The sequence below is a fragment of the Camelus bactrianus genome, chromosome 2, assembly GCF_048773025.1.
Source record: "Camelus bactrianus isolate YW-2024 breed Bactrian camel chromosome 2, ASM4877302v1, whole genome shotgun sequence".
Classification (NCBI taxonomy): Eukaryota; Metazoa; Chordata; class Mammalia; order Artiodactyla; family Camelidae; genus Camelus; species Camelus bactrianus.
The window spans coordinates 12,012,226-12,156,404 of NC_133540.1; the positions used below are offsets into that span (position 1 = coordinate 12,012,226).

General features: G+C 42.7%; 1 long non-coding RNA gene across 6 annotated transcripts; it reads left to right on the forward strand.

Annotated features, from left to right (window-relative positions):
- The first annotated feature begins 2,791 nt into the window (after positions 1-2,791).
- On the forward strand, positions 2,792-115,590 carry LOC141579531 (uncharacterized). Of its 6 annotated transcripts, none has more exons than XR_012511087.1 (8): positions 2,792-3,457; positions 29,320-29,544; positions 36,218-36,341; positions 80,852-81,037; positions 81,797-82,004; positions 82,924-82,983; positions 83,514-83,734; positions 113,659-115,590. It is a non-coding gene; the product is annotated as an uncharacterized LOC141579531 (long non-coding RNA). The 6 variants fall into 6 exon arrangements; XR_012511080.1 differs by lacking the exon at positions 29,320-29,544 and adding an exon at positions 58,266-59,037; XR_012511081.1 differs by lacking the exon at positions 29,320-29,544 and adding an exon at positions 112,671-112,828.
- Positions 115,591-144,179: the final 28,589 nt, after the last annotated feature.

Sequence of the window (144,179 nt, forward strand, 5' to 3'; positions counted from 1 at the left end):
TTTTTAAATATTATACCTGCTGGGCCTTTGCAATAAAATGTCTTTTTATAATTCTGTCTGGCTACAGAATAACTTCATACTACTGCATGCTGCTGGTGGCTCCCATGTTGGACAGCATGGGCCTAGAGATTTTAAATTACTTGCCCAGACTCGCCCAGGAAGCTCGTGGTGGGATCCTAGCTATAGTCTGGGACTTTTCCTTCCTATCCAACAAGTCCCTCATGGAAGTTTAGAAGCTTCTCCTTTGGTGCCCAGCTGTCTCTCCGTACTTATAACATCTTGTCAGGTGTTCCAGCCTGCTCCTGAACATCAGCCAGAACCCACTTCTGCTCTATTTTGTCCAGGTAATACCTTCTAGCAACTTCCATTGCCTTCTTGGCATCAGTTGTTACCTGGAAGGGTAGTGGCTAGAGGTGGAAATGTGTCCACATGACAGGTTTTTCATAAACATAGCAGGAGTGTTCAAGAGAATAAAACGTCAGGAAGATGAGAAGAAACAGGTCATTTAATATACCAAATGGGTACTTTCAATGTCTGTGTTTCCGAGTCCAGGCTTGTTCTGCTCGTGCATTACAGGCCAATAAATCAGGAGACCAGGTTTTGGGGCAAGAAATAGCGACTTTAATTTGGAAAGCCAGCTGAGAAATGGTAGAATAATGTCCTGGGGAACCATCACCCCAAGTCAGATTTCAGGCTCTTCTTATATTAAAAATGGGAAGTGGGAATGCTTGGTTGTTGCAAACTTGGTGTATGAATTCTTTGTTGTTAGAATCCTTTGTTCTTGCAGCTCTTCACCTGGGTCACATCCGTGTGAACCTCCAACAAACAAATGTTGTTTTCTATTCTGTAACTTGTTATCTTTATGTGAATAGAAAGTGTTAATATCCTTCAAAGTCAGAGCCTTGAGAATAGGTTCTCCTGTATATTTCAGGCTCTAGGCAACATTGTTTTACAAAAGGTGCAGAACCAACAAGACTAAGCCTAGGAAACAGGGCACAGGGTTAAAGTCAAAGGAACAGATCTAATATGGAGTCAGATTTTTTCTTTCCTATTTCAGTAGTGCCATGGAGAAGGAAGTTTGGGCAGCTTTTCGTAGGGTCCTGGAGGCTTTCTCTCTCAGCCTCTGTGTGCCTCTGTTGAAAAACCTTCAAAGCTATCTGGCCTGCTGGTAAACCACTCCGCCTTTTTTGCCCTGAAGATGTGTTCTGTTTATAACTGACCTCTACTTCTTGGAAAACAACTCAATAAAAACTCAGTTGGTTTTCCACCAGACATGGGCAGGGGTGAGGAATAGCACTTTATTATTTTATAAAAAAAAAAATAAAAGAAGTCTTAAAACAGCACTGGGCACATAGGAGAGAGTCAATAATTGCTTCCTGGCTTAAATCAAAATTGATAGCTCAGTGATTCCATGGCTGCTGTATTTGCTGAGCTTGCTAATCCTTTGCCCCATTACACATTTTTTAACTGAAAAAGAAATACATGCATGTGGTTAAATAAATTCAAACAGAGCACAAAATTACACAAGTGAAAGAAGTTTTCCCTCATCCTCTCTTCTTTCAGCCCTCCCTGGAGATGCCACTGTTTACAATCCTTTGTGTGTTTTCCAGATATGCTATGCACATTCCGACCTATGTATGTAAATTCCTTTAAAGTATTACTTATTTTTAACTTAAAGGGATTTAAATCCTCAAGTGTCTTCTGCCCTGGTAATAGAAAAGAACAAATCTGACTCCATAATAGATCTGTTCCTTTGACTTTAACCTTGTGCTCTGTCTCCTAGGCTTCATCTTGCTTGTAAAACAATGTTGCCTAGAGCCTAAAATATACAGGAGAGCCTATTTTGAAGGCTCTGACCTTTAAGGATATTTAACACTTTTCCATTCATGTAAAGATAAGAATTTACATAATAGAAAATAACGTTTGTTTTGTTGGTGGTTTACAGGGATCTGACCCAGGCAGATAGCTGCAAGAACAAAGGATTCTAACAACAAAGAATTCCTATATCAAGAAGATTGCAAAAACCAAGCTCGTAGGAAAGGAGCCTGAATTCTGACTTGGGGAGATGATTTTCCAGGACATTAGTTTGCCATCTAGGTCTACAGAAAGTTGCTATTCCATGCCCCAACACCTGGTCTCCCAACTTACTGGCCTGTCCTGCACTAAGGAGAATGAATTTAGACTCAGTAACACTCCTATCTTCCTAGCAAGCTGGGCACTGGAATTGAGGGCAGCTATCCCACACCCAGGGACATACTGTGTGCTCTTGATGGTTCCCCGAGGGTGGGGTGTGGTTTACTCAGGAAGGATGGGGACTATGCACCAAAACTCAGGCAGTATGCTCCTTTTGGGATCTGACCTTGTACCTCCCGCTCCCCGCCAGTACAACACCTGGGACAGTGGAGGTAAAGCAGAGATCTTGCCTGCCTGTGTCCCAGCGTGTAAAAGGGGAATAGGTACACTTTACAAGGTAGTTCTGAGCGACAACACCTGCGGGTGCTTGGTTCCCAGACCAAAAGGAAACCCAGCTCCACTTTGGGGCAACGGGTGTGATCCCCGTAGTGGTCCTGCAGAGGCCTTGGGTGGAGGGCTGGACCAGGGAGGTAAAATATGAGCTGCGGGCCTTGAAGGGTTAGAGAAGTGTGCAGAGGCAGAACTGCTGCCTCCTTCAGGATGCCCCCAGAGTTAAAACTATTTCTCTCCATCTCTGCTACTCTCCTCCAAACTCCAGATCCCTGCCTTCTCTCTGCTCCTCCTGTCCATGTCTCTCCCCCCACTTTTCCCCTTCTTCCCTCCTCCTCCCATCTTCTCCGTCCCTCGCTTCCCCACCTTCTCTCGCAGAACCCAGAGAGGATCGCTGGCCCTCCTGCGCATGCGCAGTCGGTGCCAGCTGGAACGAGGGTTGGAAGCTCCAGCTCCGAGCATGGGATCGGCCCCAAATTCTGCTCAGCTCTTTCGCCTGGTAGGGCTTTTGCTCCTGCCCCGGCGCCACGGCCACAGCTGTCCAGGGCCAGGTGTGCACCTGCCGCCTCTCGCCCCAGCCGGGCTCCCCTGAGTCCGCGGCTGGAGTCCCTTTCCCCTCTCCCGCCCGCGAGTCCTCTCCTCCCGGGCTGCCTCCCCTCGGCCGCCGGCCCGTCCCCGCCACTGGGCGGGCTGTGTCCCGGGCGGGCGGGGTCTGCGGACCCGGACGGGGGCGGGCGGCTGGGGCTGGGGCTGGGGCTGGCCTCCGAGCGGGGCTACTGCCCGCGTCCCCCCCCCCGGCTTTCCCTGCCCCGCGACCCCGGGGCTGCCCTCGTCTCCCTTCCCCTCTCCCTGGGGGCCAGCTCAGTGTTGTGGGCGCTCCTCCCCGGGCTGAGAGCCTCCGGCTGTGAACCCCAGCTTCTGCTGGTGGAGTCGGGAAAAGGGAGCGTCAGTCCTGAGGGAGTTTCCGTCTCCTCCCTCAGTGTTTCTGCCCCAGGTAAGTACCTTGAACACTTTCACGTGTTATGATGGCGGTGCTTGATGATGTCACTGTTTTTATAGTGATAGGGATTACAGTGTTGAAAGCAAGGCTTGGTTCAGTTAAAAATGAGCTGAAGGCATGAGGCTGTGACATCCTCCATCTTTCCCTCTCCCAGGGTGAAACGTGTGACCGTCGATCTTAAAAAGATAGTTACAGTCCCTAACTAGCCCAGCCCAGCTAGGGTGTGTTAACAGGAACAGCACAACCAGAGGCGTTGGAGACTCAGGGACATTGCAGTCCTAAAGAGCTCCTGGCAAAATTTGGTTTGTTTTGGTTTTTTGGTTCTTCTTAAATTGTGGGACAGACTAGTTGTATAGAGGGAAAAATAATTGTCAAGAAATATTTATTCATTTAACGTCTTTATTGTGATATTGTTCACACACCATGAAGTCCACCCACTTAAATGCTACAATTCAGCAGCTTTAGCATATTCACAGTGGTGCAACCATTAATATTCCAGAACGTTTTCATCATTTCAGAAAGACCAGTGGAAATGATTGACCTATCCACCCCTTCCCAGTGCTGGTTCTAAAGAAGATTCTTGGTTGTTCCTGACCATAAATTATCTTGTTACCCATAAAAACTCTGGTAGGAAATCTAAACAGAATTGTATTGAATCAGTCTATCAAAGCATGAAGAATTAATGTCTTTATGGCATAAATTTCTTCTACCCATGAATATATCTCGGACCCTATATTTTCATATTTCCAGAGCCTGGCCCATGGGAAGTCCTCATTAATTGTTGGGTTTGTGAATGATGAGATTCTATACATCGTTAGTTGCAAACTGAAGCCTTTCACAGAAGAGAAAATAAACTCAATGAAGCCAAGTGACTCTCTGATGGTCAGAAAGAGTGACAGCCAGTGCTGGAGTGATCCAGTGGACTTGGTGTTTGTAAACAGATTTCTCTAGCAACTACAGCTTAGGGGATCAGAGTATTCTTTTATTTTTTCTAAATGGCGTTGCTTTTATTTTTACTTATTTTTTAAAATTATTTTTTATTGAAGTGTAGTCAATTTAGAATGTTAGTTTCAGATGTACAGCAGAGATTCAGTTATAAACATATGCATATGTATCTATATATCTTTTAGTTTGTTTTTAGTACAACTCATTACAAGAAATTGAATATAGTTCCCTGTGCTATATAGTAGGTCCTTGTCATTTATTTTATATTTATTAACGTGTATCTGTTAATCCCCCTTTTCCTGCCTGCTAACCACAGTTTGCTTTCTATGTCCATGAGTCTATTTCTAGCAGCACCGTTTTTGCTAGTAATATATGCTGGTTGGCTGCTTTCAGTTTCAGTAATTCCACCTTATCTGTGGGCATTTTCCTTCTGGTGGGCCTGTGTGTGGTTTGCTCACGTGATATAAGAGTTGTGTATTTGGGAGAACCCCAGGCCTCGTGTAGTGCTTGGTACAGAGTGCCCACTGAGCTGATGCTTGAACTGGGAAAAAAACAAAGTAAATGTTGGAATTTCCACTATGGTTGAGACTTCCAGGTTTCTATAACCTGTTTATCCCACATTAATGTTGGCTGCACACATACTGGGTAATTTGGTGGAACTTCATGGTATGATGGTGTAGAGACGGGGCCTTGTATGCTTCTTCTCTTTCCGTTTTCTAAGACTCATTCTCCTGGGCCTTCCAGATCCTCCCCCAGAAGTGCCCAAGGCTGGCTTGGTGCTGCGCTGAGGCAATATTTGTTAATAAGGCCTTTTCCTCATCTCTTCTGAGCCTCCGTTTCCTTCTCTGCACAATGAAGACTTAGACTAGAAAAGTGCTTTTCAGTTTCTTTTAAGCCATGTTTCCTTTGAGAAACAGAAAATACAAATCTCTCCTCCCATTCAACATATAGATTTTGACACATCCAAAATGTGACATAGCTCTTTGTGGAAAATTGAAGTGATTGTGATTCCAGGTGGCACACAAAAGAGTCTTCAGAGATTTATTGCAGGGAGAGGGCAGGAAAGGGGCAGTATATCCCACTTTCTAGTGTGAGCACTGGAACAGGGGCTTGGGTTTAAATACGGTGTCCGACGTGGCCTCTCTCTCATCTTTTTTTTTTTTTTGCCTCTCTCTAATCTTGCACAATGTGATAAACCTCTCTCCCTCAGTTTCTTAATGCGTCAAGTTGGGGTGATAATAATTTAAGTGTTTTGTGAAACATTATACACATAAGACATTTGTTTCTCGGTAGAAACAAATCCTGCGAGGGAATAAGGGATTTCTTTAAAAAAAAAAAAAATCTTGTCCACAGCACTCTGTCTTGTGTCTATTCTGAAGTTCCTTGAGGGTGAGTGTTGGGTCTAAACTCCATCGTGGGACAGGTGGCCCATGGGTCTGTGTGCCGCAGATTGCCCCCTCCTCCCCAGTCCTCTTCCTCTCAGTCCAGGATGAAGTTCCCTAGTAGATTTACACAGAGATCTTGTGGAAATGGCTTTTCATTTTATTGTTTCACGAAGAAGGGCTGCCATCATGATCTCTGTAGTCAGGTTTTGGTGGCCTGAAGGCTATGCAATTACGTTTTTCTATTTAATATAAAGAAAAAAATTACAAGTACAAAATTAGTCCTACGGTGGTGGCAGGGATTCTTGAAAGTGGGGACCATTAGCTTTGTTAGTTTCAGGTGCAGGGGCCTCTGGCCATGAGGACACATCATCGTGCTCCGAAGTTGGAGGGACCAGTGGGCTCAGTGGGAATGTTTACTGAGTGTATCTCATGGGCTGGGCATTGACCTATTTGTACTGTGTGTTCCTTATTTGAGACAGTGAGCACGTTTAACCTCAATAGCCTCTTTAATAAATTAGACTTTTTAATTTTGAGATATAATGTAGATTCCCATGTAGTTGTAAGAGATAATATGGAGAGGGCCTACGGACTTTTTGCCCAAATTTCTTTAAAGGTTCCATCTTGCAAAGTTGGGATAGAATTCAGTAATGACTCACTAACCCTTTGAGGTTTGTGTTATTGCCCTCATTTCTATTCATGATTAAACTGGGGTTAAGAGGAGCACACAGGCCTGCCCAGGTCACCCATGGTTAGTGTAGAGTCGGGTGAAACGTGGGCTTGGAATTTCCAGGCAGTACCAACATGATGCTCTGTGGCAGGGAGCAGCATTCACTTTGCTTGTTTATTCATTCATTCAACAAGCATTTATTGAGTAAACTCTGTGGGTCAGATGTTATCATATGTTTATCTGATTCTTCAGCACTATGGAGAATCCGGTAATGTTTCCTTCTTTTTTTAATCTGAGAAAATTAGTTCTGAGAGGTTATAAACCCCCCAAAGGAAATATAGCTCATAAATGAGGGATAGTAAATTTGTACATTTCCTTCTTTTTATGCAGGTGGTAACCTAGGCATTTTACATTTGTAAAGTTCCATAATCCAGATATATTCTTGTAAGGCAAGGATTTTTTTTTAATTGAAGTATACTCATGTTTACAACGTTGTGTCAATTGCAAGGTGTTTATTTTTTCTTGAATTTGGAATTCAAAAAATATTTTTTGAGGGGGGTAAATAGGTTAATTTATTTGTTTCATTTTTTTTAAAATGAGGTACTGAGGATTCAACCCAGGACCTCATACATGCTAAGCATGTGTTCTACCACTGAACTGTACTCTCCTCCCCAAAGCAAGTTTTCTTATCAAGTATTCTGCAGCTTAGGAGTTCAAATAAATTGGAGTTGAAATCCTACTGTGTTTCTTTGCATTATATCCTGCTGAAGGGTGTGGAAGCTGTTCCTTTATTCATTCCTTTATTCAGCAGTTTTGAGCATTGACTTTGCATCAGGGCCTGGCTAGGTGCTTGGAAACAGAAAACAAGAAATGACCTTTTTCTGCAGAGGGCGGAAGCCTAGACCAAAAGCTGCGTAATGTGATCCGAGCTGCGGTAGCCATGTGCAGACGCTGAGGACAAACTGTACCCACGGCTTTGCTTGGGCTTCCCCTGCCTTCTGACTGGTACACACCAGGTCACCGCAACCCAGTGAGGCCCGCAGCCCGCAGCACAGTATGTACCTCGGTCTCCTCTTCCCTCTCGTCAGGGCCTGCAACATGAACATCCCTGACTACGTGCAGTGTGCTTAGGACCACCAGACTCTCCCCGTGGTGGTCCAACCCGTGGGGATCATCTCAGAGGAGAATTTCTTTTGCATCTATAAGCGAATCTCCTTGGTGAGGCAGATCATCCCTTGCGGCTCGCAGTGGGCACTCTGTATCCACTAGAGTCACCACTATGCGCCCGAGAATGGGTGGAGCGACTTCCAGACCCACCGCAAGGTCGTGGGCCTTGTCATCATTACCGACTTCCTCTTGGCCAAGACCTTCGAGAAGCTCCACGTGCAGAGGAGCTGTATGGCACCACGCTCTATGACTCTCGGCTCTTTGTCTTTGTGCTGCATGGGGAGGTGCCCGAGCAGCCGCGCACCGACGTGGCCTTCAATTTACGAGGACTGCTGGGTGGTGGAGAAGAGGATCGAGGACTTCACTGAGTCTCTCTTCATCATGCTCAAGTCCAAGTGGCTGGACTGTGCATCCGACAAGACTGGGGATAAGATCCTCCTTCTCTACATCCTGTTTGAGAAGGAGGACTTTGTGGGATTGGACACAGAGAGCAGGAAATTCTACCTGGGTGCCCGGACACCCTGGCTGTGTGAAGGGTTGCTTCCCTACATCCAGAAAGGGATCAGCAAGGAGGAGGGCTGTCTTGTAGCCAAGGCGTGAGGGAGGTGAAACCCGCCGGTTTTCAGACGTTTAAAAGTGAATCCGCCTTTGTTTCAGAGAGATTCTTTTAGGATTATTATGGACACTTACTCCCGCTTTTCAGCCAATTCCCCTGGTGTGACCCCTGGAGTTGCTGTCCAATAGAGTAGCCAAAGCCACTGATGCTAGGAGAGCTGGGGAGGAGGCTGCTCTGAGCTGAGATGTGCTGTAGGTCAAATGCACATCAGACGCTGAGACTTGTCTAGTAAAAAGAATGTAAACTATGTTGTTTCTTTCTTTATTGATTACATGTCAAAATGATAGTATTTTACATACTGTAGAATAAGTAAGATATGTTCTTAAAATCAGTTTCTAGGGTTTTTTTTGGGGGGGTTACATTTTTAAAAGTGGCAACTGGGAAACTTTCTTTACATGGCTGTCATTTCATTCCTGTTGGACAGCATGTCCTGGGACAGTCTCATTCCTTTGCTTATAGATGTCATGCTGAATCCTGAGACGCAGAATGAGGTGCTGGTTGAGCTGGGAGTGGAGCCAGTATCTCCTGCCTCCCAGGTCCAGCACCTGCACGGCTCAGGCCCTCTCTCCCTGCCTGACAACCACCATGCCAATTTAGGACAACAGAAACACTGCCAGGGGCTTCCAAATGAGCTCCTTACGCAGGGAAAGGCGTGTCACGGAGCATGGGGCACAGCAGGGAAAGATTCGTCCTCACTTTGTCCCTGTGATTAGGTCAACGGACCCACTTTGCCTTGGAAGTGCAGACGAGCTCTTCTGGGCTGCCTAACCCCCACATTCTGCTCTGTTTCCCTGTGTATCTATCGAGATGTCCCTTGGGCAGAAGAAGGTGAGATGCCTTTGCCGAGAGGTGGTCCCCCTTTGCTGGGGAGAGTGTGGGAATCTGTGCCCCCCCGACCTACGGCCTCGGGCCTTAAGTCTGGAGAGGGCTCATGGCGGTCCCACAGGTGACGGTCCGAGGGCCTGGCACGTGCTGCCGGGCCTGATGTGGAGGAGGTTTTCTGCGATTCTCTGTGAGTCTAAAATCAGATTCTACTTTCTGGTTGTTGGTAAGTTAGAGGAGAAGATGCCAGAGAATTGATAAAAAGAAAGTCCAGACCAGTCCTGTGAGTGACAGGCACAGGGGACCCGAGTCCCACCTGCTTGTGGTGCCTGGCGGGCTCTGGATGAATTTTCACTTCCTCCCCGGACATACCTCTATATCTTAAGGAAGGGGCGAGGCATGTCGTGGCCATGACCAGGACTTGTCCTCACAGGGCCCCGTGATCTACACTGCTTTCTCCCCTTCTGCTTCTTGTAGATGAGCTGGCAGATGTATTGGCCTGGGCAAAGCTGAGGACACAGATGCCAGCACCGTGCCACTCCCAGGCTGGCTCCATTCCCGTCACCTGTCACCACCTGCTGAGTCCCCAGGCGTCAGTCAATGTCGGTACATCGGTGCAACATAAGCAGGGACCAACATCTCCCCCTGGACAAAATGGTGGGTTAGCAGTGGAAGCCTGGAGCCCTGCCCCAGCCCCCGGACCAGTGCCTCTTCTTTTGTCACAGGAGGCACTGGTGACATGTTTGCTCAGCAACTGCTTGGCTCTGAGTCTGCAGACCCACCAGAGAATGCCAGCTTGTTTTTGCCTTTTGAAGTCTGTCCTTGGTATTTGGCGGAGTAGCTGGTTGTGTGCTTAGCCCATAGTGGTTGACACTGTCACCATTGTTTACCCAGAACCTTGTGTACCAGGCATGGCTCCCGGCATCAAAATACAGCAGTGCATTAAACCTCCCTCCTGGTGGGTCTGTATGTTTTGGTACCGTAAGGGCTCAGCCAGCATCTGAACGTCAGTGAGATAACGCGGCCTGTGAGCTCGGGTCAAGTAAGTTCTCCTCCAGTCACATTTACTCCATTGTTGCTTTTACTATTACACAGTCATTACTTTTTTAAACAATGCTTTGGTGCAGGAACAGAGCCTAATTCTCTCCTGTTACTCTTGGTGGGAGTGAGTAAAATTGTCCAGCTTGAAATGCGACCACATTTTGTAGCTCAAAAGTTGTTTACACGCATCTAGGTGAAGTTTAGGTTTGGGGCGCTGACCACGTTGGGGTCCCCCGGCAGCGCCGCTCGCTTCAGGCCCCTGCCTTCCCTGGAACAATAGGTGAGGGTGGGTCTCACCGTCCCCTCGTCCCTGTCCTCACCAAACTCACGTAAATTCTTGTAATTGCTCTCATTTTTGTTCTCATGTGTTTCTAATTTTCGCTGTTCCTCTTTTCCTTTTTCTATTTCCCTTTCTATCTTGTACCGCCCTGTGAGCATGTTGTTGCGTCTGAAAAGTGGACTGTGCACACCCTGCATTGGAAATAGCGAGATTGTCCTCCGTGCTGTCCCCATAGCTTTAAAAAGCAAAAACTTAATAGTTGCCTTGATCCATATATTATCCTAGTCATTTTTTTATTTTCTAGATTTTTGGAATTTTTGCTTTGTTAGCACATCACCCACTGGTGTTTGATACCTGTTAAAATCCTTGCTTTGAGGAACCAGTTTGGTCCTCCTTATGTTTGGTGACAAATGCGCACTTATTAAATTTGTTTGATTGTTTTGAAGAAGTGAGATGTGAATTGATTTAGGCGGCTGCTGAGGGATTTTTTTCAAGGAGTATTTAAACTTGGAATGTCAAAATCTGCAGCATCTTCCTTGATTCTGGCTTTTAGACAAACGTGCTTGGCACGCAGTTCAGGGCTGTCGCTGTGTGACGTGCGTGACGGAGCTTCCTGGCTGGCGGTCACTGGTGAGAAAGTGGCAGTCTCGGGGGTGAGCAGCTGCAGGGGATGCTGTTGGAAGAAGCAGTCACCGGTTTTTTGTTTTTTGTTTTTTCATTCACTTTCCCGGTGCCATTTACTTAACTTTGCCTTCATAGAGAGGCAGGAGCGGGTCTAAACTCCATGCCACTCTTATTTTCCCTTTACGAGGCTGGTTTTTCTGAGTATCAGAACAACATGGCCTTCTCCTAAGTAGCTGGCTCACTTGGATCTGGTGGACACAGGGACCGCTAAAGGGGACTGTAGCTTCCTCTCTGCTCCAGCCAGTGGGCATTCAGAGCCGGGTCTGTGGTTTGCTCCAGCAGCCATGCAGTCCTCCCTGCACCAGCCTTTACTATTAACCCATGATGGCAGTAAATAGCTGATTCCGTGTCTGTTGCAGCTGACGTCCTCCACTGACGCTCGTGTAGTTAGTTTGCGGTAGTGAGTCTCCAACACCCTATTCAGCTGTGAAGTGACCTTGCAATCTCACCCACACCCTGGTTCATCTCACCCGGGGGAAGGGTTTGGCCACCACCGTCATGCTGGCCATGAGACCTTGTTTCTCCTTTCATGCCCTGGTCCAATTGTGGACACTTCATCCTTCACTGACTTGGTCTCGCTTGAGACAGGCCAGACGTTCTGAAAGAGCCCATCACATTCTGGGGGGGAACAGAACACAAGAATCGCAAGTAGGAGTCTAGGCTCTCTGGGTTGGCAAATGCAGGCTGGGATCTGTGAAGGCTGGGCTGTGCCCTGAACACAGGCCTTTCCCGTGGCTCCCGAGAGCCCAGGGGTCGGAGTGAGAACAGCCTTGCCTGGGTTCCCCCATCCTCATCTGCTCACTGGCAGGTGTGTCTCCTAACTAGGAACTCCCCCAAACTTCGGGAACTTCAAAGTTCAGACCACAAGAGAACCTTGAGTCCCTTCTCCTGGGCCTCCTTTGTGAGAATCCAGTGCCTTCTGAGATTACCAGAGGCAGGAGATGCCTCCCCCTCCAGGGAGCTCTCTTCGGAGGACTGTGATGCACTGCACCTTGCTGTCAGCTTGTGGGGTTTCATCCGTGGTCCTTGCAGAACCAGACTTGAGACTGGCTAAGCAATAGAAATGACAAGACTGATTCCAGAGCAGGGCCGGGGGGAGGAACAGGGGAAATTGAATGTGACCTCAAACACCTAGGTGGGTTCTGGGTCTGTTACTAAAATCTGGAGCCTGGGAGGTACCTGCCAGGAATCGAACTCTAGAGTAAATGGTGGACATGAGGCATTTTTAAGATTCCATTTGTCATCCAAGTTAGGACTTCAAAGAGGCTCTCGGGTCTATGGCCCCGGGGCTCAGGTGAAGGAGCCGGACTAGAGATACACGTTGGGAGTCGTCATGCTTAGCTGGTGTTCACAGCCGTGCAGGTGGATGAGCTCATCTCGAGAGGTGCAGACTGAGGCTGAGGCAGGTCAGGGCTGTGCCTGTGTTGGAGGAAAGCCCAGACCATGCAGCTTTGGCGTGTCACCCAGTGGCGTTTGGGATTTTCAGAGCAATGGCATTTATCCTTAAGGGTCTTGGGGGTGGGCAGGGCCACCCAGGAAGAAATCTGAATGGAGGGTTGTGGCCACGCGTGCGCGTCTGGGGATGATGCAGAGGCTGCATGTTCCAGGAGGGGAACCTCCTCGGAAGATGGAGTCGGAGTGAGGAGTGTTGAGAAGGTAGTCACACTCACCTGTGAGGGAGGGACAGAGGCCTAGGGAGTCTCCACCCTAGCGGACTCTCTTTCCCACGAACAAAAGGCCAGCAGTCAGAAGATTTGAGGTGAGAAGGAGCCAAAGTGGAGAATGGTGGTTGGACAGTTCTGGAATAGTCTCCCTGCAAAATAGAGTTTAAAAAACCCAGACTCTTAAGAACATTGATAGTGACATTGGAGGAGATAGTTCTTTTTCTGGCCTCCTAAGGGTAAGACATGTATCCGGGGATACACAGAAGAATCGGGCATTCTGGTCCGGGGCTTGACCCTTATCAGTGGGAACAGGGCAAGTTTAAAGGGGGAGAAGGGCAGCAGAGGGAAACTAGCCAGGTCTCGTGTCAGGTAGCAGTCGGCCTCACTACTTGCGTGTTGCATTCACATCCGTGCCTCCCAGGTGGGCGGTGGCACCCCACTTTTGCAGATTGGGAAGCCTTCTCAGAGGGGTTAAGGAATTGGTCCATTTCGCGACTAGTAAATGCTGTAGCAGGATTCAACAGGGCCTTGTCAGACTTCAAGGGCATGTTCTATCTACTAATTCCGGTACCTCCCTGTTGTACCTGGATTGGTGAATTGGGTCAGTATTGGAGCCTTTCACAAAAAGTACGATTTAAGTGCCTCAGGACTCTTTCCCAAAGCTCAGTGTTCTTCAATGGTTCAGAAGCACCGCAGTGCTTTTCGCCCCACAGAGGTAAGGTCTTACTCTTTTGACGATGACGTGGTTGCAAATGACGTACAGGTGCAAAACCAGACTTAGCAGCTTCTGAAGGGAAACTCTCCAGTTCTTCCTTGATAGGCTTTCTTCCACGGGATGTAACCTGCTGCAGCGTAGGTCTGAGCTTTCTGTATGGAGTGAGGGTTTGATATCCAAAGTTAGCAAAGAAGGGTCAGATGGAGAAAATCGACGTTAACAATTTATTTTGGGGTTTCATTAGACAAGATGCACTATCGCTTAATGGCCCATATAACGTATGTAATTGAGTACAGAACATTGCATTCCTAACTTTCTAATGAGAGCTGTCTTGCATCGTAAGGTTGTCTGCTTTGGAACTTCAGCTCAGCCAGTAGGGCACCTGTCAGTGTGTTGGTGTGATTGCATTTACACAGTGCATGTAATCTGGGCTTCCTCTGCCCCAAACACTCCAGTGCAGAATCATAGGCTGTAGCCATCACTTAGTTATACAAATACTTCTACAACTATATGATACAAAAAAAAAAAAAAAAAACAAAGAGAGAGAGAGAGAGAGATTGCCTTTATCAAATTTCCTTTGATTTTAACTGCAAACTGTTGTTGAGCAGCTCTGGTTTCCTTTGGATATGAATATGTACATTTCTTTGCATGTAACTTGGATTTTAGACTAGAACACCAACCACTTGCTTTCCATGAGCCACAAAAATCATAGCCAAATGACATACGTATTAAATATTTTATTCTTTTCTTCTGAGACAGAATCCTTGAATCTGGGACTTGGGCTGTGATTTTGCTTTTTGCTCTTCCCACCCCTCTTATCGTCTCACTCCTTTTTCCCACGTGGCCTCCAAGAGGTCATGGTCTCAGAGGAGCAGGTGGACAAACACCAGTTGGTCGCCAAGCAGTCCTGCTGTAGAGGGAGCCCAGCCAAGAGCTAAAGGACATCATCAGAGAGGGCTTCCTTGAAGAAATGTGCTCTACATTCAGTTATGAGGACAGAGTAAGAGTCAGCCAGGAGAAGGAATCAAGAGGGTGACTCAGGTTGCAGGAGCAGCCCGGGTAGAGGCCTGGAGGCTTGTGGGGTGGGGACTCGGGGAGAGTGTACTGTGTGGTCCAGGGTGGAGGGTGCCCCTGCTTGGGAGGACACTGGAGTGGGCCTAGGGATGGAGGGCTTAGGAGGAGCTTGGTTTTTTACTAGAACTGACACAGAAGAGGCAGTGAAGTGTGTCAGCAGAAAGTGACCCTCAGGAGAGGTACTCCTGGTTTTGCTTCTGATGTTCTACAGAAAGAAGGGGTCGGGGTGGGCGAGAGCAGCTCTGCCCGTCCCTTTGAGACCCACCCCTTCATTCATTTATTCATAACACATGCAATTCTGAGTGTCCAGGGGAGAGAGGGTGGACTCACAGTAGTAAGCAAAATGTATTGCTTCTTGAGAGTTTAGCAGTGTCAGAAGTTGTCTTAGCGTAGAATGTTCTAGGAACACAGCAGGGGCACCTAACCCAAAGTGTAGAGTTTCGAGGGAAGGAAGTCTCCCTTGACAAACAGTCAAAATGGGCTTGGAGGCAAGTGGGAAGTAGCAGCAGGTCAGGGGGCGCTTGAGGTCAGTGGGGACCCGGGTACTGAGGTGAGGCTGGGCGAGCAGCGTCGGGGGTGGGGCTAGAACTCTACCAGGGAGCCTCTGAAGGGTTTGAAGTGGGGGTGATGTAATCAAATTTGTGCTTTGGGAAGGCTGTCCTGGCTCCGTGTGTGTGTGTGTGTGTGTGTGTGTGTGTGTGTGTGTGTGTGTGTGTGTGAAGCAGGGAAGAGGGGGAGAGTGCCACCAACTGGGAGGGTCATTAGAAGACCATTGACAGGCTGGGGGGCCACCAGTGGGAGAGGGGCGTCGGGGCTTCTTGGGGACGGCAGGGGCAGTGTGAATGCCGGATTACCTCATGGGGAGAGCTTATTAACGGGGACCCCCTAGCGGCACCTTGTGGCTGGAAGAAAAAGGATGCAACCAGGTGGACTTTTCTCTTCTTCCCTGCATTGTGTGATGATCTTAGCTCAGCCAACATTTGGAAGAGAAGAGCTAAGTTTCAGGGTAGCACAGGACATTGTTGAGCTCGTTCGAGTGAGATCTGATAGGATTTAGTCTTGTGTTGAGATCTGCATGTTCACTTAGCTAGAAACGTCCCGTCTTTTGGATTTCCATAGGGGTATTTATTCTTGATAAAGATTGCTTTCTTGGTGAGAGGAAATTTAATACAGCTGCTGTGTTTCTCAAAAAAAATCTTATCTTTTAAGAAATTTAATATTCAAAAGAATAGCAAAATTTAAAAATGATAAAGTAAGGCTTTGGTGTAGTTTCTTTGGTTTCTGAGTTAATGTAGAGTTAGAGCCTTTGCATTACTTAAATAGCACATTCCTGTCAGTATTTAAAGAGCTGTTAGTGAGCGCCCCAGGACCCACTTCTCAAAGCATCATTAAATCTTGCTCTGAAATAGTGAAGTCATAAAGGTCTTGTTGGCAGAAGCCAAATAGTTGGTTTATAATTTGCAGCATAGCACCCTTTATAAAATAATAATAGGTTCAAAATTAAGAAAGTGGAAAATAATTGATTTTTTTAAAGCTGAAACATAATCTTTCTTGTGTTAATGTTGCAACTGGAAATTTCGAAAAGAAAAATCCTACTGTAATATCATCTACGTGGAATACATATATGTCTATCACGTTTGCAATGTAACTGTGCAGTGGTTTTTGAAGTCAGAACCATTCCAGCTGAGTTACTGGCAGTGATGGTTGCTGGTTTTGAATGGAAGACCCTAAATTTGCTTTCTTAGCTTTATTCTTTTCTTTTCTGTTCTCTCTCTCTCTCTCTTTTTTTTTTTTTTTTTTTGTAGTGAGAGGGCTCAGTAGTGCTTTGCCAGCATGATTTTGGGGCAATTTGGGGGCAGATATCGTGCACAAGCAGTGAGATATTTCCATGCATTTTACTTTCCGGACATCACCATGGAACATGTGGGGGTTTGTGCCTGCAGGCCGGGATGCTGCAGGACTCCCTGGTCCATCACCTTTATGTCTTGGAGCTGCTCCAGTCAGTGAATGACTTTCTGTGGCTTGGAGGTAAGGTGATCTGATGCAGATGATCAGATGTGTAACTAAGTACTGTTACTTGAAATAGAAAACCTATCAAAAATGGCTCTAAAATACAGAATGAGGGAGGAGAATTGGCTGAGCTGCTTGCATGGGGAATATTCTCAGGTTACTCCCTCATTGTGTCTCCTGTCACTCCCCCCCCCAGCCCTGCACGGCAGTCATCGTGAAGCAAGCATGCACTTTCTCAGAAACGCGCTGAATTACTTTGTGCCTCTGTTTGTTGGCTTTTTTTTTTTTTGAAAGCACATCTTGCCCTTTGCTTAAATGCCATCCCTGCCTAGTCACCTCTTACACTCATTCTTCTGTACCTCGTCCATACATAGCTGCTGAATGGATGAACAGAATGTAGTATCTCCATGTTGTGGAACATTATTCAGACGTAAAAGTGAATAAAAAAGAAAAAATAAATATAGGGGAATATGAAAAAGGCCACCTGCTCTGGGAAGTCCACACTGACTGCTCAACCCGCACTTTTCCCTTTGAAACCCAATCACTTATGCTCCTCTCTACTTTTTTTGATAGTACTTACCACCTTCTAATAAACTTTAACACTTTCAAAAAAAAAAAAAGAGACATGCTGATACCACTTCAACCTGGACGAGCCTTGATAACAGCACGTTAAGTGAAAGGAACCAGACACAAACGGCCACTTATTGTTGAATTCAGTGATCTGAAATGCCCAGAATAGGCACATGCAGAGGCAGAGGGCAGGTGATGGTTGCAAGGGGTTGGGTGGAGGGGGGTTGGGGAGTGATTGCTAGTGGCAGGGGTGTTCTTCTAGGATGATGAAGTGTTCTGGAAATAGATGGTGGTGAGGGCTGCACAACCGTGAGTGTGCAGAAGACTGCTGAGCGCTGTCTCTGGGAGTGCCTGTGGTTGGGGGCGGCTTTATTTTGTTCTCATCCGTGAAGAGTCATCTTGTGCTGAGGCCATTCTACTCCTATGAGTGGTGAGGGTCAGAGACTTTGCAGACTCATGTGTTATTTTCCCACATGCTGAGTGTAGGCAAAAAAGGTTTAAGCCTGAGAAAGTGCTCCATCTGCAGAAACGTCTTTTAGTTTTGCATGGTGTAAAATTTTTGAGAGCTTTTTAATCGTTGAGGACAGCCTGTGGGTGGGAAACAGCCCGTGAATCCTGGGTGAGTCCCGGAAGAGCTGCGCTTCCCTCCCTGACACGGGTGGGGATTTCACCCCCGTTCAGGCAGTGAAGGGCTCAGACCCGAGAGCGGAGTTGACAGTCGTGAATATTTACATGTATCCGCTGCTTCATCTTGGATATTAATTTCAAGCTGAGTCAGTATGTGGCGGCAGACTCATCCTACATCAGGAATCTATAGTATCTGCTCTTTGAGGTGAAGACCTGACAGACTTGATTATTTAACAGTCTCCCTTGAATTGATATGTCAGATTCCTTTGTCAATAATAGAACAGCAGAATTATAGACGTCCTTTATTGCCGATGTGACCTGGAGCAGGTTTAGTCTCTGTGCCTCAGTGGCCTTCTCTTCGGTTGGGGAAGATGATAACAGTGCTTCCCTCAGAGGGTCTGGTGAGGGGGGAGTGAGAAGCACAAAGGGAGGACTTACACGTGATGCTCATGAATGACCGAATTTAGTGCTCCCAGCCTGGTGAGGCCTCAAGGGCAGAGATGGCAGAACAGACCATTCGTAGCCGGAGCTCGATCCGTGTTGGCAGCTGTTATGATCAGGATCACCCCTGTGGGTTATCAGGCAGTTTTAAGACTTAGTAATATGAATTCATGAATAATGTTAAAAGATTAGACAACTCAGATCCGGTTTACATAGTTCTCAAGATTTCCTGTGAGAAATGGATATTTTTTTCCCCATCTTAAATCTGAGTTGATTCTCTAAAAAAATTCTGCATTCCTCCACCTTTTTGAGTTAATTCTCCATTTCTTAAAAAAAAAGTTTTTAAATGGAGTTACTGGTGTCTGAACTGAGGGCCGCATGCATGCTGAGCACATACTCTCTCAAGTGAGGTATAATCTCCCCCCTGATTTTTTTTAAACTTTACTTTCTTTGTATGCAGAGGTTAGTGACCTCTAATTCTTTTTCTGGAGACTTGTCCATGAACCTGTAAATCTATAATTAGTGGACAAAATTTGATTTATTAAAAAAATCAATGGAACATTCTGCAATCCATTCAAAAGGAAATGCTCATTGACATAAAATGTTTCTCCTTTATGGTGATTTCTAATTTTTGGTCTGCCTTAACTTATTAAAAGTAATCCTCATCATCATAATGACCAAGCTTGCTCTGAGTGGACACTTACCTAAGGCTAAAATGCTTTCCTCATGTTTTAATTCATAGCAGGTGTTTAAGGGTAGGTATCAGTGTCTCCTTTTCTGCATCTGAGGGGTTGAGAGACGGGGCAGCTTGTCCCAAATCTCACGCAGCTGGCGTTGGCAGGCTCAGGGCTGGAACCCAGGCTGCACAGGATGCATTCTCAATGGCTCCTCTGATCAGCCCCAAGTTGAGTGGTTTCCCGAACTCCTGTGAGTCCATAAATGACCGATTTTAGCGATCTCAGCTTCATGAAGCCTTCAAAGGAGAGACACCAGTGAGAATGTTAGACAGAGTGGCATAAATTAAAATTGTACATTTTCACAAATGTTGCTTTCTCAGGCAATGAGTTAAAAACTTTATATTTTTTTTATTTTAGTGCTCTGTAAACACTAAAATCAAAACATTAAAAATGATTATACTGCAAAATTGGAGTGGACTTTGAAAGTCCAACCATTTCTAATGATGTTGCTTGTTTTTCTCTAGTGGTGCTTATTGACAGAAAAATTTACAAAGACTGAATTGTTTCTATGTAGTCTTAGTATGGAGGAAAGTTTTGTCAGTGAATACTGTAAGTAAAATCTTTAATCTTTTCTTTCCTGATGATGAATATGTAAGTTGTTTTCATGGCTTAAGTACATTTCCTCATTTGTGAAATTTGAGTGATGCCCTTTACCTTGTTTGACTGTGAGATGTGGACGCCTTGTTTATGAAGCACCCAAGAGCTGCTTAGTAAAAATATGCTGTCACAAGGACAGATAGTTTAGAAGGATCAACTCTGAATACTAAAGAGGGTGGCTTGTTTCTGATGCATATTCAATATGCATATTTATGAATATATGAATATGGCTTAAAGTAACAAGGATTCAGGGTTTTGTGTGTGTGTGTGCAGTATGAAGTTTTAATGAAATCTTTATCATTCTAGTGAGACAGGGACTAGTTAAATCACCTTAAGCAGACGGCCTTGAATATTATTTACACAGAATGTGTGTTGTTACAACTCAGAATTCATGTTGCCGTGTAACCATCCACTCAGACATTTAAATTCGTAGGAATCTGACCAGAATCATTAAGTTAAAAAAATCTACATTGATCATTTTCAGGGAATAAGCTTCTCTCTTTTGTGATTAAAGAAAATTTTGATTTATTTTTCTGCACTCTTAATAGGTTTTAAAATATCAAAACATTGATTTGACTTGTCACTTTTATTAATAGAATAAATCTCATGCTGTTTTAATGTGCAAATAAATGTTTTTGAATTTCAATACACTTGTATGCTTTCCTGGCTCTTTGAGAAGTATTTTGCAAGATACCTAGATTAATTACTGTTGGAAAAATACAGACGTGACTTTTATGAATATAGGCCTAGTACAGATCTGTTGGTTTTTGCTACAGTGCAAGACATGAGGCCTAGGAGAGATTTGCTGCTGATTGCCAGGAGGACAGATCCCAGATCTCAGTCTCCCCTCCTGTAAAATGAAGTGGCTGGACTGGATTCTTTCCTCTACTAAGAAGTTTCCATGAGCCTGTGTCTTTTGTTTATATTCAGGAGTATTAGCAATGTCAGATTAAATACTGAATACACCTCCCTTCCCCGAAGCAAAGTGCAGTATGTGCTACATAAGATATAATTATCTGATTCTTCTTTCTGATCCAACAGGCAATTTTTGTGTTGCATCTTTCCCAGCAACCTGGAAGGTGTATTTAGCCATAGGTGGTGCTGTTGCACATTCTAACAGTCTTAATATTCCTTTTGCAAAAGAAGGTTTAACAAATGTTATTTTGTTTTGATTCCGTTGCTTAGGGCTTCAGAATAGCACAATGTCCATTATGTCTGTCTACCTGGAAAAATTATTCTGCTTATGTCTTAGACTTATTCTGTCATCTCGCTGTGAACTTTTCAGACTTGCTGTGCAAACAATGGCAAAATCGGTCTTTTCTTCCAGTGTTAGCAACCAGTGAGCCGGAATTTTATAAAGCAGCTAAGAGCGGCCTCTGGAGCACCTTAAAGCTGGAAAGTGTACTGAGTTCCCTGAGTATTGACCCAGCAGCTGTGTATCATTTGTTGGGACGTGATTTTGTACATATAAGAAGGGGTGTAGTTTTTTGTCTTCGGTTTGCGTGCACGTGCTGCCACTGAGCAACGTGAGCCTGAGTTAGTTTGCTCTGAGTTTTTCCCTCGTCTGTGAGATGGGGACGCTCGTATCTGCTTTGCAGAATTGTGAGAATTAGAAATTATGTAAAGTGTTTAGCACAGTGGGAATGTCAAAGGGCTCATAAAGTTTAGCTCCTGTTTTGTATGAAGCCATCATTTTACAGTCTTTGGCAGTTACTAAGAAACAGGAAAATAAGAAAAGCTGGTTTTATGCTGAAAGATATTTGAGGAGGTTCCATAGTTCCTATACCCATAATTTAGCATCAGCAGGGTCAGGACAGTTACACAGTCGCCCTGAACCAATGTTAAGCCACAGAATTTTTTGTTACTTCATATATATTGGGGCTTAATGGGACCCAATACATATACACATGTTTTCTCCAGCAGCCAACTGAGAGATGACACAGAAGAACAGGCAGGCGATAAATGGCTCCTGTATTACTGATGAAGCAACGTTCTCCATGAACTTCAGGGCTGTGGGAAAATGCGTGTCATGATACTGTGCCCCAGAACTAGAGACTCATGCAGTCCCAGTTAGCTCTGGGCCACAGTGAGCCTTCCCTTAAGAGGATCTGCCCCATCATGCACAGGGCTGCCTGCCATGGAGCTGAGCATCCCGGGTGCTTCCCAATGGTGGCCAACACTGGAGGGAAAGGAAAGGTTTCATATGCCCTGCTTGTAGATCCGGACTCACACCTCAATCTGTTAGTGTGAGGAGGGCTAACCGTTGTCCAGGGGTCAGGGGTGTGAAGGGAAAAACACTCTCCATGGACCAGATTGTGGAGGAGGCATCCCTTCCCTCAGTTTAAACAGGTGGTGGGATGCAACAGAAGGGTGCTCCCCAAGAGTTTATAAGAGGGGAAATAAGGATTTCCTTTGGGACTCAGACTAGCCATGAAACACAGAAGATGATTAGAAGGGAGATTTGTAAATCACTTTCTTATTAAATTCACATTTGTTGAGCACCAAAAATGTGCTACATTCTTTTCTGAGCGTTTTACAGAAATGAATCCTTCAATCTTCACAACAAGTGAGTAAGGAAGGTTTGATAGTTATCCCAGGTTTACAATGTGGAAATTGAGGCACGGATAGAGTAAGTAAGTTGGCCAAAGTCACAGAGCTAGTAAGTGACAGAGCTGGTATTTAAACCCTTGCTGTCTGGTTTCCAGGCTCCCAGGGATGGGCTTTGGGTGTTTAGAGGTATCTGCATCCCTGGATATCTGTACCTCTGTGCATCACTTAGCCCAGAAAGGACAGGGAAAGGAGAGTTACACAGGTGCTCACAGTCGTGTCTCAGCCACAGTCCACGGACAGTGCACTGTGATTGGCGTTAAATGTCTTCTGGGCAGCAGATCTTTTCGTATAACAGAAATTTAGTCCATTCAGTTAATCTAGAAACCCTTCCTGCTCTGCTTCTGTCCACTCTTGTCATGTGACTGCCTGCCTGTGATTGGGCTGTTGAGGAGAATCTGTACTCATGGTTGAACTCTGATATTTCAGTCTGGTTTGTAGTTTCACATCTCCTGTTACATTAATAAATTAAATTTCTGGTTTTCTTGCATCAGTCTCTCATGAGTTTGGTTAATGTGAAACCAGTCCATGGGAGCCCAGGGGTGCTGACGGTATAATTTCTGAGCACGTTGTGGCACTTCTACCTGTGCGGACCTGCGTGGAAGATTTCTGCACAGCAATGACCCAGGCACTCATCTATAAACGCTGGGCGTGCTTGCTGTTAGATAGTACATTATTCCCAAAACAGGGACCTGGCTGATCTGGTGGTCTGCTTTGTAATGAAGATATCTAAAGAATTTATCTTGTTCCCCTCTCCCCATGTCTCCCCTAAAGGTAAACTAAGCCTTTTTACTTATTGCGGATTCTACAATCTCTGCCTCATCCCATCTTTCACGAAGTTCCTCCTTACTAACACACAACTGTTAAAGACTATTTCCTTTGATTATACACAATAAATATGGGAGCATTTGAGAGGTTCTTGGAGTTGGCTCCCTAATCCCTCTCGCTTTCTTTCCTTTTTCCACAGTCTTGAGTAATTCATTCCATGTTGGTAAGACTTCTGCCAGCCAGAACCCACAGTTCCAGGTGAGAAGGATGCAGACTTTATCTCTCCTACCCGAGGGAGAGAGAGAAGAGAATTGAGGTCTGCTCCCCCGTGGTCCCTTTCTGCCCCAGGGCCACTCATGTTCACCTGCAGACTTCTGGCCTCTGCTCACAAGGCCTCTGTCCCAGGACTGACTGCAGCCTTTTCTTCCCTTGTCTATATTTCCTGTGCCTTTCAGAAGTTGGTCTCTTCTCTGCAATTCAACCCTGGCAGATGTGATGGTGGTCAGCGAGCTGGTGGGCAGTCATTTGGTGACTCCCAGGAGCCATGATGATTCTCCTGAGTCTCTCATTCGGGGTTACAAAACTGTCGAGCACCGGAGGAAGCCCATTCACGTGAGGTCAACACAATATCACATCACTTTCATTTTGTTTTTGAATTTTCAGTGGAGATAGTATTAGTAGGAAACTGTTCCAGATTTTCGGCCGCCTGCTTTCCTCACCATTATTTCCTTGTTGGCTCTGGCGCTTGTTTAAAGAACCAGGTTTCTTCTCTGGTCATTTGTAGCAGCTGGGCTTGCCGAATCCTTGATATGCATTTGAAGCAGAATGCTTCTTCGTGATGTCAAACTGATTTTCCTTGTCATGTCTTAATAATTTGTGTACACTCATCAATTGTTTCAAGTGAAATGCTCTTTTCCAATTTCGGTTAACTCACATTTGCTGAACTCCTGCTTTCATGCTGAGGGCAGTTTCTTCTTCCTGTAATAAAATTTAGCAATTTGCATTTACTATGGGAAGGTAACTGGCTGGAGGTGCTTTTTTTCTTACCAGTTTTAATAACAATTCACCCATTAAAATGTACCGTGGTTTTTACTCTATGCCCAGAATTGTTCATCCCTGTCAATCTTAGAAAATTTTCATCCCCCCAACAGGAAGCCCCTTACGCATATGCAGACATTCCCATCTTCCCCATCCTCCCACAGCCTCAGAAAGCCACTTTTCTCTCTCTGTGGATTTGCCTGTGCTGGAAATTTCATGTAAATCGAGTTACTTCATGTAAGTGGAAGCATCTATTGTGACTGACTTCTTTCACACTGAGTAACGTTTTCAATATTTGTCCAAGTTGTGGCCTGGGTCAGTACTCTATGCCTTGCTATTGCTGAATAATATTCCACTGTATGGCTGGGCCCCTCTGTTTACCCATTCATCACATGATAGACATTTGTGTTGTTTCTGCTTTTTGGCTGTGATGAGTAATGGCGCCGTGAATATTCCTGTAGGAGTTTTTATATGAACATTTGTTTTCAGTTCTCTTACGTGTGTGCTCAGGAAGCAAAATTGCCTGGTCATTCAGAAACCAAATGTTCAACTCTCTAAGGACCTGCCAGGCGTTTTTCCAAAGTGGCCAGTCTGTGTTACATCCTCACCAGCAACGGCTGCGACCTCTGCATCTTCTGTGTCCTCATTAGTGCTTGTTACTATTTTTTTGATTATAACCTATTGTAGTGAGTGTGAAGCGGTTTCTCCTAGTGGTTTTGACTTGATTTCCCTTACAGCTAATGATATTGAACATCGTTTCTTTGTGCTTGTTGGCCATTTGTATATTTTCCTTGAAAAATACTTTTCAGATAATCTATTCATTTTTTAATTGAGTTGCCTTTTTATTGTTGAGTTGTAGGAGGTCCTTTTTTTTTTTTATATTGATACAAATTCCTTATCAGATAAATGATTTGAAAAAATTTTCTCCTGTGTGTTGTTTTTTCACTTTCTGTATGGTGTCATTTGAAGCAAAGTTTTTAATTTTGATGAACTCCAATTTATCTCTGTTTTCTTTTTTCCTTGTGCTTTTGTGGTAATATTTAATATCTGAGGTATTTTATTTAACCTTTTATATATAAAATAACTTAATTTTTAGGACCGTTCTAGGAGACGGGTGCTGTTGTTGTCCCCAGTCTATGGATAGGAGACTGAGATTCAGAAAATTTCACTGACTTATCAGTGTCAAAGCTACACAGTGCTGTTGGAATTCAGACCCTCATGTTTGTCCCAAGTATCTGTGATCCTCACCACCATGCTCCACTCCTTCCTGGAACCGTTAATGAAAAAGTCTTTACTTTTTTGATTTCTTGTTAGTTTTTTTTTTTCTCATTGGGGCTTCATCTCCTCATTTCCTTAAAGAGATCAGTGTAGGTTTATTTTAGGTCTCTTGTAGGCAGAAGCATTGCTAACAGTTAACTTCGTTATTACTCACTCCCCAGTGATGGCTTTTGCTAATTGACCTAATCAAGTCATGCTTAAGTCTTTCCTTCTCATGACACTAACAACAGAGTCATGACTTACTGAATGCTCAAAGCAGAAAGTACTTGATTGATTTTATTTTGCTAACCAATCAAACCAATCAAATAAATACCCGGTGTTGAAACATACGGTAAGCCCTCCAGAATAGGGTCACTGTCTTCCTTGTGTTTCATTTGTTTGGTCACAGTGTCTGGATAGTGCCTTGCTGTCCAGCAGTTTTGTTAGGATACGGTGCTTGTGAATCATTCTAAGGACAGAATTTTGACAACAGACTGTGTTGTTCATTTCACGGGGGAAAAGTTAATATAGAAATACTGCTCAGATCTATTTTAAAATTAAGTTTGGAAATTTGAGAAGAGTTCAAGAAACCATACAAAGATCTTTTTCACTAATTTTAGATCTATCTTAGACAAATTATGGTTACATAGCAGAGTAACTTATCAAGTAGATTTGACAAGAGGAGTGTATAATTGATTATTTGTTTTAGTTGAAATATTCTACCTGGGATAAAATATTCAGTGCCCATAAATGAACAAATATGTTTGTATTTCTATGCAACATGGGAGTAGACTTCATATGTTTCTATATAATATATATGACTGTGTGTTTTATTCTGTCTGTCAGTGTTTTTATAGTTTTTCAGCAATGTTGTAACTTTGGAATTCTTCTAAGAAAATCACCTCAGATTCTAGTGCAGTTTGTACTGTGTATGCTGTCTTATGCATGGGATTCCACTGTCCCCTTAGTGAGGAATTTCCTCTTCTCTTGTGTTAGTATCAGAGTTAAAGGAACTGTGATTTCTAGGCCTTTGCTTTCCATGTGTTTGCACTTGGGTGTCAATCACAATTTTCCCTTTCTTGAGTTTTCATTGTTCAATTAGAATTTTTGAAAATAACGTAATTTGTTGCATCGGTCTCCCTAGAAACTTGATGTGTTTGTGCTTTTCAGTTTTCAATTAATGAAAAATGTAAATACACTCTTGTTTTTAAGTAGTCCTTTTTCACTAGATATTTGTTTACCTCTTTATAGTTAAAATATTTTTTTCCCAATGAGTGAATCGGTGTGTATATTTTAAAAGAAACTTTACTTTTTATTCTTTTTATTGTAACAGATATATTCATTGTAGAGAATTTAGAAAATAAGGATAAACACAGTAATAACTTCACAATGGCCTCTAATCTCACCTGGAGATACAGTTGTAAGGATTGAAATTGAGAATTACAAGTCCTCTTAAATTGTTCTTCTTTTTCAAGTACGATTTGGTTACTGAGACCCTTGAATTCCCATATGAATTGTAGCAGCAGCTAGTCAGTTTCTGCAGAGAAGCCCGCTGGGATTGTGATCGAGACCACGTTGAATATACGGATCGCTTTGAGGAGCACTGCCATTGCAAGAGCTCTGACTTCTGATCCAGGAATATGCGTGGTGTGTCTGTCCAGTTATTTAGGTCTTCTTTAATTTTTTTTTCAACAATGCTTTGAGTTTACAGAGTTTTATTTTACTTTTTGTTTTTTGCCTTTATACTGAGGACAAGTGTGCAAGGTACCAGAATCAGAAGTGTATTTGAGCCCCGCCACTTGCTGCCACAATGGTCACTGTGCACTTGCTTCACCCGCTCTACAATCTTGCACAGAATAGGACCTCAGTAACTCTCTCTCTCTCTTGAATGATTGTATGATTGTTGGATGATGCTTGAGAGTCCTTGTGATGATTTTATTTCCCCAGCGTTTCCCCACTTCTTTACTATGCCCTTTCTCTTCCTTTCCTCCAGCCTGGGTTTCAGTCTACCTGTGGCATTGATTTTTCTTGTCTGTAGACACTACCTTTCCCTGGTTCACGATCATTTTACATGTGGGCTGTGGAAAATTGCTAGATGTCCAGAAAGAGCCAATCGATTGCATGCTAGTATTTTTAGAGAGTGTTGCTGTTTTATCGATTGAAATTAAATCAGGCTGACCCCCTGAGCCCTCCCGTGAGCTGTTTTCGCCTTCCTACAGGTGATACTGCTCTGGTTGCTGAATGTGCCCTTTCCCCAGACTTGGTTTTGGAGTTAAGTCACCATCAGTGGAGCCCTCTCTTTAAAAGATGAAGAGAAAATTTGCTCCTTCTCCCTGGTTGGGGACTTGGATGAGATGAGGTACCAGATAAAGAATGGAGCCCCACCTCATTCTAACACCCGCTCGTTCCATTCCTTTCCCCAGGGAAAAAGAGTACAATTCAACACTATAAACATTGATTGTGAGCTAATGAGATAGACAGGACAACCGATCATTTATTAAATATCCTTTCATGCCAGAAACAAATGTATTATACACACAAAAAGCACACAAAGCACGGTAGTAACGTGATTACACACGTGGGTCCGAGTTCGAGTCCTGCTCTGGAGTGACCAGTCCTGAGAGATGGAGAAATGTTAGGTCAGCTTAGCTTCTCCCGGACTTGTTTGCTGTCCTGCAAAGACGGGCTTGCTAGGCGTCCCTCCCCCTTAGAGGTGTTGTGGGGTGTAAATGGCGCGTGGGCAGCCCGAGCACAGCTGCTCATTCCTCGTAAGGGCAGGATAGCATAGCTTTTGTGATTACGGCTTTAAGACCGTCCCGTGTAGACTCTTAGTGCTCCGAAGGGATGCCTTGTGGTTTGGAGATGGGATTCTCACTTCTGTAAATACCCAAGGATTGTGTTATTGGGCCGTGCTGATTTGAATCTATTCTTTAGAAAGTACATATTGTAGATATATTTTTCAAGCATGCATGCTTTTTTCTTTTATTATTTATAGTTCTACCCTCTCTCTTGGTGTGACTTTTCATGGAATCCAGGAAACAGTCCTAAGCCACCTGCCTCTTCACACTTCTCCGTGGTGGTTTTCTTCCCTGACTAGAAGAGGGTTCTGCATAGGAAATTTTCTTTGTTCCCCTTTTCTTGGAGTCACTCTGTCTGTCTGCCCATTTCTCACCTGTCCATCTGTCCATTTATCTACCCACTGAATCTTCTGACATGTTCCAAAAAGCATTTCAGGCAGCTTACAGAAGAACAGATACCAAATAAACAGGTGAGAAAATGGGGCCAAGTTCAGACAGTGAGGCTAGGAGGCAAGCCTGTGTGAGGGTTGCAGGCATGAGAGACACGCGTCTGCCTTGTGACTTATAAGATCGACAGCAACAGTGTGCCTGAGGCTCCCAGCAGACACAGGGAAACAGGGTTTGTGGGAGATGCTCACTGGCTGCGAAATAAATAAGTGGCTTAGGAGATGCCCAGCCTTTCCAGCTACTAAGGCTTAGGAGAATATTTTGAGTTTCTTCCAAAATCAGAGTATTGCATCTTTTCTTTTTTCAGAGATCTATGTATAGTTTGTTACATTCTATACCTGGAAATTTCTCCAAAACTGCTTCCCACATGATTCCCATGGCTCGGGAATGGGGTGGTTATGCTCATTGACGGGGGTTGGCCAGAAACAGAAAATGACAGCCTCAAAGGAACCTGGGATTTGTCAGTTATGTTTTGTCAGTACTGTAGAGTTCAAACTCTTTCACAGTATCTCTCCATCTGAGGCGGCAGCGTGCTCTCTTACCAGCATCAGGAGCTCAGGACCACAGGATGGTGCGGGCTGAATGCACTGCCGTCAAGACAGCTGTGCTAGTCACTGCAGGTGTGGTTGTTTTACATACGGCATTTCATGTTCTTTACTAGAATGTTTCAACAGGGAGTTAATTAACTGAGTCAATTCACATTTAATAAATATGATGCTTTGTTGAAAAGACAGTTATAGGCAGAATATAAGCTGTGAAGACTTTAAAAACGGTTTCATTACTGAAATTTCTGTAGGGAAGATACTCAGTTTATCTTATTTATTCCTCTCTTTTAAAGTAACAAAGAAACAAGACAGAAAAGGCAGAGGATGGTTTCTGTTCTTCCTCTCCACTTGCAGGTGCCCTCACCTCCAGTAGCATCCATCCAGACACCAGCACTGACACTGGCCGTGCTCAGAACTGCCTCAGACCTGAAGACACAACAGACAAATAGAAGGGGGCGACGCCCTGTTACAGCAGGTGCTCTCACTTTGTGGGTCCTTATGTAACTGCACGATGTTAATCAGGATCGCCCATTCTACATTGTGTAGCGCTGCTGCGGTGTCTCCTAGTTACTTGTTTCTGTAAGTATTCATGTATTATTCCCCAATGCGTGGTACTACACGCCGAAAAATGATTTTTTCAGATGAAAAATAATTTGCATTTAATATAATAAGTCTGAAAAAAGGGGCAAAAGAGTCTATCCTGGTCCCGCTACTCAGAGATAATAATTAACAATTTAACATTTATTTTCTGTTCTTTTCGTCAGTGTGTATCAGCTCTGTCATAAAAACCAGTGAGCACTCTGTCCCTGTTTACTGTGCGGAAATCTCCATTTTCCATTCGGCTTATTACATGTTTTTCTACAATATTCTATCTCCCCTGGCATGATTTTTAATGACCAGTGTAGCATTCTGTCTTAAGGAATGCATCGTCCATTTTACTTCGGACTTAAATAAACATTTAAATTCCAAGTATACTTAACTGAAATACTGAAAAGAGAACTGTGGTGGTACAGGAAGGCCCCTAACTCACTTCCCATTATTTCCTGAGAGTAAAAGCTGTGGAAAATTTGGTATATATATTTCATGACCTTTATGCCTATGAGATACATATATATACACATATGAGAAATCAATGTATAGGTGTGTGTATATATGCTTTATTTAAAAATGAGACCATACTATATGTTTTTCTGCAGCTCACTTTATTCACTCAGGGGTATATCATAGACGTCCTCCCACTCCAGACTCACCCGGTCCTTTCAGATAGATTGGAGGGGTCTCCTGATGTGCGGGTTTCGTCTCTTGTCCACGGACACATTTGGTGGGAGAGTGCTGTGGACAAGGCCCTGGACCACGGCGAAACGCCGGCTCCCTCAGCGCCCGCAGCTCGCCTTGATTTACCGTAACATTGTCTTAATGGTGGACAGTTAAGTTTTCTCCACTTTCCACTGTCAGAAAGAATGTTTGACTTGCATCCTTCTTGTACAGACATTCCTGTGATCTTGTATGTATATTCCTTTAGTTAAGGCTTCTGGAAATTTAGTCCCTGGATGTGACACTTACATTCATCACAGACTCCTTTCAAGTGACTCTAGAAATTCCTTCTCCATTGGGGAATGAAAAAATGCACAATTACTTATGTAACCAATTCTCTATCGCTGGATATTATTTCACTTCAGTTTTTCTTCCCACCTTTGTAAACAGTGCTGTGTAAATGCCCTGATGGATACATCTGTTTGGACTGATTGTTTTTTTTCTAAAGGAAACGATTCCTAGAAGTGGAGTTGAGTCAGTGTGTATGTACGTTTTTCAGAGTTTACATATCCATTGATATGTCATCCTCTGAAAAAGTCGCTCATGATTTGTTCTCCAACAGATGGACACTAACTAGAATATCTTAAAAATATTCGCCAATATGATAAGCAAAAGTGCTTTTTCATCGTTTTAGTTTGCATTTGATGACCAGTGAAATTTTGAGCTTTTTTCACTCATTAGCCTTTTGAATTTTTTAAAATGAATGATTCATTTTGTCCTTTGCAAACATTTAAGTGAGGGAGCTTCTTGTTGCTTTGTGACAGCTCTTTGTATGTTATGAAAATTTACTTCGTGACTTCATCAACATGTATCACAGAGTTTTTTCTTGTCATTTCTTTCCTTTCATTTTGTTCAGAAAGTTTTTTTATTCTTGTTGTGGCTCAAACTACTCTTAAAATAGTAAATGTCTTCCTTGTGGGTTTTATCTTTGACATTCTTAGAAATACTTCCTTATAATGGAATAAATCTCTTCTTTAAGTTTTTTTAATCTCTAAGGTGGTGATTATAATAGTACTTGTTATAGTGAGGAGAAGTTGAGTTAATAAGAGCAAAGGGTTGTATTTGCTGTTATTAGTACTTTTTAATATTTACATCACTATGTGCAATTTATCTTGTGGTCATTATGACAGGAATAGAATTTATTCTTTCTAGGTGATTCTGATTGTCCCAGGACAATTATTGAATTCATACTTTTCTCTTTGATTTGAAATCCCATCTGTACAAAATAATTACATACACTAGAGTCTCTTTTTGAACTCATGGTTCCTTTCTGTCAATCTCCCTTCCTTATTCCAGCACCATATCTTAAATATTGTAAAAATTTATTTAATCACTGGCAATCTGATTTTTTTTTTATTCTTTTCATCCATCCCAAATTTTCTTGTCTACTATTATGACTTTATTATTCCTGAAGGGTTCCAAAATATTTTGTTCAAGTTAAAAAAATCAGATTGGAATTTTCATGGGAGTTTTTAGTAAGTTTTGAATTATTCTTAGGAGAACTTACATCTTTACAAAACTGCTTTCCTCCATGCAATATGTTTATGTCTCTACATTCATACCTCTTACTTTAACACTCAGTATAGTCCTGAAGTTTCTCCATTTAGAACATGGGCGTTATTTTTGAATTTATTCCAGTTTATTGTTTATGTTTTTGTTAATTTTGTGAGAATTTTTTGTTATTATATATTTAAATGCTTAAAACTGACATTTAGAAAGGAAGATTCTGTTTGTCAATACTCAATTTGTAACTTGTCATTTAAAATTGTAAGTATTAAGCACTTGTTCCAGAATCCTTTCTTTTCTGTTTTTAAAAATTTGTTTCCAAGATTTTCAAAATGGTCATAGCTAAGTAGTAGTATAGGTGGGGAGACAGATGGAGAGAGGTAGTGTGGCTCATGTACAGACTGTGAGCAGTTTCATGGCTGCCTTTAGGCTGGAGAAGCTGCAGAAGAGCCCAGGTTAGACCGGGGGTGGCTTTGTATGCACTTGAAAGCCAGCTCTCCTGCCTGTATGGTGAAGCCTAGTGGGCGTGGCAGGTAGATGATCAAGGTCCGATGGAGGTCATTGGCTGCACAGAGCGCTGTGTCTGTGAGAACTGGCTAACATTACCATGGGAAATGCTTGGCGCCAGGAACACTGCAGGGGAGCTGGGGAGCCTGTGTGTTAAGGATTTTCCAGTCCTGGGAATGGGAAGAGCAGACTCTGCATTCAGATCTGAGTTTGAATTCATCCTCTTTAGTTTACTGGTCCCCTGAATTTTGTCAAGTTATACATCCTCTTTGAACTCCTGTTTTCTTGTCTCTCAAAACAGGAGAATTACGGCCTGCTGCTAGAGTGTTTGATCAGTGTAAATGATTTGTGTCTATAAGATGCCACGTACAGCCACAATCTCAGTGAGAAATGGGTTGTCGCCTCTTCTTCTGCAACTCAGTGCTCGATAAGACATCGGGGGAAAGCCAGTCCCTAATTTGTTGTGATGCAATGAGGAACAAAATTAAAGTCTTGCCTTTCCCTAGCAGTATTCTTACTTCTTTGTTTCATTTACCTCTTTCCTCCTTTACTCTCCCCTTTCACCTCCTCCACCAAAAGAGACTGAGACTGAGAACACTAGATTCAAATTACTTTAAATGTTGGCTCATCCCCATGAAATTACAGTGACATTAAAAAAAATCTGTACACAACCCAGACGATTATATTTGATTTATACACACACACACACACACACACACACACACACACACACAATCAGGATGCCTCCCGTTTGCTGAAGGAGAAGGACCACTTTTTCTGAGTTTTCATTCACTGAGCTTGAGAGGAAAGTCTCTTAAGCAGAAATTCACCTGGCTTCGTGCATGGTTTTTTAAATTGGATTTCTGCTTTGTGTCCATAGAAATATTCTCCTATTAGAAGAGGGGAAGTGGAGACATAGATATTCTGCTGAGATATTGGTGTCATCGTATTTGAGTTGGAAAGGACTTATGACAGCATAGAGTTGTAAGTTTTTATGGGTGAGAATCCATGATAGTGTAACTTGGACAAGAACCCGGGTCTTCTGTCTTCGTGTCCACGTGGATGAAGAGGAAACTGGGTGGGGGATGGCAGGGATCCTTCTTGCATGAGTTCCAGGGTCTTGTTAGTTTTCATTGTTCATCTGCCTTTAGTTTATGTCCATGTGGTCTCTCATGGGAAGGTCACTATGTCCTGATAGATTGAGTTTCTAATCAGCAAAAAGGTCTGGACCCACTAATGGTTCCCAGAGATTTTCTGCTGACCTGCTGACACTTTATATACATGAGACCTAAGAAATTCCTGGATATAAAATCCTTAATGTTATCGTTTGCCCTCGAGTTCCATAGGAATGGAGTGCTGTCCCAGGCTGTCTAAGGCTAGATCTGAACAAAGATAGGGTGATAGGCTGTGCAGATGGACTCTCCCCAGTCTAATGGGATTTCCACCATAGGTTTTAGAATCAGGCAGATTAGTTCAAATCTTGCCTTTACCATTTATTAGCTTTGTGACCTTGAGGAAGAAACTTTACTTTTTGAGGGACCAATTTTCTTTATCTGTAAATAAGTTCAGTATTTATTTTCGGGTTTTTGTTTTAGAATTGAATGAATCAATTCCCTCATTTATTCCTAAAATACAGATCACATGGTTCTATGCTGGTGCCTTAGTAGTTGATTACTAAGGGACTCAGCAGTGAGAATGTGGGTGAGGACCCCTGGATAATAGAGCTTATATTCCAGGATATGCTTGTAAAAGACTGGATTGCAGTGGATTTTTAGTAAATGTCCACTCCATTCCTAATCCCCATTGATTGTGTATATATCTTTATACTAATATATGAACAATTTTTTATTGCAATTTAAGTCTCTGTAGTATTTAAAGTATGTAGCTATAACAAAAATACGTGAAATAAAATGATCTGACTTTTATTTTCTTTTCAATAAGCAAAACAAAATAAAATAGAAAAGAAAAGAAAAAGTTTTGAAGGAGTAGAAATAATTTTATTTCCGTGGAATCAACTCCCTATGTTAGGTTTTTCGGTTGTGTTCTTAAACAGCATATAAAATTGACAGGTTTTGTGTTCAGTGTTGATAGCTGGGTGAGTATAGTTTCTTTTTGTGGTTGTCTTTGATGAATTATTTGCACTAGATCACAAGTAATATGCATGTTACATATTGGAAACGAGGAAACAGTGGAGACATACTACCTCCAATGCAGTCATTTTGTTACCGAGTCCAAACTCATTCTGCTCACCAAATGACAGGCCAATAAACCGGGAGATGAGGTGTTGGAGCAAGGAATAGTGACTTTATTTGCAAAGCTGGCAGATCCAGAAGATGGCAGACTGATGTCCTGGAGAATCATCTTCCACAAGTCAGAATTGAGTCTTCTTTTATACTAAAAAGGGGCGGGGTTTTGATTGGTTGTTGGAAACTTCTTGCTGTATGAATTGCTTGTCCTTTGAATCCGCTGTTCTTGCAGCTGTCCATGCGGATCAAATCATGTTGCCCCTGTGAAAACTCCAAAAAAAAAACAAAGGTTATTCTCTATTTTGCAACTTGCCATCTCTACATAAGTGCAGATGAATTAGCATCCTTCAAGATCACGGCCAGGAGAATAGGCTGTCCTGGATATTTCAGTCAAAATGCAACTTTCTTTTACAAATGGTGCAGAGCTAGCAAGTCTGAGCCTAGAAAACAGGGCACAGGGTTAAAGCCAAAGGAAAAGACCTAACATGGGGTCAAAATTGTTCTTTTCTATTACAATTCCCTTTTCTGCTTCATAGATAATTTTAGTAAGAAACATGAGCAATTTTGTATTTTTGCTTCTTAATAACCGATAAGTGGGCCAACTATATTTTTGTGAGCAGAGATGCTGTGCGGGCATAGGGGTCACAGCACACTCTTGTTGGGGGTGGCCGACCCTGAAACATGTCTGATGCCACGTGAGTGTTGGTGAGGGTCCCCATAGCCAGCGGCACTCTTCAGGATGTAGCATATATGCTTTGACTTCTTGAGACCTCATTTTCGGCTGTAGGAAATTTTTTCAGATACTGCGATTGAAAAATCACTCCAGCTGGGGATAATTAGGGAAAAAAGGAAAAGGAAAAGGGTTTGGAGTAGAGTAGAAGAGAAGGACCTAAGATCACGGAGCCTGAGTGCTTGGCAGCGGGGCCTCGGGAGAGAGGGGAGCAGAGGTTGGGAGGGGCCTGACCCCGGAACCAGCTCCTGCATCTGTCCCCGTGCCCAAGCCACGTAGCTTCCAATGGGCCTGGGCCACCTCTCTGGGCTGGATGTCACCCTGTGCAGAAACTTGAAAATCGAATGTAAGTGGTGGGCAGCACTCACCTAGTGGGTCAATGTGGATTTTGGTCAAGTCAACAGTGCCTTTTCTGGTCATGTGCCTTCACTTGTCCTTTATCTCAGGATCTGAGGAGGAGGAGAAAGGAACTCAGGTAGAGATCCAGGAAGATATCTGACTGTGTTAAGAGAGGACAGACACAGTTACAAGGGGACCGAGGACACTTGCAGCAAAGTAAAATGACTTCACAACTATTGCTTCAGAGCTGCAGGTGTGAGAGAGCCTAAGCCTGTTTCAGAGTGCAGGGGACAGGCGGAAAGGAATGGCAAAATTTCCACTGAAAATTGAAATTTTGTTAAATAGCCTGCTACTGTTGCTGGTATCACTTGAATGAATGCAGGCATATTTCTGTGGGCATTTATAGGTTCACTCAACCCCACCAGCCCCTCTTGCCCCCATCGGGGATGGGATTTCTCAAGCACAGTGCACCTCCTGCTTCGGTGGGCCACGCTTCGGGTCCTCGCCTGGTGCCGGGCTGCTGCAAGGCACTGAGTCCCTGAGGCACGGAATGTGATACACGACAGGAACATCTCTGCTATCGACTGAGGGCCTCCTTTTCCCCCTGCAGTGTAAGAATTCCGGTCACTGAGTTAGAAGCATGCTTCCAAGCTGTCCGTGTCCTCGGCATCCAGAAGCGGAGCCTGGAAGCTTCCGAATTTCTCCAGAATGCAGTCTACTTTCACCTTTGGCAGGTGAGTGTATGTCCTTACACAAGTGGAGGAATTACTGCAGTTTTCCTGGAACTTACTCACCACTAGTCCATCTGATTTTTCTGTGCTAGGATTCAGTATGGCCTGCTAAAAAATCTGGAGTCAGATCTTGAAACCCTGATGAAGAGGATTATTTATTTTATTTCACTATATGATAATCTTTTACTTTCAAAATTCAGAATTTTTGGTTCTTTCAGGCATTTTTTGGGGGGTTGGCAAAACAAATTTGCTCTTACCGTCTTTGCGACCTGTTGCTTTGTGCCTCTCAACTGTCTTCTGTCACTTGTGAGGCAGTTCCATTTGTGACCCTGTCCGGGTTGTTCATGTTATACAACATAAAGTCTGTAAAAGTACAGTCCCTTTTACTCCGAAGACATTCCACAAATAACTCCTTAAATCTGGGTGTGGTTTTAAGAAGACAGAATCATTAGAACATGTAATTGCAGGTTGCTAGTGCAAAATCCCCAAATCAATAGTCTAGCTCAACATCTAAAATGTTTCTAATCTACCTTGGATTTGTATGGATAAGTGAAGCAATTTGCTAAGAATTGAACACCAGGGTTAGAATACAGGCTGGTGTAGCTCAGCAGGTCCTCCTGAGCCAGCGCTGTGCCAGAGGGCGGGGCCGAGGGAGAGGGCGGGGCTTAGGGAAAGAGGAGGGCCAAGGAGGAGGGGGGTCCTGCCCTCCCTGAGCTGACAGTTTCATGGCAAACACCTTCACCATGTGAAGAACTTGGAGTTTCTTCTAAGAACACTAGGTTTGAAAAGAGTCATAAAAGAACGGGAGTGACAAAATCCAATTTGTCTCAAGTAGGGGAGAGCAGCTGGAAGGCCACGTGGGAGACTCGTGAGTCCAGGTGGGCAGTGTTGGTGGCTTCTACCTGAGCGGTGGTACAGTCAGTGGGACAGTCACCGGGAAAAAACGAACAGATTTTAGGCATGTTTAGATGGTAAAAAGGAAACGATGAATGATGTCTGTGAAGGTAGGATGGAGTAAGGCCCAGGTTTCTGGGTGGATTAATGAGGTAAATGATGGTCCTGCTGTGCTCTGAGCAGGGAAAGCTGCAGAGGGAGCTTTGGGGGAACCCTGATGAGTTCAGCTGTGGATAAAGTGAAAGGCTGTTAAATGTGTGGTCTGGGAGCTCAGGTGAGAGCCAGTAGCGAGTAGGGGGAGGGGAGAGAGACGTTCAAATCATTTTGTCTTGTGAGCATACAAATAATTATGAGTAATGATACACTTACGCCTCTATATTCTGGATTTAACACCCATTAACATTTTGTTATATTGACTGCAGAGGTTCCTAATATTTTTTAATAGAAATAAAATAAATAGAAACAAAATAGTGGAGTTAATAAACATCTTAGAGTTGATGTGTGTCCTTCTATGTATTTTGATACCTCATCTGTTTATAACCATAATCTAAAAAACGTTAACTAGTTTAGCATAAGTGTTAAACAGAGGGACGTGACACACAGTTTTGGGGCTTGAAGCTGATTTTCTCGGGCAAATTATGTAGCCTCTCTGTACCTTTGTTCCATTTTCTGTGACTGCCCCCGGGCCCCTCATCACAGATAATTTCCTAGACTAGATGATAGGAGGGAGGCTGCTGAAGGGAGTAAGAAGTGGCAACTGCTAGGGACACTTAAGAGAGAGACAAAAAGAGATTGAAGTCAATAAACTCAGTACAAACAAATACTCTCAAAAGAGAAAGAATCCTGCAGTGTTTTGAGCCACTTAGCATAAGGGAAACAAAATCACGTGGACCCAAAACTCTTGAGCATGTGAGTATTGTGGGTGGGAATGTGTCATCAGAAAAGGGTTGAGAAAAGGTCTTTTGGTTTCCCTTGACGTTTCCATTAAGGATGGGGAGCAGAAGTGAAAACCCTCAGCTTCAGTGGAAGCTGCTGTTTTGTGTGAAACTGACCAAACTTTGGAGACCAGTCATCAGCGGTGCTGGCAAATGAAGAGATTTAGGGATTGGGTGGGGCACTTGCTGTGACTTCCAGGTGACCTACTGGCTGGGGGCTGTGAGGCGGGCAGTAGGTTTGCAGGGAGACCCGGGCATAATCCCTGGCTCTGAGGCTGCTGCTCTGACTAGCAGACCTGGGCACAGGCAGACCTAATGGGGCAGCTCGGGATGTGGCCTGGGACACCTGCCATGCTGAGGGGGAGAAGAGCCCTTCCCTGAGGGGGTGTCCCAGCGGAGAGTGGAAACGTCCTCCTGCAGGGGAAGAAGAGCCTCTGAGCAGGGTGCTGGTTGCACAGGCAAGACCACCCTGAGCACTGAGGGTTTGGGGAGCCGGAAGTCACACAGTGGCCCGAGCAGCCTTGTTCCTGAGAAACTAGAGGGAGAAGAGGCTGAAAAGTCAGGCTAGGGTCAGACACTGTGGTGGGTTATGAGTGACAGTAAAGGACTGGTCAGGCAGGCACGAGAGAACCCTGTGGGTGTCCCAGCTGGAGCGTCACGCCAGAGGGTGGAGCTGAGTTATAGACTTTGCCACTTATTAGCTGTGTGACTTTGAGCAAGATCACCCCACCTCTCTATATATACATTCATCTGTAAAATGACACAGTGACAAGCTCGTGTCATAAGAAGGCTTAGTTTAGCTCTGATCCTCTGTGTCCAGTCCTGTCAGTGCTGCCCTGCAAGTTTCTGCAGTGGCTGCTCTTACCCTGAGACGGGAGGGCATAGAGGGAATTTGTAGCGCCCGAGGGCAGGAAGGGGTTGCTTTAAAAACAGACATGTAGCCGCCTGCAGCTGCAGGCTTGCAGGCAGTTTGGTTGATGGTCCTGGAGAGGACTTTGGAGGCCTTAGCATCATCATAAGACTTGTTTTCCCTTGGGGGCCGGAATTGCCTATGCAGATTAATGTGGAAAATTTGGGCTTCTGGCAAAGCTGTTTTCAGAGATGGTAATATACATAACATATCGTAGAAAATATAATGCTTTTATTTAATCTGTGGGACTTTGCAGCTGTTGGGAACACCTCTGTTGGCCTGGTCTCCACGGAGGACACTAGGGGTCGGCAGAGCGTGCGGGAGGGCAGGTAGCCTGCAGTGCTGCTGCGGGGTGTTCTCCCGAGTAGAGCACTCTGCTGAGTTGACTCTTCTCTGAGTTTGGTTGCCAGATGAGCAGACAGCAAATTAATGAGTTCTGGTGGGATTGTATAATGACAGAAAGAAAGAGGGACCTGTAGTTTTTCTGGACTAGAACACGCTTTTGGTTCCTTATCCAGTGTGTTCCATTACAGAATTGATGAGTTGTGTCTATTCTGGGACTTGTCGACTGAAAAAAATGTGTAGCCTGAAAGTTTAGAGTTACACTTTATTAGGCGGGAGGACTCGAGGCGGGATGACAGCCTTCAAATCTGTCTGAGGGACTGCTCCCAAGAAGTAGGGGAGGAACTAGGATTATATGGCAGCTTTACAACAAAGACCAGGGAGTTGGAACAATAAAAGATTGCTTGTTATCTAAAGAAATCCAGGCATCTCAAGTTAAAGAATTTAGTGCCTTTGTATGTATCATTTGACCTCACTGGATTCATTCTTTAGACAAGCACCTAGCTATCTAGGGCAATTATCCTGTCTTCTTATTCTCAGTCTGTTCAGAGGGCAGCATTGTGAGTGGCTGTAGAGGCTGGGCTTCAGGTCTGTCCGCACTGGGGGGTGGCGGCAGCCTTGATGACTTGGTTTCAGCATTCTTTGTTTACTGACATGGTTGTAGTATTTTAATTCACATTGTAGTATTTTCATTCACAGACTGATTGTGGATAATCTGGAAACTTGCAAAGGAAACGAGATGGAATTACTGCAGGTACCTTCTATTTTAATAAGCCGTGTGCAAACATAAACATGGAGGAAACATACATTTGAATTTGGTGGTGTAGGGAAGGGTTTCTGCACATTACAGGAGAACGCAAGGCAGAATATCTCTTCTTTGTTGGCAGGGATGTGGGTCAACCTGTCATTTCTGTAGCGGTTTCTGAGAGCACTTTATGGTAATTAACAAACATTGACAAACGGTGGCACACTTTGCATTTAAGAGCTGACCTGTACAAACGTGTATTGGACAGGTGGATTTCATAGGCAAGTGGTGAGGTGGATTGGAGAGAGGTGTAGCCCAGGCCTGGGCTCAGATTCAGGTTTAAATCGCCATTTCCTCACCAAAGGACCTTGGACTAGAGTGTAACCTCCATTAAACTGTTGGTGAATCTGTGAAATATGCATTATAATATTCGTTTCTTCCTGGGTTTGTTGTAAGTTTTAAACAGTATTATAACACACATGAAACACTTAACAGGCACTTAGCAGTGTTCACTGTGTCCTACCGCCCCGCTTAGCGTGTGTTACAGCCGTAAAGGTAGCATGTGCCTGTTGAGGACGTACTGGCAGCCCCTTGAATAGGTTGTGAATTTGGTGATTTCCTTTAATCCTTGAAACTCTACGTGCCATGGGCAGTTATTTTCATGAACAGATGAGGAATCTTAGGGTAAAGAAGACGGTGTAATTTGCCCAAAGTCAGACCATAATTTTGGGTGCAGGGGCCTCTGTTCAGCATGGGCCCCTGGGCTTTCTGCCCTCTCCTTTCAGCACCAGAGCCAGACGTGGAGTCGCCTGTCTCCCAGCCCAGAATATCCGGCAGGCAGCAACACAAACCTGGACCTGTTCTGCTTAAGCAAAAACTCCGGAGGGGAGGCAGGTACTAAAGGGATAAATGTAAAAACAGACGACTGCAAACTGTTATCAGCTCAGAGAAGGAAAGGAACACGCCTCGCCGTGCAGAGCTGGGAGCTTTCCCTTCAGGGCTGCTCTGGGGGCGTTCATTTCAGCTAAACAAACTCCGCTCCTGCACCAAGGCATGAAGGCAGGGTGCATGTAACCAGGCTGACTGTGCCTCGTTGATCATATTCATTCCTAATCCAGTGTCAGCTGTCACGGGCACTTACCTAGTAAACAGATGTCGGCCATAATCATCACGCACTTTGCTTGGTAGTTTTATTGGCCCCACTTTTGAGATGAGGTAATTGAAGCTGGGGAGTTTGCTGCATGCCCGTGATTACCTTGGAAATACCCCTACTGGTCTTTCAACATAGACTGGTGTGGCTGTTACATCCCAGCCTTGTGAATGGCATCGTGTAGCTTCTACCAAGTGGCCCAAATGACTGACATTGATTTTCTTAATCCGTAGGAAATGGTATGTGACAATAAGAGAAAAGGTGGTAAGAAATTCTTTGGAAAACTAGAACAAAATCCAATACTTCCCCAGCTGGGGTAGCGTACCCAGTGTCACTCATCCCACTCACAGCCTGGCACCTCCTCCCTCCCGACTCCGTGTTCAGAAGCCACTCTGAGCCTTCGAAGAACATTTTGCCTCGTGACACTTTTGACTAAGACCTATGACCTCTCTGTCCCTGGTTTACTCTCTCTTCAAGGCCATTTAAATTTTATGCAGGCTCCTCAACTCCGATGTAAGAAAAGACTCTTTAAACTTCTTGATGAAGCTCCTTAATGAAGATCTTGTGAAGGAAACCTAGTCAAAACCTGGGAGGTATGCACACAGTGAGTGCATGCAACCTCAGCACTTTGTGAAGTTCAGAATCAGAGGGGTGGGAGACTCAGGAAAGGCTTTTTAAGGTAGAAAGGGGAAAGTGAAAGGATGCAGGCTGTGTGAGACTGAAACATCTCGGTCCCAGCCAGCAAGGCACCTGCGTTCAGGATGGTGTATGGGGAGTACAGAGTTCTCACAAAGAAAGAAGTGGTGGGATGGGAGGGAGGACAGATAGATTCTTTTCTAGGGAAGGAAAAAGTGGGCTGAAAATTTACTGGTTGAATAAGAGGACTGTGACATGATGCGCTTGCATTTTGGAGATAAGGGTTTTGTGGGGACAGGCCTAGGAGAACGCTCTCTGGCTGGGGAGTCAGCACAACAGAGAACCACAGAGAACCGGGCTGACCTCAAGGCCCCTGCTGGGGGAGGGGCTGCCCGCCATTTTGGTCCTGGGGGCTACTTCTGTCCCTTAGCTGGGGCCTCAGAACTCCCTTCACATCCCAGTCCTGTTGATACAAGAAAACATATGTGGGGCATGGGAAGGGCTGTGTCCCAGGCTTTGGTTGAGCCCCTGGAATGTGCCCCACCAGACGTGGGTCCTTGGCTTCATGCAGGAAAGGTTTCAAGAGCAAGCCACTGTTGAGTAATGGTAGATTTATTCACAGAGACACATTGAAAGGCAGGAGAAATGCCACGAGGTGTGGGGGTTGGGTGCTCAGATTAAAAGTAGGTACACACTCCACAGACAAAGTGTGGGCCTTCTCCGAAGAGGGAGAGAGAGTGATGACCGCGAGGTGGCGCTGTGTTGCTGGTTTTCATGGGCTTGGTTGTTTTATATGCTAATAATTAGAAGGAGCAGCCTAAGGGCAAGGGGCTGGGATTCCCTGGGATTTGGCCATTTCCCACCGTTTGATCTTTTGTGGCTAGCCTTGGGATGGCCATGGTGCCTTGGGGCGTGTTATTCACCATGTTACTATTACAACGGGTGTATAATGAAGCTCAAGATCTGCTAGAAGTAAAATCTCTTCATCCTGAGCCTCAAGGCCTACTGGGGGTTGAATCCTTCACCATTTTGATGTTAATTGCTGTGGCCTTCATTGAATGGCTGTGCTCTGGCCCCTTCCATCCTGTCTCACTGTGTTGACACAGAGAGAGCAAAGGCCCGGCCCCGCCTGTGCTCCTGCATTTAACAGGGAGAGGGGTGGGGTGGGCTGATGATGACTCTGAGTGGTGAGAAGGATGTTTCAGATTTTCCCACGTGGGACATGGGGAAGTGCCAGCAGCCACCGCAGATTTATCTCACGGGCATTATCACTTGTGTCACTCATCTTTTTCTATTTTTCTTTCTTTTTTTTTCAATTATTTAATCTAAATTTAACATCAGGTTTTCTTAGGAAAGAAATTTCTCTTTTTCTTTTCATTGGGGCTCTTTTGGGGGGGTAGGTAATTAGGTGTATTTATCTGTTAGAGGAGGCCCTGGCGGTTGAACCCGGGACCCCGTGCACGCTAAGAACACGCTCTACCACTGAGCTCTACCACCCGCCCCATCATCTTTTACTTTTTGCTTTAGCTGCCAAGAATCTTACGGCTGAATTTCTAGTCAGCCTTTAACACTTACCCTGACTTCATGGCATTCGTTTTTATGAGTTTACTTCCCCCTGGTTTCATTTAAGTATTGAATCTCCATTTTCTCTACACTCTAACTTTTGTCTTTTTGTTGTTATGGTTGTTAAGCTGTGTTAAAAGTTGTTTAATTCCTCTTTTAGCAGGAGGCTGAAAGTAAATAAATATGTAAACAAACTTATCACACTTAAATGTTTTATACATTCTAAGCTGTTTATTAGTTACTTAAAAACCGAATTGAATACTGAAGTGATAACATTTTAAAATTATTTTTTAACATTTTATAAAAGTATAGCTGATTTACAATATGATATGTTTCAGGTGTACAATAATTGCACAATTTTTATTGTTATGCTCCATTTATAGTTATTGTAAAACATTGGCTATATTCCCTGTGTCGTAAGATACATCCCTGTAGCGTGTTTATGTTACATGGAGCAGTTTGTATAAGAAACTTGGGTAATACAAAGTCTGGGGCGTGGCTCTGTCTAACCCATGTTCCCGGTCACCCTTCCTGTCAGAGCCCAGGCCCTCACTCCTGTCTGCAGGGGAGCAACTGGAGGCAGCCCTCATCAGCGCTGGCACCACCCTCTGAGTGGCAGTGACAGCAGTGACTGTGTGTGGACGTGTAAATTGTTGTTCCAGGAGCTTTACATGCATTTCTGAATTTAATAATTAAAGCCCTCCTGTGAGGAATCATTTTAGGTTTTTAATGAATAATACATTTTATTTTGATTTTGAGAGTTCAAACTTCCAGAAAATTTACTGGAATAGTACAATAAAGGCTTAGATACAGTTCACCTAAAAGGGAACTGTTTGCCCTTTTGTGTCTGGCTTATTTTAGTATAAACTTTCAAGGTCCATCCATGTTGTATCCTCAGTCAGTACTTTATTCTTTTGGTTTTATAATATCCTTTTTCTTTTTTTTTTCGTTTTTTCTCTATTTAAAAATATTTTCATTGAATTCTAGTCAGTTTATAATGTTGCGTCAGTTTATAATTTTGCATCAGTTTCTTGTGTACAGCACAACACTTCATTTATATAGGAACATACATGTATTCATTTTCATATTCTTTTTCAACATAAGTTACTATAAGTTATTAAATATATTCTCCTGTGATATACAGTATAAACTTGCTGTTTACTCTATACATATTCAGTATCTGCAAATCTTGAACTCCCAATTTATTTCTTCCCACACCCTCTCCCCTCTGGTAACCATAGTTTGGTTTCTATGTCTGTGTGTCTGTTTCTGTTCTGTAGATAAGTTTATCTTTTTGTTTGTTTGTTTTTTTAGATTCCACAAGTGAGCGATCTCATATGGTATTTTTCTTTCTCTTTCTGGCTTACTTCACTTAGAATGACATTCTCCAAGTCCATTCATGTTTCTACAAATGGCATTATTTTATTATTTTTTTATGGCTGAATAGTAGTCTATTGTACAAATATACTACAACCTCTTTATCCAGTCATCTGTCAGTGGGCATTTAGGTTGTTTCCATGTCTTGCTATTGTAAATAGTGCTGCTCTGAATATTGGGGTGTAGGTATCTTTTTGAATTACGGTTCCTTCTGGATATATGCCCAGGAGTGGGATTGCTGGGTCATATGGGAGGTCAATGTTTTGTCTTTTGAGGAACCTCTGTATTGTTTTCCACAATGGCTCCACCAAACTGCAACCACAGTGTAGGAGGGTTCCCTATTCTCCACAGCCTCTCCAGCATTTATTGTTTGTGAACTTCTGAATGATGCCTATTCTGACTGGTGAGATGTGATATTTGTTTGCAGTTTTGATTTGCATTTCTCTGATAATGATATTGAGCATTTTTTCATGTGCCTATAGGCCATTTGTATGTCTTCATTGGAGAAAAGCTTCTTTAGGCCTTCTGCCCATTTTTGAATTGAATTGTTTGTTTTTCTTTCTTATCAAGTGTAAAAGGTGTTATATATTCTGGGAATTAAGCCCTTGTCAGTCTCATTTATTGCAACTATTTTCTCCCATTCCATAGGTTGTCTTTTAGTTTTGCTTACTGTTTCCTTTGCTGTGCAAAACCTTGTAAGTTTAATTACATCCCACTTGTATATTTTTGCTTGTATTTCTATTGCTTGAGTAGACTGCTCTAGGAGAACATTGCTGAGATGTATGTCAGATATTTTGCCTATGTTTTCTTCTAAGACGTTTATAGTGTCTTGTCTACATGTTTAAGTCTTTAAGCCATTTTGAATTTATTTTTGTGTATGCTGTGAGGGAGTAGTCTAACTTCATTCATTTACATGCAGCTGTCCAGTTATCCGTACATCATTTGCTGAAGAGGCAGTCTTTACTCCATTGTATGTTCTCACCTCATTTGTCAAAGATTCAATGACCAAAAGTTTGTGGGCCTATTCTTGGTAATTTTGTTTATCCGTTCATTGATGGATGGATATTGTTTGTAACCTTTGGCTACTCTGAATGATACTGCCATGAATATTGATGTGCAAGTTTTTGTGAGAATATGTTTTCATTCTGTTGGCTGTACAGTTGGCCCGCCATATCTGTAATTTCCATTTCATGGATCCAGATGGCTGATTGTAAAAGGACTCGAACATCCTTGGATTATGGTATCCAGGGTGGGGGGTTCCTGAAAACAACCCCCCGAGGATACTGAGGGATGACTCTACATGTAGGAGTGGAATTGCTGAGCCATATAACTCTAACCTTTTGAGGAAACACCAGACTTCTCCAAAGAAGCTGCACCATTGTCCCTTTCCATTGGCCGCAAATGAGGTATCTCTGCCTCCTCAACGACACTTGTTATTGTCCATGTTTTGATTAAAACCGTCCTAGTGGGTGTAAAATGAGAACTCATTTTGATTTTGATTTGGCTAGTGATGCTGAGCTTCTTTTCATGTGCTTATCGGGCATTTGTGTATTTATTTAAATCCTTGGCAAATTTAAACATTGGGTCGATTTTCTTTGTATTGTTCAGTTGTAAGCATTTTTTATATATCCTGAATACTAGTCTCAGATACATGCTTTGCAAAATTTTTCTCCTATTCTGCAGATTGTCCTTTCACTTTAGTTTTTTTAAGCATTAAAACAATTTCTTTACAGGGGAGGTAATTAGATGTATTGATTTATTTTATTTTTCTTGCTAAGCATGCACTCTGTCACTTGATATACCCACTTCCCCTGTCATTTCACTTTCTTGATGATGTAATTTGTAACAAAAAGGTTTTAACTTTGATGAAGTCCAGTTTATCTGCTTTTTTCTTCTATCACTTATGCTCTTCGTATTGTATCTAGGAAACCAAAGCCTATCCTAGGACCACAAAGATTTATACTGTGTCTTCTTTTAGAAAGTGTATAGGTTTAGTTTTTACGTTTCTGTCTGTGATCAATTTTGAATTAATTTTTATTTATTTAAAATATGGGGTTCCAGATTCCAGATTCATTCTTTTGCCTGCAGATACTCAGCACTCCCTGCACCATTTGTTGAATAGACTATTCTTTCAATGGAGTGTTGTTGACACCCTTGTGGAAAACTGACTGTAAATGTAAGTTTTTCCCCCTGGGTTTTTATTATGTCTCATAGATTTATTTATCCAAACTTATGCCAGTACCATTCTTACTTAGTACTATAGCTTTTTAGTACCCTTTAAAGTGAGTCCTCCAACTTTGCTCTGCTTTTTCAAGATTGTTTTGGTTGACCTGGGCCCCTTGCACTTCCATATGAATTTTGGGATCACTTTTTCAATTTTTGCAAAGAAGTCAGCTGGAATATTGATAAGGATTCCACTGAATTTGTAACTCACTTTGGGGAGTCTTAACATTTTTAACAATATTGTCTACTATTCCATGAACATGGGATGTGTTCCATATATGTAGGTCTTTTAAGTATTATTTCGGTGATACATCAAAATATTCAATGTACAAATCTTGTAAATTTTTGTTAAATGTATCTCTCATTTTATTTTTAATGCTGTTGTAAATGGAAAGGCTGAGCTTCTTGAGGGTAGGACTATATATTAATTTGTTTATTTCTAGGATTTCGACACAGCAAATACTCTAGGTTTATATTTGCTACATAAATCTATCCACAACTCTTCCCACCCCCGTGTTATAAGAAACCAAGACCCAGGTTAAGCTACCTGAACACGTATGTGGAAGTGAGAAATGAGACCCTTGGGTGGGGCTTTGTGAAGATGATACTGAGAGCTTATTTAGGATGGCTTCATCTTAAATTCCTTTAAACAACACTTATGGTGTAGTCAGATACATTAAGATCATGCCCTTTTGATGTGCAGAGGAGCTAAGACTATCATTTTCAAATAATTTCTAGTGAGAGTGTTGTAATTGAAATCAAATTTGCATCAATCTTTGAAGATATATGTTTCAGGAATTTGACTAAAGAACACCTGTCTTTATTCATTAATGACAATTAAATTCTCAAGCAACATGTAAGAGTTTGAGCAAACTGCCCCAGCCCCGTAGTGCTGGTTGGCTGTAGCTGTAACTGGAGTCAGTGCTTACCTCTCCCAGCACGCTTGGGCTGATCTGCTCAAAGGTGTTCGTCCAAATGTTTGTCTGTAGTCTGTTGGACAAAGCCATAAAACATTGAGTTAAGGTTGCTGGAATGCAATATATTCCTATTAATATTAACTAAGCACATATTGAGTGCTTACTGTATGTTGGGAATTGTCCCTCAGCCTCACATGTATATTATTTCACTTAAAACTTCATATATTTCCTTGTTATTCTCACTTTACAGATAAGGAGACTGAGAATTAGGTCTTCTGTATTTTGGATGGAGCTCATTATCAATGACAGGAAGTTGTAAGGAAATAGATATTGATTCATCCTGAGAAAATATTTTTCTGACCGTCAGCAGTGAAGAGGGTGAACACTGAAGAAGGTGATCATTGTTTGAGTGAGACGAGCCCCGGGTTGTACGGAGTCAGCATCCCTGTCTTGGACACGGCACGTGTAGATCTGTGTGGTGGGTGAGGCGGCGAGGCCGCGCAGGGAACGCGGATGCCGGGCCATTGGGCTGTGCTCAGGCCCAGTGGGGCTTTCTCCTAAGGGCAGTGGGCCGTCATTGACAGATCTTAAGTAGGGGAGTGGGGTGCTCTCGTAGATCACTTTTGTCTTGTAGAATGCTTAGAAACATTTAGAAGGCTCTGCAGGAGGTGATGTGATGAGTCAGATTAGGGTGGCTGCCAGGTGTAGAAGTGTAGAATTTTCAAGTGGTTTTCAGTCCCAGTTTTGTGGCTGAGTAGCTGTGTCACTTTGGATGATGCACTCAAGGAAGTAAACAATTTATCTAATCAATTGAAGAAGTGATGTACCGACCTCCCAGGACTGCTGTGGCAATCCAGTGAGATAACGTGTGCACAGTGTGCAGCGTGGTCCCCAGCACACAGTCAGTGCTGAGTGAGTGCCAGTGAGTACCTGGTAGGTCAGGTGTGGGTGGTGGGACTCGGTGACTGAGGAAATCTGGGCCCTGAAGGTGGGGTCCAGTCACATCTGTGAGTGATGGGCCTGAGCTGGGAGAGGCAGGGAGACCTTGCCCCCCGACCAGGGGCCCTGGGTAGGACGGCTATGGGAGGAGCACCGTGAAGTCAGCTCTTTGCAGGTGGAGCTCGAATTGCCTTTGAGACATCTAAGTGCATTGTCATGAGCTCAAAGAGGAGGTCTGGGCCCGGGCTGTGAATTTTCCTATAATCTTAATCCCTGAGGACGCCGAGGTATTGATCACTGAACGTGAAGACATACTTTACAGGACAAGTGAATAGTAGTATCATCTCTGTCATCAAAGCTCACATCTCTTTATTCATCACAAGTTTGCTATTGGGTACTTACAGAGCTCACTTCACCGCCATCCCCTGGGCTCAGGCTCCACAGTAAAGAGCTGGTGAGCCTCCCTCTTTTCCAGAAGAAGACACATTTAGCTGGTAGAATTCTGTACCTCGCCAGACTTAGAATTTTAGTTTGTTGTTTTAATTCTATTTTCTGTTAGCCATCTTCTGACAGGAGAGACGTTTTACCTCATGGACATATTTCAATTAGCTGTTACTGAGAATTGCTGATCTGATCCATAGTGTAAGTATTATATTAAACTTGTAGAGTATATATCATTTTTCTGTCTTTGCCCTTTAATTTTGTATGCCCCTTGAAGTCTCTATCCTATTTGAGGCCTTATTTTTTTAAATTAAAAAATGTCTATTTGCAGTTAAGAAAACAAAAGAAAAGAAAAAATACACATGATAGCTAAACTTAGAAAATATCTAGTGTGTTTTCTGTCTCGGCAACGGAGGGATCTAGAAACTCGTGAAAACCTTCATTACACAAGTTTCTTAAAATGTTGATTAAGAAATAAAACCTTCCTTCTTCATCTTTCAAGCTGCACAGCTAATTGTGAAGAAAGTGAGGGGAAATCCTCAGAAGCCAAGACAAACCAGAAAGCAGGAATTCTGGGTGATACACGAGCCTTAGAAGCCCTGGGGTGCCTGTTGGCTCCTGTACTGAATTTCAGTTGCCTTGACAGGAGGATAGGAGCTGAGCCCGAGTCTTCTCACACTGGGAGTTGGATGACTGATCATATGTAAGGCCAAGCCCATCCCGAGAAGCATGGTTTACTAAAGGGTTAACTATGAAAAAAAATTCCTCAAGGTAAGACAGTAAGGAAAGTCAATTTTTTTGGAAGAGGGGAAAAATAACAAATCCAAAGTAAGGATATAGTTTAAAGCTCTTCTGGCATGAGAGTAACCACAAACTCCTGGCAGAGAATCACAGCTACTCCTGGAATGAGAAGCTGTGGTTTGAATGAATCAGTGAGCAGCCATTCAGAAAAAGGCCTCCAGAGTCTTGAGGATCAAGATACTTGACTGCAAACACCTGTCTTCCAAGGTCTCTATCAAATAACCAGAAAGGTTTTAAAGGAAAGAAGCCATAATCATAGTTTCATTTCTTAACATTACTTTATGCTAGGAATTCAGAGGTGACTATGGAGTTGTCTCCTCTTTTATGGACCTTACCTTCTCTTTGGGGAGACAAACTGACATAGTTGGGGAGCTTGGTGGAGGGAGGTGATAGTCTGTTGCAATTAGCCAGGAGAGGAGATTAAGAAAGCAGTGAAGGGTGGGTGAACTTTTTAGCTAAGGACATTCTTGTTCTGCTGGCCCTTAATTGCAGGCTCAATGAGCAGTCACTGGAGGGAATAGATCTTACGGAGGATGGACTTAGCTCAGGCCTCTTTAGAATGGACAAGTGAACCTGGAGAAAGACAGTCAAATCTGTGCAGACATTAAAGTTCACTTGAACGTGCTCCATCCCTGAGCCAAAGATAGGACAAATATGCAGCACTTCTTAAGGACAGAGGAGTGGTTTTTAAGGTTCTCCAAGAATGAAGCCCAGGGAACCGAGATGGCCAGTTGTCAAACTGTGACTTTGCACTTAGGACGGTGTACCCACCAAGGGTATTGGCCTTTTATACATTTCCATTTCTCTTTAATACATGTCAGGTGATGAGGACGTGGGCACAAGTGTTTGACATCTTGTCGAGGCTACTTTGGGTACCTGCCTAGAAACGCGGGCACGGCTACAGCTGCGTCACACATGTTGCCGCCCATCCCACTCCCCGGCTCCGTGATCACGGCAGAGTGGTTCCTTGTTGACCTGTCCATCTCCTCTGTGACATCATAACCCATGAAAAGACCGGAGAGTATTAACTTGGCTTTGTTAAAGTCAAAGGAACAGATCTAATATGGACTCAGATTTGTTCTTTCCTATTTCAGTATTGCCATGGAGAAGAGAGTTTGGGCAGCTTTTTATAGGGTCCTCGAGGCTTTCTCTCTCAGCCTCTGGGCACCTTTATTGAAAACCCTTCATAGCTGTCTGGAGTGCTGGAAAACCACTCCGACTGTTTTGCCCTGAAGATGTGTTCAGTTTATAACTCATCTCTACTCCTTGGAAAACAACTCAATAAAAACTCAGTTGGTTTTCCACCAGCCATGGGCAGGGGTGAGGGATACCTTGTTATTATTTCATAAAATAATAATAATAATAAAAATAGTAATAATAAAAATAAAAATAAAAATAAAAAAAAAATAATAATAATAATAATAATAATAATAATAATAATAATAATAATAATAATAATAATAAAAATAAAAGAAGTCTTAAAACAGCACTGGGCACATAGTTGAGAGTCAATAAATGCTTCCTGGCTTAAATCAAAAGTGATGACTCAGTGATTCCATGGCTGCTGTATTTGCTGAGCTAGTTACTCCTTTGCTCCATTACACATTTTTTTAACTGAAAAAGAAATACATGCAAATGGTTAAAAAAAATTCAAACAGCACAAAAATACACAAGTGAAAGAAGTTTTCCCTCATCCTCTGTTCTTCCAGCCCTCCCTGGAGATGCCACTGTTTACTATCCTTTTGGTGCTTTTCCAGATATGCTATGCACATTCCCACCTATGTATGTAAATTCCTTTAAAGTTTTAGTTATTTTTAACTTAAAGGGATTTAAATCCTCAAGTGGCTTCTGCCTGGGTAATAGAACAGAACAAATCTGACTCCATATTAGATCTTTTCCTTTGACTTTAACCCTATGCTGTGTCTCCTAGGCTTCATCTTGCTTGTAAAACAATGTTGCTTAGAGCCTGAAATATACAGGAGAACCTATTCTGAAGGCTCTGATCTTTAAGTATATTTAACACATTTTCATTCATAAAAAGATTAGAAATTGCAGAATAGAAAATAACGTTTGTTTTGTTAGAGGTTTACAGAGATTTGACCCAGGCAGATAGCTGCAAGAACAAAGGATTCTAACAAGAAGGAATTCCTACACCAAGAAGATTGCAACAACCAAGCACGTAGGAAAAGAGCCTGAATTCTGACTTGGGGAGATGGTTTTCCAGGACATTAGTTTGCCATCTAGGTCTACAGAAACTTGCTATTCCATACCCCAACACCTGGTCTCCCAACTTATTGGCCTGTCCTGCACTGAAGAGAATGAATTTGGATTTGGTAGCACTCCTATATACCTAGCAAGCTGGGCACTGGAACTGAGTGTTATGGAAACAACAGGCCAGCCAAGGAACAATCACCACTCGGAGTGTTGGCGTACTCAGATTTATTATGCCGGCGGGCTCAGAGGGGCTTCTGCTCCGAATTTCTGAGCACCCACCTCCAAGACATACACATGAAGTTTTAAAGGGTTAATTACAAGTAAGGGTGTATTAGCCAATAAGGCTCAAGCAACTAAAAGCAAGGAATCAGCACACTGGTGCTTGTCAACTTGTAATAGACACTTGTTGAGCTTCGATTTACGGCTTAGCTTGTTAGCCCAGTAAACTGACACTAAACTTCAGATTTACGAGTTAGCCCAGCAGAATTTAGATCAGTAAACTGACACATCACACTTAGATTTGTGACTTAGCTTGTTAGCCCAGCTGGGCTTTTCCTTCACATGAGGACAGCTCTCCCACACCCAGGGAACTACTGTGAGCCCTTGATGGTTCCACTAGGGTGGAGTGTGGTTTACCCAGGACGGATGGGGACTATGCACCAACACTCAGGCAGTCTGCTCTGTCTGGGGCTCTGATCTTGAACCACCCCGCTCCCTGCCAGCCCAACACCTGGGACAGTGGAGCTAAGGCAAAGATCGTGCCTGCCTGTTTCCCAGCGTGTAAAAGGGGAATATGTACTCTTCCCAAGGTAGTTCTGAGCGACAACACCTGCGGGTGCTTGGTTCCCAGACCAACAGAAAACCCTGCTCCGCGTGGGGGCAACAGGTGTGATACCCGTAGGGGTTCTGCAGCAGCATCGGATGGAGGCCTGGATCAGGGAGGTAAAACTTGAGCTGCGGGCCTTGAAGTGTTACAGAAGGGTACAGAGGCAGGACTGCCGCCTTCTTCAGGGTGCCACCAGAGGTAAAGCTTTTTCTCTCCATCCTCGCTAGGACCTTACCTTTTCAGGATCCCTCCATTCTCTCTGCTATTCCTGTCCATCTGTCTCCCTCCACTTTTTCCCTCCTCTCCTCCCCCTCCCATCTTTTCCCTCCCTCACTGCCCCACCTTCTCTCGCAGAACCCAGAGCGGATTGCTGGCCCTCCTGCGCATGGGCGGTCGGTGTCAGCTGGACGGCGGGTTGGAAGCTCCAGCTCGGAGCCGGGGATTAGCACCAAAGGCTTCTCAGCTCTGTCGCCCGGCAGGCCTTTAGCTCCTGCCCGGGGCCGGTGCCTCTGGCCGTGGAAGTGCAATGTGGGGTCTCCCGGGAAAGGGGTCAGGTGGCTGCGGGAGGGCGGTCCGCGTGTCACAGACCACGAGGGCGCGAGTCAGCCTGTGTTCAGCTGAATTGCTCGGGCCAGACCCCTCTGCCCGCGCCACCTGCCCCAGTGCCCCAGTGCCACAGCTTCCCGGGGCCAGGTGTGCACCTGCCGCCTCTCACCCAGCCGGGCTCCCCTCAGTCTGCTGCTGGCGTCCCCTTCCCCTCTCTCGCCCGCGAGTCCTCTCCTCCCGGGCTTCCTCTCCTCGGCCACCTGCCCGTCCCCACAACTGGGCGGGCTGAGTCCCAGGCGGGCGGGGTCTGCGGACCCGGACGGGGCAGCTGGGGCTGGGGCTGGGGATGGCCTCCGAGCGGGGCTGCAGCCCGTGTTTCCACCCATTTCCCTGCCCCGCGACTCCGGGGCTGCCCTGGTCTTCCTTTCCCGCTCCCTGAGGAACAGCTCAGTGGCGTCTGCACTGCTCCCTGGGCTGAGAGCCTCCGGCTCTAAAGCCCAGCTACTGGTGGAGTCGGGAAAAGGGATCCTCAGTGCCAAGCGAGCTTCTGTCTCCTCCCTCAGTGTTTCTGCCCCAGGTAAGTACCTTGAACACTTTCAGGTGTTATGATGGCGGTGCTTGTTGGTGTCATGTGTTTTTATAGTGAGAGGGATTACAGTGTTGAAAGCAGGGCTTGGTTCAGTTAAAAATGAGCTGAAGGCATAAGGCTGTGTCATCCTCCTTCCTTCCCTCTCCCAGGGTGAAAAGTGTGACCATCGATTTTAAAAAGACAGTTACATTCCCTAACTAGCCCAGCCCAGCTTGGTGTGTTAACAGGAAGAGCACCACCAGAGGCGTTGGAGACCCAGGGACATTGCAGTCCTAAAGAGCTCCTGGCACAGTTTGGTTTGTTTTGGTTTTTTGTTTTTCTTAAATTGTGGGGCAGACTAAGTAGTATAGAGGGAAAAATAATTGTCAAGAATTATTTTTTCATATAACAGCTTTATTGTGATATTGTTCACACACCATGAAGTCCACCCATTTAAATGGTACAATTCAGCAGCTTTTAGCATATTTACAGTTGTGCAACAATTATTATTCCAGAACGTTTTCATCACATCAGAAAGACCAGTGGAAATGAATGACCAATCCACCCCTCCCCAGTGGTGGTTCTAAAGAAGTTTCTTGGCTATTCTTGACCATAAATTAACTTGTTACATTCCATGAAAAATCTGGTAGGAATTCTAATCAGAATTGCAATGAATCTGTCTATCAAAATAGGAAGAATTAATGTCTTTATGGCATAAACTTCTTCTACTAATGAATATAACTGGGACCCTATATTTTCATCTCTCCAGAGCCTGGCCCATGGGAAGTCCTCACTAATTGTTGGGCTTGTGAATGATGAGATTCTATACATCATTAGTTGCAACTGTAGCCTTTCACAGAAGAGAAAATTAACCTCAGTGAAGCCAAGTGACTCTCTGATGGTCAGAAAGAGTGACAGCCAGTGCTGGAGTGATCCAGTGGACTTGGTGCTTGCAACTAAAAATATTCAGCAGCTACAGCTAAGGGGATTAGAGTGTTCTTTTATTTTTCCTTAATGGCGTTGCTTTTATTTTTACTTATTTTTTTAAATTAATTTTTTTGAAGTGTAGTCAATTTACAATGTTAGTTTCAGGTGTACAGCAGAGATTCAGTTATGAACATATGCATATGTGTATAAATATGTTTTAGATTGTTTTTAGTACAACTCATTACAAGAAATTGAATATAGTTCCCTGTGCTATATAGTAGGTCCTTGTCATTTATTTTATATTTATTAACGTGTATCTGTTAATCCCCCCTTTCCTGCCTGCTAACCACAGTTGGCTTTCTATGTCCATGAGTCCATTTCTAGGAGCACCATTTTTCTTAGTAATATATGCTGGTTGGCTGCTTTCAGTTTCAGTAATTCCATCTGTGGGTGCTTTTCTTCTGGTGGCCTTTATGTGGTTTGTACACGTGGTAATAGAGGTCTGTATTTGGGAGAACTCCAGGCCTCGTGTAGTCCCTGGTACAGAGTTCCCACTGAGTTGATGCTTGAACTGGGAAAAAAACATAGTAAATGTTGGAATTTCCAATATGGTTGAGACTTCCAGGTTTCTATAACCTGCTTAGCCCACCTTAATATTGGCTGCACCCTTACTTGGTAATTTGGTGGAATTCCATGGTATGGTGGTGTAGAGACAGGGCCTTTTATGCTTATTCTCTTTCCTTTTTCTAACACTCATTCTCCTGGGTCTCCCAGATCCTCCCCCAGCAGTGCCCAGGGCTGGCTTGGTGCTGCACTGAGGATATATTTATTAATAAGGACCTTTCCTCATCTCTTCTGAGCCTCCATTTTTTTCTCTGCACAATGAGGGCTTAGACTAGATATGTGCTTTTCAGTTTCTTTTAAAGCCATATTTCCTTTGAGAAACAGAAAATGCAAATCACTCCTCCCATCCCAACCCTTTAGATTTTGATACAGCCTCCAAGGAGTGACATAGCACTTTGTGGAAAATTGATGTGATTGTGATTCCAGGTGGCACAGAAAAGACTCTTCAGAGATTTATTGCAGGGAGAGGGCAGGAAAGGTGCAGTATGTCACACTTTCTAGTGTGAGCACTGGAGCAGTGGCTTGGATTTAAATACGGTGTCTGACGTGGCCTCTCTCTAATCATGTACAATGTGATAAACTTCTCTACCTCAGTTTTTCTTGATGTGTCAAGTTGGCGTGATAATATTTTAGGGCTTTTGTGAAACATTATACACATAATCCATTTGTGTTTCGGTAGAAATAAGACCTGCTAGGGATTCAGGGATTTGTTTAAAAAAAAAAAAAATCTTGTCCATAGCAATCTGTCGGTGTGTATTTTGAATTTCCTGGAGGGTGAGGGTTGAGTCTAAAGTCCATCGTGGGACAGGTGGCCCATAGTTTTCTGTGCGCCTGATTGCCCCCTCCTCCCCAGTCCTCTTCCTCAGTCCAGGATTAAGTTCCCTAGTAGATTTACACAGAGGTCTTGTGGAAATGGATTTTCATTTTATTGTTTCACCAAGAAGGGCTGCCATCATGATCTCTGTGGTCAGGTTTTGAAGGGCTGCCATCATGATGTCTAGTCAGGTGAAGGCTATGCAATTGGGAGTTTCTATTTAATAAAAAGAAAAAAATTACAAATAGAAAATTAGAACAAGGGTGATGACAGGAGCTCTTGGAAGTGGGCACCATTAGTTTTGTTAGCTTCAGGTGCAGTGGCCTCTTGCCACGAGGACCCATCCTCTTGCTCTGAAGTTGGAGGGACCAATGGGTTGAGTGGGAATGTTAACTGAGTGTATCTCATGTGCTGGGAATTGTCCTATTTGTGCTTTGTGTTCCTTATTTGAGACAGTGAGCTCATTTAACCTCAATAGCCTCTTTAAAAAATTAGACTTTTTATTTTGAGATATAATGTAGATTCCCATGTAGTTGTAAGAGATAATATGGAGAGGGCCTATGGACCCTTTGTATAGTTTTCCTTAATGGTTCCAACTTGAAAGTTTTGGGTACAATTCATTACTGACTCACTAACAATTTGAGGTTTGTTTTATTGCCCTAATTTTATTCACGATTAAACTGGGGCTTAGAGAATCACACAGGCCTGACCAGGTCACCCACATGGTTAGTGTCGAGACGGGTGGAACGTGGGCTTGGGATTTCCAGGCAGTACCATTATGATGGTCTGTGGCAGGGAGCAGCATTCACTTTGCTGGTTTATTCATTCATTCAACAAATATTATTAAGTAACCTCTGTGGGTCAGATGCTTTCATAGGGTTATCTGATTCTTCAGCAGTCCTGAGAATCAGGTAATATTTATATTTTTTAATCTGAGAAAATTAGCTCTAAGAAGTTATAACCCCCCCAAAGGAAATATAGCTCATAAAGGAGCAATACTAAATTTTACAGTCACCCCTTTTTATGCAGGTGGTACCCTAGGCATTTTACATTTGCAAACTTCTGTAATCCAGATATTTTCATGTAAGACAAAGATTTTTTTTTTAATTGAAGTATAGTCAAGTTTACAATGTTGTGTCAATTGCAAGGTTTTTTTTTGAATTTTGAATTAAAAAATATTTTTTCAGGAGGGTAATTAGGTTTATTTATTTGTTTCATTTTTTAAAATGAGGTACTGGTGTTTGAACCCAGGACCTCGTACATGCTAAGCACGTGCTCTACCACTGAACTGTACCCTTCTCCCCAAGGCAAGTTTTCTTATCCATTATTCTGAAGCTTAGGAGTTCAAATAAATTGGATAGAAAACCAGATCTTTTGATCCCACTGTAGTCCTTTTCTTTATATTCTGCTGAAGGAGGTTGGGGAAAGCACTTCCTTTGTTCACTTCCTTATTCAGCATTTTTCAGCAGTGACTTTGCATCAGGGCCTTGGTAGGTGCTTGGAAACAGAAAACAAGAAATGACCCTTCTCTGCAGGGCAGGAAGCCTAGACCAAAAGCTGGGTAATGTGATCCGAGCTACGGTAGCCATTTGAAGACTCTGAGGACAAACTGTACCTCCGGATTTACTTGAGCTTCCCTTGCCTTCTGGTTGGTACACACCAGGTCATCGCAACCCAGATGGACCTGCAGCCCACAGTACAGTATGTACGTCGATCTCTTCTCCCCTCTCGTCAGGGCCTGCAGCATGAGCATCCCTGACTACGTGCAGTGTGCTGAGGACCACCAGACTTTCCCTGTGGTGGTCGAACACGTGGGGATCATCTCAGAGGAGAATTTCTTTTGCATCTATAAGTGAATCACCTTGGTGAGTCAGATCAGTCCGTGCAGCTCCCAGTGGGCAAACTGTATCCACTACAGGCACCACTATGCGCCCAAGAATGGGTGGAGCGACTTCCAGACCCACCGCAAGGTCTTGGGCCTTGTCATCATTACTGAATGCCTCTCGGCCAAGGCTTCGAAAAGCTCCAAGTGCAGAGGAGCTGTATGGCACCACGCTCTATGACTCTCAGCTCTTTGACTTTCTGCTGCATGGGGAGGTGGCCGAGCAGCCGCGCACCGAAGTGGCCTTCAATTTACGAGGACTGCAGGGTGGTGGAGAAGAGGATCGACGACTTCACTGAGTCACTCTTCATCTTGCCCAAGTCCAAGTGGCTGGACGGTGCATCCGACAATCCTGGGGACAAGATCCTCCTTCTCTGCATCCCATTTGAGAAGGAGGACATCATGGGACTGGACACAGAAAGCAGGTAAGTTTACCTGGAGGCCAGTCCACCCTGGCTGTGTGCCGGGTTTCTTCCCTACATCCAGAAAGTGATCAGCAAGGAAGAGGACTCTCTTGTAGCCAAGGGTGGAGGGAGGTGCAGCCCGCCGCTTTACAGACATTTAAAAGTGAATCCGCCTTTGTTTCAGAGAGATCCTTTTAGGGTTATTGTGGACACTTACTGCAGCTTTTCAGCCAGGACCCTGGTGGGACCCCTGGAGTTGCTGACCAATACAGTAGCCACAGCCACTGATGCTAGGAGAGCTGGGGAGGAGGCTGCTCTGAGCTGAGATTTGCTGTAGGTCAAATGAACATCAGACGCTGAGACTTGTCTAGTAAAAAGAATGTAAACTATCTTATCACTTCCTATATTGATTACATGTCAAAATGATAGTATTTTACATACAGTAGTTTAAGATTTGTTCTTAAAATCATTTTCTAGTATTTGTTTTTTGTTTCTTGGTTTGTTTCTTTGTTTACCGTTTTAAATGTGGCAACTGGGAAACTTTCCTTACATGGCTCTCATTTCATTTATGTTGGGCAGCCTGTCTTTAGATAGTCTCATCCCTTTGCTTGTAGATGAGATGCTGAATCCCGAGAGGCAGAACGAGGCGCTGGTTGAGCTGGGGCTGGAGCCGGTGTCTCCTGCCTCCCAGGCCCAGCACCTGTTCGGCTCAGGCCCTCTCTTCCTGCCCGACAGCCAGCATGCCATGTTAGGACATCAGAATCACCGCCAGGGACCTCCGAATGAACTCCTTATGCAGGGAAAGGCGTATCACGGAGTATGGGAAAGAGCAGGGAAATGTTCATCCTCACTTTGTCCCTGTGATTAAGTCAACGGCCCCACTTTGTCTCGGAATTACAGACGAGCTCTTCTGGGCTGCCTACCCCCCTCCACAATCTGCTCTGTTTCCCCGTGTATCTATAGTGCTGTCCTTCGTGCAGAAGAGGGTGACATGCCTTTGCCGAGAGGTGGTCCCCCTTTGCTGGGGAGAGTGAGGGAAGCTGTGTGCCCACGGCCTACGGCCTCAGGCCTTGAGTCTGGAGAGTACTCATGGCGGTCTGACAGGTGACGGTCGGAGGACCTGGCACGGTTGCCGGGCCCACTGTGGAGGCGGTGCTCTGTGATTCTTGAAATTAACTAAGATCAGATTCTACTTTCTGGTTATTGGTAAGTTGGAGGAGAAGATGCCAGAGAATTGATAAAAAGAATGTCCAGACCAGCCCTGTGAGTGATAGGCACAGGGGACCCGAGTCCCCCACGTGTGTGAGGTGCCTAGAGGGCTCTGGATGAATTTTCTGTTCCTCCCGGACATAACTCTATGGCTTAAGGAAGGGGCAAGGCATGTCATGGCCTGTACTTGTCCTCACAGGGCCCTGTGATCTTCATGCCCGCACTCCCCATCTGCTCCTTGGAGATGAGGTGTCAGGTTTAGGAGCCTGGGCACTGCTGAGGGCATAGCTGCCAGCACTGTGCTACACCGAGGCTGGCTCCGTTCACCTCACATGTCACCACCTGCTGAGCCCCCAGGCGTCAGTCAAGGTAGGTGCATAGGTGCAACATACGCAGAGACCACGTTCTACCCCTGGACAGATTGATTGGTGAGCAGTGGAAGCCTAGAGCCCTGCCCCAGCCCCAGGCCAGTGCCTCCTCTTTTGTCATAGGAGGCACTGGTGACATTTTTGCTCAGCAACTGCTTGGCTCTGACTCTGCAGACCCACCAGAGAATGCCAACTTGTTTTTGCCTTTTGAAGTCTGCCCTTGGGATTTGGCGGAGTAGCTGGATGTGTGCTTAGCCCATAGTGGTTGACACTGTCACCATTGTTTACCCAGAACCTCGTGTACCAGGCATGGCTCTCGGCATCAAAATACAGCAGCGCATTAAACATCCCTCCTGGTGGGTCTGTCTGTTTTGCTACCATAAGGGCTCAGCCAGCATCTTAACGTCAGTGAGATAACGTGGCCAGTGAGCTCGGGTCAAGCACATTCTCCTCCAGTCACTTTTACTCAATTTTTTCTTTTACTATTCCACAGTCATTAATTTTTTAAACAATGCTTTGGTACAGGAACAGCCTAATTCTCTCCTGCTACTCTTGGTGGAAGTGAGTAAAACTGTCCAGCCTGAAATGCGACCACAATTTGTAGCTCAAAAGCTGCCTAGACGCATATAGGTGGAGTTTTGGTTAGGGGCGCTGATCACGTTGGGGTCCCCCGGCAGCACCGCTCCCCTCAGGCCCCTGCCTTCCCTGGAGCAGGAGGTGAGTGTGGGTCTCACAGTCCCAGCATCCCTGGCCTCACACACTCACATAAATTCTTGTACATGCTGTCAAAATCATTTTTGTTCTTGTGTGTTTCTAATTTTCTCTTGTTCCTCTTTTCCTTTTTCTTTATTCTTTTTCTCTTGTACTGCCCAGTGAGCATGTTGTTGCGTCTGAAAATGTGGGCTGTGCACACCCTGCATTAGGAAATATCCAGATTGCCCTCCGTACTGTCTCCATCGCTTTAAAGAGCAAAAACTTAACAGTTGCCTTGATCCATGTATTATCCTAGTCATTTTTTATTTTCTAATTTTTTGGAATATTTGCTTTGTTAGCACATCACCCACTGGTGTTTGATACCTGTTAAAATCCTTGCTTTGAGGAACCTGTTTGGTCCTCCTTATATTTGGTGACAAATGCGCCCTTATTAAATTTGTTTGATTGTTTTGAAGAAGTGAGATGCGAATTGATTTTGGCGGCTGCTGAGGGATTCTTTTCATGGAGTATTTAATCTTGACAAGTCAAATTCTGCAGCATCTTGCTCGATTCCTGCTTTTACACAAACGTGCTCTTCACGCGGTTCCTGGCTGTCACTGTGTGACGTGCGTGATGGCACTTCCTGGCCAGCGGTCACTGGTGAGAAAGTGGCAGGCTCATGGGTGTGCAGCTGCAGGGGACGATGTTGGAGGAAGCAGTCACCGTTTACTTATTTAATTTTTTTTTTTTTGCATTCAACATCCCTGTGCCATTTACTTTACTTTGCCTTCATAAAGGGGCAGAAGTGGGTCTAAAATCCATGCCACTCTTGTGTTCCCTTTACGAGGCTGGTTTTTCTGAGTATCAGGAAAACATGGCCTTCTCCTAAGTAGCTGGCTCACCTGGATCTTGTTGACACAGCGACCGCTAAAGGGGACCGTAGCTTCCTCTCTTCTCCAGCCAGTGGGCATTCAGAGCCGGGTCTGTGCTTTGCCTCAGCAGCCGTGCAGGCCTCCCTGCCCCGGCCTTTACTTTTAACCCATGTTGGCATAAATAGCTGACTCCGTGTCTGTTGTAGCTGATGTCCACCACTGACGGCCGTGTAGTTAGTTTGCGGTAGGGAGTCTGCAACACCCCAGCCAACCTTGAAGGAAGATGTTTTGGCCGACCTAGGACCTTGGATTCTCACCCCCATCATGGTTCATCTCACTCGGTGGAAGGGTTTGGCCACCACCATCATGCTGAACATGAGGCCTTGTTTCTCCTTTCATGCTCTGGTCCAAATGTGGACACTTCATTTATCACTGAATTTGTATCGCTTGAGACAGGCCATAATATCTGAATGAGTCCATCACATTCTGGGTGGGGAACAGAACAGAAGTAAGTGTCACAATTAGAAGGAGACTAGGCTGTCCGTGTTGGCTAATGCTGGCTGGGATCTGTGATGGCCGGGCTGTGCCCTGAACACAGGCCTTTCCCGTGGCTCCCGAGAGCCCAGGGGTTGGAGTGAGAACAGCCTTGCCTGGGTTCCTCCATCCTCATCTGCTCACTGGCAAGTGTGTCTGCTAATTAGGAGCTCCCCCAGACCTCGGGCCCTTCAAAGCTCAGACCACGGGAGAACCTTGAGTCCCTTCTCCTGGGCCTCCTTTGTGAGAATCCAGTGCCTTCTGAGGTGACCAGCGGCAGGAGATGCCTCCCCCTCCAGGGAGCACCCTACGGAGGACTGTTAGTCAGTGTACCATGCTGTGAACTTGGGGGGTTACGGCCATGGTCCCTGTAGAACCACATTTGAGATGGGCTTAGCGACGGAAATAATAGGACTGATTCCAGGGCAGGGATTAGGGGAGGGAACATTGGAAATTGAATGTGACCTCAAACACATAGTTGGGTGCTGGGGCTGTTACTAAAATGGGGAGTCTGGGAGGTACCTGCCAGGAATCGAATTCCAGAGTAAATGGTGAACATGAGGCATTTTTAAGATGCCATTTGTCATCCAAGTTAGGACTTCAAAGAGGCACTCGTGTCTATGAGATTGTGGCTCAGGTGAAGGAGCCGGACTATAGATACACGTTGGGAGTCGTCATTCTTAGCTGGTGTTCATAGCCTTGCATGTGAATTAGATCATCTCGAGAGCTGCAGACTGAGGCTGAGGGGGGGCAGGGCCCTGCCTGTGTTGGAGGAAAGCCCAGACCATGCAGCTTTGGTGTGTCAGTCAGCGGCATTTGCGATTTTCAGCCTAATGCCATTTATCTTTAAGGGGCCGGGGGGTGTGCAGGGCCAGCCAGGAAGAAATCTGAAGGGAGGGTCGTGGCCACGTGTGTGTCTTGGGAAGATGCAGAGTCTGCAGGGTCCTGGAGGGTAGACTTCTTAGAAGCTGGAGTTGGAGTGAGGAGTGAGCAGAAGGTAGTCACACTCACCTGTGAGGGAGGGGGGAGTCCTTGGGAGTCCCCACCCTACCGGACTCGCTTTCCCATGAACAGACGGCAATCATACAGAGTATCTGAAGTGAGAAAGGATGGGTGCTGGGAGGGGAGCCAACCTGGAGAATGGTGCTTGGAAAGTTCTGGAATAGTCTCCCTGGAAAATAGAGTTAAAAATACCCAGAATCTTAAGAACGTTGATAGTGACTGGGGAGGAAGCAGTTTTTCTGGCCTCCTAAGGGTAAGTCATGTATCCGGGGATACACAGAAAAATCGGGCATTCTGTTCCGTGGTCTTGATCCTTACCGGGGGAACAGTGCAAGTTTAAAGGGGGAGAAGGGCAGCGGAGGGAAACTAGTCAGGCCCCGTGTCAGGTACCAGTCGGCAGCCCTACTTGCGTGTTGCGTTCTCATCCATGCCTCCCAGGTGGGCGGTGGCAGCCCCCTTTTGCAGATCGGGAAGCCTTCTTAGAGGGTTAAGGAATTGGTCCATTTAGTGGCTAGTAAATGCTGCAGCAGAATTCAAGCAAGGCCTTGTCAGACTTCAAGGGCATGTTTTCTCTACTAATTCCGGTACCTCCCTGTTGAACCTGGAATGGTGAATTGGGTCAGTTTTGGAGCCTTTCAGAAAAAGTACGATTTAAGTGCCTCAGGACTGTTTCACAAAGCTCAGCGTTCTTTGATTTTTCTGAAGCACCTCAGTGCTTTTCGCCCCACAGTTGTTAGGTTTTCTCCATTCTCGATGACGTGGTTGCAAATCACGTACAGGTGCAAAACCAGACTTAGCAGCTTCTGAAGGGAAACTCTCCAGTTCTCCCTTGATCGGCTTTCTTCCACGGGATGTAACTGCTGCAGCGTAGGCCTGAGTTTTACTTATGGAGTGAGGGTTTAATATCCAAAGTTAGCATAAAATGGTCAGATGAAGAAAATCGACGTTGACAATTTATTTTTGGGTTTCATTAGACAAGATATACTATCAATTAATGACCCATATAGCAAATGAAATTGACTGCAGAACATTGCATTTCTTACTTTCTATTTAGAGTTCTCTTACAGAATAAGGTTGCCTGCTTTGGAACATCATCTCCACCACCACGGCACCTATCAGTGTGTTGGTGTGATTGCATTTACGCAGTGAATGTAATCTGGTCTTCCTCAGCCCCAAACACTCCAGTGAAGAATCACGGGCTGTAGCCATCTCTTGGTCACGCAAATACTTCTAAAATTATATGATGCCAGAAAAGAAGGAAGAGAGAGAGAGAGATTGCCTTTATCAAAGTTCCTTTCAATTCTAACTGCAAACTGTTTTTGAGCAGCTCTGGTTTCCTTTGGATATGAATATATACATTTCTTTGCATGTAATCTGGGTTTTGGACTAGAACACCAAGTTCTTGCTGTCCACAAGCCACAAAAACAGTAGCCAAATTGCACACGTGTGAAATTGTTTATAATTTTTCCTGAGAAAGTATCTTTGAATTTGGGACTTGGGCTGTGATTTTTGCTTTTTGCTTCCCACACCCCTCTTGTAATCTCTCACTCCTTCCCACGTGGCCCCCAAGAGTTCGTGGTCTCAAAGGAGCGGGCAAACACCCAGTTGGTCACCATGTACTGCTGCTATAGATGAAGCCCAACCAAGACCTAAAGGACATTATCAGAGAGGACTTCCTGGAAGAAATGGACTCTATATTCATTTGTGAGGACAGAGTGTCAGCCAGGAGAAGTAGTCAAGAATGTGGCTCAGGTGGCAGGTGCAGCCCGGGCAGATGCCTGGAGGCTTTTGGCGTGGGGAAACGGGGAGAGTGCCCTGTGTGGTCCAGGGTGGAAGGTGCCCCTGCTGGTGAGGACACTGGAGAGAGTCCGGGATGGAGGGCTTTGGAAGAGCTTGGGTTTTACTAGAACTGACACAGTAGTCAGTGAAGGGTGTCATCAGAAAGTGACCCTCAGTAAAGGTAATTCTGGTTTTTCTTCTGATATTCTACAGACACAAGGGTAGGGACGGGTGAGAGTAGGTATGTCTGTCCCTTTGAGACCCACCCCGTCATTCATTTATTCATAACACGTGCACTTCTGTGTGTCTAGGGGAGAGAGGGTGGACCCACATTAGTAAGCAAAATGTATTTGCTTCTTGTGAGCTTAGCATTGTCAGAAGTTGACTTAGCCTAGAATGTTCTTGGAATAGAGGAACAAGTTGTGGAGGTTGGAGGGAGGGAAGTCTTCCTTGGGAAACAGTCAAAATGAGCCTGGAGACAAGTGGGGAGTAGGAGCAAGTCAGGGGGCCCCTGAGGTCACTGGGGACCTGTGTACTGAGGTGAGGCTGGGCAAGCAGTGTCTGGGGTGGGGCTAGAATTCCACCAGGGAGCCACTGAAGGGTTTGAAGTGGGGGTGATGTAATCAAATTTGTGATTTGGGAAGACTGCTGTGGCTCTGTGTGTGTGTGTGTGTGTAGCAGGGAAGAGGGGAAGGGTGCCACCAACAGGGGGGGTCATTAGAAGAACATTCACAGGCTGGGAGAGAGGCGTCGGGACTGCTTGGGGAAGGCAGGGGCAGTGTGGATGCCGGATTTCCTTATGGGGAGGACTTGTTAGCAGGGCGACCCTAGAGGCGACTTTTGGCTGGAAGAAAACAGATGGAGGCTGCCAGGTGGACTTTCCTCTTCTCTCCTTCCCTGCCTTGTGTGATGATCTTAGCTCAGCCAACTTTTGGAAAAGAAGAGCTAAGTTCCAGGGTAGCCCAGGACTTTGTTGAGCTCGTTCGAGTGAGATCTGATAGGATTTAGGTTTGTGTTCTGATCTGCATGTTCACTTAGCTAGAAACATCCCGTCATTTCAATTTCTATAGGGGTTTTTATTCTTGATAAAGATTGCTTTCTTGGTGAGAGGAAATTTAATACAGCTGTTGGCTTTCTCAAAAAAATCATATCTTTTAAGAACTTTAATATTCAAAACAATAGGAATATATTAAAATGTTAAAGTAAGTCTTTGGTGCAGTTTCTTTGTTTTCTGAGCTAGTGTGGAGTTAGAGCCTTTGCATTACTTAAGAGCACATACTTGTCAGTATTTAAAAAGCTGTTAGTGAGCGCCCCAGGCCCCACCTCTCAAAACATCCTTAAAGTTTGCTCTGAAATAGTGAGGTCATAAAGGTCTTATTTGCAGAAACCAAACAGTTGGTTTATAATATGCAGCATAGCTCCCTTTATAAAATAATAATAGGTTCAAAATTAAGAAAGTGGAGGATAATTGATTTTTTTAAAGCTGAAACATAAACTTTCTTGTGCTAATGTTGCAACTGGAAATTTTGAAAAGAAAAATCCTACTGTAATATCATCTACGTGGAATACATATATGACTATCACGTTTGAAAAGTAACTGCGTGGTGGTTTTTGAAGTCAGGAGAATTCCAGCTCAGATACTGGCAGTGATGGTTGCTGGTTTTTAATGGAAGGGCCTAAATTTGCCTTCTTAGCATTTTTTTTTTTTTTTGGAGTGAAAAGTTTGAGTAGTGCTTTGCCAGCATGATTTTGGGGCAATTTGAGGGCAGATGTCGTGTACCAGCAATGAGATATTTCCATGCATTTTATTTTCTGGACATCACCAGGGCACATGTGGGGTTTGTGCCTGCAGGCTGGAATGCTGCTGGACTCCCTGATCCATCACCGTTATGTCCTGGAGCTGCTCCGGTCAGTGAATGATTTTCTGTGGCTTCTAGGTAATGTGGTCTGAGGCAGATGATCAGATGTGCAGTTAAAGTACTATTACTTGAAATAAGAGTAACCTAGAAACATGGCTCTAACAATACAGGGTGAGGGAGAATTGGCTGAGCTGCTTGCAGTGGGGAGACTTCTCAGGTGACTCCCTCACCGTGATTCTTGCCAGTATCCGCCCCAGCCCTGCACGGTAGTCCTGCCGAAGCAAGCATGCTCTTTGCTCAGAAACGCACTGAATTTCCTTGTGCCTCTGTTTGTTGGCTTGTTTTTTGAAAGCACGTCTTGCCCTTTGCTTAAATGCCATCCATGATAGTCACTTCTTACACTCATTCTACTGGACTTCGTCCAAAAATAGCTGCTGAATGGAAGAACAGAATGTAGTATCTCCATGTTGTGGAACATTATTCACATGTAAGAGTGAATAAAAAAGAAAAAACAAATAAAGAGGAAAATGAAAAAAGCCACCTGTTCTGGGAACTCCTCCCTGACTGTTCAACCCGCAATTTTCCCTTTGAAACCCAATCACTTATGCTCCACCGTACTCTTTTTGATAGTACTTACTACCTTCTAATAAACTTTAACGGTTTCAAAAAAAAAAAAAAAAAAAGAAAGAGAGAGATGCTGATACAACTTCAAAATGGACAAGCCTTGAAAACAGCATTTTAAGTGAAAGGAAGCAGACACAAACGGCCACATATTGTTGATTTCAGTGATCTGAAATGCCCAGAAAAGGCACATGCAGAGGCAGAGAGCAGGTGATGGTTGAAAGGGGCTGGGTGGAGGGGGATTAGGGAGTGACTGTTAGTGACAGGAGGTTTCTTCTGGGGTGATGAAGTGTTCAGGAAATAGATGGTGGTGAGGGCTGCACAACTGTGAGTGTGCAGAAGACTGCTGAGCTCTGTCTCTGGGATTGCCTGTTGTTGGGGCGGCTTTATTTTGTTCTCATCGTGCAATGAGAAGACTCATCTGCTGCTGTGGCCATTCTACTCCCGTGAGTGGTGAGGGTCAGAGACTTTGTAGAGTCATGTTTCTTTTTTTTTTTTTTTGCCCCATGCTGAGTGTAGGCAAAAAAGGTTTAAGCCTGAGAAAGTGCTCCATCTGCAGAAATGTCTTTCAGTTTTGCATGGTGTAAAAATCTTGAGAGCTTTTTAATCGTTGAGGACAGCCTGTGGGGGGAAACAGCCCGTGAATCCTGGGTGAGTCCCGGAAGAGCTGCGAGTCCCTCCCTGACACGGGTGGGGATTTCACCCCCGTTCAGGCAGTGAAGGGCCCAGACCCGTGAGCGGAGTTGACAGTCGTGAATATTTACGTGAATCCGCTGCTTCACCTTGGATATTAATTTCAAGCTGAGTCAGTTTGTGGCGGCAGCCTCATCCTACATCAGGAATTTATAGTATCTGCTCTTTGAGGTGAAGACCTGACAGACTTGACTATTTAACAGTCTCCCTTGAATTGATATCTCAGATTACTTTGTCAAAAGCAAAACAGCAGAAATACAGACGTCCTTTAATGCCAATGTGACCTGGAAAGGGTTTAGTCTCTGTGCCTCAGTGGCCTTATCTGCAGGTGGGGATGATGATAACAGTGCTTCCCTCAGAGGGGCTGGTGAGGGGAGAGTTAGAAGCACACATGGAGGACTTACACGAGATGCTCATGAATGACCGAATTTAGTGCTCTCAGCCTGGTCAGGCCTCAGGAGCAGAGATGTCAGAACAGAGCAGTCCTAGCGGGAGCTCGATCCGTGTTGGCAGGTGTTACGATCAGTATCACCTCTGTGGGTTATCAGGTAGTTTTAAGACATGGTAATATGAATTCATGAATAATGTTAGAAGACTAGACATCTCAGATACTGTTTACATAGTTCTCAAGATTTCCTCTGAGAAATGGATGTTTTCTCCCCATCTTAAATCTGAGATGAGTCTCTAAAATATTCTGTATTCCTCCATCTTTTTGCTTTAATTCTCCATTTCTTAAAAAAGAAAGTTTTTAAATGGAGTTTATGGGGACTGAACTGAGGGCCTCATGCATGCTAAGCACATACTCTCCCAAATGAGGTATAATCTACCAAATGATTTTTTTTAATTTACTTTCTTAGTATTCAGAGGTTAGAGGCCTCTAATTCTTTTTCTGGAGACTTGTCCATGAACCTGTAAATCTATAATTAATGGACAAAACTTGGTTTATTAAAAACATCAATAGAACATTCTGCAATCCATCCAAAAGGAAATGCTGATTGAATTAAAATGTTTCTCCTTTAAGGTGATTTCTCCTTTTTGGTCTAGCTTAATTTATTAACAGCCATCCTCATCATCATAATGACCAAACTCGCTCTGAGTGGACACCTACCTAACACTAAAATGCTTTCCTCATGTTTTACTTCATAGCAGGTGTTTGAGGGTAGGTATCAGTGTCTCCTTTTTTGCAGCTGAGGGATTGAGAGATGGAGCAGCTTGTCCTAAATCACACCCAGCTGGCGGTGGCTAGCTCGGTGCTGGAACCCAGGCTGCACAGGATGCATTCTTAATTGCTCCTCTAATCAGCCTCCCGTTGAGTGGCTACCTGAACTGCTGTGACTCCATAAATGGCCGATTTTAGTGATCTCAGCCTTATGAGGACTTCAAAGGAGAGACACCAGTGAGAATGTGAGACAGAGTGTCATAAATTAAAATTGTACATTTTCACAAATGTTTAATTCTCAGGTAATTACTTAAAAAGTTAATTTTTTTAATTTAGTGGTCTGTTAGCACAAAAAACAAAACATTAAAAACAATTATAGTGCCAAAGAGAAGTGGGCTTTGAAAGTCCAACCACTGTTAATGATGTTACTTGTTTTTCTCTAGTGGCCCTTATTGACAGAAATACTTACAAAGACTGAATTGGTTTTATGTAGTCTTAATATGGAAGAAAAGATTGTCAGTGAATATTATAAGTAAAATCTTTACTCTTTTCTTTCCTGATGGTGAATATGTAAGTTGTTTTCATGGCTTAAGTACATTTCCTTATTTGTGAAATTTGAGTAATATCGTTTAACTTGTCTGACTGTGAGAGTTAGACGCCTTGTATACAAAGAACCCAAGAGGTGCTTAATAAAAATGTGCTGTCAGAATGACAGATATTTTAGAAGGATCAACTCTGAATACTAAAGAGTGTCGCTTATTTCTGATGCATATTCAATATTTATATATATGATATATTTGAATATGGTTTAAAGTAACAAGGATTCTTTTTTTTTTTTTTAGTGTAGTATGAAGTTTTAATGAAATCTGTATCATACTAGTGAGACAGGGACTAGTTAAATTGCCTTAATCAGACGACCTTGAATATTATTTACACAGAATATGTATTGTTACAACTCAGAATTCATGTTGCCGTGTAACCATCCACACAGACATTTAAATTCGTGGAATTCTGACCAGATTCATTAAGTTTAGTAAAATCCACATTGATCATTTTCAGGGAATAAGCTTCTCTCTTTTGTGATTAAGCAAAATTTTGATTTTTTTTCCTGCACTCTTAACAGGTTTAAAATATCAAAACATTGATTTAACAAGTCACTTTTTTAATAGAATAAAGCTCATGCTGTTTTATTATGTAAATAAATGTTTTTGTATTTCATCAATCTTGTATGATATCCTGGCTCTTTGAGAATTATTTTGCAAGATACTTAGATAACCTACTGTTGGAAAAATACAAACGTGACTTTTATGAATATAGGCCTAGTACAGATCTGTTGGTTTATGCTACAGTGCAAGACATGAGGCCTGGGAGAGCTTTGCTGCCGATTGCAGGACAGAACCCATGTCTCAGTTTCCCCTCCTGTAAAATGAAGTGGCTGGACTGGATTCTTTCCTCTTCTAAGATGAGTTTCCATGAACCTATGTCTTTTGTTTATATTCAGGAGTATTAGCAATATCAGATTAAATACTGAATACCCTTCCCTTCCCCCGAAGCAAAGTGCAGTATGTGCTACATAAGCTTTTAGTTATCTGATTCTCTTTTCTGATCCTACAGGCAATTTTAGTGTTGAATCTTTCCCGGCAACCTGGAAGGTCATTTTATCCATAGGTGGCGCTGTTGCAACTTCTAACAGTCTTAATATTCCTTTTGCAAAAGAAGGCTTAACAAATGTTATTTTGTTTTGATTCCGTTGCTTAGTGCTTCAGAATAGCACAATGTCCATTATGTCTGTCTACCTGGAAAAATTATTCTGCTTATGTCTTAGACTTATTCTGTCATCTCGCTGTGAACATTTCAGACTTGCTGTGCAAACAATGGCAAAATCGGTCTTTTCTTCCAGTGTTAGAAGTCAGTGAGCCGGGATTTTATAAAACAGTTAGAAGCGGCCTCTGGAGCACCTTAAAGCTGAAAAGTGTATTGAGTTCCCTGAGTATTGACTCCGCCGCTGTGTGTTAATGGGTGGTAGGAGGTTTGGTACATATACGAAGGGGTGTAGATTTTTGAGTTGGGTTTGCGTGCACGTGCTGCCACTGAGCCACGTGAGCCTGAGTCAGTTTGCTCTGAGTTTTTCCCTTGTCTGTGAGATGGGGACATTCATATCTGCTTTGTAGAATTGTGAGAATTAGAAATTATGTAAAGTGTTTACCACAGTGGGTATGTCAAGAGGGCTCATAAACTTTAGCTGCTTTTTTGTGTGAAGCCATCATTTGAGAGTCTTTGGCAATTACTAAGAAACAGGAAAATAAGAAAAGCTGGTTTTATGCTGAAAGATATTTGAGGAGGTTCCTTAGTTCCTATACCCATAATTAAGCATCAGCAGAGTCAGAACTGTTACACAGTCGCCCTGAACCAACGTTAAGCCACAGAATTCTTTGTTACTTCATATATTTTGGGGCTTGAAGGGATCCAATACTTATACACATGTTGTCTCCAGCAGCCAACTGAGAGATGACACAAAAGAGTAGGCAGGCGATAAATGTCTTATTTGTTACTGATGAAGCCACGTTCTCCATGAACTTCAGGGCTGTGGGAAAATGCGTGTCATGATACTGTGTCCCAGAATTAGAGACTCACCCTGTCCCATGTAGCTCTGTGACATAGCTAGCCTTCCCTTGAGAGGACCTGCCCGTTCATGCACAAAGCTGTCCTGTCATGAAGCCGAGCATCCCAAGTGCTTCCCAATGGTGATCAACACTGGAGGGAAAGGAAGGGTTTCAAATGCCCTGCTTGTCTCCCCGGACTCACACCTCACTCTGTTAGTGTGACGAGGGCTAGCTGTTGGCCAGGGGCCAGGGGTGTGAATGGAGAAGCACTCTCCATGGCCCAGAGGAGTGGTTAGGAGGCATTCCCTCCCTCGGTTTAAACAGGTGGTGGGATGGAAGAGAAGGGTCCTCCCCAAGAGTTTATAAAAGGAGTAATAAGGATTTTCTTTGGGACTTATACTAGCCAGGAAACACATAAGATGATTAGAAGGGAGACTTGTAAATCACTTTGATATTAATTTGACATTTGTTGAACACCCAAAATGTGCTACATTCTTTTCTGAGAGTTTTACAGAAATGAATCCTTCAATCTTCTCAACAAGCGAGTAAGGAAGGTTTGATTGTTATCCCAGTTTTACAGTGTGGAAATTGAGGCACACAGAGGGTAAGTTGGCCAAAATCACAGAAATAGTAAGTGGCAGAGCTGGTATTTAAACCCTGGCTTACTGGTTTGAGGCTCCCAGAGATGGGCTTTGGGTGTTTAGTGTTATCTGCATCCCTGAATCTTTGTACCTCTGTGCATATTTTAGCCCAGAAAGGACAGGGAAAAGAGAGTTACACAGATGCTCATAGTCATGTATTGGCCACTGTCCACAGAGAGTGAATCGTGATTGGCGTTATTTGTTTTCCAGGCAGTAGATCAGTTCTTATAACAGAAATTTAGTCCATTGAGTTAATCTAGAAACCCTTCCTGCTCTGTTTCTGTCCATGCTTGCCATGTGACTGCCTCCCCGTGATTAGGCCATTGAGAAAATTTACTCATGGTTGAACTCTGATATTTCAGTCTGGTTCATAGTTTCACGTCTTCTGTTACATTAATAAGTTAAGTTTCTGGTTTTCTTTCATCAGTGTGTCATGGGTTTGGTTAATGTGAAACAAGTCCATGGGAGCCCAGGGGTGATGACGGTATAATTTCTGAGCACGTTGTGGCAATTCTACCCTTGCAGACCTGGCGGGAGTATGTCCGCCTTCCTCACTGATTTCCCCCAACAGCAGGGTCCTCTCCCACCCCCGCATGTGAGGCTGGGAGCTCTCTGAGTAGGCCAGTCAGAGGCCAAGTCCACCAATCAGAAAATGATGAAGTACCTGGAAGTGGTTTTAATAGAAGAAAAGGGTTTCCAGATAGTACAATGGGCTGTTCGAGTCCGTTTGGTGAAAAGCTGTCCAGTGTCTGTGGTTGAGGTGCTTCTTTGCTGTTGAAAAGCCTGGATTAGATGAAGGGATTTTAAAAAGCAGAAAGGAGTGATTTCAGGTGGTACGTCCACACCGGTGAGAAGTGATGGATGACCACCTGTGTGAGGCATAGACAGGGTCTTACAAACTTCTTAAAATAACTTTAAAAGCTCTTCCATCTGAGTGCATTTCATATGGGGTCCAGTTCTTCACTGGTCACCCTGAGAGGGCAAATAATTGATGATGGCAGAAAGGACACGGAGGCATCAAAAAGGTCTCAGTCATTTTCCCTTTTTAAAGGATGTGGCAAAGTGTAATATATTTGAGCTGGTTTTTCACTGAACAATTTTTAGTGTTTTCTGGGACTCCCCAATGCCCCAAGGTTCCATGTAGCTGGGTGTCCCCTCAGAGCAGGTCTGTCAGAGCTTGCCCTGGGTTGACATGGTGTCACGGGGAGCAGGACGGTCAGAGTCCCCGGATCTTCCGAGCTCCGTCTCCTCATCCTCAGTGCCGGGTTTCTCATCCGTGTCTACTTAGGGTTGTTGAGAATCACACGTGATGGTTCAGGTGTGATTTGTGATAGTCTCTGTGATTGGCATATAGTCAATATTTGAAAGAAACACTTTTTTTTAGTATAATTGTAGCATATAGATTGCAGTGCTTTTTAGTCTGCTTTTTTTATATAACTTTATTCTTATTTTTAAATATGCACTTATTTTTATTTATTTTTTGGAGGTACTGGGGACTGAATCCAGGACATTGTTCATGCTAAGCAGGTGCTCTACAACTGAGTAATACACACCCTCCTTGTCTGCACTTGAAAATAAATATTTCAATGCACAAAATAGCTCTTAAACACCATCATGGGACCTAGTAACTGTATAGAGAGTTGAACACGTATGCTTTTTCAATAAGAATAAATGTTGTTGAGACATACTTTTCTGAATCTGTTAATGTGCTTAAAAACGATCATAGGTAGTGATAAACACGAATATTTGATCCAGTACTTCTTAGGGTCTGTTTTGCCATCAAGTGAAATTACATTCTACAGAGAAAGCTAATTGGATCTCTTTGATATTTGGATGGTTTAGCAGATGATCAAGGCTTTCAAAAGCTGACAGATTTGTATTTTAAACTAACTACAAAGTTATCTTCTAGAAGTTGGAATTCCTAAACTTGTGAAGTGCCCAGTAATCCAGGGGGTATGTGTCTGTGTCTGTGTGAACGTTTGTGTGTGTGATTTCAGGAATCTAGAAATAAGTTTCATATGGACTTCTGATACCTTTCTCCTACAGTTCAAGGTATAGGCATATATTTACACAAATAAATTGATATTCTTTTGTCATTTTGCATATTGGTGGGAATAAGAGTTTCTCATACTTGTTTCAGAAGGGTTGGGGAGCATGAGCTCAGAAAACGGGAGGAGAAAGAGGGAGGGAGGCACTTCACACTTTGTGCAGGATATGAGAAAGAGTAGCTTTTTTTTCTCTTTTCTTCTAAAGCAAACTGGCACTGAATTGTAACCTACTATTACCCAGAATTGCTTTTCTGATCAGATACAAGTGCCTCAGATTTTTCAAGGCAACATGAATGATGAAATGTGTTTTAGCAGTTATCATTAAAAGTAGATTTATTTTTCAAGTAAAAGGCTATAGCCTGTTCTTCCAGCGGTACATGAAGTCCTCATTGTTCTATGTACATGATCTATGTGCTTAGTTTCTGTGTTTTTTTTTTTTTTTAAGTGCTTGTTTCATTGTGGTGTGAATGAATGTTTAAAATTTCTGGATTTTGATCTTTAGAACATGCTGATTTATCAGAGCTGTTAAAAACCTGATTGTTCTTTGGTCCTTGTTTGTTGGGGCACCCTATTGATTTCTGTTGTCTGTTAAAGCAGGAAATGCTTCCTCTAGCCTGCAGATCATTAAGTGAATGGTTTGCAGTGTGCCTTTAAAATTATTTGAATACATTGAGCATGTTTGTCCAGTGAATTCTGAATTAACTCATTCTGTTGACTTTGCTTTGGTTCTGTGGCTTTTGCTCCTCTCCACAAGAATTTGAATTCTCTGTTGCATTTTGTATACGTGTTCTTAACAGGGGAAGAAATTTTGCATTTTTTACAGAGGTGGCTTTTCCTATCCCCTCTGAATGCCTTCTATAATTGATACAATAGTAACCTGTTATTGCAGTGCATAATTCTTTCATAAACTATTTTTTGGCATATTCAGAAACAATGACAAAGAATGATAATAAAAAATATGAAAACCTTCCTTCCTTTGAAGAATAGAAATCAGGTGGTCAGGCTCACGCATGCTTTGTGCCTGACACACTTACTCTCATGTCATTGTGTATCATGATTCGGAGATGGAGTTGCTCCAGGTTTATAGATTTTTGTTTTAACATTTGTGTTGAATTCTTTCTCCAGGCTGATGTTTCCTGTTGGTTTTGTGGAAAGAGTAGAAGGGAAACAAATCCTTTGTTTTGTTTTCAGGAGGCCTGAGTTGATGAGAAAAGGGTTGAGGGTGGGCTGAGGAAAAGAGTGACACTCCCTCTCCTCACGGCTGAAATTGATAAACAAAGAAATCAATTAAGTGTATCGGTATTTGACCAATAGAAGTTAGAGAGCCCAAAATGACTAGATATGCCCAATGGAAATTACTGAATTCACCTGCAGAATTATCTGCTTTACCAAGTAGAAGCAACTTAGAGCAATCAGAAAAATCAGTAATATGATGAGATATAAAAGGAATATTATATCTTTTATTTCTGAAACTTTTCTACGGTAAGTTGTGTAGAGCTAAAATTAAGTTTCAAGCACCAGGAGTTAAGAGTGTGGGTAGTTCTGTAGGATCGTTATTCACGGATGTACCTAGACCCTGCTAGAGTGGCTGAAGATGGCAGGAAAAGACCCAGAGGCAGGATTTGTCATCTTAGGGTGTCCTCCATAATGGTTCCATGTGGGAGCCCATGATTGGTTTAACAAATTGTAACAAACTCCAGCCGATTGTGAACTTTAAGAAGAAAAATATATGCTTAAAAACTGCTTTACAAGCAAGTGCCTGTACATCCTCACTCCAGTCTCCTTGCATTAAAAAGCAGAGACAATGCTTTGCTTGCATAGTTGAGGTTTTAGATAGCACTCTGCTGGTTGCAAAGCAAGGACCGAGGCCCTCAGGTATAAACGCTGAGCTTGTGTGCTGTTAGATAGTCTATGATCCACAGAACAAGGACCTGGCTGGTCTGGTGGTCTGCTTTGTAATTCACATGTCTAAAAATGTATCTTGTTCCCCTCACCCCATTACTTCCCTAAAGATACACTAATCCTTTGTACTCATTGTGTATTCTACAATCTCTGCTTCATACTGTCTTTCCCGAAGTTCCTATTACTATCACACAATTGTTAATGAATTTTTCCTTTGATTATACACAATAAATAAGGGTGCAATTGAGAGTCTCGTGGAGTTGGCTCCCTATTCCCTCTCGATTTATTGACTTTTTCCACAGAGACTTGAATAATCATTCCATGTCGGTAAGACTTCTGCCAGCCAACCCACAGTTCCAGGTGAGAAGGATGCAGGTTTACCACTCCTACCCGATGGAGAGAGAGGAGAGAATTGAGATATGCTCCCCCATGGTCGCTTCCTGTCCCACGGCCACTGCAGTTCACCTGCAGCCTTCTGGCCTCTGCTCAGAGGGCCTCTGTCCCAGGACTGACTGCAGCCTTTTCTTCCCTTGTCAACATTTCCTGTGCCTTTCAGAAGTTGTTCTCTTCTCTGCAATTCAACCCTGGCAGATGTGATGGTGGTCAGCGTGCTGGTGGGCAGTCCTTTGGGGACTCCCAGGAGACATGCTGATTCTCCTGAGTCTCTCAATCGGGGTTACAGAACAGTCGAGCACCGAAGGAAGCCCATTCACGTGAGGTCAACAGAGCATTTTATCACTTTTATTTTATTTTTAAATTTTCAGTGGAGAAATTATTTGTAGCAAACTGTTCCAGATATTCGGCCGCCTGCTTTCCTCACCACCATTTCCTTGTTGGCTCTGGTGCTTGTTTTAAGAACCAGGTTTCTTCTCTGGTCATTTGTAGCAGCTGGGCTTGCTGAATCCTTGATCTGCATTTGAAGCAGAATGCTTCTTCCTGATGTGAAACTGATTTTCCTATTTCTGAATATTTCGTGTACACTCAGCAACTGTTTCAAGTGAAATGCTCTTGTCCAATTTTGGTTAACTCACATTTGCTGAACTCCTACTTTCATGCTGAGGGCAGTTTCTTCTTCCTCTAATAAAAGTTAGCAATTTGCATTTACTAGGGAAGGTACTGGCCCGAGTTGCTTTTTTTCTTACCAGTTTTAATACAATTCACCCATTTAAATATACAGTCGTTTTTACTCTATGCCCAGAATTGTGCATCCCATTTAATCTTAGAATATTTTCATTCCCCCAACAGGAAGCCCCAAATGCATAAGCAGTCATTCCCATCTTCCCCATCCTCCCCCAGCCCCAAGGAGCCACTCTTCTCTCTCTGTGGATTTGCCTGTGCTGGACATTTCATTTAAATCGAGTCACTTCATGTAGGTGGAACCGTCTATTGTGACTGACTTATTTCACACTGAGTAACGTTATCAAAGTTTGTCCACGTTGTGGCCTGGGTCAGTACTCTATGCTTTGCTATTGCAGACTAATATTCCACTGTATGGCTGGGCCCCACTGTTTACCCATTCATCAGGTGATAGGCAATTGGGTTGTTTCTGCTTTTTGGCTGTGATGAGTAGTGTCGCCATGAATATTCCTGTAGGAGTTTTTATGTGGACATTTGTTTTCAGTTCTCTTACGTTTGTGCCCAGACAGCAGAGTTGCTGGGTCATTCAGAAACCAAATGTTCAACTCTCTGAGGACCTGCCAGGCTGTTTTCCAAAGTGGCCACGCTGTGTTACGTCCTCACCAGCAAGGGCTGCGCGCTCCGCTTCCTCTGTGTCCTTATTAGTGCTTGTTACTCTTTTTTTTATTATAACCTATTGTTGTGAGTGTGAAGCGGTTTCTCCTAGTGGGTTTGACTTGATTTCCCTTACAGCTAATCATATTGAACATCGTTTCATTGTGCTTATTGGCCATTTGTATATTTTCCTTGAAAAATACCATTTCAGATCCTTTATTCACCTTTTAATTGAGTTGCCTTTTTATTGTTGAGTTGTAGGAGGTACTTGTTTTTTTTATAGATACAAATTCCTTATCAGATAAATGATTTGAAAAAAATTTCTTCTGTGTGTTGTTTTTTCACTTTCTGGATGGTGCCCTTTGAAGCAAAGTTTTAAATTTTGATGAACTCCAATTTATCTCTGTTTTCTTTGTTCCTTGTGCTTTTGGGGTATTATTTAAAATCTGAGGTATTTTATTTAAAATTTTATATATAAAATAACTTAATTCGTAGGACCGTTCTAGGAGATGGGTGCGGTTGTTGTCCCCAGTGTATGGATAGAAGACTGAGATGCAGAAAATTTCTCTGAAATATCAGTTTCACAGCTACCCAGTGCTGTGGGAGTTCAGGCACTCATGTTCGTCCCAAACATCTGTGATCCTCACCACCATGCTCCACTACTGCCTGGAATCGTTAATGAAAACGTCTTTCCTTTTTTGATTCCTTGTTTGTTTTCTCATTGGGGACCTCATCTCCTCATTTTCCTTTCGGATATCAGTATAGATTTATTTTAGGTCTCATGTAGGCAGAAGCATTTCTATCAGTTAACTTCTTTATTACTCACTCTCCAGTGATGATTGTTGCTAGTTGACCTAATCAAGTCATGCTTAAGTCTTTCCTTCTCATGACACTAAAAACAGTCATGACTTACAGAATGCTAAAAGCAGAAAGTACTTGATTGATTTTATTTTGCTACCCAATCAAACCAATCAAATAAAAACCCGCTGTTGACACAGATTATAAGCCCTCCAGGTTAGGGTCACTGTCTTCCTTGTGTTTCATTTATTTGGTCACAGTGTCTGGATAGTGCCTTGCTGTTCAGCAGTTTTGTTAGGAAACGGTGCTCGTGAATCATTGTAAGGACAGAATTTTGACAACAGACTGTGTTGTTCATTTCACAAGGGAAAAGATAATATAGAAATACTGCTCAGATCTATTTGAAAATTAAGCTTGGAATTTTGAGAACAATTCAAGAAACCATACAAAGATTTTTCACTAATTTTAGATCTATCTTAAACACATTATGGTTACATAGCAGAGTAACTTATCAAGTAGATTTGTCAAGAGGAGTGTATTATTGATTTTTTGTTTTAGTTGAAATATTCTATGTGGGATAAAGTAATCAGTGCCTATAAATGAACAAATATGTTTGTATTTCTATGCAACATGGGAGCAGACTACATATGTTTCAATATAATATATATGACTGTGTGTTTTAATCTGTCTGTCAGTGTTTTTATAGTTTTTCAGCAATGTTGTAACATTAGAATTCTAAGAAATTCACTCCCGATACTACTGCAGTTTGTACTGTGTATCCTGTCTTATGTATGGGATTCCACTGTCCCCTAAGTGAGGAATTTCCTCTCCTATTGAGTTAGAAGCAGATTTAAAGGAACTGTGATTTCTAGGCCTTTGCTCTCCATGTGTTTGCACTTGGGTGTCAATCACAATTTTCCCTTTCTTGAGTTTTCATTGTTCAATTAGAATTATTGAAAATAACTATTAATATGTTTCACTAGTCTCCCTAGAAACTTGATGTTTTGTGCTTTTCAGTTTTCAATTTATGAAAATTATAAATGCACACTTGTTTTTAAGTAGTCCTTTTTCACTAGATAATTGTTTACCTCTTTATAGTTAAAATAATTTTTTTCCTAATGAATGAATCACTGTGCATGTTTTACAAGATATCTTACTTTTTATTTTTCTTATTCTAACAGGTATATTCATTGTACAGAATTTTGAAAATAAGGATAAACCCAGTAATAACTTAAAAATGGCCTCTAATCTCACCTGGAGATACAGTTGTAAGGTTTGAAATTGAGAATTACAAGTCCTCTCATGTTTTTCTTCTTTTTCAAGTACGTTTTGGTTACTGAGTCCCTCAAATTCCCATATGAATAGTAGCAGCAGCTAGTCAGTTACTGCAGAGGAGCCCGCTGGGATTGTGATCGAGACCACGTTGAGTATACAGATCGCTCTGCGGAGCTCTGCCATCCCAAGAGCGCTGTCATCTGATCCAGGAATGTGCGTGGTGTGTCTGTCCAGGTATTTAGGTCTTCTTTAATTTTTTTCAACCATGCGTACAGTTTACATAGTATTATTTTACCTTATTTTTTTGCCTTTATACTGAGTACAATTGTGCAAGGTACTAGGATCAGAATTGTATTATAGCCCCGCCACTTGCTGCCACCATGGACGCTGCACTCTTGCTTTGCCCTGTGTAAAATCTTGCACAAAATAGGACCTAAGTAACTCTCTCTTGAATGAATGATTATATGATTGCTGGATGATGCTGGAGAGTCCTTGTGATGATGTCTTTTTCCCAGACTTTCCCCTCTTCTTAACTATGCCTTTTCTCTTCCTTTCCTCCAACCTGGGTTTCAGCCTACCTGTGGCATTGATTTTCCCTGAGTGTGGACTCTTCCTTTCACTAGTTCACGATAATGTTTCATGCGGGCTATGAAAACTTGCTAGATGTCAAGAAATAGCAAATTCACTGCATGCTAGTATTTTTAGTCTGTGGTATTATATTATCCATTGAAATTAAATCAGGCTGACCCCCTGAGCCCTCCCCTGAGCTCTTTTCTCCTTCCTACGGGTGATACTTCTCTGGTTGCTGTCTGTGCCCTTCCCCCAGACTTGGTTTTGGAGTTGAGTAAGTCACCATCAGTGGAGCTCTCTCTTTAAAAATGAAGAGAACATTTGCTCCTTCTTCCTGGTTGGGGACTGGATGAGATGTGGTAACAGATAAAGAATGGAGCCCCATCTCATTCTGACCCTCGCTCTTTCCGTTCCTTTCTCCAGGGGAAAAGAGTACAATTCAAAAATATAAAGATTGTGAGCTAATGAGATAGACAAGACAACCGAACATTTGTTAAATATCCTTTCATGCCGGAAACAAATGTATTATACACACAAAAAGCACACAAATCACGGTAGTACTGCGGTTACAAACGTGGGTCCGAGTTCGAGTCCTGCTCTGGAGTGACCAGTCCTGTGAGATGGAGAACTGGTAGGTCGGCTTAGCCTCTCCTGGACTTGTTTTCTGTCCTGCAGAGATGGGGCTCGCTAGGCGTCCCTCTCCTGTAGAGGTGCTGTGGGGTGTAAATGGCACGCGTGGGCAGCCAGAACACAGCTGCTCATTCCTCGTAAGGGCAGGATAGCATCGCTTTTGCGGTGACAACTTTATGACCGTCCCGTGTAGACTCTTAGTGCTCCGAAGGGATGCCTTGTGGTTTGGAGATGGGATTCTCACTTCTGTAAATACCCAAGGATTTTGTTGTTGGGCCGTGCTGATTTGAATCTATTCTTTAGAAAGTACATATTGTAGATATATTTTTCAAGCATGCATGCTTTTTTCTTTTATTATTTATAGTTCTACCCTCTCATCTCTTGGTGTGACTTTTCATGGAATCCAGGAAACAGTCCTAAGCCACCTGCCTCTTCACACTTCTCCGTGGTGGTTTTCTTCCCTGACTAGAAGAGGGTTCTGCATAGGAAATTTTCTTTGTTCCCCTTTTCTTGGAGTCACTCTGTCTCCCCAACTCTCACCTGTCCATCTGTCCATTTCTCTACCCACTGATTCTTCTGACATGTTCCAAAAAGCATTTCAGGCAGCTTACAGAAGAACAGATACCAAATAAACAGGTGAGGAAATGGGGCCAAGTTCAGACAGTGAGGCTAGGAGGCGAGCCTGTGTGGGAGATGCAGGCGTGAGACACACGCCTCAGCCCTGTGACTTATAAGATCGACAACAACAGTGTGCCTGAGGCTCCCAGCAGACACAGGGAAACAGGGTTTGTGGGAGATGCTCACTGGCTGTGAAATAAATAAGTGGCTTAGGAGATGCCCAGCCTTTCCAGCTACTAAGGCTTAGGAGAATATTTTGAGTTTCTTCCAAAATCAGAGTATTGCATCTTTTCTTTTTTCAGAGATCTATGTATAGTTTTTTACATTCTATACCTGGAAATTTCTCCAAAACTGCTTCCCACGTGAGTCCCATGGCTCGGGAATGGGGTGGTTCTGCTCATTGACGGGGGTTGGCCAGAAACAGAAAATGACAGCCTCAAAGGAACCTGGGATTTGTCAGTTATGTTTTGTCAGTGCTGTAGATTTCAGAAAACGCTTTCACCGTTTCTCTCCATCTGAGGTGGCAGCGTGCTCTCTTAGCAGCATCAGGAGCTCAGGACCGCGGGATGGTGGGGGCTGACTGCACTGCTATCAAGACAGCTGTGCCAGTCACTGCAGGCGTGGTGATTTTACATAGTGCATTTCATGTTCTTTAATAGGTTTCAACAGGTAGTTAATTAACTGAGTTAATTAACATTTAAAAAATATGATGCTTTGTTGAAAAGACAGTTATAGGCAGAATATAAGTTGTGAACACTTTAAAAACGGTTTCATTACTGAAATTTTAGTAGGGAAGATTTAGTTTATCTTATTTACACCTCTCTTCAAAAGTAACAAAGAAACAAGACAGAAAAAGCAGAGGATGATTTCTGTTCTTCCTCTCGGCTTGCAGGTGCCCTCACCTCCAGTGGCATCCATCCAGACACCAGCACTGACACTGGCCGTGCTCAGAACTGCCTCAGCCCTGAAGACACAACTGACAAATAGAAGGGGGCCACGCCCTGTGACAGCAGGTGCTCTCACTTTGTGGGTCCTTATGTAACTGCGCAGTGTTATTCAGGATCGCCCGTTCTACACTGTGTGACGCTGCTGCCGTGTCTCCTAGTTATTTCTGTAAGTACTCGTGTATTTTTTTCAATGTGTGGTACTAGACATCTAAAAATGCTTTTTTCAGATGAAAAATAATGTGTATTTAATATAATAAGTCTTAAAAAAAGGGACAAAAGGGTCTATCCTGGTCCCACTACTCAGAGATAATAATTAACACTTTAACATCTATTTTCTGTTCTTTTCATCAGTGTGTATTACGTCTGTCATAAAAACGAGCGAGCACTCTGTGCCTGTTTACTTTGTGGAGACCTCCATTTTTCATTCGGCTTATTACACTTTTTTCTACAGTATTCTCTCTCCCCTGGCATGATTTTTAATGACTAGTATAGCATTCTGTCTTGTGGAGGCAACGTCCATTTTACTTCGGACTTAAATAACCTTTTAAATTCCAAGTATATTTAACTGAAATACTGAAAAGAGAACTGTGGTGGTACCAAAAGGCCCATACATCCCTTCCCCTTTTTTTCCTGAGAGTAAAAACTGCTGACAATGTGGTGTATATATTTCATGACCTTTATGCCTGTCATATATATATACACATACATACATACATGTATATGAGAAATCTATGTATACGTGTGTGTATATATGCTTTATTGAAAAATAAGGCCATACTATATGTTTTGTGCAGCTCGGTTTATTCACTGAGGTGTATATCATAGACGTCCTCCCACTCCAGACTCACCCGGTCCTTTCAGATAGAGTAGAGGGGTCTCCTGATGTGCAGTAGATTTGGTCTCTTGTGTAAGGACACCTTTGGTGGGAGAGTACTGTGGACAAGGCCTTGGACCACGCCAAAACGCCTGCCCCTTAGTGCCCACAGTTCGCCTTCATTTACCGCATCATTGTCTTGATGGTGGATACTTAAGTTTTCTCCATTTTCCACTGTCAGAAAGGGTGTTTGACTGGCGTCCTTCTTGTACAAACATTCCTGTGATCTTGTATGAGTATTCCTTTAGTTAAGGTTTCTGGAAATTTAGTCCCTGGATGTGACAATTACATACATCACAGGCTCCTTTCAAGTGACTCTAGAAATTCCTTCTCCTGCGGGGAATGAAAAGATGTAGAATAACTTATGTAACCAATTCTCTATCGCTGGATATGATTTCACTTCAGCTTTTCTTCCCACCATTGTAAACAGTGCTTTGTAAATGCTCTGATGAGTACATCTTTTTGAACTGATTTTTTTTCTAAACGAAACTATTCCTAAAATGGAGTTCAGTCTGTGTGTACACACATTTTTCAGAGTTTACATATCCATTGACACGTCATCCTCCAAAAAGATCGCTCAGTTTGTTCTCTCAAAGATGGACACTACCTAGAATATTTTTTAAAAACATTTGCCAATATGATGAGCAAAATTGCTTTTTCATTGTTTTAGTTTGCACTTGATGACCAGTGAGGTATTGAGCATTTTTCACTCATTAGCCATCTGACTTTTAAAAGGTGAATGATCCCTTTTGTCTTTTGCACACATTTAAGTGAGGGAGCTTCTTGTTGCTTTGTGACAGCTCTTTGTATGTTATGAACATTAACCCCTTGTCTTCATTAACATGTATCACAGAGATTTTTCTTGTCATTTCTTGCCTTTCATTTTGTTCAGTAGGTTTATTTTTGTTGTGGCCGAAAATAATCTTAAGACAGTAAATGTCTTCTTTTTGGGTTTTATCCTTGATAGTATTCTTAGAAATATTTTCTTATAATGGTATATATCTCCTCTGTAGGATTTTTTAATCTCTATGATGGAGATGATAATACTACTTTTTATAGTGAGGAGAAGTTGAATTACTATAAGCAAAGATTTGTATTTGCTGTTATTAGTACTTTCTAATATTTACATCACTATCTGTAATTTTTCTTGTGGTTATTATGACTGGAATAGAATTTGTTTTTTCCAGGTGATTCTCTGATTGTCCCAAGACAATTATTGAATTCATACTTTGCTCTTTGATTTGAAATCCCAACTGTACAAAATATTTATGTACACTAGAGTCTCTTTTTGAGCTCATGGTTTATTTCTGTCAGTCTTACTTTCTTACTCCAGTGCTATATCTTACATATTGTAAAAATTTATTTAATATCTGACAGTGCGATTTTTTTTATTCTTTTTTCCATCCCCAATTTTCTTGTCTAGTATTATGAGTTTATTATTCCTGAAGAGTTCCAAAATATTTTGTTCAAGTTAAAAAAAAACAGATAAGAGCTGTCATGGGAATTTTTAGTAAGTTTTGAATTATTCTTAGGAGAACGTTCATCTTTACAAAACTGCTTTCCTCCATACAATATGTTGATGTCTCTGCATTCACACTTATTACTTTACCCCTCAGTACAGTCCTGTGTTTCTCCATGTACAACATGGGCATTGTTTTTGAGTTTATTCCAGATTATTGTTGAAGTTTTTGTTAATTTTGTAAGTGAGAATTTTTTGCTATTATATTTTTTAACTGTTAAAACTGACACCTAGGAAGGCAGATTCAATTTGTAAATACTCACTTTGTAACTTGTCATTTAAAATTGTAAGTATTAAGTACTTGTTACAGAATAGTTTCTTTTCTGTTTTTAAAAATTTGTTTCCAAGATTCTCAAAATGGTCATAGCTAAGTAGTATAGGTGGGGAGACAGATGGAGAGAGGTAGTGTGGCTCATGTACAAACTGTGAGCACTTTCATGGCTGCCTTTATGCTGGAAAAACCGCTGAAGAGCCCAGGTAAGAACAGGGGTGGCTTTGTACGCACTTGAAAGCCAGCTTTCCTGCCTGTATGGAGAAGCCTGGTGAGTGAGGCAGATATATGATCAAGGTCGAATGGAGGTTATTGGCTGCACAGAGCACTGTGTCTGTGAGAACAGGATACCATCGCCATGGGAAATGCTTGGTGCCAGGAACAATGCAGGGAGCTGGGAAGCCTGTCTGTTAAGGATTTTCCAGCCCTGGGAGTGGGAAGATCAGACTCTCCATTCAGATCTGAGTTTGAATTCATCCTCTTTAGTTTACTGGTCCTCTGACTTTTCTCAAGTTATACATCCTCTTTGAACTCCTGTTTTCTTGTCTCTCAAAACAGGAGAATTACGGCCTGCTGCTAGAGTGTTTGATCAGGGTAAATAATTTGTGTCTATAAGATGCCATGTACAGTCACAATCTCAGTGAGAAATGGGCTGTCGCCTCTTCTTCTGCAACTCAGTGCTTGATGAGACATGGGGGAAAGCCAGTCCCTAATTTGTGTGTGATGCAAGTAGGAACAAAATTAAAGTCTTCCCTTTCCCTAGTAGTATTCTTACTCCTTTGCTTCATTTACTTCTTTCCTCCTTTCCTTTCCCCTTTCCCCTCCTCCATCAAAAGATCCTGGGACTCTCTCAGAACACTAGATTCAAGTTACTTTAAAGGTTGGCTCATCCTCATGAAATGACAGTAACATAAAAAAAATCTGTACACATCCCAGAATGCATTGTATTTGATTTACACACACACACGCATGCACAAAAACACACACACAATCAGGCTACCTCCCACTTGCAGAGGGTGAAGGAACACTTTTTCTGAGTTTTCATTCACTGAGCGTGAGAACAAAGTCTCTTACGCAGACTTTCACCAGCCTTCGTGCATGGTGTTTTTAATTGGATTTCTGCTTTTTGGCCATAGATATAGTATCCTAATAGAAGAGAGAAAGTGAAGACATAGACATTCTGCTGAGATATTGGTGTCATCATATTTGAGTTGGAAAGGGCTTAACACAGCATAGAGTCATAACTTTTTATGGGTGAGAATCCATGATGGTGTAACTTGGACAAGAACCTGGGTCTTCTGCCATCTTGTCCATGTGGGTGAAAAGGCAACTGGGTGGGGGATGGCAGGGATCTTTCTTGCTTGAGTTCCATGGTCTTGCTAGTTTTCATTGCTCAGCTGCCTTTAGTTTATGTCCATGAGGCCTCTCATGGGAAGGTCACTCTGTCCTGATAGATTGTTTCTTATCAGCAAAAAGCTCTGGACCCACTCATATTTCCCAGAGTTTTCTGCTGACCTGCTGACACTTTATATAAATGAGACCAAGAAACTACTGAATATAAAATCCTTATTGTTATCGTTTACCCTCGAGTTCCATAGGAATGGGGTGCTGTCTCAGGCTGTCTAATGCTAGATCTGAAAAAAGATAGGGTGATAGGCTGTGCTGCTGGACCTCCACAGTCGAAGGGGATGTCCACCTTAGTTTTTAGAATCAGGCAGATGAGTTCAAATATTGCCTTTACCAGTAATTATCTTTGTGACTTGGGGGAGAAACTGTACTTTTTTGTGTCCAATTTTCTTTGTTTGTAAATAAGTTCAGTATTTATTTTAAGGTTTCAGTTTTAGAATTGAATGAGCTAATTCCCTCATTTATACCTAAAATAGTGATCACGTGGTTCTATGCTGGTGCTTTGGAGGTTGATTACTATGGGACTCGGCAGTGAGAATGGGGGTGGTGGACCCCTGGATAATAGAGCTTATATTCCAGGATATGCTTGTAAAAGACTGGATGTGCAGTGGATTTTTAGTAAATATCCACTCCTTTCCTACTCTGCTTTGATTGTGTATATATCTTTATACTAATATATGAACAATTTTTATTGCAATTTAAATATCTTTGTAGTATTTACAATATGTAGCTATAAAAAATACGTGAAATAAAATGATTTGACTTTTATTTTCTTTTCAATAAGCAAAACAAAATAAAATAGAAAACAACAAAGTTTTGAAGGAGTAGAAATAATTTTATTTCCATGGAATCAATTCCGAATAATAGGTTTTTTGGTCGTGTTCTTAAACAGCATATAAAATTGATTGGTTGTGACATACTGGAAATGAGGAAACAGTGGAGACATACTACCTCTAATGCAGTCATTTATTTACCAAGTCCAAACTCGTTCTGCTTGCTGCATGACAGGCCAATAAATCAGGAGATGAGCTTTTGGAGTAAGGAGTAATGACTTTATTTGAAAAGCTGGCAGACTCAGAAGATGGCATACTGATATCCAGGAGAACTCTCTTCCCCAAGTCAGAATTCAGTCTCCTTTTATACTAAAAAGTGGTGGGGGTGTGGTTGGTTGTTGCAAACTTCTTGCTGTACGAATTGATTTCCTTGGAATCCTTTGTTCTTGCAGGTGTCCATGTGGGTCAAATCATGGCGCCCCTGTAAAACCTCAAAAAAAACAAAGTTTATTTTTATTTTGCAACTTGCCATCTCTACATAAGTGTAGAAGAGCTAACATCCTTAAAGATCAGAGCCCGCAGAATAGGCCCTCCTGGATATTTCAGGCTAAAGGCAACTTTCTTTTACAAAAGGTGCAGAGATAACAAGTCTTAGCCTAGAAAACAGGGTACAGGTTTAAAGCCAAATGAACACATCTAACATGGAGTCAAATTTGTTCTTTTCTATTACAATTTCTTTTTCCACCTCATAGATAATTTTAGTAAGAAACATGAGCAATTTTTTTACTTTTGCTTCTTAATAACGGATAAGTGGCCCAACTAAAGTTTTGTGAACAGGGATGCTGTGCGGGCATAGGGGTCACAGCAAACTCTTGTTGGGGGTGGTCGACCCTGCAACATGTCTGATGCCTTGTGAGTGTTGGTGAGGGTCCCCCTAACCAGGGGCTCTCTTCAGGAACCACCATGTGGGTATTGAACCCTGGAGACTTCTTTTTCAGCTGTAGGAAATTTTTTTAGATGCTGTGATGAAAAAATCACTACAGCTGGGGATAATCAGGGAATAAAGGAAGGGGAAAAGGGCTTGGAGTAGTGTAGAAGAGGACAGAAGATCAGGGAGCCTGGGGGCTTGGGGGCAGGGCCACGGGAGAGAGAGTAGCAGAGGTGGGGAGGGGCCTGGCTCCAGAACCAGCTCCTGCACCTTTCCCTGCACCCAAGCCTCACAGCTTTTAATTGGGCCCAAGACTCTTTCCTGTCTGGATGTCACCCTGGGCAGAACGTTGAGAATCGAAGGTAAGGGGTGGGCAGCACTCACCTAGGGGGTCACTGAGGACTTTGGTCAAGTCCACAGTGCCTTTTCTAGTCATGTGTCTTCACTTGTTCTTTATCTCAGGATCTGAGAAGCAGGAGCAGGGAAATCAGGGAGAGATCCAGGAAGACATTTGACTCTGTTAAGAGACGACAGTCACAGCGACACGGGGAGCGAGGACACTTGCAGCAAAGTAAAATGACTTCACAAATATTGCATCAGAGCTGCAGGTGTGAGAGAGCCTAAGCCTGTCTCAGAGTGCAGGGGACAAGAGGAAAGGAATGGTAAAATTAACACTGACAATTGAAATTTTGTTAAATAGCCTGCTAATATTAATTGTATCAAATGAATGTATGCAGGTGTATTTCTATGATCATTTATAGGTACACACAACCCCACCAGCCCCTCTTTCTCCCATCGGGGATGGGTTTTCTCAAGCACAGTGCCCCTCCTGGTTGAGTGGGCCACGCTGCGGGTCCTCGCCTGGGGCCAGGCTGCTGCAGGGCACTGAGTCCCCGAGGCACGGCCTGGGAGACATGACAGGAACATCTCTGCTCATAACTGAGAGCCTCCGTTTCCCCCTGCAGTGTAAGAATGCCGGTGACTCAGTTAGAAGCATGCATCCAACCCGTCCTTCCATGTCATCACCATCTAGAATCGGTGCCTGAATCTTCTGAATTTCTCCAGAATGTGGTTTAAAATCACCTTCGACAATTGAGTGTGTGTCCTCTTACAAGTGGAGGAATTGCTGCCATTTCCCTGGAACTTACTCACCACTAGTCCATCTGATTTTTCTGTGCTAGGATTCAGTATGGCCTGCTAAAAATTCTGCAGTCAGATCTTGAAACACTGATGAAGAGGATTATTTATTTTATTTCTTTATATGATAGTGTTTTACTTTCAAAATTCAGAGTTTTCGGTTCTTTCAAAAATTTTTTTGGGGGTTGGAGAATCAACGTTTCTCTTACCATCTTTGTGACTTGTTGCTATATGCCTCTCACCTGTCTTCTGTCACTTGTGAGGCAGTTCCATTTGTGACCCTGTCCGGTTTGTTCATGTTATAAAATATAAAGTCTGTAAAAGTACAGTCCCTTTTACTCCGAAGACATTCCACAAGTACTACTTAAATCTGGGTGTGGTTTTTAGAAGACAGAATCATTAGAACATGTACTTGCAGGTTGCTAGTGCAAAATCCCCAAATCAATAGTCTAGCTCAACATCTAAAATCTTTCTAATCTACCTTGGATTTGTATGGATAAGTGAAGCAGTTTGCTAAGAAATCAAGACCAGGTTTAGAATACAGGCTGGTGTAGCTCAGCAGGTCCTCCCATGCTGATGCTCTGCCAGAGGGTGGGGCCAAGGGGAGAGGGCGTGTCCTGCCCTTCCTGAGCTGACAGTTTGACGGCAAAGACCTTCACCAGGTGAAGAACTGGGAGTTTCTTCTAAGAAGAGTGGGTTTGAAAAGAGTCCTACAAGCGCGGGAGTGACACAATCCCATTTGTCTCAAGTAGGGGAGAGCGGCTTTAGGGCCACTTGGGAGACTCGTGAGTCCAGGAGTGCAGTGTTGGTGGCTTCCACTTGAGCGGTGAGACGGTTAGTGTGTTAAAGCGAACAGATTGAAGACATGTTTCGATGGTAAATAAGAAAGGATGAATGCTGTCTGTGAAGTTAGAATGGAGTAAGGCCCAGGTTTCTGGGTGGATTAATGAGGTAAATGATAGTCCTGCTGTGCTGTGATGAGGGAAACCTGCAGAGGGAATTCTGGGGAAAATCTGATGAGTTCAGCTGTGGGTAAATGAAAGGCTGTTAGATGTGTGGACTGGGAGCTCTGGTGAGATCCAGTAGTGAGTAGGGGGAGGGGAGAGAGTCTTCCAAATCATTTTGTCTTGTGAACATACAAATAAGGATGAGCAATGACACACTTAACACCTCTATATTTTGGATTTAAAACCCAGTAACATTTTGCATTATTGACTGCAGAGGTTCTTAATTTTTTTAAGAGAAATAAAATAAATAGAAACAAAATAGTGGAGTTAATCAACATCTTAGATTTGATGTGTGTCCTTGTGTATATTTTGATACCTCATCTGTTTATAACTATAATCTACAAAAAGTTAACTTGCTTAGCATAAGAGTTAAACAGAGGGACGTGACACACACTGTTAGGGGTTGAAGCTGATCACCTTGGGCAAATTATGTCGCCTCTCTGTGCCTTAGTTGCATCTTCTGTGACTGCCCCTGGGCCCCTCATCACAGCTGATTTCCTAGACTTGATGTTGGGAGGGAGGCTGCTGAAGGGAGTAAGAAGTGGCAACTGCTAGGGATACTGAAGAGTGAGACAAAAGCAGATTAAAGCCTATAAACTTAGTACAAATACCCTCAAAAGAGAAAGAAACCTGCAGTGTTTTGAGCCACAGCGTAAGGAAAACAAAATCACGTGGACCCAATTCTCTTGAACATTTGAGTATTGTGGGTGGGAGGTTGTCATCAAAAAATTGTCGAGAAAAGGCCTTTTGGTTTCCCTTGACGTTTCCAGTAAGGGTGAGTTGCATAAGCAAAACCCCCCCCCCGGTTCACAGTGGAAGGTGCCTTTTTGTGCAAAACTGACCAAAGGTTGGAAACCAGTCTTCAGTGGTGCTGGTAAATGAAGAGACTTCTGGATTGGGTGGGGCACTTGCTGTGACTTCCAGGTGACCTGTTGGCTGGGGACTGTTAGGCGGGCAGTAGGTTTGCAGGGAGACCCGGGCATAATCCCTTGCTCTGAGGCTTCTGGTCTGACTGGCAAACCTGGGCACCCACAGTCCTAATGGGGCAGCTCGTGATGTGGCCTGGGACACCTGCTGTGCTGAGGGCGAGAAGAGGGTTTCCCTGAGGGGGTGTCCCTACAGAGAGTGGAAACGTCCTCCTGCAGGGGAGGAAGAGCCTCTGAGCAGGGTGCTGGATGCACAGGCAAGACCACCCTGAGCACGGAGGGTTTGGGAAGCCGGAAGTCATACAGTGGCACGAGCAGCCTTGTTCCTGAGAGACTGGAGGTAAAAGATGCTGAAAAGGCAGGCTAGGTTCAGACCCTGTGGTGGGTTATGAGTGACAGGAAAGGACTGGTCAGGCAGGCACGAGAGAACCCTGTGGGCATCCCAGCTGGGGCGTCACGCCAGAGGGAGGAGCAGAGTTATAGACTTTGCCACTTATTAGCTGTGTGACTTTGAGCAAGATCACCCCAGTTCTCTCTATATATATCTTCATCTGTAAAGTGACACAGTGACAAGCTAGTGTCATAAGAAGGCTTAGTTTAGCTCTGATCCTCTGTGTCCAGTCCTGTCAGTGCTGCCCTGTGAGGTTCTGCAGCGGCTGCTCTTACCCTGAGATGGGAGGGCGTAGAGGGACATTGTAGCACCCGAGGGCAGGATGGGTTTGCTTTAAAAGCAGACATGTTGCCGCCTGCAGCTGCAGACCTGCAGGCAGTTTGATTGATGGTCGTGGAGAGAACTTTGGAGGCCTTAGCATCGTCTTAAAACTTGTATTCACTTAGGGACCGGATTTGCCTTTGCTGATTAATGTTGAAGATTTGGGCTTCTGGCAAAGCTGTTTTCAGAGATGGGTATATACGTAACATATCGTATAAAATAAAATGATTTTCTTAACGTGTGGGACTTTGCAGTTGTTGGGAACAGCTCTGTTGCTCTGGTCTCCACGGAGGACACTAGGGGTCAGCAGAGCGTGCGGGAGGGCAGGCAACCCACAGTGCTTTTGCCGGCTGTTCTCCCCAGTAGGGCAGTCTGCTGAGTTGACTCTTCTCTGAGTTTGGTTACCAGATGAGCAGACAGCAAAGTAATGAGTTCTGGTGGGACTGTATAATGACAGGAAGAAAGAGGAACCAGTAGTTTTTCAGGACTAGAACACGCTTTTGGTTACTGATCCAGTGTATTCCATTACAGAAGTGATGAGTTGTGTCTATTCTGGGAGTTGATTGAAATAAACGTTCAGCCTAAAATTAAGAGTTGTGTTTCATTTGGCGGGAGGACTCAAGCCGGGATGACAGCCTCTCAGATCACTCTGAGGAACTGCTCCCAAGAGGTATGGGAAGAGCTAGGATATACAGGAGCTTTACAACAAAGACCAGGTAGTTGGAACAATAAAAGATTGCTTGTTATCTAAAGAAAGCCAGGTATCTCAAGTTCAAGTATTTAGTGGTTTTCTATGTATGGGAGGAAGCAAACATTTGGACTCACTGAATTCATACTTTAACAAGCACCTAGCTATATAGGGCAAGTATCCTGTCCTTTCTTATTCTGAGTCTGCTCAGAGGGCACCAATATGAGTGGCTGAGAGGCTGGGCTGCAGGCCTGTACTCGCTGGGGTGTGGCAGTGGCTGCTGATTGCTTGGCTTCAGGATTCTTTGTTTACTGACATGGTTGCAGTATTTTCTTTCACATTGTAGTACTTTCATTCACAGTGCTCCCCCTTGGTCCTAAATTCGACCAATATTTTGAGAGACGTTTCATGACCAATTTTGTCCCAGGGTGCTAGGATGGCTCATTCCTAGTTCAGGTGAAGTATCTTCTGAGCTGCCATTCAAGGTGTTAGTTTTTTATCAGACCCTGTTGATACTAAAAGTTCTCTGGATCTCCTGTCTTACTAGTCTATTATGATCCAGGAATTGTTTACCCTTCGTTGCTCATTACCATAACTAGAATCACACTATTACAATTATTTTACACAGAGTTATAAATTTTATCTATTCCTTCAAGATGTTTAGCCATCATCAATTTTGTAGGCCTAGTTACACATTGGGAAATGTAACAGACAACAATTTTATTATATAGATAGAATATAAGTAATTCAGCTAGTAACGTTTATAAAGTCATGAGTAAGAATTTAATAGTCGAGAAGTTATATTTTTGGGTTAAAATTTTCCTTGTGTTCCTGATTGAGTTTGAGTGATCTTATGCGAAATTTCATATTTATGGTCAGGGTCAGAGCAGGTATTAATTGGCCAGGTGAGGTCTCCCACCTTGTAAGATCAATAGTGGCCTAAACAGAACTATAATTTCTTTTTAGAATAACGTTTCTGAGGGCTATCTAGTTAGAGCCTTGGAGTAGGGAAACCCACCAAGGTAACACAGAAGTACTAGACATAGGTAATTTACCATAAACTTAGCAGCTGGAGTAGTTCATAATCAAAGGTAGGGGAAATTATCAAAGTAATTGGCATACAGGCCTGGTTCTGTGTCTTGGGTCTGCAGTCTTCTTCAGATGTTGACTTCTTCTCATCCTGACCTGGTAGATTCTTCTCCATTTGGGCATTGTTTTAAGGTGAGCAGTGCTCTATAGGCCAGTGCACTGCAGGGGCTGTTTCTGATAGGAAATGAATCTGAAAGTCCATTTCCTTCAGCTTTGGTGTGTATGGTCTTGTTAAGAGTACCTGATAAAGGGTCCTTCCATTCAGGTTGGAGACAGTTCTTTAAGTCATGCCTGTACCAGTATGTATATTCCCCTGGCTTCTGGTCATGGGGCATTGGATCTTTACCAAGGATAGATTACTGAGCCTCAGAAACAAACCTAGAGTGTTCTTTTCATAATTCAATTAAACTTTACAGCAATGTGACATAACAGCAAGGAATGATCTGGGAAATGTCTAAGTAAATATAGACCTCAATCAACAAAACTAGAAATTAATATCCACTAAAATATAATCTTTTTTCTCTCTAAAGTTACCCTCAGTTTTCTCAAATATAGTCAAATCAAGATTAATTTATTTACAAGCTAAGTCTGATTATTTGATTATATAGGCTTTTTTTAAATTGGCTGTGTTGGAACTTTTAATAAGGACTCTCAGGGTAGAATGTTAATAAGGTTTTCTTAGGCCCAGAATGCCTCGTCAAGGGCTTGTCATGGATTTCTGCCTTACAGATTTAGGTAAATTATTTTCTCTTTAAAATCCTTAAAATACTTTGAGATTGCTATATCTGTTAGGAGATGATCTTCCTCATTTGTCTGATAGAGCCACTGGGGACCTTAGAGTTTTTAGTCTCTTAAGGGATCAGATAGAGAGAAAAGATAACTGTTCCAAGTCTGCGTACATAAGTATAATTTATCAAATTTCTGTGAAACATAACTAGCTTGAGGAGAAGAGTTTCTTTATGTCTGGGAAACAGGTTAAAAGCCAGTAGTATTTCAGACAAAATCAAAAATTATAACCATATTCACCAGTTTACTCAGTCCCATGTAACTAATTCTTTTACTCAGAGTATCCATTAGACCTTTAAAATTACTTACCCAGTTTAGTTCAGTGCTATAATTTGAAATTCATTTGAAATCAATAAATCTCCTTGAAGAGAAAGCAATTTGCAAAATCATCAGAAGGAAACAATTAACTGTATATAAATGACAAGTGATTTAAAAGCATGGTTAAACAACGTTACACTATAATCGATAAAGAAAGCTGGTCACTATAACTAGAATTATGACTGGTAACATTTCAGATATACCAGAATTTTAGGGAATCCATATAATTTCTAGAATATCTATATTAATAATATTTTCTCATACAATATAACCTAGGAAGATCTATTATTCATTTGACAATACCATGTTATTTAACATGCCAAATGAAACTTACTACTTTAAAATCTCTCTTTGGGATGTTTCAGGGGCCCTCTGTAGCATCCCAAACTTAACTGGAGATTAAAAGAACTTTAATTAGAAATTGATATTTGGGGAGCTTGTTAAAAGTTTTCAGAACACTTGGTCAGATAAACATATAGATCACTGTAAAGTAGTTCTTTTTCATTAACAAGAAAATACGTTAAAGGTAAAAGCAGAACAGGTCAGTTATGTGGTATAAGAAGCTTTACAATTTGTTATTGAAAGTGGATTAACATTTTTAGAAAATTTTGTCATCTTAACAGAGAGAAAACCAAATCTAGTCTTCTACCAGATTACTTCTAAGATTCATTTACTTTGCCCAAGTTGATTCTAAACTTAGACAATTCCGACAACGTACAAAACCCTTTCCTCAGGGTTCCTCTTCCACAAGCGTTCCACAGCTTACTATACTCACATTAGTGTGTCCTTTATTTTCTCTTCCATTCAGAAGTAACCAGCTTCAGAAGAAAGTCACTATTTTTTATTAACAAAATATAATTACATTCATATATCTTCCTTTACACATTTATCTTACTTTCCTAGGATACTGAGATTATACCCTTAATAATAGAGATTATTTCAGGGTAGCACCAACCATTTATTAATATTTCTAAACACCTTTACTTTCTCTGTAAGGGTAAGTTAAATGTTAAATAATTCATATTACAATCTTATTTTATCTGAAAGTGTCATAGCTATTTAATAAACTCCTATCATTTAACTCAATTTAGCACAACTCTAGAATTTAAAGATACCAAACATTTAGAGAGTATCTTAACCATACATTTTAAAAATATATTTTAAAAATTTACCCAAAGCTCTCATCTCATTTGCATTTAATTTACTTAAAATTTTACTACACCACATTACTATTTTTTTTCTTGACAATTCTGCAACAGATATAACAGGATCTTATTTGACTTTCATTAAAACTAGGTACAGTAAAGGTATTGTACTTAATATTGATGACTTTAAAGATGTCTATATTAATTAGAACATACTTAAACTAAACAATACCAAGTGTAATCTTAATATTGAATATTTTCCAGTTCACGTAACTCTGAAAGTCAATTTGGTCAGTTTTTATTTTAAAAATACTTAATTTGTAAGCTCTTATTTTTTTTACGTCAAATAAGCAGAGATCTTTGACTTTGATTTTTTTTTTCAGCTGTAGAAATATCTCACATCTATAATGTGTACGCAGGCTTATAAACAGACAAAAGCTAGAGATCTCATAGGTTCACTTTAAAACTTACTTATAAGATAGGTATAATAATAGTTGGAGTAAGCTGAATTTGCTTGCTCAAATCACTAAGGCTTACTATTTATGAAACCGACATTTAAGATTTCTTGACAAATGCTGAAGGACACGTCAGAGTTATGAGTTCTAAAATGCCAAAAATTTCTTGGCCTTAAGTATTATCTCGTTGAGCTAATTAGGCTCATTCTAGGTCACTGTTTGCTGTATTTATATTTCTGATCTGCAAGAAAAAGACAGACGCTTCCAGTTCCCCAGAGAACTGCTCTGTCACGCAGATCCAATTGTATCTCCTTAATTGGCTTTTTTTTTGTATCAGTGAGAAGAGCTGTAAACAAAGAATTCCATGTTTTAAAACTTTAAGATTTACTTTAGCATGTCTTCCAAAGCTTGCATAAGGTATTTAGTGAGGTCTCTTTTCCTTGGGTTATAAGTTAAACCCAGGTTAAACCTCTTACTTTATTGTCTATTAGCCACTGAATATTAGTTTTTAATTTTACGTTATATTGGAAGGCTCACGAAACTCTATTGGTTTCCTTTACTTTGTTCAATTAATATTTTCTAAGGGACAGATATGTGCCCAGCCTTATAATACCAAGAAGGGGAAGCGTTTTTCCATTGAAATATATCTATCCCACAATATAATTAAGCAAATGTTTTATATAAAGCCCATTTAATATACCAATTTTACAAACTTTATCTCAATTTTATTAAATCTCGTACCTTTAATTTTTATATTTATTAGGTTTAATCAGTAATTCCTATTTCTAGAAGGAGTGTCAGAAGCTTTTTTTTGTGTGTGTGTGCATTGTATCTAATTATATAGAAAAGTCTCTGGGATTCCCAAGTTTCAGCCAAAGAGCTTAGGCCCTTCTCAATTTTCAATTTGATTAATAGGTCTGTTGTCCCAATCATTGATCAAGTATTTCAGTCTATAAATATGTATATTTTTAGCTCTATAAATACATATATTTTAAACTGTGCTAAAGCGGACTTGTTTGAACTTTAATGTAGGGGGGGAGTAGGTGATCTCTTTGGCCCTTTTTTTTTACTTTACATAGTGTAGTATCAAAACCTTGTATCTAAATCCAAAAATGTCCATTTTATTTATCTCATTCAAAATAACCATATAAAAATATTTATCCATTTGGGATAAGCCCCTTATCTTTATCTTTTTTGACATTTTTACAATCCTTTTTCCAGTTATTCAGCCTAATTAACATTAATTATTCTAAGTATTTATTAGCATCCCTAAAACCATTGATCAGAAAGGAAAAACACAAATGTAGGTTTTCAAACCAGTTTTTTTTTTTTTAACTAATTTCTTAGGTTAACCATTAGATATATTTTTCTACCTTTAAACTTGATTTTAATAGGTACCAATAAAACGGCTGTTTATAATGAGAGCTCTTTCAACTTTCACCAATTTAAAAGTTTTCCCAAATTAAAGGATCCATCATATGGCCATCAATTTATATATATATATATATAAAGTGATTTTAAACCAATAAGATGAAGAGGCTTTTCCACATGACAGTGGGGGTGTTGCTTAAATAAAATTCAAAAGTTTACTTTCCAAAAGCTAAAAGCCTTTGTGGTCCAGGCTGATGGAACAACGGTTAAGATGGCAAAATATCTGAAAATTGGTACAAAGGATTTTTGAGAATCCCAATTTATTTGCGTGGCCACAATATGTACACAATACTTGTACCTTTTGTATGACAGAGTCCAAGGTGTCGTTTAAAAAAAAAGAAACACATATATACATACATACACACACATAAAACACCCAGAGAAAGATAAAACATTTACATTTCAAGGACACAGGAAGAGAAATCCAAGTTCCCCCTAAATGGGATTTTGTTCTTATAAGCTCAGAATTCCAAAAAATATTTTATCAGGCCTGGTTAGTTACTTTCAGGGTGAGTTTTTTTTTCTAATTCCTAATGAATGTTGTGAGTTTTGTACGTATATAAACCTGGCTAGTGTATTAGTTGGAGGCTGGCAATCCGTCATTTCTTTTTCTTTTCTGTTCTGTGGGGTTTTTTTTTTAATTTTTTTTTGAAAGTTCTATTTCCCATTGTAAGGTCGGGTTCTCAGAATAAAATTGCTGGTAAGATTTCCCACAGGGACAACACTATGGCATGAAGTCTTTGCCTCTACCATTCCTGTAATTTTCTCCATCACCCAAGAAAGCTGTTACCAGCCAGGAGGAGGGTCCCATTTTTGGAGTTGAAAGGTTCCTCATAAGAGTTTTACTTCTATTCCGAAAAATTCAATGGAGGTAACCAAATCGAGGACAACATTAGACCAGCCTCTTACCTAACCACTTAGTCCTGAACCCAGTGTCTTACAACTGGGACCCACTCAGGACGTTTTCACTGGGTGAGTATTTTCCTGGTATGTTTCCACCAGCCCCACTTCAGACGTCTCCTCAAGGTGGGTGTTTCCTGTTATCTTTCAACCAGGCCCCACCCAGTATGTCTCCACTGGGTGGGTTATTCCCCCCCAGTATCTTTCAACTGGAGGGCCAGGTACCTGGATACACCACAAAATAAAACTCAGGATCATCAACCAATTTGGGAGATCCGAGAACCAGGAGAGACTCACCCAAATTCATCTGGATTCCCCAAGGAGGCAGATGGGCACAAAGTGCCAATGCTGGTACCAAGGCTCCGGTAACTCTGAGAGTTCAGCTGGAGAGAAGTCTGCTCTGGGTCCCTTCCTGGTGTCCAAAACTTTTGACTGAAATACATGTGCAGCCTAAAAGTTAAGAGTTATGTTTTATTTGGCGTGAGGACTCGAGCCGGGATGACAGACTCTCAGATCGCTCGGAGGGACTGTTCCCAAGTGGTTGAGGAGGAGCTAGGATATATAGGAGCTTTACAACAAAGACAAGGTTGTTGGAACAATAAAAGATTGCTTGTTATCTAAAGAAAGCCAGGTATCTCAAGTTCAAGAATTTAGTGCTTTTCCATGTATGGGAGGAAGCAAACATTTTGACTCACTGAATTCATTCTTTAGACAAGCACCTAGCTATCTAGGGCAAGTATCCTGTCCTTTCTTATTCTGAGTCTGCTCAGAGGGCACCGTTGTGAGTGGCTGTAGTGGCTGGGCTGCAGGCCTGTCTTCACTGGGGTGTGTTGGCAGCCACTGATGATTTGGTTTCAGCATTCTTTGTTTACTTACATGGTTGCAGTATTTTCATTCACACTGTAGTATTTTCGGTCACAGAATGATTATGGATAATCTGCAAACTTGGAAAGCAACCGAGATGGAATTACTTCAGGTACCTTCTAATTTAATAAGCAGTGTGCAAACATAAACATGGAGGAAGCATACAAAAGGATTTGGTGGTGTAGGGAAGGTGTTCTGCACATTACAGGAGAAGGCAGAATTCCTTTTCTTTGTGGGCAGGGACGTAAGCCCACCTTTCTTTTCTGTAGTGGTTCCTGAGAACAGTATATGGTAATTAATGAACATTGAGAAACGGTGGCAAACATTGCATTCAAGAGCTGGCCGGCTGCAAACTTGTGTATTGGACAGGTGGATTTCATAGGCAAGTGGTCAGGTGGATGGGAGAGAGATGGATCCCAGGCCTGGGCCCAGATTCAGGTTTAAATCGCCATTTCCTCACCATGGGGCCTTGGACTAGAATGTAACCTCTCCTAACCTGTTGGTGAATCTGTGAAATGGGCATGATAATATTGGTTTCTACCTGGGATTGTTGTAAGTTGTAAAGAGTATTATAGCACACATGAAGCACTTAACACACTGGCACTTAGCAGTGTTCACTGTGTGTGGACGTCCCGCTTCGCATGTGTCAGAGTCGTAAAGGCAGCATTTGTCTGTTGAGGATGCACTGGTAGCCCCTTGAATAGGTTGTGAATTTGGTTATTTCCTTTTGGTAAATCTGTGTGCCATGGGCAGTTATTTTCATGGACAGATGAGGAATCTCAGGGTAAAGAAGACTGTGTAATTTGCCCAAAGTCAGACCATAATTTTGGGTGCAGGGGCCTCAGTTCAGCATAGGCCCCTGGGCCTTCTGCCCTCTCCTTTCAGCACCTGAGCCAGATGTGTGCTCGGCTGTCTCCCAGCCCAGAATATCCAGCAGGGAGGAAGACATACCTGGCCCTGTGCTGCTTGAGCAAAACTCCGGGGTGGAGGCAGTTACAAAATGGATAAACATAAAAACAGATGACTGCAAACTGTGATCAGCTCTGAGAAGGAAAGGAACAGACCTCGCCGTGCAGCGCTGGGAGCTTTCCCGTCGGGGCTGCTCTGGGGGCGTTCATCTCAGCTAAACAAGCTCTGCTGCTGTACAAAGGCAGGAAGGCAGGGCACGTGTGACCAGGTAGACTGGGCCTCGTTAGTCATACTCATTCCCCATTAAGCGGCAGCTGTCATGGGCACTTACCTAGTAAACAGATGTTGGCCATAATCATCACGCACTTTGCTTGGTAGTTTTATTGGCCCCAACTTTGAGATGAGGTCATTGAAGCTGGGGAGTTTGCTGCATGCCCGTGATTACCGTGAAAATACCCCCACTGGTCTTTCAACCTAGACTGGCGTGGCTGTCATGCCCCAGCCCTGTGAATGGCATCGTGTAGCTTCTCCCAAGTGGCCCAAATGACTGATATTGATTTTCTTAAATCGTAGGAAATGGTATGTGGCAGTAGGAGAAAAAGGTAGTAAGAAATTGTTTGGAAAACTAGAAAAAAATTCAATTCTTCCCCAGCTGGGGGAGCGTAAGCTCTGTCACACACTCCACTCACTGCCTGTCACCTCCTCCCTGCCGACTCCGTGTTCAGAAGCCACTCTGAGCCTTTGAAGAACATTTTGCCTCATGACACTGTTGACTAGGACCTGCGACCTCTCTGTCCCTGGTTAACAGTCTATTCAAAGCCATTTAAATTTTATGCAGGCTCCTCCGCTCAGATGTAAGAATAGCCTCTTTAAACTTCTTGATGCAGCGCCTTAATGTTGATCTTGTGAAGGAAACCTAGTCAAAACCTGGGATGTATGCACATAGTGACCGTAAACTCAGCACTTTGTGAAGTTCAGAATCAGATGGGTGGGAGACTCAGGAAAGGCTTTTTAAGGTAGAAAGGGGAAAGTGAAAGGACGCAGGCTGTGTAAGACTGAAACATCTCGGTCCCAGCCAGCAAGGCACCTGCGTTCAGGATGGTGGGTGGAGAGTGCAGAGTTGTCACAAAGAAAGAAGTGGTGGGATGGGAGGGAGGACAGTTAGGTACTTTACTGGGGAGGGAAATAGTGGGCTGAACATTTCCTGGTTGAACAAGAGGACTGTGACATGATGTGCTTGTATTTTGGATAGAAGGGTTTTGTGGGGACAGGCCTAGGGAGAACGCTCTTTGGCTGGGGATTCAGCACGACAAAGAAACACAGAGAACCGGGCAGACCCCAGGGCCCCTGCTGGGGGAGAGGCTGCCCACCAATTTGAGCCCTTGGGGCTGCTTCTGTCCCTTAGCCGGGGCCTTAGAGCTCCCTTCACAACCCAGTCCTGTTGATACTAGAAAAAATAAGTGGGGCATGAGAAGGGCTGTGTCCCAGGCTTTGGTTGAGCCCCTTGGGTGTGCCCTGCCAGATGTGGGTACTTGGCTTCATGCAGGAAAGTATTCAAGGGCAAGCCACTGTTGAGTAAAGGTAGATTTATTCAGAGAGATTTGTTGAAAGGCAAGAGATATTCCACGATGTGTGGGGGTTTGATGCTCAGATTAAAAGTAGGTACACACTCCACAGAGTGTGGGCCTTCTCTGAAACGGGAGAGAGAGGTGTGACCCCTAGGCAGTGCTGTGTTGCTTGTATTCATGGGCTTGGTGGTTTCATATGCTAATAAGTAGAAGGACCAGCCTAAGGGCAAGGGGCTGGAATTCACAGGGAGTTGGCCATTTCACCCTTTGACCATTTTTATCTAGCCTTGGGACTGCCATGGTGCCTGGGGGCTTGTTATTCACCATGTTACTATTACAATGGGTGTGTAATGAAGCTCAAGATCTGCTAGAACTTAAATCTCTTCATCCTGAGCCTGAAGGCATATTGGGGGTTGAATCCTTCACCATTTTGATGTTAATTGCTTTGGCCTTCCTTGAATGGCTGTGCTCTGCCCCCTTCCATCCTGTCTCACTGTGATGACACAGAGAGAACAAAGGCCCGGCCCTGGCTGTGCTCCTGCATTTAACAGGGGGAGGGGTGGGGTAGGCTGAGGATGACTCTGGGTGGTGTGAAAGATGTTTCAGATTTTCCCACGTGGGACATGGGGACCTGCCAGCTGCACCGCAGATTTATCTCACGGGCATTATCGCTTGTGTCACTCATTTGTTTCTATTTTTCTTTTTTTTTTTTAAGTATTTAATCTAAATTTAATATCAGGTTTTTTTAGGAAACAAATTCCTCTTTTTATTTTCTTTGGGGCTCTTTTTGGGGGGGTAGGTAATTAGGTGTATTTATCTGTTAGTGGAGGCCCTGGGGCTTGAACCCAGACCCTGTGTATGCTATACACACGCTCTAACACTGAGCTCTACCACCCGCCCCTTCATCTTTTTCTTTTTGCTTTAGCTGCCAAAAATCTTACAGCTGAATTTCTAGTCGGCCTTTAACACTTACCCTGACTTCATGGCATCCATTCTTATGACTTTACCTCCCCCTGGTTTCATTTAAGTATTGAATCTCCATTTTCTTTTCACTCTCACTTTTGTCTTTTTGTTGTTATTGTTGTTAAGCTGTGTTTAAAAAATTGTTTAAATTCTCTTTTAGCAGGAGGCTGAAAGTAAATAAATATGTAAATAAACATCACACTTAAATGCTTTTATACATTCTAAGCTGTTTAGTAGTTACTTAAAAACTGGACTGATATTAAAGTTATAATATTTTTACATTATTTTTTAATTTTTTCAAAAGGTATAGCTGATTTACAATATATGTTTCAGGTGTACAATAGTTGCTCCATTTATAGTTATTGTAAAACATTGACTGTATTGCCTATGTTGTAAGATACATCCCTCTAGCGTGTTTATGTTACATGTAGCAGCTTGTATAAGAAAGTTGGGTAACACAGAGTCTGGGGCATTGCTGTGTCTGACTCAGGTTCCAGGTCACCCTGCCTGTCAGACCCCAGGCCCTCACAACTGTCTGCAGGGCAGCGAGTGGAGGCAGCTCTCATCAGCGCTGGTACCAACCTCTGAGTGGCAGTGACAGCAGTGACTGTCTGTGGACGTGCAAAGTGTTGTTCCAGGAGATTTACATGCATTTCTTCATTTATTATTTAAAGCCCTCCTGTGAGGGATCGTTTTATGTTTTTAATGACTAATACACTTTATTTTTAATTTAATAGACTTCAAACTTCCGGAAAATTTACAGGAGTATTACAATGAACACTTAGATACACTTCACCTAAAAGGGCAGTATTTGTCCTTTTGTGTCTGGCTTACTTCAGCATACTTTTTTAAGGTTCATCCATGTTGTAGCCTGAAACAGTAATTTATTCTTTTGGTTTAATAATATCTTTTTTCTTTTTCTTTTTTTTGTTTTTGGTCTATTTAAAAATAGTTTCATTGAAGTCTAGTCAGTTTATAATGTTGCATCAGTTTCTTGTTTACAGCACAACACTTCAGTTATATAGGAATATACATGTATTCATTTTCATATTCTTTTTCAACATAAGTTACTATAAGATATTAAACATATTTCCCTGTACTATACAGTATAAACTTGCTGTTTATTCTATACATAATCAGTATCTGCAAACCTTGAACTCACAAGTTATCCCTTCCCACACCGTCTCCCCTCTGGTAACCATAGTTTGGTTTCTATGTCTCTGTGTCTGTTTCTGCTCTGTAGATAAGTTTCTCTTTCTTTTTTTTTTTAAGATTCCACATATGAGCGATCTCATATGGTATTTTTCTTTCTCTTTCTGGCTTACTTCTCTTAGAATGACATTCTCCAGGTCCATTCATGTTACTGCAAATGGCATTATTTTATTATTTTTTTATGCCTACGTAGTAGTCTATGTTATAAATATACTGCAACCTCTTTATCCAGTCATCTGTCAGTGGACATTTAGGTTGTTTCCATGTCTTGGCTATTGTAAATAGTGCTGCTGTGAATATTTGGGGGAAGGTGTCTTTTTGAATTAGGGTTACTTCTGGATATATGCCCAGGAGTGGGATTGCTGGGTCATAGGGGAAGTAAATTTTTTGTCTTTTGGTGAATCTCCATACAGTTTTCCACAATGGCTCCACCAAACTTCATTCCTAGCACAGTGTAGGAGGGTTCCATTTTCTCCACAGCCTCTCCAGCATTTATTGTTTGTGAACTTCTGAATGATGGCTATTCTGACTGGTGTGAGGTGATACTTGATTGTAGTTTTGATTTGCATTTCTCTGATAATGATATTGAACATTTTTTCATGTGCCTATTGGCCATTTGTATGTTTTCATTGGAGAAAAGTTTCTTTAGCACTTCTGCCCATTTTTGGATTGAATTGTTTATTTTTCTTTCTTATGAAGTGTAAAAGCTGTTTATATATTCTGGGAATTAACCCCTTGACAGTCTCATTTAATGTAAATATTTTCTCCCATTCCATAGGCTGTCTTTTTGTTTTGCTTACTGTTTCCTTTGCTGTGAAAAAGCTTGAAAGTTTAATTAGACCCCACTTGTATATTTTTGCTTGTATTTCTATTGCTTGAGTAGACTGCTCTAGGAGAACATTGCTGAGATGCATGTCAGATGTTTTGCCTACGTTTTCTTCTAAGAGGTTTGTAGTGTTTTGTCTACATGTTTAAGTCTTTAAGCCATTTTGAATTTATTTTTGTGTGTGCTGTGAGGGAGTAGTCTAACTTCATTGATTTACATGCAGCTGTCCAGTTTTCCCTACACCATTTTCTGAAGAGGCTGTCTTTACTCCATTGTATGTTCTCACCTCCTTTGTCAAAGATTCAATGACCAAAAGTTTTTGGGACTATTCTTGATAATTTTTTTACCCATTCATTGATGGATGGACATTGTTTGTAACTTTTGGCTACTCTGAATGATACTGCTATGAATATTGATGTGCAAATTTTTGTGAGAATATGTTTTCATTCTGTTGGCTGTACAGTTGGCCCTCCATATCTGTAGTTTCCACTTCATGGATCCAGATGGCTGGTTGTAAAGGGACTCGAACATCCTTGGATTATGGAATCCAGGGTGGTGGGTTCCTGAAACCAATCCCCCGAGGATACTGAGGGATGACCCTATATGTAGGAGTAGAATTGCTGAGCCATATGATAACACTAAACTTTTGAGGAAACACCAGACTTTTCCAAAGAAGCTGCACCATTGCCCATTTCCAATGGCTGCATATTGAGGGTTCCCATTCCTCTGCCTCCTGACCGACAATTGTTATTGTCCGTGTTTTGATTATAACCATCCTAGTGGGTGTAAAATGAGATCTCATTTTGATTTTGATTTGACTAGTGATGCTGAGCATCTTTTCATATGCTTATTGGCCATTTGTGTATCTATTTAATTCCTTGGTAAATTTAAAAATTGGGTCGATTTTCTTTGTATTGGTCAGTTGTAAACATTTTTTTTATATCCTGGATACTAGTCTCTTATTAGATATATGCTTTGCAAATTTTTTCTACTATTCTGCAGATTGTCATTCCACTTTACTTTTTTTAAACATTAAGACAATTCCTTTATAGGGGAGGTAATTAGATTTATTCATTTATTTTATTTATTTATTTATTTTTTGCCAAGCATGCACTCTATCACTTGAGCTACCCACTTCCCCTTTCATTTCATTTTCTTGATGATGTCTTTTGTAACAAGTGGTTTTAATTTTGATGAAGTCCAGTTTATCTGGTTTTTTTTTTTATCACTTCTGCTCTTGGTATTGTATCTAGGAAACCATAACCTATCCTAGGACCACAAAGATTTATACTATGTCTTCTTTTAGAAAGTTTATAGGTTTAGATTTTACGTTTCTGTCTGTGATCCATTTTCAATTAATTTTTATTTGTTATATACAATAGGGGGTTTCAGATTCTAAATTCATTCTTTTGCCTGCAGATACCCAGCCTTCCCTGCACCATTCGTTGAATAGACTATTCTTTCATTGCAGTGTTGTTGGCACACTTGTTGAAAACTGATTGTAAATATAAGTTTCCCCCCTGGAATTTTTACTGTGTCTCATAGATTTATGTACCCAAACTTATGACAGTACCATAATGACTTCAGTACTATAGATTTGTAGTAACATTTAAAGTGAGTCCTCCCACTTTGCTCTGCTTCTTCAAGATAGCTTTGGCTGTCCTGGGCCCCTTGCACTTCCATATGAATTTTGGGATCAGTTTTTCAATTTTTGCAAAGAAGTCAGCTGGAATTTTGATAGCGATTCCACTGAATTTGTAGATCACTTTGGGGAGTCTTAACATTTTTAACAATATTGTCTACTATTCCATGAACATGGGATGTCTTCCGTATATGTAGATCTTCTAAAATTTTTTCAGTGATACTTCAAATTGTTCAATGTACAAATCTTGTAAATTTTTGTTAAATGTATCTCCCATTTTATTTTTAATGCTGTTGTAAATGGAAAGGCTGAGCTTCTTAAGGGTGGGACTATATATCAATTTGTTTATTTCTAGGATTCCTACACATCAAATACACTAGGTTTATATTTGCTTCATAAATCTATCCACAACTCTTCCCTCCCCTGTGTTTTAAAAAACCAAGACCCAGGTTAAACTACCTGAACACCTATGTGGAAGTGAGAAATGAGACCCTTGGGTGGGGCTTTGTGCAGATGATACTGAGAACTTATTTAGGATGGCTTCATCTTAATTTCTTTTAAACAATCCTTTCAGTGTATATAGTCAGATACCTTAAGAACATGCCCTTTTGATGTACAGAGGAGCTAAGACTATCATTTTCAAATAATTTCTAGTGAGAATGTTGTACTTGAAACCTAATTTGTATCTATCTTTGAAGATTTATGTTTCAGGAGCTTTGACTAAAGAACACCTGTCTTTATTCAATAACGACAACTAAATGCTCAAACAACATGTAAGAGTTTGAGCTGTAACTGGAGGCAGCGCTTACCTCTCCCAATACACTTGTGCTGATCTGCTCAAAAGGGTTCGTCCAACTGTTTGTCAGTAGTCTGTTGGACAAAGCCATAAATCATTGATTTAAGGTTGCTGGAATGCAACATATTCTTATTAATACTAAGTAAGCCCATATTGAGTGCTTACTGTATGTTGGGAATTGTCCCTCAGACTCACATGAGTTTTATTTCTCTGAAAACCTTACATATTTCCTTGTTATTCCCACTTTACAGATAAGGAGACTGAGGATTAAGTCTTCTCTCTTTTTGGGGGAGCTCATTATCAATGACTGGAAGTTGAAAGGAAAAAGATATTGATTCATCCTGAGAAAATATTTTTCTGAGAGTCAGCATTTTAGAGGGTGACCACTGAAGAGGGTGATCATTGTTAGAGTGAGACGAGCCCCGTTTTGTACGGAGTCAGCATCCCAGTCCTGGACACGGCACTGTGCTGCGTGGTGGGTGAGGCGGCGTGGCCGCGCAGGGAACGAGGATGCCGGGCCGTTGGGCTGTGCTCAGGCCTGGTGAGGCTTTCTCTGAAGAGCAGTGGACCATCATTGACAGATTTTAATTAGGGGAGTGGGGTGCTCTCGTAGATCACTTTTGTGTTTGTAGAATGCTTGCAAACATTCAGTAGGCTCGGCAGAAAGTGATGTGACGAATCAGAGTAGGGTGGCTGCGAGGTGTAGCAGTGTTCAATTTTCAAGTGGTTTTCAGTCCCATGTTTGTGGCTCAGTAGACGTGTCACTTTGGATGACGCACTCAAGGAAGTGAAACAATTTATTTAATCAATTGAAGCAGTGATGTACCCAATTCCCAGGACTGTTGTGGAGATCCAGTGAGATAACATTCGCACAGTGTGCGGCGTGGTCCCCAGCCCAAAGTCAGTGCTGAGGGAGTGCCTGTGAATACCTGGTAGGTCAGGTGTCGGTGGTGGGTCTCGGTGACTGAGGAAATCTGAGCCCTGAAGGAGGGGTCCAGTCACACCTGTGAGTGATGGGCCTGAGGTGGGAGGGGCAGAGAGACCTTCCCTCCCAACCAGGGGCCCTGGGCAGGACGGCTATGGGAGGAGCACCGTGAAGTGAGCTCTTTTCAGGTGGAGTTGGAGTTGCTCTTGAGACATCTAAGTGCAGTGTCACGAGCTCACAGAGGAGGTCTGGGCCCGGGCTGTGCATTTTCCTATAATCTCAATCCCTGAGGACGCCGAGGTATTGATCGCTGAACGTGAAGTATTCTTTACAGGACAAGTGAATAGTAGTATCATCTCTGTCATCAAAGCTCACGTCTCTTTATTCATAACCCACTTTGTTAATTAGATACTTACAGGGCGGTTCTTCACCGCCCTCCCCTAGGCTCAGGCTCCACAGTAAAGAGCTGGTGAGCCTCCCTCTTTTCCAGAAGTAGACACATTTAGCTGGTAGCCTTCTATACCTCGCCAGACTTAGAATTTTAATTTGTTGTTTTAATTCTATTATCTGTTGGTCATCTCCTGACAGGAGAGACGTTTTACCTCATGGTCATGTTTCAATTAGCTGTTACTGAGAATTGCTGATCTGATCCATAGTGTATGTATTATATTAACTTTGTAGAGTACTTATCATTTTTCTTTCTTTGCCCTTAAATTTTGTTTGCCCCTTCAAGTTTCTATCCTATTTCGGGCCTTATTTTTTTTAATTAAAAAATGTGTGTTAGTAGTTAAGAAAACAAAAGCAAAGAAACAATGCACATGATACCTAAGTTTAGAAAATATCTATTGTGTTTTCTGTCTCGGCAATGGAGTGTTCTAGAAACTCGTGAAAACTTTCATTACACAAGTTCCTTAAAATGCTGATTAAGAAATAAATCCTTCCTTCCTCATCTTTCAAGCTGCACAGCTAATTTTCAAGAAAGTGAGGGGAAATCCTCAGAATCCAAGTCATATCAGAAAGCAGGGATTCTGGGAGATACGTGAGACTTAGAATCCCTGGGGTGCCGGTTGGCTCCTGAACTGAGTGTTAGTTGCCCTGGCAGGAGGGCGGGAGGTGAGCCCCGGGCCTCTCACACTGGGAGTTGGATGGCTCATCCTATGTAAGGCCAAGCACATCCTGAGAATCCTGTTTAATAAAGGGTGAATTAGAAAGAAAGAAAAATATCATTCCTCAAGGCAAGAAATTAAGGAAAGTCAATTTTTGGGGATGCAGGGAAAAATAACAAATCCAAAGTAAGGATTTAGTTTAAAGCTGTTCTGGCATGAGAGTGACCACAATCTCCTGGCAGAAAATCACAGCTCCTCCCGGAATGAGAAGTTGTGTTTTGAATGAAACAGTGAACAGCCATTCCTAAAAAGGCCTCCTGAGTCTTCTGGATCAAGATACTAGACCCAAACAGCTCTCTTCCAAGGTCTCATTTAAATAACCAGAAAGGTTTTAAAGGAAAGAAGCCATAATCATAGTTCTATTTATTGACATTAGTATATGCTAGGAATTCAGAGGTGACTATGGAGTTGTCTCCTCTTTTATGGACCTTACTTTCTGTTTGACATAGTTGGGGAGCTGGGTGGAGGGAGGTTTTAGTCTGCTGCAATTAGCTAGGAAAGGAAATTAAGAAAGCAGTGAAGGGTGGGTGAACTTTTTAGCTGAGGACAGTCCTATTCATTTGGCTTTTAATTGCAGGCTCGATGAGTTTTCACTGGAGGGAATTGATCTTACAGAAAATGGACTTAACTCAGGCCTCTTCAGAATGGACAAATGAACCTGGAGAAAGACAGTCAAATCTGTGCAGACATTGAAGTTCACGTGAACGTGCTGTATCCCTGAGCCAAAGATAGGACAAGTAGGCAGCACTTCTTGAGGACAGAGGGGTGGTTTTTAAGGTTCTCCAAGAATGAATCCCAGGGAACCGGGATGGCCAGTTGTCAAACTGTGACTTTGCTTTTTGGACGGTGTGCCCACCAAAGGTATTTTCCGTTTATTAGTTTTCCTTTCTCTTAAATACATCTCAGGTGATGAGGACGTGGGCACAAGCATTGGACGCCATGTCGAGGAGACTTTGGATACCTGCCTAGAAGCGCGGGCACAGCTGCGGCTGCGTCATACATCTTGCCGCCCACCCCGTTGCCCGGCTCCGTGATCACGGCAGGGTGGTTCCTTGATGACCTGTCCATCTCCTTTGTGACATTGTAACCCACCAAAAACCGGAGCGTATTAGCTTGGCTTTGTTCTTTTCCATCCTTCTCTTTGAATGGACTGATAGTGGACCCAGTTATGATAGCAGATGTTTTACAAGTAGGGCTCTCAGTACAAACCTTGTAATCCCCGCTGTGTGATCTAGAGAAGAAAGTTACATTCTTTCCAAATTGTTTTGATGCACTTATGTGGGAAAATGGTGTACGTTTGAATATGTATTTCCTCTCTGAATCATCATGGCTAGAGATGAATGTGGGCAGACATGGAATGTGTTTTCTGTATTTGAACTGTATGGTCCCCTAAATTCTCTCCAGCTTTTTAAAGTCATCACTGGAGTGTTACCTCCAGAGTGTCCCAAAGCATCCACCACTGCCTGTTCTTCAGACACTGTGAGTTTCCAAGTTGGAGAAGGCTGCTAGCTGGTGAGGCATTCTCTGGCACATCTCTGGCTGGCTGATGTGGGCTTAGCACCCAAGACTTGGCAGACAGTAATTAACCACGATCACTTCCATTTCTGGGACACTCATGAAGGATTTTATACGTATGCTAGTGGCATACGTTATTTCAATTAGTTTTCCCAACAATCATAATTAGATTTTTTCACCTCTATTAATAAGTAAACTGTCAAAGCGAGTTACGTGCAGACTTTGGACTGGAACACGGGTCTTTCTGATCCCAGTCTCTGTTCTCTCCCCGACCTATCCTTCCAGATGGCCAGGAGAATCTTCCTCAGTCTTGAGTTTCCTGCTGATATTACCACTCTCTTTGTTTCTAGGAGAGGAAAAGAAGTCTAAACTTACTTTCCAGTTGAAAATGGAATGGAGAGTTAACGTTGGAAGCCGGGAGAGTCTGTCCTGTGATGAAGCGGCCTCCTAGCCACTTCCACTGGGACGTCACGTCACTGTCTGGGCCCCTTGCTCAGCCTGTGCACAGGTGACAGCGCAGATGTGCCGAGCAGTCCTCCCGGACAGGGCAGTGGGTTGGAAAGGAGTTTGGGGATTTGGTTTCATTTCATAGGTTTCTGAGGGCCTTGGCCTGGCACTTCGAGTGGGACCATTCCCTGTCCCACATGCTCGTGCTCTGGGCCCGTGCAGGCCTGATGTGGCCTCAGCCTGAGGCTCAGGGCCCGTGGTGAAGTGGAGAATTTTAGTCCAGGGTCTGTGGAGGCTCTGACAATTCTGGGTCGTGGGACATTGTCCAGGATGATAATAATTCTTCCCCGAGTTTCAGATTTCCTTGCCTGTGAGACGGGGTAGTAATAGTTTCTGAGATGATTGTAATGATTCAGTAAGGGGCGCAGCGTGTGCTGGCAGGTAGCTCTTGCTTAAGGAGCAGAAGTCGCAGTCACTCTGTCAGCCTCTCACTGTGTGCTCTGTGCTTTGAGAAGATGTGTATTTGGTGAAAGTCCTGCCCAAATACTAGGGTCTAGATGAAACGTTGTTCCTTCACTTTCCCTTTCTTTTGCTCCTTCCTTTCTCTGCGTCTCATGTGTAGGGAGCAGATTCCTCTGTTTCAGGGAATACAGGCCTTTCTAGGAAAAGGACAGGATGAACGTGGATAGGTGGGGCCGGAGGGGGTCTGGAGCATCTGCACAGCGCTGCTTCCCTGCATTTCTGCATCCGGTCCCATCAGTGCACGAAGTCAGCCTTCCTCTTCCTTCCTGTGTCATCAGGTCTCTGTTTTATGGGAAAACATTTTTTACGTGTCTTTTTTCACTTACATGTTTCGTTCAGATGCTTGTTGCTTTTTTCCCTGTGCTTCAGCGTTCCTAGGAGAGAATTCAGCAGTGCAGCGTCCTCTCCGAGCTCTATGAGTTGATCGGCTTCCACTGCAAGTCCGTCTTCTTCAAGTGGGTGGCCCCCGTGCAGCGCGTGGCCCCCGGCATCCCGGAGCCTGGCGGGAAGGCCTGCTACCGACTCCTTCTGCAGACGCTTCCTGGCTACAGTCTGTCACTGATTCTGCAGGACTTCAACAAAGGTTTTGGGACTAAAACATTGCTTCAGTCCGATTAACCATGCCTTGTTTGGGCCCTGCTCTCCTGTCTCAACAGGGTGAATTGTGATTCGTGTAGAGCAGGACACAGCAGACTTTTTTCTGTCAAGGGCTTGGGAGTCAATATTTCAGGATCTGCAAACCTCCTGATCTCTGGTGCAGCTGCTCAGCTCTGCTGTTCAGACGCCAGAGCAGCCGGACAGTCCACACACCCACAGAGCTTTATTCACAGCAGTGGCTGGGGCTGGATTGGGTGTATGAACTGCAGTTTGTCCCCACAGCCTCCTCACTATTGACGCCTGTACCTGAGCGTGCATTTGCGACAATGGGTGAACCTACACTGACACGTCATCATCACCAAGAGCCCATACTTGACACTAGGATTTACACTTGGTGGTGTGCACTCTGTGGGTTTGGACAGATGTACAATGACACGTTTCTACCATCACAGCATCATACAGAGTAGTCTGTCTTAGTGACCCTAAAAATGCTTCTTGCTGCACCTCATTCATTACTCCTTCCCCTCTAGCCTCTGACAGTAACTGATCTTTTAGTCTCTGTGGTTTTTCCTTTCCCAGAACACCATACAGTTGGAATCAGACAGTTGCAGAATCTTCCCAGATTGGCTTCTTTCACTTAGTAATATTCATTTAAGGTTCCTCCATGTCTTTCCATGCCTTGATAACTCATTTTATTTTAACACCATAAATAGTCCATTTTCTGCCTGGACCAAAGTTTATTTATCCATTCACCTACTGAAGAACAGCTTAGTTGTTTCTGAGTTCTGGTGATTATGAATAAAGCTGTTATTAACATCTGTATGCAGATTTGTGTGTGGACGTAATTTTCCATTTTGTTCAGTAAACACCAAGGAGCACAGTTGCCAGATCATATGGTAGGAGTACGTTTAGTTTTGTAAAAAAATGCCAGACCGTCTTCCAAAGTATCTGGGCCATTTTTCATTCCCACCAGCAATGCAAGAAAATTCCTGACGCTCCACATCCTCACCAGCATTTGGTGCTGTCAGTGTTCTGAGTTTTGGCAGTTCTGACTGGTGTGCAGTGATAACTCACTGTTTCAGTCTGCAGCCCCTTGATGACAGATGCTGTGGAGCATGTTTCCATAGATTTCTTTGGCATCTAGTTTCCATGTTGAGGTGTGTGTTGAGGCATTTTGCACATTTTTTAAGCAGGTTATTCATTCTTCTTGTTGAGTTTAAAGAGATTTTGGTGTATTCTGGATATCAGCCCTTTATCAATGTGTCCCTGCCCTTTACCTGCAGCACCGGAGTTGTCCTTTGGGTCTCAGTGGAGTGTCAGCTCTTCAAAGAGGTTCCCTGTCTTCCCTCACCTAAATACTGTCCTTGAACTTTTCACTTTCATTGACTCACTTTGTTCTTTTTAAATAGCATTTCCCATAATTTGTAAGTACATTAAAAAAAAAGGCAATGATTGAACACTGCCTCCCCCACCAGGCTGTGTGCCCTGTGAGAGCAGAGACCCTGTCCCCACTCACCATGTCCCATGACAGCATATGTCACATGTCCATGTAAATGTGTGTAACGTGGGGCCAAACCTGATGAGCAGCTATGACGACATGTGTTGGCTACCATTCATTGAATAGAGTTTGTTTCTTGATCTTAATTTTAAATCACATGAATGAAACATGTTTCTTTTGAAAAATAAAACAACAAAGCACACCTCCATGTGATTGGTACTTTCTACTTAGCCTTCTGACCCAGGAAGGGACGTTCACCATCATTTTGTGGAGGAGGTTGGGGAGGTAAAGTAGGAGAGTGAGATCAAATAAAGTAAAAATGATAACAATCAGCTGGCTTTATTTTCACTAAGACAAATGTTACTTTAAACCATACCTCAGCTGTTGTTCTGTTGTTTTAAACACTTCTCATAGAATTAAATGGAAGCCCACTAAACCCTGAAAGGGAAATTATGTGCTCAGGTCCTGAAAAGTGTTTATGTCTATTTCTTGAAATGCACATTTTCCCTGCTGGTTACAGAAAGTCATGGCGGGAACACAGCCGTGAGCTGTGTGTGTCTGCCAGCTTCACGGGCTGCTCACTGTCATTTTCATTTTCTTGTGTTGCAGTGTATGAAGGTTTTCCATCAGACTGTTTGCTCAGCCCCTTCCTGAATGAGGGATTGAATTTTCCACAGGAAATCTTATGGAAGAGAGTGACAAGGCACATGGGTTTCCCAAAAAGCAATAGTTGTTGTAATAAACTCTCACATTGGTGAACTTTTTGAATACAAGCGAGTTGAAAATTTTATCACTAGGTCATATGCCACAAATCTGTCTTAAGAATAAAAAGATTCAGATTTTATAGAAGAAGCAGTTTGAATCAAGTATAAATTACAATTTGTACACTAGTTGGTGTTAGAACATGTACTCACTCTTACCATAATTGCCTGTGGTAGGAACTGGATCATTATTTATTTATTTAAAAAAAATCCTCAAGGTTCTACTTGCCTCATTCTTGATGCGGCAGTGTTGAAGTTAGTTAAGTTGGGACATTTAGAATTCTTGGCTAGGTTTTCAGGACATTGATTTCAGCCTCTTTATCTTTTTTAGAATCTCTTCTTTGTGTCGGTCTTTGGTCTTTTGACAATGTGGAAATACTGCACAGATCTGTCTTTCCCTTTTTCCTGTCTTTATGGGAAAAGATTTCTGTAAGACACACTACTAGGACATTAAGCATTTTGTGTGGGGTAAGTTTGGTCGGCTCAAAGGATTTCAATTAATACATATTAATACTTGCTATTCAGCTAATGATAAGAAAATTATAAAATAACTTAAGTATACATCAATAAATATAGTACAATAAGCCCATCACCCAGATTAAGGAATTCACAAACATTTCCATATTTCCTTTATTCAGACCTTTGTTCTTTTACTTGTCCTTTGTTGAAGTATTTGACAGCAAATTCAAGAAAACATGTCATTTTACCCTATGTACTCAAGTAGGCTTGTCTGAAAAATGAGGGCCATTTCTTTGATCAGGTTTTTCCATTTGACTTATGTGCTCGTTAAGTACCAGCTGTATCAGGCATCTCACTAGGCATTAGGAATCCTTGGGGCAATGAGACAGTCCTGGCTCCCAAGGAAGTTAAGGGCTGATGGAAGAAACCAACACAGGAGCTTAGGTGCCTCACCTAAGGTCCCTGCGGGATGACACCAATTGGAAAAAATTTGTGCACAATACAGTGGGATTCACAGAAGGGACTGGTCAGACTAGTAGGGCAGGCCATGAGAGAGGCGGTCAGCAGGGCTACAAGAGGAGGAATCATTTGATCAGAATCTGAAATCTTTTCTGCCAACCTTCCTACCAAGCCCTAGGGCCCATCACACACAACCCTGTGCTGTAACTGTTTTTGATTCCTGTTACCACGTCTCCTTCAGGAAGGATTTTAAGGTGGAAAATATTTAAAATCAGTAATTGTTGCCAGAAGGGACATAGAACAAAGAACATGGAAACAACACAAATGTCCATCAGCACATGACTGGATAAAGACAAGGTGATACATATCTACAATGGAATACTACTCAGCCATAACAGATGCAATTTGCAGCAACATGGATGGACCTGAAGACTGTCATTCTAAGTGAAGTGGGGTGAAAAGAGAAAGAAAAATGCCATAAGACTTCATTTATGAGGAATCTAAAATTAATAGCAATAATAATAAGACCACAAATGAACTAATTGTTATTTTGATTTCTTGAATATGCTTAAGCACATATGACTGTCCTTTGTGATTGGATTACCATATTCTGTTTATTATTCTTTTGTAGTTGGCTTTATTCCTCTGGTAACTATGTAAGTTTAAAAATCTGAAACTCTAATCTGTTCTTAGAAACAATAATTAGTACATATATGTAACTAAAAAAATGCAGTATACTCTATACATGTATTTATATGCAATGTGTATGTGGAGTTGAACTGTAATAATTATACCTAATAATACTGAAAAAGGAAAAAAATAAAATAATATATAAAAAAAACTAATCTCCCCTCTTTAAATATTAAAACATTCAGTTCTGAGATTCTGTGAAAAACAGCATGGAAGTAGGTTTTTAAGATTTTCTCCTTGTTCCTCGGTGAGCAGCCTGGGCTGCACAGCTTGGCCGCCACAGGCACCCAGGACTTGCCGGCTTGCTCCTCACTTGTTGGGAGGAAGATTAGCTGATTCAGGAATATTTATGCTCTTAGAAGTTGCTGAAAACCCCACAGAGCTTCTGTTTACATGGAGTGTATCTGTCAATATACCCCATTTTAGAAATTTGAACAGAAAATTTAAACCCAAGAACTGACAAGCACACGCTGCCCCAGCACGTGGTCAAAGCAGTGCTGTCACGGTGGCGTGTGTTGGTTCTAGAAAAAATGCACCATACACTCAAGAATGAGGATGAACCCACAGATCTCATCTCAGCAATGCTATGAAGAGGTGGGACCCAAAGCCCCTAAAACAGTGCTGAAGTCCCCAGATGTCCCAGAACACACAGAGCCATGGTACCAAGAATCCAGTGTCTCATGGATCATCAGCCGTGGAGACCACGTCCTGGGTCAGGAGAAGCAAAAGTAGGGATACCAGGCACACAGTCCTATTACAGCAATGCTTTAAAGGTGTTGAATTGACTAAAAGAGTGGCAAAGATTTGCATTTAGAATACTACATTTTCTCTCCTGGAGACGTTAGAATGATAACACTGATTAACAGAGGATGATTGTAATGGATTAACTATGATACTGATGACATGAGCTGCTCACACTAACCCTGCACTCAATGTAGACTAAGCCTTTTATGCACACACTTCATTAGGTCTCCACATCCCTGCAAGGTGGCATTAAGCACTCATACAACCATGAAATCAGTGACTATAAAACAGTCACAAGGCTTTCTCTGCAGCATGAGGTAGCAAAACCAGCAAGGATTTTCAATGACAAAATCCAAAATCATATATATTTGGGAAAGAAAGCAAACAAAACACAGAAGGACAATAAAACAAAAGAGCAGATGGAATGGAAACTTTTATTGAAGAAAGCAATGATTGATTCAATTACAACAGGTAATGGCCCTGGTATAATTGAACCATCAATCCAAATTTTTGGAATAGTGAGTTGTGAAATTACTGTCTCATTTAATATTGGAATTCCTAGTTGGACCAATTTGATATACATCACTGGTGTGATGTTATCTATTTAGGTAAATAACAATATTCATATTTTTTAAGGTAACAGGAATCATAACACAGGACTCCAGATTTAGAGAGAGAATTCAAACAACTACTATCATACTCCATCCAGTAAGGACAAGTGTCCCTGCGTCACCAAAACAATGAGAATTGCACACAGAAAACACATTTCTCCAGTTGTGACAAATACAAGACCGTGAACCATGAATTACGAGAAGAAGCAACTGTTTAAATGCCATGGGCAAAATTTTTTATCATCTTGAAAACATCACTGATGCACTAAGTAAGAAAAAAAATTGTTTTACTAGCAAATCTAACTGACACAGGGGTTTTTCCAAGTGAGAAGGTAATTCCAAAAATTGCAGTAAAATGAGTTAAGATGATCTGTGCAGTGACGGAGCTGATATTAGACTGGCCAGCATCACGATTTCCGGTTTTACACTTGCTCTCTTCTTGTCACCTCTGACACAAGAATGCATCATATGATTTTTTTCTTTAGGGAAAAAAAGATAAATAAAAACTAACTAGAAGATGTGGTATGGAAAGCAGTAATGAAGTTGTCTAACCTAATAATGCAGCCAGTGTAATGTAGCACTTATTCGGGCACTAGAATTTTTTAAATCATGATTTATTTTATATCCTATTTCTATCCTAAAGGAGGCACTTAAAGTTTTCTACTTTATTCAACATATCTTGTGGGGGTTGTGATATACACTGGTATGGCAGTTTTCAGAGATTCAAAATCGCCTCTGTGGTTGTGGTCAGGAAAGGCAAGGCTCCCTCAGAGCTGAGACGGAGAAGGAATCCCCGGAGTCAGCCCCCGGGCAGCTTCCGAACCGCATCTGCTTGCACTTGGCACAGGACACCATCAGCAAGTGTAACTCTGACAAGGAGATTTCCCCGGGGACCTGGGAGGTGCTCTAACATTCTGAAGCCACTTGTTTCCCATTTAGGTAAGGCTTGGAAAAACAGTTTATTAGAAGTGACTCCCTTTGTATGTGCCTTTTGTCCTGAGAGGTCACTAATTAGCATAAATATAAAATACCCCATAATATAAGAATTTAGGTACCCCATTTTTCCATCTACCTGTCTATTTGTTTATCATATTTATACTTAGGTTACACTTTCCATGATGTTCATTTCCGGGCACCAAAAAAGAAAGGTTGCAAAATATTTCTTATAAAAAGCGGGAATGGGTCTAAGGTTTAAAAACCACTACTGCTAACAATAAAAGCCAGATAATATTTTTAACCTCAATTGCATCAGACCTTCCCGAATTCCTCCCTTAAGTTCACTGTTAAAACAATAATGGAATCTCTGTCCTTCCAAGACTCGGGCCTGATCGCCACCCATCCAGATATCTTTCTGTGGGTCCCTACTTGTCCTCGAGGCCCCCAAACACAACTTACAGGTTGAAATTTCTTCAGTGTTCCTACTGTAGGGGAAACCTGGAAGTCCCAGGCACTGTCCAGGAGTCACACCTACCTGCAAAAATCAAAGTCATGTGACTGAAATGGGACAACCCAGGTTGTGTGGTAGGGCTGAAAGCTTACCAAAAACAGGTTTGGGGGCCTTACCCAAGCCCTCCAGCTCCTAACATGAAGAAGTACAGGGAGGCCAAATTAACCACGAGACTGTGTGGCTTAATTACCCCATGAATAAAGGATTTGTGCCAGTGCCACCTTTAGACAGGGAACCCCAGAACCCAGACTTGGAAGCACCCTCTCCCCTACCCTCTGAACAAATATTCTCTCAAGACACATAGTGAGAGATGGGAGCCCCGGTGAGCTCTGGAATAAGATGCGACCTGAAAGACTGCTGGTAACAAATGGTGTGCAGCTCGGGCAACCCCCAGGACCACCAGCCATTCTGGTACCACTGATGCCCACACTTCCATCCACAACAGTTTCTTCAGGACACTTATGCACATATAACCATCACACAAAAATGATTGCTTAGACATATTTTAAGAGAAATAACATTATGAGAATGCCAAATTCATGACATGTCAGAGTCAAGACCCCAGAGTATTTACTGGATGAGATCTCACGTGTGCCCCGCAGTGAGCTTTAAACCCTTAGGACACAGTCATGGAACAGTAGGCATTTTCTTTCTTTCCTCCAAGTTGGCTTTACTGGAGAACTCCGTAGACACAGGAAGACTCTGTTTCCCACCTCTACTACTTACACAAAGGGCTCATCACGTGGTGAGGGATCAGCGCTTGTGCGACCGGCTCCAATGTGAGCACTCCAGTGCCCAGCTCCTCCAGGAGCAGAGCTCCCCCCACAGGAGCAGAGACCCCCCCAGGAGCAGAGCACCCCCCACGGGCACAGCAGTGCCTGCAAGAATCAGGAGTCTGATGAGTGAGCCTGGGGCGGGCAAGTCAGGAAGCAAGCACCGCTCCCTCAAGCTCTGCAGGTGATCTCCGTGTCATCTTGAATAAATACAGTCAGCATTAAGATGTTTGACAAGAGGGTAAAAGGTAAGGCCTCTCCAAATCTCCTCGCATTCCTTTAGTTGGAGACCTGGTAGAACACATGGCGACAAGAGAAGCTGGCTTTTCATGCCCACGTTGGCCTCAGGGCTACAGGGGAGGCCACGGTGCTGCCTCCGCCCCACTTCCTGCCTTCGTCCTGCAGACCTCACAGGGGCCGCTGACTCGTTTCTCTGACTTTCTCTCCTTGGTTGTGCTACACTTCCAGCTTTTAAAAGCTCACAAAATCCTCACTGGAAAATCTTTAACAATGAACCCAAGTCAAATGAAATCAACCAAAGAGACACACTGCCTTCTTCATTACTTTATATTTTAGGATGAAATTCTTGAAGACGACTCCCTGAACTGAAGGGGTAGATGGAGGAGAAAAGAAAACAAGACAAGCATTTTTGGGCCCATAAAAAATGAGAGGTAACCAGATGGTGTCTAGTCTTCATTGCAACTCTCTGCCTGCCCCAATTTCACATGCCCCTCCCAACTGAACTCATCAGAACTCTACTGAAGGAGACGGCTGTGCAAATTTATTGGAAACCAAATAAATCACTATGGAAACAGTCTCCCAAACCCAGCGAGAACACTGTAAGCTGACCAGTGCCAGGATCTGAATACGTGCAGATCAAAATTCCGACCCCCTCCCTGGTAGGTGTACTTACAGTGGGGGTTGTCGCCGTGCAGTTTGTCTGCATCCAACATATAAAAATGAAAGGGACTCCAGTTTTCAACATCACAGTCCCTCTGAAACAACTGGTGGTCAATTAGCGTTTGTCTCCAGCAAAACTCGATTTTCTCCCCTGCACGTGGAGGTGAACACACAGAAGAGACTGATGATCCCCGCTGCGAGTGTAGCTAAGTGTGTCTAAGCAAGCTGGCTCCATCAGCATCCTGATGAGCAGGGGAGTGTGTGAGCCGCGGGGCTCTGCAGACTAATGGCCAGGCAAGGAGGGCGCTTTCTTACATTGGGGAGAAAAAGGCTGGAGCAGCACTCGCTGGAAATAAATTCTAATTAAACCTTCAGGTGCGGTTCCTGCAGCAGAACCCACGCCAATAGATGAGGCTACCTCCGTGCTGTCCAGTCATGTGAACCAGGCTCATTAATATACATGTGTGTTTGGTTTAGCAAGTGAATCATGTCTGTTTTCTGGAAATTACATGAGGGTGGAAAACCTTCCAAACATGTTCATTTATTTGCTGTGGACTTTGTTTAATCCTCTTAAGAGCATTTAGAATGACAAACTTCTTAAATTAGCATGTTTGCCTGAGTGACCTTTCCAGGCACATGGGCCGAAATCTAGGACAGCCCAGAAGCAAATTCAAAACCGTTCCAGCTGCACAGCACTGCAGAATGTGTCCAGTTTGAGAATAAGGATTTTTCTCCACACACTTTTCCTCCTCTGCCCAAATTAATCAGCCTCTGCTGCTCTTGTGTAATGAGTATTGTATGGCTCATCTTCTCTGCCTGTAAAATGGAAATGGGAAATACTTCTGCCCAATAAAATGACATAGAACTAAGCCCCAAAATTATATATATTTAAAAAAAACAGGGCTTTACGCTGTCCAGGGATATGAATCATTTATTTAATATATCAATTGTTACTAGAATAATCTTTTTAAAATGTAACCCCTCCTCAGAAAACTTCAACTACTATTCGATAAAAATATCACAGAAAATTTCTGAAAAGAATTTAAAGGAAAATCATTTTTAACTGAATCATGTTCTAGGCACACTGAATAAATTCTTTTTAGAGAACTACTTGTTTTTAATAAATGACCTATAAAAATACACCCAGCATTAACCAGTAAATCTTCATTTCTTATTTTAAAATTCTTAAGGCATGCTATATTTCTTAAATCAAATGAGGAGATATTTGCAAGCCAATGGACAACGGAATTACCTAAGAAGACATTATAAAGCAGCAAGAGCAACTAGCACTTTGCCAAGCATTCTGCCTGAGTCACTCGTACCATCTTATTTTGACCTGACTGCTTAGAGGTGAGCTCCATCAGCCCATTTAACACATGAAGAAACTGAGGCTATGTGTGGTCATGTTTCCAGTACTTGGTTGAGCCAGGATCCAAACCCGGATCTTTGTCTATAGATCCTGTGCCTTTACCAGATCACACTAAATTTCTCACTCTTCAAATGCACTCAGTCCCCGAGGTAACACACCTTCCTTGCATTTCTAGGAGTTTTAGGAATTACTGAATTACAAGGACTAATCAGACATTTGTGTGAGCTAATTTTATATTTTCTGATTTTCCTGAATCAGTTCAGGCTGAATTCATTCTACTTACGAGAAGTCCTGAGGCAGAGGAGAGAGGGGAATATAAGCCAGACATAAACAATTTCAAGAGATCCACTTCATCAAGGAAGCAAAGTATTAAGTAAGCCATTCTGCAACATGCTTGTCAATAAACCTTGGTGTCTCTGTCTCAGCCTGAAGGAGGGTAAGCCCTCCAGCCCATCTGCCTTCCAGCCACATACCCTGGATGACCTTGGTTCCCTCACCGGTGACACATGTGTTCACCTGGGACTCTTTGTAGAGATTAAATGATAAAACTGTATGCAAAGGGGCTAATTCATTGCCAGACAGTAGGCACTAAACAAATAATAAAATTATTTTGTTTCATGAAAATGGGAGGCAAGTCTCCCAATTAAACATTCCTGATAGAATCCCAACAAGCACTTTAATTTGTCTACAAGAAATTGTAAAATAGCATTTCTTTTTTGAAGGCCGTATCCATTCTCCCTACTTTTTACAAATCCTGGCTGTTATCCTGAAAATCTATTCCCAGAACGTGGCATCCATCTCCCATATTTAAATCCTTTAAGTTTGAAATTATGATGAAGCTTGGGCACATAAAGATTCACACCATAATTCACAGAATAAACAAAGACCACAGGAACAGGGCCACCTCCAGACCCCATGTGCTCAGGACAGGCTCCAAACTTCACAAAATCAGAAGCATACTGTTTGAAGAGAAAGAAAATTGAATGTGATCAAGGAGGCTGACATAGAGCACTGGCCAGCTCACGAGACGACCCCGTCGCCCCCTCGTCTGACCTAAGTCATCGAACACAGTTATCCGTTGATCTCTAACTAAAACTAGAACACGGGTAGGGTTGGAAAGTAACATTTTTTCCTACAATATATACATATTGTCAACTAAAAATTGGCACTTGTCATCTGCCTCTGATTTGGTTAAGTCATGAGCCACTGCAGCTGCTGACTTTCAACACCCTCTGAAAGTAGTTAAGTGTGGAGATCAGGAATGGGGTGCTCTGTGCTCTGGGAAAATGGGCAGGAGAGTCTTCAGATAGTTAGACATTTTCAGGAAATTTTATGCGCCCAAATTCTTACATCCCCTCCTATCTAGAAAAGCGCTAAAATCATTAACAGAGACACCTGCTTCTTGACTAGCAGCAGCCTCTGCCTAAACTTGTATTGGACCGCACGTCCCCCTTCACTGAAATCTTATATAATTCTGAGCTCCCCCTCCTCTTCAGAGCAGTTCCTCCGAGCTCTCTGAGATGCTGTCACCTGGGCTCTGGTCCTTATTTTGCCCCAGATAAACTTTAACCAACAACTCTCACGTTTTGTGGTTTATCGACAGTACCACAAAAATTAAGCTTACATACTTGAACTCAGAGTAAACATTCAGTATCAAATATTTCTTGACTTAAATTCCTATTTAAATGTAAATAATTATTCCATTTCTTAAATATAACATCTTTAAATATAAATTAACAGATATTTGTGAATCTTTGAAAAATATAGTCTAGAAAAAAATTTTAGCAATTAAAAAAGCTATTGTGTGGAGCTTTAGAATTTCAAAAGTGGAAGAGAATAGTATTGTAACTCAAGTTCTTGTTTTAAATGCAGAGATCCTGAGGCCTCAAAAGACATATCAATTTGCCTGATTTTATACACTGTCCTTTAACAGAAAAACTTGAACTAAGTTCCTGGTCTTTGAGAAACCAAGACTTGCTCTGCTGGTGCAGGGCTGAAATTTATGAAAATGGGTCGTGAGAAAGAACCAGAATGCGGGGGCCTGGGCGAGGCAGCGGAGGAAAGGAGGGTCTCACCTTGTCGTGGGTGAGAAATAGTCTCCCGCAGTGCTGGTGTGATGGGCATCCCTCAAGTGCCTGAAAACTACTATTTAGCACACCTGCCACCGAAACGCACACAAGCTGTTTAACTAGAAGGCTGACCAGGAGGCTTTCTCAGTGACACAACAAGCTATTTTCAAGTTAACGCTACAACTACAGGAAGAGAAAGAATAGAAAGCTGGTATTAATTATTAAAAATTTACACCAAGAACCATGGAAATTCCAGGAGAAATATAAAGACGTTGGAAGTTTCATTATGCTAACTTACTGCCAATTCATTTGTCTTAAAAGCTGTGCTATAAAATATATTGTCCTTTGTTGTTCCAAATCACATTTGAAAGAAATAATGTTTCTTAAGGGTGTTTCTGGAAATTTCTTCTATTTCCTAACACCAAATCTCAGACCCTTAAAGAAATGGGGGGTTGGCATTTCGTCCATTGTTCTCTAGGCAATTTGTTTTTCCTTCAAAGAACAAGGGGGGAATCACACAGAAAAGCATTTGAGCATCAGGCTGCTTACATTTCCTCCGGGAGTCTTGGAAAATAAGGTGGAAATGAACAGTAGGACAGAAACATGGCGGGAGAGTCACTGGCTAGAAGGTGAGAACAAATGTGTTCTCCAACGTGCTCTGGTAGCCACTAGTTTAAATGAACTGAGCAATTGTTCGAGCATACACGCACTTCTACGGGAAAATCTCAACCGTTACCAAACGATCAGTGCAGCCCGAAGCAATGGACGGACTGCGGAGGCCCCCGGCGTCTCATCGTGTTGTCTTACACCATGTGCAGGATGAGCAGTGCCTCCCCGCCCCCTCCCTCCCCTCCCCTCAATGGAGATGGCTGGTCCTGAGCTGAGCTTACCTCATAGCAAGCTGTCTCTCAGCCCTCTGTCTAAAGCAAGGTAAAAGCAGGAAAGCTACCTGGGACTTTACAGAACCAACCCAAAAGGGAACTGAAGCACCTTTCTTCCCTCCTTTCTGCTGCCTGGAATGTGGGCCTGATTTTTGACCCTCAGGCAGACACTTTGGGCCATCAAGTTGACTGGCTGAAAATAAGAGGCATCTGGTTCTCTGACCCTGGGACCTTCATGCAAACCAGCCCTGTGGTACCGATTGCTTGACTTCTTTATGTAAGAGGGAAATACAAGTTTAGCATGTGTAAGCTACCGCTGTTATCTGGGGAAGTAGGTGTTGTACATTGCCACGGTAAGTCCTAATAATAAAGTTAAATATTCACCAAAAACTATTTACCAAATAGTTAATAAATGATAAAGAGTTCCTGATTTTTGTTTTAATGCTATGAAATGTAAATCAAGTTTCAGCATATGCTAGTAAAACAAGACACTGTGGAGAAAAAGCAAAACAGAGATTATAGAACAGAGACACAAAGCCTCCTCTTCTCCAAGGCACAGGAGGACAGCCGTGACTCTACGTGCCAAGGTTGGAGTCTCATGGGCTCCCTGTTTTCCTTGCCTTGGGTTGTCTTTTCTTTCCAGCCTTGGGAAAAATGGATGACTGCTGGTCAAATCATTTCAGGAGCAGCTTCCATCGTGTAGAACCCCTGTCTCTTCCTTTCCTCTGCCTCCTGGAATGTTCTGACACAATTAATCAGTCCAGCCTTCTAAATTGAGCAAATGGAGCTCAATCAATCTGCTTTTAGACAGAGTTAGGAAACAGACATTAAAAAGCATAACTAGGAAATCTTATCTTCCAGAGGTCATTGCACAGATGAAATAGGAGAATATCTGTGAATCACTCTGTAAACACTAAGTACAATACAAACAATATTAGTACTGATTCTATGTCACATTCTTCAAAAAACGAAAACAGAATAGTTTTCTACCAGAAGGAGAAGGTGCTTTACAATTTTCTGTCACTTTAATTCTTCAAAAGTTTCTATAAAATTGATGTCTTTAAAAAAATCAATGCACATTAAGGACTAAATTTAATTCCTTCATCTTCCCCTGTTTAACAGATATCAAGAATGATACCATTTCTAGACATTTTATCTAGGAAAGCCTTTGGTATACATGAGGCACAGAGCATGACAAATTGTCAGTATCACTCAGGATAGGAAACCCATGTTTGATACCCGAACTTGAAGACATGAAGAAGATGCCTGGCATGTCCCACTGACCTTTCAAGCTGTTATTTTTGAAACACTTGTTTCTTCTTGGTCCAGAACAGACCCGCATTTGTTGATGAGAGACTCTTTAAGTGAAAAGGTAAACCCATCATTACACTTTAGAGACTGAAGCCTTACCCTCCTCATCCATGTGGACATAGCATCCTTACTGATTCCTAACATGAAAAATGACCACCAATGACATCTCAGGATGCTCCAATGCAGAGGTTCTCTGCTGCAGTGAAGAGGAAAGAGCCGTGTGCTTCAAGATGTACTTACTGTCTGTAGCTCACTTGGCAAGACACGGCAACTTGTCTAAGCTAAAGCTTAAAAGTGGAAAATAGAGACAACATCCATGGCAAAGGGCATTCGGAGGCTAATTCCTTGGCCCCACTTCATCGCTTCTCAAGAGCCGTGGGCAATACCTTGAGAAAGGCAGCAATACGTTACCCAACTCATCAAAAAGCTGTGCCTCCTACTAATTGACAGTAAAACAAGTGTCATCTGGCTCAACAGATCTCCCTGTGTCTCTACAGTGGTCGTCTACTTTTTCTTTATTTTGTCAGTTGGGGGACACTCCTTTTTTGAAAATCCTCCTCCCTGCAGTAGAAGTTCTTATTTTCCCAACCAGAATGCAGGCTTGAAGGAGGGCAACAGAGCTGAGAACACATAAATCAGTATTTATTCCTTGATATATTTTTTACACATGGACTAAAAATCATTGGGTCAGTTGGACATCAATATCATATCTAATTTACACTATTGTCAACTTTCATTTTACTACCAGCTCCTGAAACAGTCACGTGGTCACTAGGTTTTTTTTCCTTCCCTTGACCCATGGGTTCGATGATTTCTAACCAGACACAATAGCTTTTTGAAAAGAAGTCTGTTTCACCTTTTGCTTTTAAACTAAACTTGTGTGCTTGACCCTGATTTCATTCTAACATTCACAAAAATCTATCCAAGGACAACCACATTTAACATCATCTCTAGATGTCTTGAATACAATGGTGAGTGATTCTTCCAGATCATTAAACTATATATGCACATTATGCTGTGGTCCTATTCAATTTGTGGTGTTTACAGGAATCGTTACCTCTTTGGATACTTTATTACACATTTAGCATTTCTTTATCCAATTCAGTTACATTAATATATAAGATTTCAAAAGATCTGCTTTCTCAAAATGATGATGTTTAACATCTATAGTCTATTTTAAATCAAGTAATTCAATAAGGTTGTCAAGGACAGCAGTGAAGGTTGTGTGTGGTGATTGCTGCTTCAGAGTCTCCAGTCCTGTCCCTTGATCTTACAGGTGTTTACGCATCCTTGTCAATGTCATCACATCAGTCTATTAGGAGCTGAAATTAAACTACCTGGATGCTAATTTTTTTTTAAAAAACAATATACTCAATTTCCCCTTCTAATACTTTATTGTTTCTCATACTGAGGCTCACCAGTTTTCCTAATATATATATTTGGTGGGGAGGGGGGCACAGCTCTGAATGCCTGCAGACAGCACCAACTCTATAAGATTAACCAGAGGTGGCCGTGGATGTTCTGTGACTTCAGCCACTGAGCACGAGCACCTGCTGTCCTTCCAACTGTTCTGCCTCCATTATTGACAGCTCTGAAGGTCACTGCCTCTTGTAAAATTCTACAACATTACAGTTCATATATTTTTAAAAGTTATAAATTTGTGAAAGTCGTCTGCTGTTTGTGTAAAAAGAGGGGTACTTCCTTTTGCTCATTTCAGGCTAAACTAAGTCCAGAAGGACACACACACACACACACACACACACACACACACAGAGACACACGCAGTTCTGAGTGCCCCCAAGGAAAAGTTTGAAAGGCTTCGGGACAGTGGTGGCACTCAAACCTTTGGAATTTTGAGCTCTATGAAAGCATCACTTATTCAGAAATTAAGCATTATAATTCTAGACGAAGAGAATCAGAATTACCCACAAGATACTTACCAGAATTTTTTTAAAGAATGTATCTTCCCTAAAATCCAATGATAATTCAAATATCCATGGAAAGAAAGTAGATCAGTAATATCAAGCAATAATTTCTACACTATTGCTGATTAGACTTCAGCCTCAACCAAAGAACATAGAAATAAGATACCTGGAGATAAAGAGATGGAAATGAGGTATTAAAAAGCAAGAATATAAAAGAAGTAGCGGCCTTACGGAAACCTGCTCATTTTCTTTGAAATAATTTCTTGGTTACAGGAACTCACTCGTGAGGATCTGGAAATGCATCAAGAGGAAATCTAGCAGGGAAAAGAAGCAGAAGCAGAAGCAGGTCTCAGTTTTCTCCGAGGCTGATCCTAAATGAAAAAACTTTCCTTGGCTTCCAGAATAGACAACCTGCATGGTTCCCTTAGCAGAAGAGTGAGGAGGAGAGAAAACCGAATGTGTTTGCAAATCATCCTTCACCAACCCTGTTGGAACACAGAATTTTGGTGTTAGGGGCACTGCCCGACCTATAAATATAAGAGAAGGAACAAGCTCTAATAAGGTTTTTGAGCGAAAAATGCTTTTAGCTTTAAACCTACTCTAGAAATCATGCTGAGAAATCATGGTAAGTGCTTGAGGTGAAGCTTTGCTGTTTACGTTACATAAAGGAATGCGTCCCCACATGTACCATTTTGGGAACGGAATATGTGTTGCAGCCTCCTTCACTTAGGTTTTTGGAAACCCAGAGTTTCTGGCCACGGGGAAATAGGCTAGTTACATATCAAAGGGGAGGCAAAAACTCCAGCGCGCTTTTCCATTGCAAACCGATTTTACTACAGACCGGCTTTAAGAATCATGCTGAGAAAAGAGAGTAAGTGTTTCTACATGTCACTCTACCTTTTATGACGGATGTAAAAAGCCTCTCCACATGATCATTTCTGACATCTCAATCTGTGTGGAAGCTGTTGTAAAACTAGATTTTTGGGTACACAGAGCTTCTGTCTTAGAGCATCTACACTAATTATACATGTAAAGGGAGGCACAATCTCCAAAACGGTTATCCAGAGGAAACGGCTTTAACTTAGAAACTGGCATCAGGAAACATTCTGAGAAATCAGAGAATGTGTCTCTAGAAGTCACCTTGTACTTTATGATGGATGACATAATGCCTATATACATGCAAAATTTTTAGGTCTGTATGCGTATGGAAGCCGCGTTTCCAATGGCTTGTTGGTAAACCAGAGTTTTTGGGAGGGGAAATACACTGTTTTCATATATATGGCAATGTATTAGGACCAAATCGGTTTTCCAGTGCAAAAAACTTTTCTTGGAAACCGGCTTTGAGAAACAAACAGAGAAAACAGAGTAAGTGTTTCTGTATTACTTAACTTAAATACTGGATGATAGAATGGCTCAACACATGGTGAATTCCCACAACAGTATGTGTGTTGGAGAAGACCTTCACATAAATCCTTGGAAAACCAGAGTTACTGGTCTAGAGAAAATACATTAATTACATATCCCAGGGCAAGCACTACTGCAAAAACATTTTAAAGAGCAAACAAGATTTACATGAAAACTGACCGTTGAATCCTTACAAAGAAATGAGAAGGTGTTATTAAAATACACGCTACCTATTAACTGGATAAAAGAACGTCCCACCACATGATGAAATATGAAAGAAAGTCTCTCCACATGCTCAAATCTTAGAGATAAGTGTGTGTGAAAGCTGTCCTTCAACTAGCTTGTTGGGAACACAAAGTATCTTTTCAGTTGCAAACTAGACTCCATACATATATATGGGGAGGTACAAGCTCCAACTCGGTTTTACAGTGAAAACTGCAGGAACTTCAAAACGGCACTAGGAAAAAGACAAAGAAACCAGAGTAAAACTTGCTCCTGCAACCCATTCCATTTCTGCTAGATGAACGAACGTCTCTCCACATGCTAATTTCTGAGAGAATAGTGTGTGTGAAAGCCGTACTTCAATTAGGTTCTTGGAAACACAAAGTTACTTTTCAGTTGCAAACTACACTCCATACATATATATGGGGAGGTACTAGCTCTAAATCGGGTTTACAGTGAAATGCAGTAAAATTAAAACGGCACTAGGAAATACAATAAGAAACCAGAGAAAAAGTGTATCCTGCAACCAGTTCCCTTTGTGCTAGATGAACGAAGGTCTCTCCACATGCTCAGTTCTGAGAGATAAGTGTGTGTGAAAGCCGTCTTTCAAGTAGCTTGTTGGGAACACTAGGTTTCTATTCAGTTGCAAACTCCACTCCGTACATATATATGGGGAGGTACTAGCTCCAACTCCGATTTACAGTGAAAACTGCAGGAAATTCAAACCGGCACTAGGAAACAGACTGAGACATCAGAGTAAAAGTTTCTTCTGCAACAAGTTCCCTTGGTGCTAGATGAACGAACGTCTCTCCACATGCTCAGTTCTGAGAGAAAAGTGTGTCTGAAAGCCGTCCTTCACCTAGCTTGTTGGGAACACAAAATTTCTTTTCAGTTGCAAACTCCATTCCATAAATATATATGGGGAGGTACTTGTTCCAACTCGGTTTTACAGTGAAAACTGCAGGAACTTCAAACCGGCACTAGGAAACAGACTGAGAAAGCAGAGAAATAGTGTCTCCTGCAACCCGTTCCCTTGGTGCCAGATGAACGAACGTCTCTCCACTTGCTCAGTTCTGAGAGATAAGTGTGTGTGAAAGCCATCCTTCACCTAGCTTGTTGGGAACACAAAGTTTCTTTTCAGTTGCAAACTCCATTCCATACATATATATGGGGAGGTAGTAGCTCCATCTCGGTTTTACAGTGAAAACTGCAGGAACTTCAAACCGGCACTAGGAAACAGACTGAGAAAGCAGAGAAAAAGTGTCTCCTGCAACCCGTTCCCTTGGTGCTAGATGAACGAACGTCTCTCCACTTGCTCAGTTCTGAGAGATATGTGTGTGTGAAAGCCGTCCTTCACCTTGCTTGTTGGGAACACAAAGTTTCTTTTCAGTTGCAAACTCCATTCCATACATATATATGAGGAGGTACTAGCTCCAACTCGGTTTTACAGTGAAAACTGCAGGAACTTCAAGCCGGCACTAGGAAACAGACTGAGAAAGCAGAGAAAAAGTGTCTCCTGCAACCCGTTCCCTTGGTGCTAGATGAACGAACGTCTCTCCACTTGCTCAGTTCTGAGAGATAAGTGTGTTTGAAAGACGTCCTTCACCTAGCTTGTTGGGAACACAAAGTTTCTTTTCAGATGCAAACTCCATTCCATACATATATATGGGGAGGTAGTAGCTCCATCTCGGTTTTACAGTGAAAACTGCAGGAACTTCAAACCGGCACTAGGAAACAGACTGAGAAAGCAGAGAAAAAGTGTCTCCTGCAACCCGTTCCCTTGGTGCTAGATGAACGAACGTCTCTCCACTTGCTCAGTTCTGAGAGATATGTGAGTGTGAAAGCCGTCCTTCACCTTGCTTGTTGGGAACACAAAGTTTCTTTTCAGTTGCAAACTCCATTCCATACATATATATGAGGAGGTACTAGCTCCAACTCGGTTTTACAGTGAAAACTGCAGGAACTTCAAACCGGCACTAGGAAACAGACTGAGAAAGCAGAGAAAATGTGTCTCCTGCAACCCGTTCCGTTGGTGCCAGATGAACGAACGTCTCTCCACTTGCTCAGTTCTGAGAGATATGTGTGTGTGAAAGCCGTTCTTCATCTAGCTTGTTGGGAACACAAAGATTCTTTTCAGTTGCAAACTCCATTCCATACATATATATGAGGAGGTACTAGCTCCAACTCGGTTTTACAGTGAAAACTGCAGGAACTTCAAACCGGCACTAGGAAACAGACTGAGAAAGCAGAGAAAAAGTGTCTCCTGCAACCCGTTCCCTTGGTGCTAGATGAACGAACGTCTCTCCACTTGCTCAGTTCTGAGATATAAGTGTGTGTGAAAGCGTCCTTCACCGAGCTTGTTGGGAACACAAAGTTTCTTTTCAGTTGCAAACTCCACTCCATACATATATATGGCTAGGTACTAGCTCCAACACGGTTTTACAGTGAAAACTGCAGGAACTTCAAACCGGCACCAGGAAACAGACTGAGAAAAAGACTAAAGTTTCTCCTGCAACCCGTTCCCTTGGTGCTAGATGAATGAACGTCTCTCCACATGCTCATTTCTGAGAGATAAGTGTGTGTGAAGGCCGCCTTCACCTAGCTTGCTGGGAACACAAAGTTTCTTTTCTGTTGCAAACTCCACTCCATACATATATATGGCTAGGTACTAGCTCCAACTCGTTTTCTACAGTGAAAAGTGCAGGAACTTCAAACCGGCACTAGGAAACAGACTGAGAAAGCAGAGAAAAAGTGTCTCCAGCAACACGTTCCTTTTGTGCTAGATGAAAGAACGTCTCTCCACATGCTCAGTTCTGAGATATAATTGTGTGTGAAAGCCGTCCTTCACCTAGCTTGTTGGGAACACAAAGTTTCTTTTCAGTTGCAAACGACACTCCATACATATATATGGGTAGGTACTAGCTCCAACTACATTTTACAGTGAAAACTGAAGGAACTACAAACTGACACTAGGAAACAGACTGAGAAAGCAGAGAAAAAGTGTCTCCTGCAACCCGTTGCCTTGGTGCTAGATGAACGAACGTCTCTCCACTTGCTCAGTTCTGAGAGAAAAGTGTGTGTGAAAGCCGTTCTTTACCTAGCTTGTTGGGAACACAAAGTTTCTTTTCAGTTGCAAACTCCATTCCATACATATATATGGGGAGGTACAAGCTCCAACTCGGTTTTACAGTGAAAACTGCAGGAACTTCAAAACGGCACTAGGAAACAGACTGAGAAAGCAGAGAAAAAGTGTCTCCTGCAACCCGTTCCCTTGGTGCTAGATGAACGAACGTCTCTCCACATGCTCAGTTCTGAGAGATAAGTGTGTGTGAAAGCCGTCTTTCAAGTAGCTTGTTGGGAACACTAAGTTTCTATTCAGTTGCAAACACCACTCCATACATATATATGGGGAGGTACTAGCTCCAACTCCTTTTTTCAGTGAAAACTGCCGGAAATTCAAACCGGCACTAGGAAACAGACCGGGACACCAGAGTAAAAGTTTCTTCTGCCAAACTTTCCCTTCGTGCTAGATGAACGAACGTCTCTCCACATGCTCAGTTCTGAGAGATAAGTGTGTGTGAAAGCCGTCCTTCACCTAGCTTGTTGGGAACACAAAGTTTCTTATCAGTTGCAAAATCCACTCCATAAATATATATGGGGAGGTACTAATTCCAACTCAGTTTTACAGTGAAAAATGCAGGAATTTCAAACCGGCACTAGGAAACAGACTGAGAAACCAGAGTAAAAATTTCCCTTGTAACCCGTTCCCTTGGTGCTAGATGAACGAACGTCTCTCAACATGCTCAGTTCTGAGAGAAAAGTGTGTGTGAAAGCCGTTCTTCACCTATCTTGTTGGGAACACAAAATTTCTTTTCAGGTGCAAACCCCACTCCATAAATTTATATGGGTAGGTACTTGTTCCAACTCGGTTTTACAGTGAAAACTGCAGGAACTTCAAACCGGCACCAGGAAACAGACTGAGAAAAAGACTAAAGCTTCTCCTGCAACCAGTTCCCTTGGTGCTAGATGAACGAACGTCTCTAAACATGCTCAGTTCTGAGAGATATGTGTGTGTGAAAGCCGCCTTCACCTAGCTTGTTGGGAACGAACGTCTCCCCACTTGTTGAATTCTGAGAGATAATTGTGTGTGAAAGCTGTCCTTCACCTACCTTGTTGGGAACACAAAGTTTCTTTTCACTTGCAAACTCCACTCCATAAAATATATGGGGAGGTACTAATTCTAACTCAGTTTTACAGTGAAAAATGCAGGAAATTCAAACCGGCACTAGGAAGCAGACTGAGAAACCAGAGTAAAAATTTCCCCTGTAACCCGTTCCCTTGGTGCTAGATGAACGAACGTCTCTCCACATGCTCAGTTCTGAGATAAAAGTGTGTGTGAAAGCCGTAATTCACCTATCTTGTTGGGAACACAAAATTTCTTTTCAGTTGCAAACTCCACTCCATAAATATATATGGGGAGGTACTAATTCCAACTCAGTTTTACAGTGAAAAATGCAGGAAATTCAAAACGGTACTAGGAAACAGACTGAGAAACCAGAGTAAAAATTTCCCTTGTAACCCGTTCCCTTGGTGATAGATGAACGAACGTCTCTCCTCATGCTCAGTTCTGAGAGAAAAGTGTGTGTTTGAAAGCCGTCTTTCACCTAGCTTGTTGGGAACACAAAATTTCTTTTCAGTTGCAAACTCCACTCCATAAATATATATGGGGAGGTACTTGTTCCAACTCGGTTTTACAGTGAAAACTGCAGGAACTTCATACCGGTACGAGGAAACAGACCTAGAAAAAGACTAAAGTTTCTCCTGCAACCCGTTCCCTTGGTGCTAGATGAACGAACGTCTCTCCACATGCTCAGTTCTGAGAGTCAAATGTGTGTGAAAGCCGCCTTCACCTAGCTTGTTGGGAACACAAAGTTTCTTTTCAGATGCAATCTCCATTCCATACGTATATATGGGGAGGTACTAGCTCCAACTACGTTTTACAGTGAAAACTGCAGGAACTTCAAACCGGCACTAGGAAACAGACTGAGAAAGCAGAGAAAAAGTGTCTCCTGCAACCCGTCCCCTTGGTGCTAGATGAACGAACGTCTCTCCACTTGCTCAGTTCTGAGAGATATGTGAGTGTGAAAGCCGTCCTTCACCTTGCTTGTTGGGAACACAAAGTTTCTTTTCAGTTGCAAACTCCATTCCATACATATATATGAGGGGGTACTAGCTCCAACTCGGTTTTACAATAAAAACTGCAGGAACTTCAAACCGGCACTAGGAAACAGACTGAGAAAGCAGAGAAATTGTGTCTCCTGCAACCCGTTCCGTTGGTGCCAGAAGAACGAACGTCTCTCCACTTGCTCAGTTCTGAGAGATATGTGTGTGTGAAAGCCGTTCTTCATCTACAAGCTAGATGGCTTGTTGGGAACACAAAGATTCTTTTCAGTTGCAAACCCCATTCCATACATATATATGATGAGGTACTAGCTCCAACTCGGTTTTACAGTGAAAACTGCAGGAACTTCAAACCGGCACTAGGAAACAGACTGAGAAAGCAGAGAAATAGTGTCTCCTGCAACCCGTTCCCTTGCAGCTAGATGAACGAACGTCTCTCCACTTGCTCAGTTCTGAGAGATAAGTGTGTGTGAAAGCCATCCTTCACCTAGCTTGTTGGGAACACAAAGTTTCTTTTCAGTTGCAAACTCCATTCCATACATATATATGGGGAGGTAGTAGCTCCATCTCGATTTTACAGTGAAAACTGCAGGAACTTCAAACCGGCACTAGGAAACAGACTGAGAAAGCACAGAAAAAGTGTCTCCTGCAACCCGTTCCCTTGGTGCTAGATGAACAAACGTCTCTCCACTTGCTCAGTTCTGAGAGATATGTGTGTGTGAAAGCCGTCCTTCACCTTGCTTGTTGGGAACACAAAGTTTCTTTTCAGTTGCAAACTCCATTCCATACATATATATGAGGAGGTACTAGCTCCAACTCGGTTTTACAGTGAAAACTGCAGGAACTTCAAACCGGCACTAGGAAACAGACTGAGAAAGCAGAGAAAAAGTGTCTCCTGCAACCCGTTCCCTTGGTGCTAGATGAACGAACGTCTCTCCACTTGCTCAGTTCTGAGAGATATGTGTGTGTGAAAGCTGTCCTTCACCTAGCTTGTTGGGAACACAAAGTTTCTTTTCAGTTGCAAACTCCATTCCATACATATATATGAGGAGGTACTAGCTCCAACTCGGTTTTACATAGAAAACTGCAGGAACATCAAACCGGCACCAGGAAACAGACTGTAAAGCAGAGAAATTGTGTCTCCTGCAACCCGTTCCCTTGCTGCTAGATGAACGAACGTCTCTCCACTTGCTCAGTTCTGAGAGATATGTGTGTGTGAAAGCCGTCCTTCACCTAGCTTGTTGGGAACACAAAGTTTCTTTTCAGTTGCAAACTCCATTCCATACATATATATGGGGAGGTAGTAGCTCCATCTCGAATTTACAGTGAAAACTGCAGGAACTTCAAACCGGCACTAGGAAACAGACTGAGAAAGCAGAGAAAAAGTGTCTCCTGCAACCCGTTCCCTTGGTGCTAGATGAACGAACGTCTCTCCACTTGCTCAGTTCTGAGAGATAAGTGTGTTTGAAAGACGTCCTTCACCTAGCTTGTTGGGAACACAAAGTTTCTTTTCAGTTGCAAACTCCATTCCATACATATATATGGGGAGGTAGTAGCTCCATCTCGGTTTTACAGTGAAAACTGCAGGAACTTCAAACCGGCACTAGGAAACAGACTGAGAATGCAGAGAAAAAGTGTCCCCTGCAACCCGTTGCCTTGGTGCTAGATGAACGAACGTCTCTCCACTTGCTCAGTTCTGAGAGATAAGTGTGTTTGAAAGACGTCCTTCACCTAGCTTGTTGGGAACACAAAGTTTCTTTTCAGTTGCAAACTCCATTCCATACATATATATGGGGAGGTAGTAGCTCCATCTCGGTTTTACAGTGAAAACTGCAGGAACTTCAAACCGGCACTAGGAAACAGACTGAGAAAGCAGAGAAAAAGTGTCTCCTGCAACCCGTTCACTTGGTGCTAGATGAAAGAACGTCTCTCCACTTGCTCAGTTCTGAGAGATATGTGAGTGTGAAAGCCGTCCTTCACCTTGCTTGTTGAGAAAACAAAGTTTCTTTTCAGTTGCAAACTCCATTCCATACATATATATGAGGAGGTACTAGCTCCAACTCGGTTTTACAATGAAAACTGCAGGAACTTCAAACCGGCACTAGGAAACAGACTGAGAAAGCAGAGAAAATGTGTCTCCTGCAACCCGTTCCGTTGGTGCCAGATGAACGAACGTCTCTCCACATGCTCAGTTCTGAGAGATAAGTGTGTGTGAAGGCAGCCTTCACCTAGCTTGTTGAGAACACAAAGTTGCTTTTCGGTTGCAAACTCCTCTCCATACATATATATGGCTAGGTACTAGCTCCAACTCGTTTTTACAGTGAAAATTGCAGGAACTTCAAACCGGCACTAGGAAACAGACTGAGAAAGCAGAGAAAAAGTGTCTCCTGCAACCCGTTCCTTTTGTGCTAGATGAACGAACGTCTCTCCACATGCTCAGTTCTGAGAGAAAAGTGTGTGTGGAAGCCGTTCTTCACCTAGCTTGTTGGGAACACAAAATTTCTTTTCAGTTGCAAACCCCACTCCATAAATTTATATGGGGAGGTACTTGTTCCAACTCGGTTTTACAGTGAAAACTGCAGGAACTTCAAACCGGCACCAGGAAACAGACTGAGAAAAAGACTAAAGTTTCTCCTGCAACCAGTTCCCTTGGTGCTAGATGAACGAACGTCTCTAAACATGCTCAGTTCTGAGAGATATATGTGTGTGAAAGCCGCCTTCACATAGCTTGTTGGGAACGAACGTCTCTCCACTTGCTGAATTCTGAGAGATAAGTGTGTGTGAAAGCTGTCCTTCACCTAGCTTGTTGGGAACACAAAGTTTCTTTTCAGTTGCAAACACCACTCCATAAATATATATGGGGAGGTACTAATTCTAACTCAGTTTTACAGTGAAAAATGCAGGAAATTCAAAGCGGCACTAGGAAACAGACTGAGAAACCAGACTAAAAATTTCCCCTGTAACCCGTTCCCTTGGTGCTAGATGAACGAACGTCTCTCCAAATGCTCAGTTCTGAGATAAAAGTGTGTGTGAAAGCCGTAATTCACCTAGCTTGTTGGGAACACAAAATTTCTTTTCAGTTGCAAACTCCACTCCATAAATATATATGGGGAGGTACTAATTCCAACTCAGTTTTACAGTGAAAAATGCAGGAAATTCAAAACGGTACTAGGAAACAGACTGAGAAACCAGAGTAAAAATTTCCCTTGTAACCCGTTCCCTTGGTGATAGATGAACGAACGTCTCTCCACATGCTCAGTTCTGAGAGAAAAGTGTGTGTTTGAAAGCCGTCTTTCACCTAGCTTGTTGGGAACACAAAATTTCTTTTCAGTTGCAAACTCCACTCCATAAATATATATGGGGAGGTACTTGTTCCAACTCGGTTTTACAGTGAAAACTGCAGGAACTTCATACCGGCACCAGGAAACAGACCTAGAAAAAGACTAAAGTTTCTCCTGCAACCCGTTCCCTTGGTGCTAGATGAACGAACGTCTCTCCACATGCTCAGTTCTGAGAGTTAAATGTGTGTGAAAGCCGCCTTCACCTAGCTTGTTGGGAACACAAAGTTTCTTTTCAGATGCAATCTCCATTCCATACGTATATATGGGGAGGTACTAGCTCCAACTACGTTTTACAGTGAAAACTGCAGGAACTTCAAACCGGCACTAGGAAACAGACTGAGAAAGCAGAGAAAAAGTGTCTCCTGCAACCCGTTCCCTTGGTGCTAGATGAACGAACGTCTCTCCACTTGCTCAGTTCTGAGAGATATGTGTGTGTGAAAGCCGTCCTTCACATTGCTTGTTGGGAACACAAAGTTTCTTTTCAGTTGCAAACTCCATTCCATACATATATATGAGGAGGTACAAGCTCCAACTCGGTTTTACAGTGAAAACTGCAGGAACTTCAAACCGGCACAAAGAAACAGACTGAGAAAGCAGAGAAAAAGTGTCTCCTGCAACCCGTTCCCTTGGTGCTAGATGAACGAACGTCTCTCCACTTGCTCAGTTCTGAGAGATATGTGAGTGTGAAAGCCGTCCTTCACCTTGCTTGTTGGGAACACAAAGTTTCTTTTCAGTTGCAAACTCCATTCCATACATATATATGAGGAGGTACTAGCTCCAACTCGGATTTACAATGAAAACTGCAGGAACTTCAAACCGGCACTAGGAAACAGACTGAGAAAGCAGAGAAAATGTGTTTCCTGCAACACGTTCCGTTGGTGCCAGATGAACGAACGTCTCTCCACTTGCTCAGATCTGAGAGATATGTGTGTGTGAAAGCCGTACTTCATCTAGCTTGTTGGGAACACAAAGTTTCTTTTCAGTTGCAAACTCCATTCCATACATATATATGAGGAGGTACTAGCTCCAACTCGGTTTTACAGTGAAAACTGCATGAACTTCAAACCGGCACTAGGAAACAGACTGAGAAAGCAGAGAAAAAGTGTCTCCTGCAACCCGTTCCCTTGGTGCTAGATGAACGAACGTCTCTCCACTTGCTCAGTTCTGAGAGATATGTGTGTGTGAAAGCTGTCCTTCACCTAGCTTGTTGGGAACACAAAGTTTCTTTTCAGTTGCAAACTCCATTCCATACATATATATGAGGAGGTACTAGCTCCAACTCGATTTTACATTGAAAACTGCAGGAACTTCAAACCGGCACTAGGAAACAGACTGAGAAAGCAGAGAAAATGTGTCTCCTGCAACCCGTTCCGTTGGTGCCAGATGAACGAACGTCTCTCCTCTTGCTCAGTTCTGAGAGATATGTGTGTGTGAAAGCCGTTCTTCATCTAGCTTGTTGGGAACACATAGATTCTTTTCAGTTGCAAACTCCATTCCATATATATATATATGCGGAGGTACAAGCTCCAACTCGGTTTTACAGTGAAAACTGCAGGAACTTCAAACCGGCACCAGGAAACAGACTGAGAAAAAGTCTAAAGTTTCCCTGCAACCCGTTCCCTTGGTGCTAGATGAATGAACGTCTCTCCACATGCTCAGTTCTGAGAGATAAGTGTGTGTGAAGGCCGCCTTCACCTAGCTTGCTGGGAACACAAAGTTTCTTTTCTGTTGAAAACTCCACTCCATACATATATATGGCTAGGTACTAGCTCCAACTCGTTTTTACAGTGAAAAGTGCAGGAACTTCAAACCGGCACTAGGAAACAGACTGAGAAAGCAGAGAAAAAGTGTCTCCAGCAACCCGTTCCTTTTGTGCTAGATGAACGAACGTCTCTCCACATGCTCAGTTCTGAGATATAAGTGTGTGTGAAAGCCGTCCTTCACCGAGCTTGTTGGGAACACAAAGTTTCTTTTCAGTTGCAAATTCCACTCCATACATATATATGGCTAGGTACTAGCTCCAACACGGTTTTACAGTGAAAACTGCAGGAACTTCAAACCGGAACTAGGAAACAAACTGAGAAAGCAGAGAAAAAGTGTCTCCTGCCACCCATTCCTTTTGTGCTAGATGAAAGAACGTCTCTCCACATGCTCAGTTCTGAGATATAATTGTGTGTGAAAGCCGTCCTTCACCTAGCTTGTTGGGAACACAAAGTTTCTTTTCAGTTGCAAACGACACTCCATACATATATATGGGTAGGTACTAGCTCCAACTAGATTTTACAGTGAAAACTGAAGGAACTACAAACTGGCACTAGGAAACAGACTGAGAAAGCAGAGAAAAAGTGTCTCCTGCAACCCGTTTCCTTGGTGCTAGATGAACGAACGTCTCTCCACTTGCTCAGTTCTGAGAGAAAAGTGTGTGTGAAAGCCGTTCTTCACCTAGCTTGTTGGGAACACAAAGTTTCTTTTCAGTTGCAAACTCCATTCCATACATATATATGGGGAGGTACTAGCTCCAACTCGGTTTTACAGTGAAAACTGCAGGAACTTCAAACCGGCACTAGGAAACAGACTGAGAAAGCAGAGAAAAAGTGTCTCCTGCAACCCGTTCCCTTGGTGCTAGATGAACGAACGTCTCTCCACATGCTCAGTTCTGAGAGATAAGTGTGTTTGAAAGCCGTCTTTCAAGTAGCTTGTTGGGAACACTAAGTTTCTATTCAGTTGCAAACACCACTCCATACATATATATGGGGAGGTACTAGCTCCAACTCCGATTTTCAGTGAAAACTGCCGGAAATTCAAACCGGCACTAGGAAACAGACCGGGACACCAGAGTAAAAGTTTCTTCTGCCAAACTTTCCCTTCGTGCTAGATGAACGAACGTCTCTCCACATGCTCAGTTCTGAGAGATAAGTGTGTGTGAAAGCCGTCCTTCACCTAGCTTGTTGGGAACAAAAAGTTTCTTATCAGTTGCAAAATCCACTCCATAAATATATATGGGGAGGTACTAATTCCAACTCAGTTTTACAGTGAAAAATGCAGGAATTTCAAACCGGCACTAGGAAACAGACTGAGAAACCAGAGTAAAAATTTCCCTTGTAACCCGTTCCCTTGGTGCTAGATGAACGAACGTCTCTCAACATGCTCAGTTCTGAGAGAAAAGTGTGTGTGAAAGCCGTTCTTCACCTAGCTTGTTGGGAACACAAAATTTCTTTTCAGTTGCAAACCCCACTCCATAAATTTATATGGGTAGGTACTTGTTCCAACTCGGTTTTACAGTGAAAACTGCAGGAACTTCAAACCGGCACCAGGAAACAGACTGAGAAAAAGACTAAAGCTTCTCCTGCAACCAGTTCCCTTGGTGCTAGATGAACGAACGTCTCTAAACATGCTCAGTTCTGAGAGATATGTGTGTGTGAAAGCCGCCTTCACCTAGCTTGTTGGGAACGAACGTCTCTCCACTTGCTGAATTCTGAGAGATAATTGTGTGTGAAAGCTGTCCTTCACCTACCTTGTTGGGAACACAAAGTTTCTTTTCAGTTGCAAACTCCACTCCATAAATATATATGGGGAGGTACTAATTCTAACTCAGTTTTACAGTGAAAAATGCAGGAAATTCAAACCAGCACTAGGAAGCAGACTGAGAAACCAGAGTAAAAATTTCCCCTGTAACCCGTTCCCTTGGTGATAGATGAACGAACGTCTCTCCACATGCTCAGTTCTGAGAGAAAAGTGTGTGTTTGAAAGCCGTCTTTCACCTAGCTTGTTGGGAACACAAAATTTCTTTTCAGTTGCAAACTCCACTCCATAAATATATATGGGGAGGTACTTGTTCCAACTCGGTTTTACAGTGAAAACTGCAGGAACTTCATACCGGCACCAGGAAACAGACCTAGAAAAAGACTAAAGTTTCTCCTGCAACCCGTTCCCTTGGTGCTAGATGAACGAACGTCTCTCCACATGCTCAGTTCTGAGAGTTAAATGTGTGTGAAAGCCGCCTTCACCTAGCTTGTTGGGAACACAAAGTTTCTTTTCAGATGCAATCTCCATTCCATACGTATATATGGGGAGGTACTAGCTCCAACTACGTTTTACAGTGAAAACTGCAGGAACTTCAAACCGGCACTAGGAAACAGACTGAGAAAGCAGAGAAAAAGTGTCTCCTGCCACCCATTCCTTTTGTGCTAGATGAAAGAACGTCTCTCCACATGCTCAGTTCTGAGATATAATTGTGTGTGAAAGCCG